The sequence below is a fragment of the Corvus hawaiiensis genome, chromosome 12, assembly GCF_020740725.1.
Source record: "Corvus hawaiiensis isolate bCorHaw1 chromosome 12, bCorHaw1.pri.cur, whole genome shotgun sequence".
Taxonomy (NCBI): Eukaryota; Metazoa; Chordata; class Aves; order Passeriformes; family Corvidae; genus Corvus; species Corvus hawaiiensis.
Window position 1 is genome coordinate 4,551,419 of NC_063224.1, and position 121,896 is coordinate 4,673,314.

The 121,896-nt window shown below is 41.4% G+C and overlaps 3 protein-coding genes across 6 annotated transcripts; 1 reads left to right on the top strand and 2 right to left on the bottom strand.

The window, feature by feature from the left end:
• Positions 1-19,400: 19,400 nt before the first annotated feature.
• On the bottom strand, positions 19,401-31,714 carry HSD17B2 (hydroxysteroid 17-beta dehydrogenase 2). The gene is made up of 5 exons (XM_048317124.1): positions 31,359-31,714; positions 26,190-26,402; positions 25,678-25,863; positions 22,927-23,064; positions 19,401-21,491 (listed from the first exon to the last, which is right to left on the bottom strand). The coding sequence occupies exons 1-5, from the start codon at positions 31,633-31,635 to the stop codon at positions 21,133-21,135; spliced, it is 1,173 nt and encodes a 390-aa protein (XP_048173081.1). The 5' UTR covers positions 31,636-31,714; the 3' UTR covers positions 19,401-21,132.
• A 19,397-nt stretch (positions 31,715-51,111) lies between these two features.
• On the top strand, positions 51,112-55,240 carry SDR42E1 (short chain dehydrogenase/reductase family 42E, member 1). Of its 2 annotated transcripts, none has more exons than XM_048316711.1 (3): positions 51,112-51,217; positions 51,895-51,996; positions 53,254-55,240. In XM_048316711.1, the coding sequence occupies exons 1-3, from the start codon at positions 51,177-51,179 to the stop codon at positions 54,359-54,361; spliced, it is 1,251 nt and encodes a 416-aa protein (XP_048172668.1). In that variant the 5' UTR covers positions 51,112-51,176; the 3' UTR covers positions 54,362-55,240. The 2 variants fall into 2 exon arrangements, with proteins under 2 accessions (XP_048172668.1, XP_048172669.1); XM_048316712.1 differs by lacking the exon at positions 51,112-51,217 and adding an exon at positions 51,527-51,678.
• A 5,467-nt stretch (positions 55,241-60,707) lies between these two features.
• Positions 60,708-115,674, bottom strand: PLCG2 (phospholipase C gamma 2). 3 transcript variants are annotated; one of them, XM_048316708.1, is made up of 33 exons: positions 115,591-115,674; positions 111,733-111,966; positions 99,261-99,401; positions 96,580-96,673; positions 95,373-95,420; positions 92,699-92,783; positions 91,854-91,937; positions 90,454-90,497; positions 89,244-89,316; positions 88,269-88,370; positions 87,993-88,111; positions 87,012-87,097; positions 85,976-86,096; positions 84,764-84,932; positions 82,866-82,970; positions 82,552-82,641; positions 81,833-82,011; positions 80,693-80,893; positions 79,295-79,414; positions 78,115-78,295; positions 76,842-76,910; positions 75,564-75,673; positions 74,622-74,718; positions 73,601-73,667; positions 73,191-73,348; positions 70,441-70,543; positions 69,277-69,486; positions 68,544-68,689; positions 67,439-67,553; positions 66,080-66,247; positions 65,681-65,769; positions 62,112-62,296; positions 60,708-61,329 (listed from the first exon to the last, which is right to left on the bottom strand). In XM_048316708.1, the coding sequence occupies exons 2-33, from the start codon at positions 111,926-111,928 to the stop codon at positions 61,287-61,289; spliced, it is 3,798 nt and encodes a 1,265-aa protein (XP_048172665.1). In that variant the 5' UTR covers positions 111,929-111,966; positions 115,591-115,674; the 3' UTR covers positions 60,708-61,286. The 3 variants fall into 3 exon arrangements, with proteins under 3 accessions (XP_048172665.1, XP_048172666.1, XP_048172667.1); XM_048316709.1 differs by lacking the exons at positions 111,733-111,966; positions 115,591-115,674 and adding an exon at positions 110,491-110,667; XM_048316710.1 differs by lacking the exons at positions 92,699-92,783; positions 96,580-96,673; positions 99,261-99,401; positions 111,733-111,966; positions 115,591-115,674 and having other exon boundaries at positions 95,373-95,392.
• Between the last annotated feature and the right edge of the window lie 6,222 nt (positions 115,675-121,896).

The following is a 121,896-nucleotide window of genomic DNA, read 5'->3' on the forward strand; positions in this document are numbered from 1 at the left end:
GGGTCTGTGTGTTGATTCTGTGTTTGAATCTGAGGAGTCCTGGCTGGGTGAGGCAGTGCCCAGCTCACGCCAGGCTGTGGCTGCCTGCTGAGGCGTGGAGAGCACACCAGCAGAAATACAGCACTGCCACACGTGCCAGCCTTGTCCCTGGCTCAGGCACTCTGAAATTACTGCTGATTCGTTCGAGCAGAACCCAAATACAATTTCACTCATTCATCACGAAATCAAAGCCTGTTTCCCCATTCCAGGCACAGAGCAGTGGGAAAAGACCAAGCTGGCATCTGTGCTCAGCCTTAATGAGGGTAACCCTTCCCCGAGCCTGCCCTGGGGGAAACAGCTGCCACAAGCCCTCAAGCACACAGGTGTTGCTTCCTTTCTGCAGTTGTTTCTTTCAAACTTTTCCTCAGCCACACTTTCCCACAAGTGCTGATGCACACTGGCAGTGGCCTGTTCTTGCAGGCTGCCCAAACTGTGTGTCCAAACTCAAATCACATCAATGTTCCTTGTCTAAGTACCAGTTTTGCTTGGCATGAAGCCAGCCTGTGTTCTAGCACCCGCCCCAGATCTTCCAGCTTCACTCAGTATTTCCTTTTGGATTTGCTAATTAAAACATAGTGCCACATTATGTTCCTTGCAAATTGGCTTTTCAAAATATTTCTGTAATTGGCCCAAATTTCTCTCACCAGGCATCTGCAAGTCAATCTTCCTGCGGTATGTTTGAGCACACTGCCAGTCTGTGGTGCTTGTGAATGCATCACCCACAGAGAGCCAGGCACTGGCACATCGGGGGCTGTTCTAAAGGAAGCAGGATTTGGGGTACAAAAGGCCACTTTGGTGACATCACCCATTTTTGGCGTCTCTAAAGCATCACGGGTGCTGGGTATGACCAGGAAGGTGGGACAGGAGTGCTTGGACTGCTGCACAAATCAAAGCAGTTCCAGAAATACTGTCCCTGAGCAAGATGGGAAGGTCTCTAAATTCAGGTTGTGGGAGTCTGTTGGTCTTGAAAGGCTCAGTTCCATCTCTGTTCTGTGTACAGCCTGCTGAAATGCCCAGAGCAGAGGCACTCTCACCTCTATTGCCTCAGAGAAGCCCCAGCAGCCACTAGATGTCACCAGGATTTTACTTCCTTGCTAGTCTTTGCCCAGCCGGGACTATAAGAAAATAAGAGGAAAATAAGTAATCATGAATAATAGAAGATAATCCACCTGTTACAATGAACACAGGGCTCAGAGAAGGGGGAAATGACCCAGACTCCTGATTTTGTGTGTCCCATCTCTGGGAGGATTTAGACAGAGCACCTGTACGCATGGGTAAGACTTTTGTCTCTTGATGGCAGGAGGATAGTCTGATATCTTAAAAATCAAGTTTCTCCAGCTAGGCATCAGGCTAAACCTTAATGCACTTATGGGAGCCCTGTTTAATTACCCAGCCTTGTTATCTGTAAGGTTATCCCCCCTGTTTGGTATTCCTGCCTGGAAAGAAGCAGCAAAGGGAGAGCAGCACCATCTGGGCATTAAAGGGGGCAAGGGAAGATTTGGGGATGAGATGGGCCAAATGGCTCCATGTACAAACAAATCAGCAAAGCCACTTCTGGGAATTCCTCCATCCCCAAAATGTGTGAAGCCATAGGAAAACAAAGGGCCCCAGTGATCAGCACAGCTGACACATTCATTTCCATTAACCTTCACTGTTAATTATTAACCTGGAATCACGCCATTCATAATCCAGGGGATAAAGATTAGATATTGTGCTTGTAACCCCAGGAAGATCCACTTTATCTCTTACCTCACAGGCACAAAATCACATAAAGTCAGCCCCAGACAGAGGTGGGATTTTGGCAATCCACCACCAGCTCAGTGAGCACTGGAGCCTGACTGCAGTGTCCCAACTTCCACACCTGTGCCAGTGTAAAATGCAGGAAACCTCCCCAGATATGTGCCCAAACACGTGCTGCACAGAGCAAGGGGGGCTGTGCAAATCCTACCAGGTCCCTCCTGGAGTCTCTCATGGCAGCAGCACAGCCCACACCAAAGCCTAAAAATCCCTCTTTGCTTTTGGTGATTCTCTCCCCCATTAACACCAAGGTGCTGGTGCTACTTCAGGTGTGTGCCCATTAGACATAGAACCTGCAGTCTGACTTCTAAGATATTTAGATACTGAATTGAACCGAATTCTTTTGGTTTTATCTTTAAAACCCTGGTCTTCAACTGTTGGGGTTTTTTAACACAGATATTTTCATCATCCTCCCCCTATGGCTAAATACTGGCACAAGCCCCAATGCCTGCCTGTTCCTCTTCAGCTGTTAAATTCTCAGTCCAGCTCATCCTTGTTCTGTTGTTCTGCTTCTTTGGGTCCAAGAAGATGTTTGTGCAAGTACCCCCTCATGTACACCAAAGCCCAGCGACATAAAACCCCTTCAGAAGGAGCTGAGGTATCGACCTCAGTTCATGCAGTAATTCCACACATCCCTGGGAGACTGGTTTTGGATAAGCCCTGAAAGGCATAAATTACTGTAAATAGGGGTCTCTTTCTGAATACATTCCCTTCAAGATTTCCACAGTGGGGTGAAAGTGTCCATACCCACATCAGACCCAGATCCATCCCATTTCTCTGCTCACATACAGAGGTTTATACCCTACAGCAAGAACTACTGGAGATACCCACATCTGCTGAAAGGATTATTCTGGTCCCCCTACAGCACATATTCTTTCAATCTGAAGTCCACTGCCATCCAAGAGAAGTCAAACAAAACAGTTTTTACAGCACTGTCTGAAGACAGCTTTATAAAATAAGTCCAGGGTTATTTTCATTTTTGCCTCATGACACATAACATGTTTAATACAAAAGAAAATATATGCCTGGCTTGGAACTTCGGCCAAAGATGATAAGTCCAAAATGATCTCAACTTAGAAATATTACTACCCAGATTATTATTCTGAGGTTTGGTTTATGATCACTTCTTCCAGCAGTGCTGCTACACTTGGAATTAATTGCAGGTTTTGTATTTTCGGTAGAAAGAAGGTGAAACGGGATATGCATTTCGTGGTGACTTCTTGAGCAAATATAAAAGAGCAAAAGTTACTTATTTTAATTTCTTTCATGTGAGAATATCTGTAACTTTTTCTCTTTGTACCCTGCTGCTGGTTCAGTTTTTTCTGATAGTAAAACCTGTGTAATACCCAGCAGGACTGGCCAGAGCCCACTTCCATAAGGAAGGCAAAAATAAGTGTACCTCTGTCTTTCGTGCCACATTTTCCATAATCCTCCTCTCTTGCTTCCCACACCACCCTGCTCAACATGGAAAAGATTCTCCTGACAGGTGGGGAAGGTGATCCTGTATCCTCTGCCCACCCAGAGACCCAGAGACACAGGTTCTACCTGTGATAATCCCTCATAGGATCAGAGTCACAAAGTCTCTGCTCAGAACTCAGACCCTACTCAAAATCCCCAGATTTGCTTTTTTTGGGTTTGGTGGGGTTTTTTTTGGTGTTTTTTGGTTTGTTTTTCGTTTGTTTGTTTGTTTAAACAAGGCAGGTATATCCATCCAGACTATGGTCTCTTAAGAGGTGGAAAAACCCTGCCCTTTCATTCCTAATGTCTAGCAAGAGGTGATGAATCCTCCCTGCATGTTGATCCCACCATTGTGTGAGAGTGGCCACTGTCCCAAGCAATGACATTTCCAGGGGCACCAGAAGCCCCAGGAGTTGGTCAGCTCAGCAGTCTGTGAGCTCTGATTCACAGCCAGCACTTAAAAAAAATACAGCTGCAAATGGCACAGATGGGTAATTCTTTCTCTGGTAAATCACCCGGCCCAAAGCCTCATGTCTCAGTGCCAGCTGAATTTGGAGGCCAAATTTTCCATGACAACCTCAGTCCCTTTAACAAGTTGCCCCCTAAAGCAGGTGCCAGAGTGCATGGTGGCTGGTGTAGAGCCACTGCCATGAAAAATGCAGTGGAGCAATGTAGCTTGCCACCTCTCAGCCTTGTTAGTTTAAAACCACTTACTTAACTTGTCTCTTTGCATTAGACCCAGCACTTTGGATGCCCTGATGTATTTTATGATACTTTCTTGCTGTTGTGTTTGATGGTCCTATTTGTGATTCAGCAAATAGCACCTAAGTAATCAATATTCTGTCTGGGTGGACATTTTATTTATCTACAGAGCCACCACATGAATTCAGTTGGTTTACTAGAGGTCAAACACTTTTCATCTTCTCCACGAGCCATGGAAAATTGAAAGATTTAAACCCCCTTTGAATTCCTTTGATTAACTCAGTGAAAATATCACACTCTTTTTTTCAAACTCAGAAGCAGAATTATCTTCACTATAAATCTACCTCATTTTGACACATTGATCTCTGCATAATGGGTAACATCAAGTGTTGAGGCATGAACTGGAAGCAGAGGAAGAGTTATGAATGGTGCTGTTAGCAATTATCTTCCATACATACACACTTCCTTTGGGTTGGTTTGAAAAAACTCAACAAAGCATATAATTGATAAGAGCTGTATAATTGGCTGTGAGGGAGCAAGGTCTGGGATCCACTCATTTGGGAATTGCACCCTTGTGGCACAAAGTACCTGTCCTGAATTAGCAAATGGTCCATCAGTGTTCCACACTTACCTCAGTGTCATCCCCCCAGCTGGACCAAATCCAAGTGCCTGCAATGCCACTGCTTTCATCACACTGTTTAAAAAGCAAGAGAAATTCATTGTGTTTCAGGAACATGGAGGAAAGGAGAAGCTGAAGACCAGATTTCAGCTGCTTCACACCTACCTGGTGCTGCTCCGCAGTGCCACAGCTTGCAGGGCCAACTGGGACAGGGAAACCCAATGACTGTACCAAACCAACTGAATAATGAAAATAATGTCCTGGATCTCTCTCATATGCTTTTCCTGCTGACTTCTCTGATTATTTTATTAATTTCTAACTTTTTGGAGTTAAATTTTTAAGGTTGCTTAACTGATCCAAACCTTTGAACATGAAAGTTGCATCATTTTAAATAAAAGCATGACTTAAACCCCATTTAATCAAACAGGGAAATCCCTATGCAGACACACTTATATCAGTTTTAGCGACTTCTTCCTAGTTATTGCATTTGACCTGGAACTGGTTTAAGATTAATTAAAATAAGCCACTCTCTCAATACACTGTGACTTGCATTAATTTAGCTAAATTAATGTGAAAAGTGGAATCAGATTTAACAAGAGCAAATTCTTCATGTTGGCAGGACTTAATAGCAATTCTTGGTGTGATTTAGACACTGCTGCCCAAGACCACAGAAATTTCAAATACACTTAATCATCTTATCCTTAATCACCTTATCCTTTATGCACGGGAGAACTGACTTATTCCAGTACAATCGGCCTGAGCAACTGGACAAAACATCCATAAGTTTTCCCTGGATGATTTTCAGGGATGCAGAGCTGAGATCGTGAGAGTTCCGTGGGTGCAGGATGTGGGATAGCAAGAGCAGATGGGATCCTACCCCCTGCCTTTAAACCACTGCAGAGCTCAGACCTTTTCCTACTTCTTGTTGTAAACAGTCTTCTCATCCTTCCTGTTTTAATACATCCACTTTGTTGTAAATTTTTTTAGCCTGTATTTCCTCCACTGGTTTAAAGGAATGGTACAGGCATAACGTTAAAAGTCCTGTGAGGATAAAGCCAGATCAATGCATACTGCAGCTCCATCTCAGAAATAGATTAGATTGGCTTGAAATTATTTGTTTGCAAAAACCTCTTTAGCAATGTACTTTCCTGTAGACACTTATATATCATTCAATAAGGCTTTCTAGTAACATGCTTGGTGCCAATGAAAAAGGAATACATGGGAATAAAAGTCATGCAGGTGGACTGGAGGAGCCAGAAGCTGATGGGTGAGGAAATCCTGGTGGATGACCTAGGTGGTTTCAATGGAATTCTTCAGTTCTTCCTTCATTTGGAAATGAGTGATGCTTTTATGCAACTTGGATGGTTTTTTCTCAAGTGCTGACACATTTTAACCCTTGGATCTCACGAGGAGGTGGGTGTGTGCACATCCCCAAAACACCAGCCCATGACCTTTGGGCTCATCTCTACTCTCTTCTCATTCAAACTTTTTATATTTTCGGGAAGCAGCAGTGCTTTTGTCCGTGGTTTACAGGAGTTACGTGTTCCCAGGATCTGTCAGGGTGTTTGGTTTTGTTCCCCCACTGCTGGCTGGGCAAGCACCCGCCTCCCACACCAGTGGACAGCCACCCATTTCCTCACAGCCATCACAAGCAGTTTCCATCACAAATTACACCTAAGAAAATAAGGGCATCGAATCCTTGCCTTCAGCAGGACAGCAAAATCAGCTCTTGGCTTTGGTGTCACTGTTGTAGCCCTGTGTGACCCTGTGCAAACACCTCTGGTTTGCACAGTGGTGGTGGGGAGGGGTCTCACTGGAGCACAGAAGTTGCAGATATTAAATGCATTTGTCAACACCACAGCAGTAAGAGGAGGCTGCCACAAGGTCAAGAGAGAAGTGCCTGAAATAAGGGTAAGCAAGCTGGCAGGGAGCAGCAAAGAAGGTCACAGTCATACAGGATGCAGCCCCTGGCTCTCTGGGGAAGGCACCATTTCAGTGAGATTTTTTATGTCCTTAAAAAACTCGAGTGAATGAGTTTCTCTTTCCAACCAACTGTCAGGTGTCCTGGGAGTATTTCCTCCCAATTCATCTCAAACTGAGACACCAGGTAATAACAATTTGTTTGCTATCAACCATCTGACGCAGAGCCATGCAAGAATACCAGGGCTTCTCCTTCTGTCAGACCCCAAGCTAAAAAGAGTCAATGTGCCTTTATCCAATTTGGCCATGAAAATGCTGGTGAGGTACTCACAGCAGCCCTGGCCTGAGAGCAGTTTGGCTCTGAAGACCTTCAGCAGTGTTTCAGGCCACCTGATTTCCTGCAACTGGGATGAGATGACTGGCTGGCGGTCAAAGAAGGGGAAAAGCAAGAGAGGATTAAAGCAACTAGTGGGTGGTGATAAGTCTCATCTCAGCAAGCAAAACAAGGTGACCTTCCTCTTAGTAGCCTGAATCATGTTCTGACAATGTTTGGGGGTTGATATTTTTAAAGGTATAATCCTTTACCATGTTGAAATACTTTTCCATTGAACTTTTAAAAACCTTGCCTGGTGACCTAGCTCATGGCTCCATGAATCATCAGATGTTCAATCAATCAGTCATCGACTTTTGTTTTTTGTAAAATAGGTATTGATGTTGTATGTTATTAGTTTCTTGGCACCTTATACTAGAATTTCATCAAAGCAAAATGCTGATGCAATTAACAAAGGATATCAATTTATGCAGCAATTCACATTATCCCTTAAAGCTTCATTAGCCTCAGAAGCTCAGGCACTGGAGGGAAAATTTGGAGAAGTGCTCTGTTACCTTCTGCAGCTCAGCCCATCTGCGCTGCTGCAGTGCTCCCACATTAGGCTGCCCTTTGCAGATGGGAAAGGGAGATGTGGCAGCACCCGGCTCCTCAGCACAGGGACTTCAACTGCCTCCATCTCCCCTGCTCAGCCTGAGGACCCACTCACTCATTTTGCAAGAGTCAAAGCTATTCTGTGGGACAGAACACGTTTCAACAGCCAGAGTCACAGCAGCCTGGGGCATTATTTGCAAGAAAAAAAAAACAAACTGCAATTCAGCTTTCCTGTCCCAGAGACGGTCTGGAGCTCCTGCTGATGGGTGATGCTCTGCTGCTGTGCCAGTGTGCCCAGACCAACTGGTGCTTCTCCTCTTGTTCCCTACGAACACTCCTGAGGTCAACAAGTCATAATTGCCCCATTATTTCACAGAAAAGCCACCAACGTCAGCAGGAAGCAGCTGCTGGTGGGATGGAAACCTCACTTAGCAGCCGTTTTGCTGGGAAGGTAATTTGGTCTTTAAAACTCCCAACACAACCACCTCTTTATACGTTTTTCTCTGCACTTACCAGTAAATATTTAATCTCCAGGTTTTTGGTGTAGTTTTTTTTCTCTTTCAGCTGAATAACTTTTATTATGTTGATCCACCTTGTTGTCTGTCTCTGCAATTTTGAATACAAGCCTTGCCCTTGACTGCACAGCACAATTAAAGCCTCCAGGTCACAGCTTTCAAAACACTTGATATTGTTTTTTTCTTTCTGGAACAAAAAAATAATATTAACCTCTCTTTTAGTGTAGAGGAAAGCATGAAAAGGAACAGGCTTTCAGAGGCATGTCAAAAAGACTGGTATTGGGCTGGGAGGATTTTAACCCATTGACTTATTTGCACAGCTTGACACAAAAATTAACTCATCTCCCAATTAGCTGAATAATTGAAGTGCATCATCAGATTTCCTGTCACATTGAGGAGACAGATTTACTGGGGAAGCCAAGTGAAACAATATCTTCCTTTTCCCTGCACATCCCTACTGGAGCTGACTTGTACAAAAGACAGGTACTGACACAGTGCTGTACCTGGAGGTGAAGGCTCAGGGAGACAACACAGGCTCAAGATGAGCCTAGACAAGCAAAAAGTAAATTGTCTGCATGTTCCTACATGCAGATGTTTGATTTATCCCACTGTAAAACTGATATATCTCACGGTAAAACTGTTCTGATACAAACTCTACCTCTTATTATTCTTAATTATTCTCTTTAACATCCTAGTTTTCAACCTTCTCGCAAGTTTGCAAGACAAAAGAGGTTGAAAAATTAAAATGCAATTAATTGTGCTATTTTACTTGTCTACAATGACACACATTATTGTCATCTTAAATTTTTTAGCAGCTTGGAAAACAGCAGGAATTAGCAGAGGATTTTCTAAGTGAAATAGTCCATTTAAATTAACTGCATTATCCCACCTCCTTCTGGCTTCGTGCTTGAAAATGGCAAATCTGACTGCTGAAAACCAGCATTATCACTTTGCTGGAGGTGAGAACTGTCTGGTGGTGGGGACATTACACGGGACTTTGGAGAGAGACACCCAGTTCCATCTTCCATGACAGGTGTGTTGAGTGAACTCAGAGCTGTCTTGTACAGGCAAATTTTCAGAGGCAGCCACTTGCCTGGTGATGCAGATCAGCACCCATGGGACTCATGGGCAGGAACTCATGGAGGGCATTTGCTGTGCTGAATTGCAGGCTCCCAAGTCACATTAACATATATCCAAATTTTGGCATGCACAGACCTTTAAAATAATTGGATCTTAAATTTAATTAGAGGACCGCTTCAGAAGATCAGGTGCAAAGAGCCCCCCCGTGTGTCCCAGTGCAAACAGGGCACGTCCTGAAGCCTCAGTGTCTGTGGCATGGTCAGCTCCCCAGAAATCACAGAAAGGAAACAAATCCCACACCTGACACCTTGCAAGGGAAACACTGGAGCTGATATTCACTTTTCTGAATCTCACATCCAGGATAGGAGACACAGCTTGGCTCTGCCAGCACTTCTAGGAACTTTCCTGTGTGTTTTTTCTAAGCAGGTGTTTCAGGAGTGTCTATTGACACCCAAAATTTACACCCCTGATCCAGCTGAGGGTCTCTGCATGAGACAAAGCAAAGATGACTTTGCTCTGAAATCCAAGACACTTCCTCATACCAGTGGCTAAGCAGGAATTACTCTGACAGGATTATCTTGGTGCTCTCTTCAGCTTTCCCTTCACACCCAGCCCATCTGATCCATGGCAGGATCATGCACAGCTGGACAAAGTAAGGCTGAGCCTCTCCTGATGCCAAGAGCAGGAGGAGCCCACAGGATTCCTTAGCACACAGATGGCCAATGCCCCTCGCTGACCACCCCATGGCCATTGTCACAGACACCCCCCACTGCTGGCCAACCACAGCTTCACCTCATTGAGGCCAAGGAGTATTTCTGCAGGACAAAGAGGACACAGGTGCTGCAAGGATGCACTCATGCTCTACATTTCTTCCTTTTCAGCTGTATTTTCATGACAGATGGCAGACTTTGACACAACTACAGCATCTCCTGTTTAACTGCAGAACAACTTTCTCTCCTGGCTTCATAAACTCCATCATTGCACAAACCCTTCGTGGCAGCTGCTGTAAAATCATGGAATAGCAAGAGGCTGTCATTCATATTTCTCTGAACCTCTGCAGAATTGATAAAATTGTATTTCTGGATAAGATTTAAAAGAATAAAACTCATCTAATTAAGAAGCACAGCCAGGCAGTCACATAGATTAGGAAGAACAAAAAGAAGTTTCAAGGTAAAAAATTGAATCTGCCTGGGTGGACCCAAGAGAGGGGTGTAAGGGCTCTGCAGGGAGAGGTGCACTTTAATTAATGCTGTCTGGCGGGGACCTGTAGCAGATACAGCCTGAGGGCCATCATGGGCACAAAGAAAGAAATAGAGCCCACAGTCAGGAAAGGATGGGTGAGAAGGAGAGAGCTCTCTCCAGTTCAACCTTAGTGCAGTAAGCTGAGACAGTTTTTCTCATTCCTTCACGCTTTGTTTTGGTTTTGTTTAATTCCGACCTGTTACTTATTCAGACATTATGCACAAAGACTGAAGTCCTGGTAAGGGGCTGATGGGCTTCGAACCTTTCGTGCTTTCCAGTTCAATGTAGATGACCACAAGAAAAGACTGCTGGTGTTGGGGCTTGGCTTCCTCCCCTTGAAATGCTTTCTGCTTAGGATAAACAAGCAGGGAGCCCTGGCAAGGCTCTGAACAGCCAGCTGCATCAAACTGCAGTGCTTCCCATGCCTGGGAAGGTTTCACAATTTCTTCTTAATTATGCATGAAGTATGATTTCGTTTGTACATTCAAGCCCTGTATTTGTTTTCCCTTTGGCTTTTGCTGTTTACAAGGATCTAGACTTTAATGAGAACATCCTGTGAATCTCACTCTACATATTCCTGGCAGTAAGCATTTACTCAGGATGAGAATATCAGATAGTTCAGTGCATTCAGCTAAAGAAGGGGACACTGTGTGTCTGCAAGGAGGTTAAATGGTTGGCACTTCTCTTTCCTTAAACTGGGAAGAAAATTTGCAGTTAGTTGCTGTTCTAGGCTGGGACAGTGTGTACTGTGCTCCTCATTGCAAACCACCTCCTTAGTACATTCAGACTGGCTCCCACTGTTTTTATCACTAAGTTTATGTTCTTGAAGTGCAAAAAACATAATTTTTTTAATAAAAAGTAGCCCAGACTTGTTCATTGCAAACAGTGAGGATTACCTGCTGCAGGTCCATCACTGTAACACCAGCAACTGGCCACATGTTCAGTCCCAAAAATGTATATGAGGGCAATGATATTTTAATAAAAGCAACAAAAACTTTCTACATAATATGTGATCTCAAAGCTACCAAATCCAGAGTCCTTGCTCTGTTTTCTAGAGCTGTAGGGTTACTGCACCAGTAAGAACCAGTCTGGGCTGGATGCAGTGCAGTATTGCCAAGAGAAGCCTTTGGTAGCCCCCTGCCTCCAGGGGTTGTGCTCAGCAGACCAAGGCCATCTCCTGACACCTCGGGAAGGCAGTGTTAGGTTTGATGGGAGATGTCCTGTAGCCAACTCCAAATTTCCTGTGCCTGGCACTTGGGATTTCTCATTACCTGCTCCTGATGGCACCTCACAGCACACCATTGCCTTGCTTCTTATCATTTTCACCTCTGTCATTCAGAGAGGGGCACTGTTCCACCTGTCCCTCTTGGCAGCACACATCAAAATGACACATCCTCAGAACACCTGGCTCAGCAGAGGCAGCTCAGCCATGGAAATCCCTGCTTTCCTTCAAATCCTCCAGGTGGTACCTCCACGCCACTCCAGCCTGATTTTTCCTCTTCATCTACCACAGAAAAACAGCTAAATCATCTGCTTGTCTCCCTGTTAAATCTTACAAAAGTTACATTATTGGAGTTAAGGGGACCACAGCTTGACGGCAGAGGAGCTGTGTTTGTTGGTGTGTATTTTAGGGATCCTTGGGAATATTTTTTTTTAGTATGTTGCATCATTTCTCACAGCCCACAGCATCTCTTTGGGTGAGAGAATCTGTTGCTCAAATTCAGGTGTAAACATGCTGTAAATATTTAGCAAGGCATAGTAAATTGTCTTGTTAATATGCTGGCAGAGAGACACAGCCTCTGATTGCTGTCTGAGCAGCTTTTGGAGTGGCTGCAGCCAAGCAGGCAGCAGCATGTTCTGCTGTCTGGATTTTAGGGAAAGGAGGATTTTACCAATGAATCCTATCCCACCAGGTCCCTGTGAGCACTGGCACAGAGGTGCCAGCAACATTCCTCCAAATACTCCACACAAGAGATGGGTTGTGCCCCAGCAACACCTACTTTCCACTTTTATTGCTGGTCCCAAGTCACACTGAAGCTGCTGAATAAATCAGATTGAGGAGAAAGAGGAGCTTCAGCTGGCTGAGGTTGGAAGTGGGTAGAAAGCTGCTCATGGGAAAGATCAGTGAGCAGCTCTGCTGCCCTGAGGAAATTGGATTGTCAAAGTCAGCCTTGACACAGGCAGAGAGCAGCCAGCTTAATGGCATAGAGGGGTCACAAACTCCTGCTTCCCAAAAGATACCAGTGATGCTTGGCACAGAGAAATTCTGTGATGCTGAAACAGCTTGTGAGACAACCCGTGGGGAATCCCAGCTCATTAGTGTAAAAATTAAGACACTTAAATGCTTCAGTATTGAAAAACCAATTACTGCACCAGGAATTTGTTAGATGTAGAAACATCCATTAAGAACCAGGAACAACCCAAGCTACAACAGGGCTTCAAAAGGTTAAGGAAACCAAGCCTGAAGAGCTTCCATTTCTCTGTGGAAGCATTTTCTTTTTCTCCAGGGCCTCCTGCAATAGCAGCATGGGATGCTGCCCTGGCCATCCTGCAGGCATTACTGGGGTTCTGGCAGTATTCCTGCCAAGCTATGTGTGCCAGGAATAAACTAATGGATGTAAAAGAACTGCCCATTCCCCAGAGGAAAGCCAACATTTGTCTCCATTCCCAGTGACTCTACTCCTAGCAAAGATACACTAAGATGGAGGCAGCTCTAACACAGCTCTGATGTGCAAGTTCTGTCCTGCTTGAGCAAACAGCACTGATGTCACTCTGGAAAGAGAAAGGCCTGTGAAGGTGTGTCACACATCCAGGTAGGGTCCTGCCAGGCCACTCAGTGCTGCCACAGGCTGTGATGAAGCCAGGATCAGCCTCACAGTGGCTGTCCTTCCCTGTTCTCCATAGCAATCCTGCTTCCACAAGATGTACAGCTGCACACTGAGCAGCACAGGAGCAAGGATTGTTCAAGACCAGCTCAAGACCAAGCAGCAGCCGCTTTGGGGAACCAGTTTCTGTGGTGGCAAAAGTGATGTCAGTAACATGAGACCATCAGACCCTAACAGATGGGCAACCACAGGCAAACCCTCTTTCATCAGCCCTGCTTCCCCTCCTCACCCAGACACACGCACTGCCAGAACAGAGTGTCCTCTGGGCTGAGCAAGCCCTGTGGAGTAACAGGGGAAAACCAAAAGTAGTGTCTACACTCAGTGTAGGCTCCTACACTTCGTACACTCCTACAACCAGGAAGCTGTGCAAACTCTATGAGGAAGATTAACCTTTTCAGAAGAATTGGGTTCTTCTAAGCCAATTCCCTCAAAATGGTCAGGACTGACTATTTTCTGCAGGCGCTGGATTTTTTTTTGGAGTAAGGTATGAGAAAGGTCTCAAGAGCTGCCTCCCAGCTCACACAGTCAGGAAAGCCTAAGCTTTTCCTTACAGCCACAAAGATTCCCATCTTCAGTCATTAATCCCCTAAAAGACAGACAGTGGGGTGCAAACATCGCATCCCACAGTTAAGAGTCTCAGATGGTGTTAGGGTGAAAGCCCATAATTCCTTTCTTCCTTCCCCACAGAGGAAGTCTGTGATGGCTAACAATGCTTTCAAGAGGCTTTAAACCAACTACCAACACAAAAACAAACCAAAAAATCCACTTCAGTCAACTGCTGCCTGTGTACCCCAGCACCAGCAGGGACACAACCTCTCCCAGGCCAGGAGTTCCCGCATCTCCTTTGCACAAAACCACCTTGACAGATTTCAGCTTTAAGCTCTAACTGGTACCTGGCACATCCATCACATTGCCCTCATTCCAGCTGAGGCACCCTTTCCTCCCTGGTGCCCAAATTCAGCTGACTCCAGTGGAGCAGGGCTGTTGTGTCGCTCCCCTTGAACACAGCCATCCATTATGGTCCATGTGGGTCTGTCACCACATCCCATTTGCTTCTCCAGACCATATGTTAAACCAGTAGGCTGAGCAGAATCATTTGTCTTCTTGCTTTTAGCATCAGTTCTTCTTTAATATTACTGTTAGCCTTTTCCTATCCTTAAGAACACTTGCAAAAGGCAGAGGGAGCAATGGCATGGCCCAAAGCCATGGTTTTGTGTCAATTTGGGGATATTTTTGTGGGGTTTTTGGTTGGTTGGTTGGGGTTTTTTAACCTTTAAGAGCAGTTCTTCCTGCTCTAAGGCAACACATTTGCAACCATAGTGGCAACATTTGGGAGAAAGGGATACAACCCACACTCTAGTATTGCATGAACATGCATTTCAAATCACGCTATGAAACAGCCAACTCCCATCATGAGCTTCTAACACATTTCTGTGTGACAAAACATTTTCAAAAACGCTAAGTTTTTAGAGCCTATCATTGCCTTAATTCATCTATCCAAGCACGCAACACGATCACATTGCTGTATATACATTAGAGCACTGTTAATTAAGACTGTTTGCTCTGCCTTCCCCAATTCATCCTTTTAATTAAATTAGTCCTTTAGGATTTTGTTCTTTGGGCAGTGAACCTCTGCAGCAGTTTGTCCAGAGAAGTTGTGCATGCCCATTCCTGGAAGCCAGGTTGGATGGGGCTCTGCATAACCTGGTTTAGTGGAAGCTGTCCCTGCTCATGGCAGGGGGTGGAATGAGATGAGCTTTAAAGGTCCTTTTTGACCCAAACCATTCAGTGATTCCATGAATCATCTGAGAAACTAAAGGCAAAAAAGATGCTTTCTGAGATACACAGAAGCCATAACACTGATTCCTAACCCGTTGTCTGAAAAGGTAGGGCTTGCCCACACAGCAGGGGAATAAATCACCCTCGAGCCATTCTCAGACACATCATCTTCATCTTGAGTGCTTTGCTCGCTGCGTCAGGCACGCACCAGAGATTTCCACACATGCTGGTGGATCGGTGTTGGTGCTGGCTGCTGACAGTGTAAGCCCACAGGAAGCCCAGACAGACAGCACTGCCTTCTCTCACAGATTGCTGATATGTAAATTACTATGGCTAAGGGGCAATAATTTCTCTTTTTCCATTATGAAACCAAGTACACCGTGATATTCTTTCCCACACAGAAAGAGAGCAAAGAAGTCAGCACTGCTGGGCTTGTGTGGGCTGTGTGGGAATGCAATGCTTCACCAACATCTCCCCAATATAAGATTTGTGTCTCCCATTACCACCCAACACAGGTCAAGCTTGGAGCATCCACCCCTGTCCTCACCACAACACCCCATGTCCTGTTTCTTCGTGGATTGGGATGCTACAAGACCAAGTAATGTAAGACTCTGAAGTAGACTTATCTCAGATAAGTCTCAGATCTCACAGCCTCTTAAATGACACTTTAAGTGTTGAAGAAGGTGGTGGGAGACAGTGGATAGGTCAACCTAACCCAGAGTATGACATGCCACTGGAGCTAAACCTGCCCAAATCCATTTCTTGAGCATCATCCTTCTTGCTTCCTTCCTCCCCTTTATAGCCTTCCTCCCCTTTGGGTCACTGTCATTTTGTTTTCTTTATATCTTTCATCCTCACACCCCTTGATCTTTGCTCCGTATTCTGGGTCTTATTTTGAAACATGTCCTTCAGTACCCACAAGGGAAATGTCCCAAATCAGGGAAACATGGGCAGAATGAACAACTCATAGAAGAAAAACATCTAATCAACAGGTCACTTCTGAAAGGCTCTGTGGAAAGAGTGACACACTCTGCACCTCCCAGAGCTCTCCTGGTTTAGCAGATTGGTAGCAAAGGCCAAGCTGGCTCCACCAGCATTGAGAGCCACCCCTTGACCACTGAGCTGTCCCTGCTTTTCTTACTGATGGCAGATGCTGAGATCCAAATTCTTACCTCCCAGGATTAGTTTCTGGCTTGTTGAGTGCTCTTTCCAAAGCTACAGGCAACAACATGAACAAGGATATAAACTTGGATCGTTTAACCTACATATTCCAGGTATTAAACCTGTGGAGGCTGTTTATATCACTGTAATTACTTTCATACAGGTTGTTAAAGTCAGATTCATTAGCTTAGGTTACAATGACCTATACAACATGCTTAAACCCATTTATCCTATTAAAGGGATTTAAAACTCACCTTCTTTCATGAGATGTCAGTGATTCATGATTTATGGTTTGGTCATGCTTTAAAAGTAAAAGCAATTACCTCTCTTACTATGGTGAAAGCCCACTGCCTCAAGGTTGCCAGAATACATCTGTAATTGAACAGCAACAGCTCTGATGTTCAGCCTGACTGACAAAAGCATTGCTATCAAAATCCTGCCTTTTTTTTCACCTGGGATGGTGTCTGCATTCCAGAGAGCCCTGCACCATCTGGAAAATTCTGTCAGGAATGATTGCACCCCAGGATGCATTGTGCAGGGTGTTTCCTGGCAGTGGCAATACTTTCCATTTATATCTCTTCAGACTTCTGGGAGAAAAAAAATTCCCCAGGCAATTTCCTCGCAAGCGCCAAGATTTTTTTGTTTGAACGCTTTTTCTTTGAAGCCTGCATGAACTGGATTTCAAATTAATTTCTCTGAGCGTTCCTAGAAATATGATGACACTCTGATGCACAGTGCCCTCTGGGGTTGCATGATTTTAGGAATCCAGCTGACTTTCAAAAGACAGACATAAACAGGGTAAAGCAGACAACACTAACCCAGAAAAGATGCCAGAACCAGTCTCTTTAGGAAAACTGTCCAAACTCACACATTTGTCCCAAACATGCTGCAAATACAACTAGTGCCCAGATGGGTGCTGATGGCTACATGTGGACTCTTGGCTTCAAGCAAATGTAATGTGACCCATTTTGGTTGTACCTCTGCAATGCTGTGCCCAGGTGAGTAAATTTAGAGTGAAACCAGAGTCTTTTGACATCACTGAGACCTGAAAGTTCCCTGGCAGCATCCTCTTGATACAAAGAATACATACAAAATTCTAGCAACTTTTGATATGCAACTATAAACAACACAACCCCTCACACATGCCAGAGGAACATGGAAGTTATTCCCTCTCTTCTGAAGATAGCAGGGACTCAAACTGGCAAAATCTGAAATACTTTAGTCTAGAAATAATGGCATTTCTGTTCATGCTCATTAAATTAGACAAAGTGACTATTACCTTTCTCCCCATGGTTGTTTTTGGCCCTGCTAGTGAAAAAATGGGTCTGCTCAACCTCCTACAGAGCTTGAAAGCAGTTTTAGGATTAATCCTTGCCCCTACATGAGTCTGTAACACTCAGTGACCTGTACTCCCCATTCTCCTACACCACCTCTTTTATCCAACCCAAACCCCCAGTCAGAGCTCTCATTTAAGCACACTTTAAACTTTCTCAGCCCTTTCCCTTACCTCCTTCCTTACCACACAGGCAGTCCCATACGTAACACTCCATGAAACATGGAGATGGTTCTTCAGCAAGTGGCCACCAAAACTTCCCCGCCATGGCCAGTCAGTGACACAACCACAAGAAAACACAAACCTTCCCCAGCCTGCAGTGACACAGGCACACAGCAGGCAGGGTTGTCATCAGGGGCCCCATGAAGAAGAGAAATGGAGCCAGAATAAAAGACCTTATAAAAACAAATTGCTTTATCACTCACCTTCCATCTCCCCAAAGCTGTGTATCTTCAAGTAATTCTTCACATGAAAAAGAACGTGGCAGCCAGAGCAATGAATGCAGAGCAGGAGAGTGGGATCCCAGAACACCAGCCAGGGAATTCCTTTGTAAAAAGCATCCAACAGCATTTACTTCTGGGTCACAACAGCATTCCAGAGGCTGGATCAGAGGGCTGTGTATAAAACCTGCTCTTTAACCATGATTTCCATAGTTTACAACTCCTTTTTTACACCATACACATGTGTTTGCAATATATACACACCTGATTATTGTGGGGCATTAAGTGATGTTTTAGACTATTTATTAGTCTTTTTTAGGGCCACAGCCAATTTCTTCAGTTTCTCAGATGCTTTTCCTCACAGCACGTGCATTTTGTTAAAAATTTTTTATCTTTGAAAATAGGCCCAAATCACGATAACTAGTTTGGGTTTTTTAATACAACACTTTCCACTGCTAGAACTCAACATCCTCTCTTCCCACTCCCAAAATATCTTTGTATCAGATCAGCCTTTACAGTAAGCAAAGGACCATAACACCCAGGCATTTGTTCTTGAGAGCATGAGCCAGTGTCAGCACTAACATCCACGTGGGCTTATTGGCCACAAAATCCCACAATTTATTCTGCAGTTCTGCCACTCTCAGTTGGGATTGTTTTCCATGCAAGCCATTAGCAAAAGAAATTTCCTTCTAGTACTAGAGCCCATTGACACATAATTCAATAATGTGTTACAACAGAATTATCTTTAAAACACGAAGTAAGATCCCTGTAGGGATAAAACAATAACAATCTTTGATATCACAATTATTAGAGACTTGCTAAAATATCTTTGTAGTTATGTAAAGAAACATAAAATGACTATTTTGAACTGAAATTTCCTGGGAAATAAAAGTTAAAAAAATAAAATGAAATCAAAACCTCCAAGTAAATGCCTAATTTAATATGTCTGCAACATGCAAGATAATATTCCTATTAGGAAAGTCAAGAGGAGAAAAAAAAAAATTACATTTTATAACCACAGCCAAATAGCAAAGCAACAATTAAAGATTGTTATGGAGATTGCTAGGCAAAGCAGCTGACTGACTGCTAAGACAAATTTCGGTTATATGATGGATAATGTGCCTAAGGGCAAAATTCCAGCCCACAAAATTTACACCCAAATTGAGCATGAAGGGAAAAACAGCCACCTCCATCCACAATGGAGATCAAGATAGGCTCCCTGGCAGCACCTTCCCTCACCCTGCAGGCAGCCAAAACTCACAGGCTGTCACCCAGCACACCCTCAGCTCACACTCATCTCTCCTTCCAGCTCACAAGCTGCCTTTGAACCAACTGGGATCACATCCTGCCCAAAATGGGGCATCAACTGCCATCTTGTCCCTTTTCCCTGGGAACACTCCCCACACCCCCTTCCTCCTCAGTGTCTCCTGCTATGGAAACAAGGGGGTCAATGTAGCACTGATCCACAAAAAGCAGAAAGGGTGAGATGAGACAAAGTCACAACCATCTGGTTACTAAATATTATATTTTTTTATTACACGTTTTTGGTGACACATAAAAAATTAGGGAAATAGATAAAGGAAGAAATTGGCAAAGAGAGAGAGAATTAGTCTCAGATTTCCTGAGTTCAAAACACTGAGCACACTTCCTCCAAGGAAAGCAAAAGTCTGCAATCAGGGCACTGATACAAACCCAGCAGGTGATAAACTTCAGCAGCAAAAGCAGCAGTTGTGACAAAATGTACAGGACAGGAGGACTCCCCCACTGGACACAGATTCAAATGATGGCCCAAGCCCTCTGAGCATCCTCTGTGCATTTACAGGAGTCTTGCATTGATCTGACAGACACAGTAGTGATGGAATAAATACCATAGCTGCAAATTAAATAGTGATTTTGGCCAGTTGGGTGCAAGAGCACAGCACAGCGTAGGATTATGACAGAAGAGTTAGAAGTTGCTCAGAAAGGAAAGGAAAAAGGTATGTCTACATTTAAAGCCCAGAATGGGATCACTTTTAATTTTTCATCACTGGAAAAGAAATGCATCTTGTAAAAGACAGAACACATGGCCAAACCATGGGACGCAGGGGGATGAGGATTTCTTTCAAAATATCACAGCCTTCAAAGCCCAGGGATGTGACAGACAATGCAAAAAGGCAGTAAGGTAGGAAAAATACAGGTGAGCTGCCCAACCACTTGCCACTGGTGAGGGGTTTATGGTAAAGGGCACCAGGGAGGGCACCTGCTGCTCCTGGCATGGAATTAGGGAAGAGGAGTGACCCCAGTCTATCAGAAGTTGGACACTGGGCTCAGCAAAGCCACTTGAATCACTGACTGATCTTAGATGAGTGAGCACAAACTCATCCCAAAGCAGAGACGTAAGAAGGTATCAGGAGAAATGGGCAAAAACATGAGTTCCACGTAAACCCAGACTTGAGTAAGGAATTGTACAAAAAGCAGAAGTGACACTAGAGTTTAGTAACAATTAGATAAGCACAGGCATATACAGGCAATGCACAGAATGACCCAGACAGATCAAATTAGCAGCTGATACACTCACTATGACTATTTCTATTACTGAAGGAAGGAAATTATTTATATATATATATTTATTCATAAACATCTTGATCTGTTTGCATTCATTTTTTTCCCCCCCATCTAAATTTATGTTGCTTAATCTCGCAAAGAGAACACATCATAAGCTTTAATACTATACATCACAAAACTTGGGGGGGAAAAGGACAATCATTTCTCAGATTCAACAGCAAAAGAACCAAAACACCAAATCCCAAACATATTAGGCTGAAGCTGAAGAGAAAAAGACTTGCATTACACAGCTCTAAGTCTCTTCAACAATAGGAATATATTTAACTTCTTACAAGATTTAAGGTTGTTGACTCTCAAGGGGTTTTGTTTTGCTTTAAAAAAACATGTCACATATCTCTCTGTGTGCTGTTGATGCCTTTTGAAGCAGGCAGGAGCTGCATAATTTCATGAGGTACCTTGCACAGAAAGCAGGATACAAAGACGTCAGAAAAACACTGAAATTCCTCAAAAAATGCCCCCATCTGGGAAGAGCTTCCTATTTATGTTTATCCACTGCTTTTCCCAAACATTGCTCTTAACACAAAGATTTGCAAGGCAGTGTCAATGCAACTTAACAAAGACAGCACAATAAGTAGCAGTGTCTTAGAGAGTTCTTCCCACCTATCTCATCCAGTGACATAAACACCAGTGGACACCTCAGAGGTTCCTGCCTTCATCTCGTGATGTTCTCAGCTTCCTTGGAACAGGGCCAGCACTCAGCATCTTACTAATGAAGAAGTCATAGAACCAGAGGGGGAAGTAGCAGAAGATGCAGAAGGGGATGTAAGCCCCCTTGCCAGGGGTGTAGAGGCCCTGGGGTCTCCTGGCCAGCAGAGCATGCAGGACAGCATCCAGCACAGGGGAAAGGTCAGGGGCACAGTGGGAGGGCATGTCGAGGAGGTACTTCCTCAGCCCCAGGAAATACTCCTCTCCATAGGTCTGCCTGGTGTCTGCCGGGAGGTTCTCCAGCAGCTCCTTCTCTTGCTTATCCCATTGCTCAGATGTGCCTTGGATACCTGCAGTAGCAACATCACAGGATAACAAGTGCGTTTAGGGCTGGATTTAAAAATAATAAATCTGTAATTAATAGACAGAGTTGATCTAAACTGGGTCAGTGGAGAACAAACACCACAGCTGGTCAGCAGCCAGTGCTTTTAGCTGGAAGAGAAGGAAAAGCGTGAGTACTTTTGCTACACTAAAAACACAAAGTTCATGCCCCATTTGGCTCCCTGCTCTCCCAAAAAATGCTCTCTCACAGCCAAATCAGCATTTTTTCTTTCCCCCTCCTCCCCACTTTGCCACTCTCTCCTGATTCATTCTGTGGATATTTCCAACACGTATTTATTGCAAACAACTGAGGACAGACAGGCAAACTAAGATGAACAGGATTCACTTGGGTTGGCCAAGTGCTAAGCTGACCTTTCAACAAGTGACATTAATATTTCAATAACTAGTTTCCTGAAGGATTAGCCTTCTATTAGGACAGATTTAGAACTCTAATCTCTTTTTTCACACCATTTGCATCATGTAGGAATGAAAGCAGGGGCTTCTCCAATGCAATTCTTGCCTAACTACCAAAAATTAAGCATTGCAAATAAAGAAAAGCACTTAAATAAATATTTAAATCTCAAATCCCAGGACTCATTTTTACCCAGAAGCCTGAGTACAGCTAAGCAGGACCCTGAAGGTGAAGCCTCAGGCAGGTTCCACTGACCACAAAAGGCTGTCAGAGCCCAGAGCCTCACATGGTCCCTTCCCAGGGGGGAAGCGTTCAGGGAAGTAGCATTTTATGAAAAAGACCAATTCGATTTGGTCTTGACATAAAAAATGCTCTGGGCAGGCATGGGGTGCAGTGAGGGCATGTGCAGCAGGAGATGAGTCTGGAACCTGGATAGGCTCTGCAAAAAGGGCTCAGTTGGAGGAGAAGGAGGAGAGTTTAGAACAGAAAGCAGCAGGAGCACAGGGGAAAGGAGTGGAAAGATCAGAGGATATTGACAGCAAGCAAGCAGGATGACAGGTATTGCTGCAGATACTGCCATGCAAGACAGAGCAGCTCAATAAAGAGAGCTCTGATATTGAGGAAGAGAGGAGTGACAGGGGGAACTGAAGCTCCCAGGCAGGACAAGTGAGCCATAACACTCAAATTGGACACACCGTGCTGCTCCGTTTGTCAGCTCTAACAAAGCGGGAGCAAAGGGAAGGCACCAACTGCCTGGATCCTGTCCTGCCTCAGAGCAAAGACAGCTCTGCCCAGGAGAAGGGAGGGAGGCAGCATGCAGAGCTGGAGGGAATATCTATCACAAAAAACACAGAACTTAATTTCCATAACCCACATAAAAAACGGGGGGAAAAGTCCAGCTCCTGAGAATCACTCAGGGCTCTGTTTGAGGCTGCTGAACTACAGAGAGAGAGGAGAAGCAGAAAGAACATTCCAAAATGTCAAACACCGACCTGTTCTGAAGCCTGATGGATGAATTGCTGCAACTTTAATGCCCCATTTGGAAAGCTCTTGCCTCATTACTCCAGAAAACATGGACAGAGCTGCTTTGGATGCCCCGTACGCAGCATACATCGGTAGTGGAATGCCTCCTGCAGGAGCAATAGAAACCTGATAAACCTCGACAGTGGCTCTTCCCAGCCTTTATTTTTATGATTTAGGAGGCAAATTACAGCACAACCAAAATGATGCCTCTCTCACTGAGGTTAAAGACAAGTTAGTGAGGGAATCATCTCTTGCTAGAGGTTAAAAAAGAGTGAAAGTTGTAAATGAACAGTTGCTTACAGCAGTTATGCTCAGTAACACCTGGTAAGACACCTTGCAGGGCAGAAAAAATAAACTGGATTGCATTTAAGGGTAAAAACTGCTGAAAGTTATGGCTGTTGGTTTGAGAAACACAGATAATGTTTTGGTTCATATAAATAGTGAAGCAGTAGTTTTATGCTCCTGTTCTTGTCACCGTAACACAAATTTCAACCCCACAGTTAGAACAGTGTAAATCGTCTCAATTCTGGATTTATAAAGCCAACTTATTTTTCTGTTCTTTCCAGACAGTTTCAGAAAGGCCAGAGACAATAATACAAGAGTGGAGAAAAACCTCTGGGGACAAACCAAAGCTGGAATCACACCCCACGAGTGACAGGACTCCCTGAGACCCAGCATAGAAGCAGATCCCCTGCCTATTGTTTTATCCCATCTTTTTCAATCCCAGAAACATTTGTTCAGATGGGAAAGCTAAGAGAACACCCAGTACGTTTACGAAAACAAGCTTCCAGAAGAAAGTATCTTCCAAATGCAGAGAAAATCTGGCAGATTGCCACTCCTTCAGCGTTAGAAAAACACAAACATGCTTTGATTTGAGCATCTTCTTCAGCCCTCCCACTTCCTCCACCAGCTGGTGTTATCACCACACAGATTTAAGATCGTCACAGCCACCACAGGCTGTGCTGGCAGCAGAGCAGGGAGCAGAACGGACAATCCTTTTCTTGAGGCACATCCCTCCTTCTCCTGCCTGAATGCGCGGTTGGGCACATCCTCCCATGGAGCCTCTGTTTCACGTGCTACACATTCATCTCCAGGTGTTTGAGTATTTTAAAGGAAAATGCTTCAGATACAGGGGAATTTTCAGGTAAGCCACTGGTGCTGTTGGGTATTGTACTGGGATGGCCAAGGTATCACAGAAGCTGTTTACATAGAGCCATTCCCTTGAAGAAGTCAGGCCAATTATATGTTAATTATTCTTCTGTGTGCATCTGAATAAGCTGGATTGGTTTGAGCCAATTGAATCACATACTTTTCCCTCTAAGGTCAGGCTAACCTGAGCCCAGTTAAATGAGCCCTACACAAACAGGAATAGATTCAGCACAACGAGACCTCACTGACTTCTCCACTAATGGTTTACCAAAGGACCCCCAGACCCTGGGTTAAGAGGAAACTCTTCACCCAAACCAGCCTGTGTGCAACAACATCTCTGCAGGCAGCTTAGTTTAAGCAGGGTCATTATCAGCTCCTGTAAGAAGGGCAAATTACACAGCACAGGGAAGCTCTGCATTTATCCCTTCAAGGCAGGTCAGGTGCTCTCACCAGGAATTAAGATATCTGCCCCAAAGCACCCACAGTGAGAGCTTCACTTGGGTGTGCAGAGGAAACAGGGGTCTGGCCTGAGAGCAGCAGCAGAAAGGTTCTTCTGATAATTCAGTCCTGATTTCTCAAAGTGCCAGCAATGAGCCATACACACAGACATACAAATACGGAGCAAATCTGAGATTATAAAGCTAAAACAGTGTCACAGCCAGACTGCAGCCACATCCTCAGCATAAAGGGGAACACCAGGTGACACCTTCACAAGTCACCCCAGCAGTACAGCAGGGTTCAGGGGGACTCCAGCTGTGCAGAAGGGCAAAGGAAAACGTGGGAAGCACGTGACACAGTAAATCCCTAAGAGATCCTACACCAAAATACTTTCCAGCAGCACAGCATCCTGCTTCTAGCAGGTCTCATTTTCAAAGGAGCCTTCTTGCTCCTCAGCTGTTGGCTACCAGATACTGCATTATTGTATTACATTAGTTCCTACATCTCAGCTGTCCTCCTAGAATAGAAAGTCATGTTATAAAGATACACATAAAAATATATATATAGCAAAATTTATGGGGAAAGAAATGGAAGGCATATGTTAATTTTTAAAAAGGTTTGTTGTTCATTTTTTCTTTCATGGAAAAATACCACTTTCCTAGTAAGTTAGGCCTAAGTATTTTAAAGGCACCCAAAATCATCTTAAAGAAATATAAACACAGAGCTCCCAGGTTATCAGCAGATATCACAAACTGAGGTGATCACAGACTTCTGCCTGAACATGTTATAGAAATACCTGCCATGTACCACCAATCTTTATGGAAGCTCACAAAGTTTTCAGTCATAGCATCTAGAACACAAGATCTGAATTTTACTGGGGTTTTTTGTCACAGCATATTTTTAGCCACATTAAACTCTTCTTTAAAGGCTGTTTTCTGGGAGTAGTCTCCCAAACAAAAGAAATTTTCTGGAAATAGTCTCCCAAACAAGAGAAAAACCTGAACTTATTACCTTAACATTTGTTCCCTGGGAGTATTGACAAGCCAGACTGACCAACACCTTCCTTGGCGTTTTTGCCAAGGAAGTTCATTGGTTTTCCTGCTGCTCCAGGACTCTGTTTTAGCTCAGCTCACCTGCCATGCTGGATATGTTCACCAGCCTCCCCTGTGATTTCCGGAGCAACGGCAAAAAGGTCTTGGACACCTCCACAGCCCCAAAGAAATTCACCTCCATGCAGTGCCTGTAGATGCTCATGGGGAGCAGCTCTCCATCAGCAGGGAAGCCCAGGATTCCTGCATTGTTCACAACACCCCAGAGTCCTGGGAAGAGAAGAAAGCACAGGGCTGCAATGCATCAGGAAAATATCTCCATAAGGAGTGCACTGATGAGCTGGATGGTGCCTCCAGACCAAAGCAGAGATGATCTGCAGCTGCAGATACACATTCCCCACTCCAAGACCAGTCACTACCATCTTCCCATGTCCCAAAAAACAGAAGTCTTGGATGGAAATATCCTGACTGCCCAAGATTCTGCCCTGGAAATGACCTACACACCTAAGCCGTGGTGTAGCCAACAGTTAAAAGATGCACCTGCTAAGCTGCTACATCAGTACTTCCATTGTAAAGGGGGCAGAAAAAAGCTGTACCTGCGTTTTGCACTTTCTCTGAGACTTTCAGATAGGCCTCCTTCACTTGAGTGGCATTGGTGATATCCAGCTGCAGGACACAGAGTCTCTGGGAACAGGTCCTCCGCAGCTCCTCAGCTCCAGGGCCATCCTCGTTCAAAACCCCAGCAAACACAACAAAGCCCAGGCTGTCCAGGTATTTAGCCAGTGCATGTCCAATCCCAGTGTCGCTTCCTGAAAGCGTCAAAAAAGCATGGAAAGTGCATCTGTCCTATACCACCATTAAAAATAAAAAAATAAATGCATACACACATTGGAAAGCCATGCAAATGTAAACAAAGACACGATGGCAAAGTTCCTGAAATACATATGCCAGTGGAAAGAAAGGTTCAGATCTGGAGTTTGAGGAACTGGACGTTTAAATGTTCCTCAAAGACTGACAGACCATGTTCTCCTGATAAAGTATCGATAAAAAAAAAAAAACAAACAGAAAGAAACCCCACACTAATGTTTTAATTTTAAATCTCCAATGGGCAAAGCAATTATAGAGCACTGGAATACAAATTCTTGGGTTCTATTTCTTCATTCCAAGAGGCAGCATTATTTTATTCACACATCCACCACACAGATCCCTCAGATAAGCACTTTTTTATTACAGACTGTAACCAAGCCAAAACTAAGCAAGTGTTTCTTTACCTGCAGAGCATTTCAAATGCTTTCAGGACCTCAGCTTCAAAATGGCATTTTTGTGCTAAGTCAGCTACTGAATTCATGCAAACTTGCATCAGAATTTCTCTTATCCCCTCTATTCTCTTCCAAACTTATCCCCAAACTTTGTCTCTATAATGCCATGACCTAGCAGCTGCAGGGAGCACTGTGAGACCAAACACACAATGGTCTTTGGGATCACAGTTGTGCAATTCTTCCCAGCAGGTACCAATGAAGAATATTTAACAAATAAGTTGATTCACAAGTCTCTCCCTTCAACACAATATTTTGCTGCTGCTACAGAACAAACCACAGAATGGTTTGGATTGGAAGGGACCTTAAAGATCATCCCATTCCAACCCCCTGCCATGGGCAGGGACACCTTTCCCTAGCCCTGGCTGCTCCAAACCCCATTCAACCTGGCTTTGGACACTTCCAGGGGTGGGGCAGCCACAGCTTCTCTGGGCACCCTGTGCCAGAGCCTCTCCACCCTCACAGGGAAGAATTTCTTCCCAACATCTAATCTAAACCTCCTGTCTTTCAGTTTGAAGCCATTCCTCCTTGTTCTGTCACTTTGTGCCCTGTCCAAAGTCCCTCTCCAGCTCTCTTGGGAGCCCCTTTAGGCACTGAAAGGGCCTCTAAGGTCTCCCTGGAGCCCTCCCAGCTCTTTCCATCTGTACTCACAGGAGAAGTGCTCCAAGTCCTCTGGTCATCTTTGTGGCCTTCTCTGGACTCACTTCAGCAGGTCCCTGTCAGAATTCCCTCCCTCCCCTGCTGCCCATAGGACTATGGAAGGAGCCCAGGGCCTGACTGGATTCTGGGCTGCCAGCACATGGTGCTGGGTCACGTTCAGCTTCCCATCAACCAACACCCTCAAGTATTCTAAGTTAATTTTAAATGTTTTCTCTCCATTTTTAAAATTCTGGTTTCCATTCTTTCCACCTACAGAGGAACTTACTCCATAACAAAAGAAACACATCACCCGTGTCCCCAGCAAGGCTCCCAGTGAAGCACCACGGGCGGTGACAGGGAAGGAGTTTATAGGGGCTGTGCTTCAGGAGCTTTGCAAAGGACAAGATTAGGAGGAAAATGAGGAGTTTAATAAATTAATATAGTTTTTACACTGTAAAGCATCAGACTGTTCCACAATACTGCACCAGACCCTCCACTGCAACTGCAGCAGAGAAAGCTCCTGGGTGCTGCTGTGCACTGGGATCCATGGAGGCATCCCAGGGTCTCCTGCAATCACAATTTACTACACCAGTGTTCAGTTTCCAAACCCTGGAAATCTGAATGTGAGACAAAGGACTGGAACTCCTGCCAGATTTTTTACTATTTTCTTATTTGTGAAAGAGCTGCAGTACTCTCTACTTAGCCCTACCATAAACTTCTGAGGGTTAGTTTGGGATTTTGGCACACCAAGGAAGATATTATCAGAGTTAATCCCAGGTCTGCTCCTACATTCAAAATATGCAGTCAATAGAATTCGACTGCCAAAGAGACTCATTGTAATAATGTCAGATCTTCATTTCTGGATTCTGTCTTTTAATTGGGGTTATAGTCCTGAAAGGTGAAAAATATTATTTCCAGGTGACTTGAGGAAAACATGTACTTAAATGTCTGGATCAATCAGCATGTCTTGAAAAAGGAGAAAAGAATTACTCATGCTCTATTTAATCCTTGGGGAAAAAAAACAAAGCATCAGATTTTTAGCATTTTTGAAGTCTGCAATTTGCTGAAGATGCACCAGAGCACTACAAATATCACATTAAGCTTCTCCAGTCCTGACCTGACAGAACAAACTTGCATTCTTGGAATTCCCTAAAGAGACATGAAGAAGCCTGCAAATATCCCAGACACGACAGATTTCTAGGTTTGGGGGTGGAGTGACTTTCCTTCTTTTTCTTTTAGTGAAGATGGCTACTTTTAGATCAAATCCTTCCTCTTTCATCATTCCCAGCAAGTAGGTTTTACAGTGCAGCTTTAACTTGAATATAGGCAGAATACGATGCAACTTGAACTTGGGACAGGCATAGCAATCCCAAAACAGCAAAAAAGTGGTTTTTATCTTTGCTTGATGCTGGGTTTGTCCCCGTTTTTTTCCAAAACAAGTATGATTTGAGTTTCAGACCTGTTATTGAAGTCCAGAGAAACTTTACTCTTCAACTCCTAGAATTCGAAGAGTAGTTAGGTCTTCATAGGGAAAAAAAAAAAGATAATTCCTCCCTGACCACACTTTTGCTTCTATGTCAGAAATAATTTGTGGATTATGAGAAGATTTATTATAAGGAAAGCAGTCACTACTGACTGTGACTGAATCATTACTGAGAATTTACAATTGACTCATGACGAACATGCACCAAATCACTCCCCAAGAATGGAAAGACCAAATGAACTGGAGAAAATCATCCCACTGCACACAGACTAAGCAAGGACAGAATTTTACAGTTCCTCTTGCTTCGAATCTTGGTGGCAATTTAATTTTTAGGAAAGGTGGCTATTGCATTTACCCCTAAAGTGTTTCATGCCAGGAGCTTCTGTTTTAAGGATACTGGAGCTCTTGCTCCCAGCAAGAGGATCCAGAGCAGACTTTCAGCAATGGCTTTAAGCCTGCCCACATGCCCACAGTTACCCAGGTGAAAAGGCATTTTGACCACTGGGCACAGTTTTTCCCTCATCCTGGTACTCCAGTGAACTGCTGGCTTAAATAAATAATGTAGAGCAGCACCCTACAAGGAACATCCAAAGAGGACCAGAACAATGTGTGACAGAACCCAGGGAGAGCAGCAGAGCTTGCTCCAGCCTCTGGCCAAAGGCAGCTGTCTCACGAGGGATATGTGGTAGTTTCCCAGGACACAGCCATATTCCTCAGTTCTGCAGGGCTGAAAGCTGGAGGGAAAAAGAAAAAAAAGAATGAAAGTCACTGTATTCCACAAAGTGCCTGTCTGAGGTCTTCTCTAAACTGGAGAAAATGACACCAAAATTTACTTAAAGGCACTTGCACCTGCAGAAGCACAGGGAGACACATCCTGTAGTTGGGACAGGGAAGAACACCACAATCCGTGCAATTTAACCAAAACACGTTGAGTAAAACTTCTGTTTCAGTTGATGGAGAGTTTGATTGATTGCATGGGATTCCAATAAAGACAAAGAAGAGCCTCCTCAAGTTAATCAGCTGTCAGAGATGTCCAAACTTGCATTTCTTCAGGACAGTTGCAGCACAGGTACAAGGAAAGCACATTCCCTTACTGGACTATACCCAGATGTTCCTAACTCCCTTATATTGTTCTAATTCAGATTCTACACAGCAAATAAGCTCCCAGAGAGTGCTTTTTCCCTGAACATTTTCAGTCTTACAAAGAGCAAGGAGATGCCCAAGTGCAAGCACATCCCCTGAGTCTGCAGGGGTGGGAAAGGATCGCTCCCTATTCCCCACACCAATATCCATCTTCATCTGACACACCTGCAGGGAAAAGCCCAGCTGGCAGATAAACTGCAGGGGAGAACTTGCTGCTGTGCTTGTCTTCTCTCAACTTTTATGCTTAATCCCTGTATTAAAGCTTGCTAGGCAAATCTAAATTATTTCCAGGTGTCCCTATAAAACAAAATTAAATTTTGCTAGAAATTGCTATATAAACCAAAGCAACTTAATTCAGCTTTCCAGAAGGGGGGAAACCAAAGAAAATAAAACAAATGCAGCAAATTAAGAGTGCAAGAAGCACAGTTGGCAGACACTCCAGTTTAAAGGTTTGATTAACACAAATAAACAACATCTAAATAAACAACACCAAAAGTTTTAGAAGAAACAGGAGAAAAGCCATAAAACTACAAAAATGTCATTCCTGCAAAACAAAAGTGGGTTTTGAGTAGATCAGAATGGTAAAAGAGACTGAATTAATTAGCTCTGAACTTTCCCTGCTAGTGAAAGGAATTACTCCCTCCCAAATGTTTCAGTGTTTCAAAGAGATGGCACCAAACCAGTGTCTTGAAATATGTGCATGATAGACACAGTGTACACTATTTACACACACATCCCCCAAAAGACAACTCCACATGCATAACCAGCACAATTAATTCAAGTAAACAAAAGTAATGTTGTATGAATGTAGCATTCTGAGAGCTCCCGGGAATTAATGTCTCTCCTAAAAAATTAGACCATCATAAGTATTCTTATGCTTCTTGCACCAGTTAATTTCACAAGTATGTCTAAAAAGCTACTTGTAAAGATTAAATGAGACACTAAAAAGTAATAGCATCTATTAAGATGTTTTTCTACTTAATTTCAGAGCACTTATTTACCTGGGAAAAACATCTCTGCCGAAGCAAATAAAACAAGCAGGGGAAAAAAAAAAAAAAAAAAAAAAAAAAAAAGAATAAAGGGAACTCTCACAAGCACGCACTAACCCGAGGACAAGAAGTTTTCCAGCCCACTTGTGAGAAAAGGCAGCTTTTGTTTGGCTTTGTGCATTGACAGCCCCTTACCTGTGATGAACACGGCTCTGTCCCCCACGGGCAGCAGCTCCCTGTCCGCCAGGCACACGGAGCAGACGAGGCACACGGCCACGAACACCCCCAGCCCCCCGCCAGCCCCCAGCGGGGCCACACACAGCAGCCCCAGCAAGGCGGGCAGGAGGCTCCAGAGCAGCACCTTTGCTTTGTCCTGCGGGCTCCTCTGGGCCGTGCAGAGCATGGTGACCCCAGCAAGCGTGGAGACACCTGCGCAGAGCCACCCAAGGGGGCTGCTGGCCAGAGCATCCATCGGCAGGGGGGAGAAGCCGGCACTCACGCCCCACCCCCGGCTGGGTGGAAGCAGGTATTGCTAAGTGCAGTGCGTGTTATATAGGAGCAGGGGGTGGGGCAGAGAAAGGGGACTCTGTTTAAAGGTTTGACATGATCTCACTTACCCTTCACATCAGCAAGGAGCAGAAGCCTTCCTTTGCTTACCTTTCATTCCTTCTGCCTGACAGCCCCACCTTCTGAACAATATGCTGGCTAGATAATGATTGACAGCAGCGGGAATGGACATGATGTAGCAAGCTTTGGCTCCAGGGAAAAAATTAACTGCCATATTTTTTTTATATATATCTTTAAAGTACACTTTCCTAGACAGTGAGAAAAGGAAGTTTCCTTTATGAGAAATAGTTGGGCTTTCCTGCTTAAAAAACTTCGGGTGTAGTTTCAGTGGAACTGGTTTTTGATGGGCAGTAACAGAAATGAGTCAGTTATTTAATCCCTGGAACACAAGCTGTCTTGGGCTTTATCACACATGTGTAATCCTCCTCTTTCAACAAAAAGCCCAAATTACCTACCCTGCTTTAGTGCCCACCTTTGCCTATTTACCTACTCCACATTCAGCAAATACCTACAGCAAATTGACATTCAGGGTGTGCTGGGAGGCTGGGAACAGGTTTTTGCTGGTTTGCCATTAGGGGCACTTTGTTAGGTGAAGACAGGTAGCACACCTGAGACTGAGTGATCAGCTGACCTCCAGTGCTGACATTCGCCTTGGTTTTGACAGAAATCACTGGCTTGATACCCACAGCAAGTTGTGGGGAGGGGAGGAAGTAATCAATTAAGTATATTAGAGAGATTTAACACCTGCTGTGCTGTGTTCTGGACGTTATTTAAGCAATAAAAAAAACCTTAAAATCCAGACAGCCAAAGGGATTGAGATACAATTTAGGTATGCATATTTAACCCTGTTTAAAAATGCCTGGTAAGTGATTTGAGAGACAAGCCTACATTACCACAGATCCAGCTAACATGATGTAGCTGCTTTTCCAAGACAACATAATGCTGATCTATCTGATTTCAGACACTGAAAATTGAAGCACATGGTGCAAACCTGACATGAAACAGAGCACATTTCCATTCCATTACGCCTTTGGAGTTTTAAGGGATTAGAAATCTGTTGAATATACACTTTTGTAGCCAATGAAAATGTTTACATACCTCTGCAGGTAGTTTACATCAGAGATGAGATCGCTTTTTTAAAGAAACACTACCCTCAAGATCTGCTCATCATTCATTACTCTTGTGAACACTCATCCTCCCACCAGTGCACAAAAGGAAAAATATTTTCACTTCTCTTTGCCATTTGCTGCTTCTGCTTTTATTAACACACTGCTCTTGAGGTCAGTCACACCTTGATGTCCATTAAGGCGTCTTCTTAAATATTTTCATGGAGAATTTTGCTCTCTCCATCATTGGTCTTTGTCACACGATTTAGACGATCACAGACGTGTTGGCATTTAGAGCATGAGCTTCCACACTTGAGGGTACAGCAAGATGGAGCTTTTCCACAGTGGGATGAGGGGCAGCAGCGATCACCTCCAGCCTGTGGGGATCAGGCAGAAGTGGGTGCGGGGCCACGCTGGGGTGGCCACCGTGGCTGGTCACAGCAGAGCAAGCTCTCGGAGGGTCCCCCTCTGCTCCAGACTCCCTTACCACATCCCCCACTGAAACATGTTTTGTGCTCATGCACAGCCCCTCCCTCGGACACAGCTGGCATGGTGGGGGATATTTGGAAAGCTGGGAATGCCTCATGCGTTCCTTATACACCCACCCACTGTGGTGCACAGACACAGCACCTGTCTGCACCCACATCCCTGCAGAACAGCTGTGGGGACTGACTCTGTCTGAATCAATGCTCAGTTTATCATTTCAATACAAAATACAACCACTGAAGGCTTCTTTTAATGGGAAGCTGACCATGTGTTCACCCTGGTGGGTGAATAAAATTCCATGTAAGTGCGTAGATCATGCACACCAGAAGGGAGGGTTTGATCTAAAACTGGCTGAGAAATTCTAGCGTGGAGTACCAACTCACAAAGCCTCTGCACTTTCTCTGACACCAGCAATGACAGATTCCTGCTTGAGGATTTTTCAGCACAATTTTGCCACAAGGTAAGTTTTATTAACCTGTGCCAACTACTCCTCTTGAAAAAGCACCTACTTTTCTCTTTACCCCTTTGAGATGTCTCCAGCTCTAAAAGCTGTACACTACCCTAGGACTGCAATAGTTTGCATTATTTCCTGTTTCTCTATGCCATTCTTACTCATGCTATGAATATACACCATTATCTCACCTTCTTCTTATAGTTTCCCATAAAAAAGAAGGCTCCTCCAAACAGTCAGGATGTTGCATCACTGTGACATCTGTGTTACAACGAGAATGGATTTAAGTTAATTGATTTGGAGCTAAGCTCAACTACCCTTGCCAGGACAGTTCTTTGTTCCAAGAGAAGAGATGGCTTTTCAGAGCCACCTGACAATAACTCAATGTCCTGTCCCTTAATTTCCTGACAAGCTACAGAGCCTGTACTAAAGTCTGGACCCTGATTCCAGAGTCAGTCCATGCCAGTGGTAAACAGCAGCAGAGAAACCATCCTGGCTGAGCCAGCTGTTGTGCCATTGCTCACCCTCACTGAGCACTTTGATCTCTGTGCCTGTTCCTGATGTTCCTCCTGGGGACTTTGCAGATGTGTGCCCCACCATCTAAATCTCTCCATGGTGATGACTCTTGCAGGCCAATTACTCAATGGCAAAAGAAGATGCCTTTCCTGGAGAACAATCACTCCATGGTAATCAGCAACATGAACAGCCAGTCTAAAAATTCAGCTTGTCTTCCTTCAAATCCTACAGTCACAGCACCTTTCACCTGCTGTAGTATCCCTGCAGAAGACTGTCCCAGGACAAAGCAAGGACACCCCCGCAATGTTTGGGATCTTTATCACAGACATCAAATTGTAGACTCCACCTTCCCATTCTGGAGGTTAAATCACTTCTTGACAGATATTCACTTACTTCCTCCCCATTCCTTGAAGTTTTCTCCTGCCATCCTTTGCTGGCTCTATGTTTTTCACCATAATGGCTGCAGCCTGTGCTTTTGATTGCTGCTCTTAACACAAAAAAAAAGACAAAAGAAAGGTTCAGGTTCCCCAGTTCCTTTGAAATGTGGTGAAGCTGAGCCTGGTCACAACTTCTTAGAAATACACCACCAAGCTCTTTCTTGGTTCTGCCTTGGTAATGAGCTCCCTTCTGTCTTTGCTTTTCATGGCTCCCTTTTGAGTCCAGTAATTTTCCTGATGTTTGTAAATTTTTTAAGCCTCTATGGCTTTCCAGCATAGTAGAAGCTTCCAGTTCAACCACGAGGTTTTCAGGCATGTCTCTGTTACCTCATCCTGCATTGTTTTTCAATTCTTTGGCCACTTTTCCCATGGGCTTTCTTTGCGCTTTCCAATAATTTACTAGCCAGTATTTTTTTCCTTTCATCATTTTCCCTCCAGCCAGAAGCACCATGAGCCATATCCAATAGCTGCTGTCCCAGCTGGATACAACTGATATTCTTCTGTCCCACATGGAACATCAATTACACTGTCTAGAAGCACACCACACTTTTTCCACACATCCAACCTCTGTTTCAGCTTTCTCTGCCTGTCACAGATTTGTTTTTCATTTCAGGTTACGATTTCCCACAAAACTCTTCAATTTACTATTTTGTCTGTTTTGCCTGCTGATTCAGGCTTTTTCAGCTGTGCAAGGCAGTGGCTGTGTCTCCTGAGAGCTCCTGCTCTGTGTGCTTCGTGTTCTTTTGTGGCTTGGGTCAGGGCTCTGCATTTCAGGTTCTGAAGGGAGGTTCTGGTAAACGAGGCTTTTCCTGGAAAATAATTTCAGCATAATACAGGTTGGAATCCGTTTCAACAAATGAGTCATTAACCAAGAGAGAAACAATATTCTAGTGAGTAAATACATGTAGGAGCAGGGAAAAAAAGAAATTACTTACTTTTACTGCTGCAGCTTCTGAGAGAACATAAACACCTTCATACATTTGGATTCTGGTGGACTTGATGGCTACACAAATACTTGTCAGGCTGTCTGTCCTGGATGCAGAAACTGTCGAATTTCCATAAACAAAATTCATTTGGGCAAACAGATTTTCCTCTTACAAGTTCTGCAGAACTCCTGTACAAAGGTTGAGATAATCCTCTTCCTTCAGCCTATTCTCTCTTCATGCACTCAATTTGAAGCACATGAATTGTCCCAGTAAAGACAACGAAACCATTACTCTGCTAAAGCTAGAAATGCAGCCAAGTATCTTTGTAAATTAAGATCTCTGAACTCACAGGCATGAACTGAATTAAGGCAAAAAAGGATTATGTACCAGTGAAAATAAAGCTGTGCAACCTCTCCTTCATCTTCGAACTATTTACTTAATAGAACCTTAGGGAAAATAATTCCTGTCAAATAAAGTGTATACCTATTAAAGAAAAGTAATAAATATCTTTTACCTCTAAGCTTCTGGACATTTTGTTTTTAGAAATATAATAATGGTAAATATTGTCAATTCAGAGATTGACAATAGATCCTAAAGATCAACCCTTGGCAGTGAACAAAAAACTGTAGCCCATCATTCCTCAAAATTCAATACTAACAAAAGACAGTAATAATAACAGGAACAGCAACCACAATTTTCTCAGCTAAATCTCCTGTTTTTTTCTCAAATGTAAAAAAGAACCTCAGAGTGAAGAATGTCTGTACTGATGGCAAATTTGGACCTGTAAATGCAGCCAAGGGCTGTAAGTTCCGCCTCAGTATTTACAAGAATTCTAATCACCCTTTGTAAATTTTCTGCAATAGACAAAACATCTTAAATCAGAGAAATCATTAAAATTATGAGCACTCCTTTGTATTTGCAAGGGAGGTTTTCTCCCCGAACTCTCCAGACATCCATGTATCTCTGGGCTTTCAGGAAGAGCTAAAAGGAGGTTGCACTCTTTCCAAAATAAGTCATTTTTATCAACCCAATTGTGATTATTTTCCAAGAAGAGGACAGAATCAGAAAACCTAAAGGCAATTAGGCACTCTTTAGGAAGTTAGCCAAGAATCATCTCTAGGTTATCCTCATGAGAAATTACACTTGCTTGCCTTTTTTCTGTCATCCAGTAACATGAAACGATTTTCAGAGAACCATCAGTGCTAGAGAAGAAAAGATACCACTTTATCTTAGTGCATTTCTCTGACAACACAGACTGTTCCCTAAAATTTCCTCTCGTATATTCAGAGTAAAAATTCCAGCCCTGCCTAGGACGGAGCACAGCGTAGTGGTGCCCCAATAAATGAGAAATAAAGACATAAGCTGTACTCTCATTTGAACATTTAGTTTGTTTTTCCAACTAGATTTTTATTACATGTCCCTATTCCCTTCCCTTCTCTGCAGCTTTGCCTTTCTGAAGCTAACGGCAGCATCTCTGTGCTCAGAACACAAAGGATTTCCACATTTTCATAGCCCACAGCCTGATTGTTTCTTTGCAGGTGCTTCCTGAAAACCAAATGCAGTTTTGCCTGCCTTACTTCTGATGCTTTGCCCTAACCACAAGTCCTATCAACCATATCTACATCAGATAAAAACCACGCTCTGCATCATCTTTCTATAACTCTTCCTCCAGCGTGTCTTCAAACCTTGGCAGGCTGGAGACACATCTGGTTTGCATCCAACATTTTCCATACATCTTAATGTTGGACCACAAAATGTTTTCAAATATTTAGGTATTATCTATGCAACAGTCACATAATTTTTGGTGTAGTTAAATTCATAAACAGCAATGTAAATATAGAGGTAAACCAGAAAACTAGGCAAGCACAGTAATCAAAAGTCTGATTAAAGCATGTGTGGACAGAGAAACTGTCTCGAAGAGTCCCTTTAAAGTGGGGGGATTTACAACATCACCAGAATAACTTGTCATTCACTGTAGATAGTGACAACATCAAAAATGAATCACATACAGCTTAGAGCCCCAGACCATGTCTGAGCTTTGAGCACAGACTCTGCAAAGGGGATGAAAGAAATGGGTGGTAGCATCTCCTCGTTGTCACTGAGGTTATTAACTATGCACATCTGCCACGTGCCTTCCCTCCACCTGCAAACTCTTAAAAACATCTCTGCCTCTCATAAGTGGAATTTGCTTATTTTTAGGTTTTCCTCAGAGTTACATCAGGCAGCCTTTGAAATGAAAGCCAAAGCAAAATGATGATGAAAAACGAGCCATGATTCAAAAAGCATTAAGCAATCAGCCATGACAAAGTGTCACCTGCCCTCAGCGCACTCTGTTTGCTGTCACTTGAAGGACAAGCCCCTCACTTCCAAAGGCTGAAGCCATGTATTTTTCCTGTTGAGGAATCGTGACCTCACTCTGTGTGTAATCAATGACTTATGTTATTGTTTTGATTGAATGATATGTACCGGATGTCCCCAATTTCCCCTTCAGTGCTGAGACCTGAAGGACGTTCCAATTCCTGCGGTTTTTCAGCCATTTTTGTGCTGCTTGTAAACTGCTGCAATCACATTCAAACATTGTCAGGAATGACTCAGTGGCAGATGATCCTGCCATGGAGCAGGGGGACAAACGACCCCTCAAGGTCCCTTTCAGGATCTGTAGGGGGGTTTGATGGTTCTGTGGCAGGCAGCATTTTAGTTAAATGGTGGTTTTTTCTCTGGGCAATTGACTGACTCTGGAAAAATCTGTATATTCAATGTAATTTTTTGTTGGTTTGCTTCTCTTTATTATATTGTCCATCTTAAACAATTTTTATCATGCAGTAACCTTAACCCCGACTCAAACACTGTTTGGATGTAAGCAGATTTAATCCCATTAAAATTACTATGACCCTCCACACTTAAAACTATACAGATGATTTAATAGGTTGCTGAATGACAGTCCCGAGACCCATTAGGCCTAAATGTTCCCCGGGAGCCCAAGCTCACAGACACTTATGCACATTCTTAAAAATAAACACAGATATTCACATGCAAGCAAAGGAAAGAAATATTCATAGCCATGTTTTTAAACATGCACACCTGCAGAATTAGAGCCTGCCTTAAAGACCTTCCCCACCTGGATTTGACATATGATAATCGATTCATGCAAATGAACCTACACCATAAAACTATTTATTTCGCTTTCCAGGTGACACAACTAGCAAGTGCTACTTTAAAATGAACTTCTCCAAGTTTTAAAGTCGGTATTAAAATATTGTCAGGCTCCAGGTGGAGATCATTCCCAAACAGGCACAGATTCTGTGGGGATAAGTCTGCACAGGCACTTCAAAATAATCACCCCTTGTAAGGGATTCCTTCCTGAGCTGTGCAGAGTTCGTAGCTTGTTTTATTAATACTGTAAATTATGGCTTTACTTTTATTTTTTAATTTCAAAACTGTTTTTAAATATATATATGACAGCTTCAGGGCAAACCTCTCTCTTGAACGCATGCAAACTTTGCTATAATCACTAAGGGTTAGGCAGGCATAGCTTCAAAGGCAGATTTGGGACCTATAACATTAATTCATCCACCAAATGGAGCTCCAACATCCATTAAGGAAAAATAACTAGTAACCATCTGTCTTTATTCATCAGGCTGAAAGCAGTTAATCAAACCTAGTGGACATTTTTACTTTCTTCTCTCTCTCTCAACAGCTTTGAACACAGATGCAGCCTTTCCATAATTAAGCTGAGCATAGTAGCTCCTAGACAGATTAATTCTGGAGAGCTTGTCAAAAATGTCAGATGGCAGACAGGTTCTGTGTCTTGTCTCCAGGATTTCTGGGATTTTTGTATTTCTACCTACATATATGGGCAGATTCAGAACACAGTTATTAAAATTAATAACCCTTTCTAGTTCTTAACCCATTCTCTATAATGTGGTAGAGTTTTTCTCTCTCTGTTAGAGATGCGAGTCAGGATAGGACCTCAGCAGTGAACAAACATCTTCAGGAATTGAGCTGAAATATGGGATGCAATTGGGCACCAGAAGGGAGCTACTTTTGCTCTCCACTGAACTACACTTGTAACTGAGGGGCAAAAAATTCTGTAAACACATTGGCAGTGGAAACAATGTTCCACGTTACAGGAGTTCTATTCTAGCAGGCTGGAATATCATTAAATAGCTCATGTCTAAGAGCTGTTCCAGACATGTGCTTTCAGGAGAGTTCTCAGTTTCTATCAAGTTTAAAAGGATACACACAAGTATCCAAGGAGGCTTTTAGTTCTCAATTACTTTTAACAATGAGCTCATATGTGGGTTTGATTCCCTTTTTCTGAGTTCTAACATTTTAAAGCAGAGAGCATATCCAATTCTTAAGGATTTTATGTTACCTGTTAAATATTATGTTTTTTCAATTTAAGACTACAGTCAAATTTATGGACTGAAGCTAGGATTTAAAAGTACCTAGGAGCAATTTTTGCTTCCTTTCAACCGGATTTTTATTTTTAAAGAAAGTAAAAGATCACATCAAATACATCTTCGTGCTGATAAAATAAGAATTTCAATGTCATTTGAAAGTTTAAAGTTTAAAAGTTCTTACCCTTATAACTGGTTACAAAGAAGAGTCGATTACCATTACATTTGATAAAATGATGCAGCTCGAAAACGAGATATATAAATAATGAGAGATGGTCCCAGAGAAAGCCACTCAATGACTGTAGCAGAGAGACAGGCAAGGGGTTTTCCAAGCAGTCATTTAAACTGAACCACAGGAAGTACTAGGGCAAATCAGTAGATATTGATCAAACTTCCCTACTAAAATTCAAACTAAATAAAAAAATCTAGATGGAATATGCTTGTATCCTTAGGAGTATAATTTTTCCCTTCATATCTTTAACTGCTGATAACTGATTCATCCATAGTCTTCTGTCCCTACAGTTACATTCAAAATGGCAAATGGAAATGAGGCACCCAGCTACATTTGGAAAAGTGGGAAAGAATTAAGTACCTCTACATACCAGACTCTAGAGCAGAAAATAGAGAAGAAAGAGATATTTTGAAGAAAAACTGCTGGCACAATCTCTCTTTCAATGACATTTCTTTCCACCAGGAATATTTAAGCACTTAGCGGTCATAAATGCTCCAAGATGGAAATACCATTCCCACAGAACACATCAATGCACTGCAGCAGAGAGATCATCTTCTATCAAGCAAAAAATCCCAGCTGAGAACTCCTGGATCATGGCTCTCAGTCCTGTGCTCACCTACACAGGGATCATCCTGACGGGAAGTGCTCTTGGAGCACCCATAGGCTACACCCCATAAAATAACATTTTATAGACAGCACAACAAAGGCCAGCTGAGAATTGTGTTGTAGATGCTGATACAGAATTTCTCTGGAGAATGAGAAAAAGTAGGAAGATGCCCAGCTGAGAAAACCCAAAGTGGGCAGTGGAGACTGGAAGGGCTCATCAGAAAGGCATCAGCATCTCTGAATCAGAGAAGTGCAAGAAATGTTTACATATGTACATATGGAAATGGGCAGATAAGGGTGGGAAAAAAACTGCTTTTAGACAGAAAGAAAAGGAAAGAAGATATTATTAATCCACAGGAATCGTGCCAAAAGCATGAATAAAAATGTTATTGTATGAAGATTTTGCCCATGGCCAAATGTAACTGACACACCTGGCCTCAGTGTTGTGATTCACAGAGTGTTTCCTACACACACTCTTCTATCTACTTTATCTGATGTTATCATCTTCACTTGGTTCATGTCTGCTATCAGAAACAAAATTTCAGCACTGATAAAACCAAGCACAATTACTGAAGATAAATAAACTAAATTTTAAAAATTACAGGAGTTTTAAAATTCTAAATGTGAGGTTCTTCCTACTCTTTTGTTGAAGGCACAGATTTTTCAAACTTGAACCAACTTGCTGTCAAAACAAGTCTCAAATCCAAGATCTTCAGTGAGGCACGAACTGTACCTGCATTGCAGCAGAGGCACACTGAGCCAGGATTTATGGACATAGCAGCAGTGAGATGCTAATCCCAGTGAGGTTCCTTACGGGGTGCTGTTTTGCAGAATTGCTACAAGTTCAGTCCTGAGCACTGCCTCAGTTTCACAATTCTGGGAGAGACTCTTTGCACCCCACTCTTACCTTTTCCATCGCCTTTCACACATCTTCCTTTACTCCAAATACAGCTGGAAGGAGCTGAGTGGGACCCTGCCACTCACTGTGTCCCTTCTAAGAACAGAAGTTCCAAGCAAAACTCAGGATTTAACCAACAGAGGTCAGAGAGGAGATACCTCACAGACGGAAAAAGTACAAAGCTGAGTCTCAGATGAGTATTTTTAATGGCTAAGAATCATAGACTCATTTAGGTTGGAAAAGACCCCCTAAGATCATGGGATACATGACAGAAATTGGTAACACCGGAGACTTTAAAACTGGAACTTTATACTCCGTGAAATTTTGTGAGCAGATTAAACAGCTACTGCAACCTCATGAGGCTAAAGCACAATCCAGCCTTGTACACACCTGCACAAACAGGAATGCATTCAACAAATTATCCATGAAAGTGAAACTTCAACTTTACAAAAATGCAAGACAGAAAATTAAGAGGGAAATACAAAGACTTCTAATGAAAAGGGCAGAGGTGGCAACAATTAATTTCATCCATTCTTTTGAATGCCATCACATACCTGGATTTATGCTGCTATAAATATGTTCTTTTGTAATCTCTAAAATCTCTAAAATGCCAGAGAACACAGAAAGCTTTTATAAAATCAGTATTTACACTAAAGGATCTTGAAGACGTACATAAATGGTGTTAAAGGTTCACAGTTGGTACCTCACCTGCAAGAGAACAGTTCAACTACTAAAAGAGTCAAAATTGGACAGCTCCATCACCCAGAGACTTCAGGAGGTGCAGCTGAAATACAACAGTCATAACTCAAAGGCTGCAGACGGAGCCACAGATCAAAGGCACCAGAGGGGAAAAAACTACTCTGACAACCTTTCTTAGAGTGCTGTTGTGCAGCCTCCAGCATGAGGCACTGAACAAGCTCTAGCCACTGCATGTGAACTAAACTCTGTAGCATTCACATGCATACTAATTTAGCCTTAATTTGTATACTAAATACTACTCCATTTATTCCATAAAGGGAGTACAGTAAAAGCTTGTAACACACAGCACCTTCACCCCAAGATATCAGTCCATGATAATCACTTCAGCTATTATGGCCAGAAGCACCAAGAAGTCAACTTGTTCAAGAAATTCAGTAACTCAAATATCTGATAATTCTAATTTTAAGAAGTCCAAATTACAGAATACACATTGCAGATGTAATATTGCACCAAGAGTACCCATTAAAACTGGACTCAGTGGCAGCAGATGTTAACTGAGACCCCTTTTTAAAGTGTAACCTACAGGAGATGGAGCCCTGCCTCCTTGCCAGCCCTGCCTGGACTGGGTCTTTTTGAACCAGAGATAATAAGGGAGTTTCCAGCCAAAATGGGAGGAATGTTTGTAGCCGATTCTCACAAGGGACATCCCAGCTTTGAAATTCTCTTCAAGTTAATAAACTTCAGGACACCAGGGGAAGTCCATCATGAACAAAACCCTTCCTGACAAGGCAAAAGCAGAGTGACCCATTTTGCACACAAGACACGGGGAGTTTGGCTGCATAATATATCCTTATTGACACCTCCAAACTCTGAGTCATTTTGGTTTCTCAATTACAGTCATGGAAGGCATTTTCTTCATAAACAGATAAAACATGATGGGAGGTGGGATGGTTCTGCCTGATAAGCTTATAACATGCATGCTGTTGAAGTGTGATTAACTGCCTGTTGGAGTTGATGCCTGCTCCTAGCAGAGATTACCTTTATTTATGGCAGTAGGGAAAGGAGCCAGGACCAAAACTACAGGAGAAACACAAATGGTGAAATCTGCTGGCTTTGCCATTAACAATATGGCACTGAAGGGATTCTCACTGGCCACTCAAACTGCTTCCACAGGCTTTCCCAGAGCAGCTTTTAAAAGGGCAAAGGAGCTCAGGCAATGTAAAGTCAAAGACTTGGGGAAAGAACTGCACCAGACAATGTTTTCTCTGTGTTAAAACTAAAGTGTTAAAACAACAACTGCTAAACCAGGCGTTCCTTGGTACAATTTTTTTTTCCTTTGGTAACTTGAAGATTACGTGTTCGACTTGAGAAACCTTCATTATACAAGAAAGCTAATTACTAGAACATGCTGTTCCTCTAAGTCATCTAGAAGAACATTTCAGTTTATGCAGTTTGTCCACAAATGTGTTTGATGTTTGATTCTTCCATGTTCCTATGATGAATGAAGAATTAAGCTGATGTATGACTGGAATTAATCCAGTGTTTTCCACTGGCACAAAATCTGTGTATATGGGCTGGATACTCTCTGAAAGACATTGAAGCAGCACTTCAAATGCAAAGCTCATTCGAAACTGTTTTACCATAAGAATCAAAGAAAAAATCAGATATTTCAATTCCCTGGTTATTCAGATCTTGCTTCTCCTTCAAAAGTAGCAAAAATTCAAGATCAGTTATGAGCAGATGCTGCACCCACAAGTTCTGCCACAAGGAGTGAAAATTAGGAGCAAGAATAACTTGCAGTAAATTACTGTAAGCTATAGCACACCTCCAGTTGAATAGATCCCACTTTGAACACCTTCCTCATGTTACCATTCCAGGATAAAACACGTCCAAATAAGGTTTTAGAACAGAAGAAAAATGCATGTTATTACTATCTCATCTTTGTAACTTCAGTAATTTTGCCCCATTTTAGAGTTATTGGATTTATTTTGTTTTGACCAAGTGTTTTGAACCTTCAAAATTTTTGGTTCTGAACAAATCTCTTTTGAAGGAAAACTCAGGTTTGTGTCAGAATCTCCTATTTTGAAATAGCTCAGAATAGAGTCACACATCGGGCCACGATATAATGCTTATGAATTCTGAATTCTACAATCATTAGTTTCTTTGAACAGAATAAATCAGTATCAAAATACACAAAGAGCGTGGTGCTCTTGTAAATACCAAGATGCCATTAAGGAAGCCTTATGGAGGTTATCTTGCCCAAGCACAGCTGAAGCAAGAGATTTTGTCTTTTTTTGAGTTTGTTTTCCCCTACTTCAAACTCTTACCTAATCTTTCCTCTGAAAAATTATGAAATTTTTGGAATGTTTTCAAGGTCATTATGGAACAAAATGGTAGTAAATTTTTTAAGCCAGTGTCTGTTCTGTTTTCTTGCAGTTCCAGAAAATGGGAGACTGAACGAGGAATATGAAGGCACCAGGAGTGTGAAGATGGGAGACATTTCCTCAGCAAATACACCTCCTTTCTCCCTCATCAAGTACACTTCCCACTGAGAAACCCATAGAAATGCCACAACAAATTCAGGCCCTGGTATTCTTGCTGACACATCTCATCCTCACCACCAGAGTCTGCAGACTCCTTTACACACACACGGAAAATTAGCACAGTACAAAATACGGACTAATGAACACATTTTGCCTTGAGTTTGTTCTACATGTGGTATCTACAGCACATGATTAGCTGGCTGTGAAGCTGAAAGATCCCTTATATCCTTCCAAAAGATCAAAGTAGTACCATCAACTGGGTGTTCAATTATTAGTGTCAACGATTCATAACAGACCAACCTCATCTTGCTTCCACGAGAGGATGAGATTTCTGTCAACCTACGGATAGCAGAATTAAATTATAAATTACTTCAACAGGGAAGCCTTTCCTTGATATTGGTGTGGTAAATAAGGGCACACTAAAAATCTGGATGCACATCAATCACACTTGAAACTGAATCAGACAATCACTGAAATGTAAGTGTATAATTACCTTGTGAAACAGCTTCCTATTGAAAATTTAGAAGACTTGCTTTAATTAACAGAATCAAAGACATTCAGCACTGTGTTCCAAAACCTGTCCTTCCCTGCTCTGAGAGCAAAAACACCTGTGAGAGTATTTTCAATAATATTCTACTAGTTTTCCCATAAGACATTTCTCAACATACTAACTTTTAAAGTATATAATCCTTTCAGGTACAAAGAAGATCAGTCCTTGAGCCCTTCCAGTCCTGTGTGGCTCCTCTGCAATACTGAAATTATTAATTAGGTTACAGGATGAGCTAAAATTTGGCTTTTACCTGTGCTTCAATTACACTGGATAGCATCACCTCGTGCAGCTCAGGACTAATATCAGTGCAACATGTTATGCAAACAGATATCAACACCTCGGAACATCAGGTAACACATCAGGTCTTAAAAAACACACAAGGCTTAAGGGAGCTTAAGATCAATATCACAGGAGTAAACACTGACTTCAGACACCTGGACTGAAATGCTTAGGGGTGGCTGAGTCCCCACAGACTCTGTTCAGCTCCACAGAGGCTATGAAGATTAATATATACTCATTCTAAAAACTGGGTGATTGATGTGCCCTGCAGGGCACACAAAGAGACACACAGATCACAAACAGCAATTTGTCCTCAAAGTAAAAAGGGAGAATGCAGGCAATTCTCAGTCCAGTGCTCAACCATTCACTTATCCCAAAATATGCAAACTTCCTTCCCTTCCCTTTAGGATAAATAACTGCTGCTTTTGGAAATAGGATAATCTACATTTTCAAAGCATTGCAGAATGGAGAAGAAGTTAATTTCTGATGGCTCCACAGAATGCATGCATCACTTCCGACTGCTGAATGGACACCTCAGAATCAACCTTGTTCCTTAAGAATCTTTGCCAAAAGAATTCCAAGCATTTTCAGTGTCTTTTATAGTAATGATTTTTTCATAACTAATGCACTGAAGATGACCACAGTGCAACCCACCCAGGAAATCCAAGTTAGCCAAGGTGTGACTACTGAGCCTAAATTGCTCTGCTCTGTGAAGGAGGAACCTGTGTCAGCCTGTTGTTTACACCTGGCTGTTCACATGTGTTGTGTGAAATACCTCGCTGGTAACTAAGCCCTGACATCAAATACAACAGCAATACTAATGATGTCTGTGCTATCAGCACTGTGGTACAACAGCACCCTCTCTCAGGGCACGGGTATTATCTGAGTATGGAACTGCAGAAGGAACCATCCAGACACTTTAGGTAGTTGGTGTCTGACTGGCAACTGCTTGGTATTTCCACCCCAGCTATATTTTGGGGTGAAACAGCCAAAGTTTGAGTAGTTTGTAACTTCTGAAAGCTGACTGCACCCTCCTACACCCACACCCCAGGTCAGAGCTGCTCCTGGGGAAAGGGGGGGGGGGATGAAAGGTTCCCTCCTGCACAGCCTTGAGCAGAGCTGCCTCAAGCAAATGAGGAGGGACAGAACTCTGTGAGCAGGGACAGCACTCTGTGAGCAGGGACAGCATCACATCCCCCTCCCTCCATGGGCTGTTCACTGGACTCAGCTTCTGGACAGGTATGAAAAGGAACTTGTTAGCTACAGGTTAATATTTACCCCAAAATTCACATTCACGCTCAAGATGATCCCAAACCTATATTAAAATGGAGATATATTTTTTGTATAGAAAGAATGATATAACAAAGCCCACATATCTTCAGTGCAACATTAAAAATCTTCCTTCACCCGAGGATCTCAAAACACTCTGCAAACAGCCTCACCCTCTGCAAGACTGCTGAGTAGAGGCTACTTTCCATTTTGTGAATTCCTACTTTGATAAGGAATCCGCTACTCCCTGCACCTCCTTCTAGTCAGGACTGAAATGTTCATAAAGTCATATCTCCTAAAGAGAGAGAGCACAGCAGAATTAGATTAGGAAAATGATAGAAAGCAACTGCTCAGATGAACAATTCAGTGAATGGTGTTCACTAAGCAGTAAATACAATTAATACTGAAGTCCTTTTCCTTTCTCAGTGTGGAAGAGATAGGCTGAGTTTCTCCATTACTGGAACCCACAGGAAAAAGCAACTAGAAGCACTTTGGATGGTCATCTCCACATCACTAGCTGTGTGACACTACCACAAGCAACACTATACAGTCAACAGGTGCCCTAAGAAGTCAGTGCTAACATTTCCAAAGGGTGTAACTTGCACACTTCTCTGAGCTTATTAAGATCCACACAATTTGTTTCTTGGTTTACTAACATTTTTACAGCAGCTCCCAAACAAATTTGAGCATCAGAAACACAAATGAAACCAGCACGACCACAACTTTGAACAGGGTGGAAGTTCAATGACACCCTTGTCACAGAACACAAATCAATATTCTGAAGGTTACTAAGGAAACCCCCTGCCAGAGCCAAGACTAAAACTCAGACTAGCATTTTTATCCATAACACTGTCCTCCTTGAAAAATATTCCAGTCTAATCTAGATTGAATGTTTGATTCTAATTTTGAACATTACAATTCTAATTCCATTCACAATGGAGGTTCTGTTTTCACCTCTTCAGTACTATTTTAACCAATTGGTTTTGTATGTTTTAATAAGGCCATAAACATGGTTGGTTCTAACCTAGTTTTAAATCTTGTTCTCTTCTCTCATTGCATTGTTCAGTGAAAAAAAAATCACAATTAAGTAATACCTAAAAGAAATCAATCAAATAATAAGAAAACAGTAAGCTAAGGTTTATTTCCCCAGATGAAATATTGCGCTGCTTCCTGAAATAGTACTGCTGGCACACTTTGGATTTTGATGACAAAAATAATTTTACCAGCTAAGTATTTTAAATTGCAAAGGGAACCAGATGAACTAACATACTATGAAAGGATAATTAATTATTTCATTGCTCATGCTTTCTAACTTGCACTGTTTACAGCAGCTGCTTATTTAGCTGATTTAAGGATTCCTTTGTAGCCCATTTCAGGTTCATTGCAGATAACTCCCACTTACACTGCAAATCCTTCTATCCTGACATGCAATTCAAGGCATCAATGCAATCTCTTCAAGTGACTGTAGCATAGTCTCATTCCCTGCATGCTGGGACACGTGCAAGGCATGCTCCAAAAAGCCTGGATCTTTAAAGGGGAAAGTAGGGTTTACATGGTTTTTTTAAAGAAAGACACAATCTCAGGCCATTCTATTATATACAAAATAAAACTGGAAGTCTGTTTATTTGGTGGCAAAACAGAATTTACGATACATTCAGAAAGTCCAAAAAACCTTAGGAAAAGCAGACTCTCACAGGAAATGAAAAAACAGAAATAAATGGGTTGTGCAAAACTGGGATCTGAGAGTGTCGAGACTTAACATCAGATCTGTCGTTGTAAAATGAGAACAATATTTACCCATAGCTTTCATAGGTGTCACCATTTTGAAGGAATGAATGTTCCTCACTATCCTCTGAAGCCAAAAAGGACAGTTCACTATAACGGGAAATAAAACTGATAGTGGTTTAAGAGCAACATCTTTACAGTATCTAAACTACAGCCTTATTATAGTCACAATATTCATAATTATGAGATAACCTGACACAATTCACTCACTGTAGATGACCCACCAGGCAGAGAGCAAGATAAAGCAGAAAGTACAGAGAGGGGTCTCAATCCTGCAAATTGTCCTGCACGGACACATCCCAAAGTCCAGAGGACAAGGGTCATCCTGAGGTTAACAGCTGCCTATTCAAACAGAGGGATTTACTCACACACATGGAGCGTGAGGTCACTGCTCAGACAGCACAAAGCTCTGTGAGCTATGAGGAGAAAGTGGCTGAACATGGAGTTACCATCCCTGGAGATATTCAATGCCAACAGAAACCCGTGGAACCCCTCTGGCTGAACCTGCTTTATGCAGGGGGTTTAACAGGGCAATATCCTTCCAACCTCAGCTGTTCTGTGATCCTTCAATATTCCATTCAAACACAATCTCTTAGATCAAAAGAAAGACACCAAGTGCCATAATCTCGGTGAGACTCCTCATAGTAAAACCTTGTGTCCACAGATCTCAGGGAAAGTTTAGGACTCTTTTGGACCTTGCAGGTGATTAAACACTTGGGAAAATATTCTCAAAGATTATGCATAAACCCCAATGGCATTTGCAGCCATATAGAATCCTTATATTTAGTATTTAGGAATACATAAGTGATTTTTTCTGCTTGTGAGCTAGAATTCTCATACCTCTGTGAACATGCCATTGATTTTATGTCTGGATGGTATCTTAGGGGATGCCTCAAGGCTGTTTCAAACCCACTCTCCTGCTGTACAGACAGGAAACAGGGAAATCAGCTATGACTGAGGGATGCCCTCCACTCCAGACACTCCGCACATCTCTACAGGTGCAGCAGCTCTGTATAATCAGGTACAGCACCAGCTCCATCTTGAAATTTCTATTTAAGAGTCCAGGAGGTTCACCAGCAAGAAACCATTGCTAAAAAAAATCTTTAGTACTTACAGAATTCTTAGAATCTGTTTAGTTCTAATTCTTGCCAGCCATCAATCAAAAATACAACAGAGCCTACTGCATCTACTTCTGTCAAGGTTTTGCAGAACAGGAACTTGCAGGGTTTTAAGTAGTTTTGACACTGGATCCACTCTCTGGCATTCCCCAAGTGGCTCTGTTCTGCAGATGAAAAATGGAATACACCACAAGCCAGACTTTGATCATGTAATTCTTCATTGTTTTCCTATTACGGCTCTCTCCGGCAGACAGCTGGGGCTGCTGATGCTGAACTCAGGAGCAGTTCTGCTGCAGCCAGGCAGTGCTGTGCAGTGTCTTCCCACTCAACCTCTGCACGGGGCACTGCAGACTCCTGTGGGTGTGTTCCATGGCTCACACACACGACAAATGCAGCAGGATGTGGGACAGCCACTTTCATCCAGGGAGATGTTGTGAGCTCTCCCAGACATGGTGGAACATTTGAAGGCAGCTGTGGTACCCTCAGAGCACCAGGAAATCACAGAATCATTAACGCTGGAAAAGACCTCCAGGATCATCAAGTCCAACCTTTGACCCCACCTTGTCAACTAAACCACAGCACTGCCATGTCCAGTTTTTTCTGGCACACTTCCAGCACTTCCCTGTTCCAATGCTTGACAACCCTTTGCATGAAGAAATGTTTGACAAGTTCAGAAATTCCTCTGTCCACCCAAACTGCCCAGGGCTCAAGGGCTCCTAAGACTCTCAAGTGTCCCAGACCTCTGCAAAGCCTCACACCCCTGGGACGACACTTGCAGGCACTCCCTGAGGGAATCACAGAATGGTTTGGGTTGGAAGGGACCTTGAGGATCATCCAGTTCCAAGCCCCTGCCATGGGCAGGGACACCTTCCACTAGACCAGGTTGCTCCAAAGCCCATGGAGCTGCCTTGTGATGGGGCAGCCACTACTTCACCAGGCAACCTGTGCCAGGACCTCAGCACCCTCAGAGGGAAGAATTTCTTCGTAATATCCAATCTAACCCTACTTTCTTTCAGTCTGAAGTCATTCCCCCTTGTCCTGTCACTACACGTATTGCAAATAGTCTTGCGCCATCCTTCCTGTAAGTTCCCTTCAGGTACCGGAAGGCCACAAATAGGCGACCTTGAAGCCTTCTCTTTTCCAGGATGAACAATCCCAGTTCTCTCAGCTGGAGGCAGCTCTGCAGGTGGGCTCTGACCTCAGCGGGGCAGAGGGGCAGAATCCCCCCCTTCCCCTGCTGCCCACGCAGGGGGATCAGCCCAGGGCACGGGGGGTTCAGGGCCGGGGCAGGTCCAGCTCCCACCCACCAACAGCCCCGAGCCCTTCTCCCGGTGCTACCCCATCTGCCCATCCGCAGCCCGGATCGATCCCCGGGGGCTGCCCCGACGCGGGGGTGCGGTACAGACATCGGGGCGGGAAAGGCTCCGATTCCACCGCGATTTCAGATCGCCCCAGGCTCGAGGGCAGGGCGCCAGCAGCACCCTCCCGTCACAGGAGCCCACACAGCGCGGCTGGCGGCGGCGGCACAGGCCCGCAGGCCCGCCGCCATCTCGGGCTGGCCCCCGCCCCCCCGGCTCCATTTCCCGGGATCCGGCACCGCCCCGGGAAGCGCGGCAGGAGCGGGCAGGGACGGGACCGGCACCGCAGGTACGGGGGACCCCCGAGCGGGGGGGACAGGGCTCCGCCGCCTCCGGGAACAGCGTCCCTTTGGAGCGGTCCCGGCGCTGAATCTCCTTCTGGCAGCCAGGGAGGCAAAGGGCTGCGATTAAAGCGTGAACGAGATCAATGAACAACTACGGGAACGTGCGCTGATGCTAAAACGCGGCTTGGTTTTAATGTGTGTGTTTGCGATGTGTTTTATAGGTCAGTCCCAGCACACAGTGCCAAAGGAAAGAGGATGGAAGAAGGAAGCGCTGCCAAGGAAAGAGTCCTCATTACTGGAGGAGGGGGTTATTTTGGCTTCCGGTTAGTGCATTAAATAGTTATTACATACAGGAATAAATGTAAGAGCTTGCTGCTGGGGAGGCAGCAAAATCCATCTGTAAAAGGGAAACCTGTGGGCCTGAGACACCTGATCCAGTTGATCCCATCTTCTGGTTCATCCGGGGTCTCAGTTTTAAACAAACTCTGGTACTCTGTTTCCAGAGGCTGTCAGCAATGCTGTTATCCCGTTTCCAAATGCCAAGCACCAGCTGCCTCGCAGACATTTACCTGTGTGCTCACCTCTGTAGGGGGGGTAGGATCACCATCATCAGCCTGCTCGGAAGGACAAGCCTACACTTGTACACACATTTTTCTTTTGACATGCAAATAGTTACACACGTGCTTAGCTCTATAGATTAACAACTCCAGCTGAACTCTCAAGAATGTATTATTTCCATGAACAGCGATGGTTGAGGATTACAGTTGTTAATAAGGTGCAGATTTCAGTGAAATCCATTTTCCCTTGCTGTAGCTGGCTCTGCAGGCCATGTAAAGAAAAAATCCTATTTTGAGCCCTAGACTATAACTGCTTACAGAGGAGAGAGAGATCACAGTCAGGACCAGAAAATAAAGTTAATTTCAAGTCAGGGGAAGGAAAAAAAAAATCTCAGAGGATGCCTATCTGACTTCTGCTTGGCTTTTCCCTCCATTCTCATCCCCTTAAAGCACAATAGACATACAAAAATGTAGGGAAGGGGAAGAGAAACACCGGAGTTATACTCTGTGTCAGTACCTGTGACTTGGAGTAAAATGTAGACATGTGGCAAAGCATTCATAGCAGCTTAGAAGCATCTCTCCCACTCCTCCATAAATTTCAAACACAACAGCAAAGACCAACCTGTTGTTTTGACAGAACTGGGATATCACAAAAGCAGTAAGATAAAACAAGTACGGCTTTTTTTTTTAAATATTTGGCAATAGTTGCACATCTGAAAGCTGCTGATCTGAAGGGGACAGAACTCTTCAGACAGTTATTTCTCTTCAGAATTTTTGTTTACAGCAGTTCTGCCTCTTTTTTTCATTTTTCTTCTCCAAGTATTGATGGAGTGTGAGAAATTAGTTCAGTACCTAAACTATCACAGCTGGATCTTCCCTATAGTAGGTGGCTGAGTATTTAAAAGACTCCCATCAGAAAAATAATCAGCATGAAAACAGTTAATAGTCTTCTCTCCCTTCCAGGTGAAATGTTTCATGCACCATGGTGCTGTATCCTAACATACGGTTTCTATCATGTTTCAGTTTAGGTTGTGCCATATATCAAAAGGGAGTCAATGTGATTCTCTTTGATGTCGTGAAGCCACTTCAAAGTGTGCCAGAGGGAATAAAGTTCGTGCAGGGGGATATCTGTTGCCTGTCTGAAGTGGAAGAAGCTCTCAGAGATGTCATCTGCATATTCCATATCGCTTCCTATGGAATGTCTGGCAGGGAGCAGCTGAACCGAAAACTTATAGAAGATGTTAACGTGAAAGGAACAGAAAATGTCATCCAGGCCTGCAAGAGCAGGGGAGTGCCGAGTCTGGTTTATACAAGTACCTACAACGTGGTATTTGGAGGCCAGGTTATAGAAAATGGGGATGAGTCTCTGCCTTATCTACCTCTGCACCTTCACCCTGATCACTACTCCCGAACGAAATCTTTGGCTGAAATGAAGGTGCTGGAGGCAAACGGTGCTGAGCTTGGAAATGGGAGAGGTGTCCTAAGGACCTGTGCTCTCCGCCCAGCAGGGATCTACGGGCCTGGGGAGCAGAGACACCTTCCAAGAATAGTCAGCTACATTGAAAGGGGACTGTTTAAGTTTGTGTATGGAGACCCTCTGAGTCTGGTAGAGTTTGTACACGTGGACAACCTGGTCCAGGCTCATGTCCTTGCCTCCGAGGCCCTCAGAGCCAGCAAGCAGCACATTGCTGCAGGCCAGGCCTATTTTATTTCAGATGGCAGGCCTGTAAATAACTTTGAATTTTTCCGACCGCTAGTGGAAGGTTTGGGTTACAAGTTCCCAACCTGGCGCCTTCCCCTCTCCCTTGTCTATTTTTTTGCATTCCTTACTGAAATAGTTCATTTTCTTGTAGGGTGTGTTTATAACTTCCAGCCCCTCCTCACTCGCACGGAGGTTTACAAAACTGGTGTCACGCATTATTTCAGCATGGAGAAGGCCAGGAAGGAGCTGGGCTATGAGCCCCAGCAGTACAGCCTGGATGAAGTGGTGGAGTGGTTTAGATCGCAGGGATGTGGACCAAAGCCAAGAAATTACACCATGATGCATCTGGTTAGGGATGGAGGACTGCTTTTGATGCTGATTGCTGTGCTGGTTTCATGGTTTCCATCTGCAGCGACATTTTCTCTCTGAAAGATGAAATGCTGAGGACAGAATTTGGTTATGTTCTCTGCTTACTCTTGGTTCTGACAGACAGGTAAAAAAAGATTTTAAAAAAAATACATATTTGTGTGGTTCAGGTAAATAACAGCTTTATCCCCAAGAAACAGATCTGCTGAGTACAAAAGTGTCGTTTTTTAGATATACCTTCTCCCAAAGTAAAATTGATAAGATCACTAACAAGGTGAAGCTCAGTATTACTGCAAACAGCATTTAATTCTCAGGTACAACAGCACAATACAGTGAATGGAACAAATGTCCTTAGGCTGACTCTTCCTCCCTGATGGAATTATACTCCTGATCCCTGCCCTTTATTCCTAAAGAGTTGGTGCTACATGATCCAGAAGAGAATAAACTTATTCTTTGATCACATTCCAAACCCCAGTTCTGCTTCCCAGCTTGGATGTATATATGCCTAACCAAGATTAACTGATAAACTGCTAGACAATAAACAAATGGGGTTTTTACATGAATACATTCTGGTATGCTTTCCTGAGTTAATTCTGGGATATCTAATGATATTTCTGGAAAATGCACCATGGTTAATCCAAATTACAGCAAAGTGCTTGAAGCACCACAGATTTGTAGATTTTTCTAACAGAAAAATATGCCTGTTTAAAATGAATGAGCTAGATGAAGTGCATTCATAAATAAAACCTATGATTTTTCCCAGCATTATTGAGTGGTCAAACAAATAATTCATCAAAGGCATTTGGTGAGTGATTGCATTCACGTTCCACTACTTACAAAGCATTTTTAGCCTTTAATAATATTTCTTTAACACCTGATACCATCTGAAAAGAATTTCAGCTTTGTAATAGAAATAAACACTTGCTACAAGGAAACTCATAATTTTGTGGAATTTTAAGAATAGAAGATAAGACCTTGTTAAATACAGGTCACTGCTGTTCCATGCAACTCTCTCTGTCAATTTAATACAGAAACTGAGAAACTTCACCTCAAATGTTAAACACAAAGTTGTTTTCCCTTAACTCATCAGCGTTACAGCTTCTGTACCCCTTGATAAAAGCAGAATCCTTGAGGAATTTCAAACCTCTTTAGTCTTTCCATTTTAATAGCTGAAGCTACACTGATCTTAAATTAATAGTAACTTCCAGATACTTCTGTTAAACTCTGCTGCAATTGAAATGGGGAAGTAATGAAGAAGCAGAGAGTTCCATTGCACTGTTAAAAGATTCTCAGAAAAGAAGAGGGCCTAAATAGAGGAACCAAGCTAGAAGTCCACTGCCACCCCTGCTTAGAAGATGCAGATTTTTGTAGCTCATGGTGACTGAAGACAGCATTATTTTTTGAGTGTTGAGTTCTCTTCCTGAGAAGTTTACCTTTAAAAAACCCCAGCCCACACTATTGATAACTTTTTGTATTTTTATGCTTGAAATCTGACTTTTCTCCTTCATTCCCCTACCAGTAAGGACACCATGAAAGAAACTAAATTTAATACTTAGCCTGAGGGACAGCTCAAGAGAGAACTCACTATTTTTTCCCCTCTCTAATAGCAAATAAGCTGTTTGTGTAGCAGGAGTGTTGCACTCTCTTATAAAGAGCTTATGTGCCTCCAACTGAGTGCTGATGGCACAAGGGCCACTCTCCAGGAGTCATTAATATACATAATCATCTGCAGAAAGAAGAAACCTTCTTTTTAATAAAACTGAAAAAAGACAGTCATGACCTCATGAAAGCACTGGGCCAATGCTCTCTTTCCAACAGTTCTCTTTTTTCAAGTAGAAACCACTTTGTTCTTTTCCCCTTTAAGTTCTCTGGCTTTGACACAATGTTATCAGAAATAGATTTAAAAAATTTAATGCCAGCAGAAGACAAAACCAAAATGTAGAAGAAATTGCACAAGCCTGTTGCACAGAAACAGCGTCAGTATTTCATTCTAAGTCTTGTAAAAAAATTGTTTTTAACATAGGGAACTGAACTCCTGTGCCCCAGAGGACTTTTCTCTGCTATTTGTAATCTTTTAGCAAAACTCAGCTCCTGCTATTTATAATTTTCTCAATGGTGGGGTTAGTGAAAAAAACCTATGGAAGGGTCCCTTAAGCCATGAATCCTAAATCCATGCTGTCAGTACTGGCTGACGTTCAGGCCCTGGACAGCTTTTGAGGCACAGCAGCAGCAGCAGCTCCTGAGAAGCCAAAAATAGCCCAACAAACCCCCAAACACCACAACTCCTGCAGAAGCTGAGCTCAACGCATGAAGCTTTTCATCTGCCTGGAGTCAAGGACAGAACTCTCTGATAACAGAGCATTTTTTGTCCTAATGTTCCATGAGTGTGCTCCAGCACACGGGATTGATGTGGGGACACACCCCAGAGCCGTCATCGGTGCACTGGGGTTCATTAATTCCATGTCAATTAGCTCCATCTGTTAAACAAACCTAAGTCCTGACCACAGCAGAGGTGAAGGATAGGTTTACTCTTTCCAGAAGGAAAACAGGCAGTCTGTGGCCCAAGGAGATACTTTCAAATTGCTTGAAAATTCCATCCCAGTAGGGACAGTCACAGCTGCTTTAGTTGAAGTATTTTACAATGAGAATTCTTGCTCCTTTTTCCTGTTTTTTGTCATTACTCCTCCTGCATGAATTGCTGGGTAAATTAGGGTAATTAATTCAAGTGTTGTGTCTCTTTTCAAGTTTTAATTTATTACCTGGTTTCCTGAAACTGAATTACCAGAAATGCACCTAAAAACTGAAAGAGAAAAATGAAAATATAGCTCAGATTCAATTTTTCCTGGTCCTCAAAATTACAGAACAATTAATAGGTGCCTCACTATAATGAATGCTGCTAATGTTTAAAGTGAATAGTTTAAGAATATTTGGCCAGCTACTTAACCTCAGGCACAGCATGTCAATGTGTAAATTTTCCAGATATACATGAAAACTTATACTTTTCATGTGCATTTAAATATATTTATTTTTGATGCTTAATTAAACAGATTTTTACAGGCCCTTCTCCTAAGGGGCCCAACCAAAATGTCCCTTTGTTTCTATTTATTACTGTTTTCCACATACTTTCCAAAATACAGTGGCATATTTAATAATTCACTATGTGATCTTCAGAGAAAAGGGTCCTGAACACTGATAATTTACACATATTGTAAAAGATCTGGGGATTAAACTGCAATTCAGGGGTACACAAGTGTTGGGGGAACTACTGCTTTTTTTAGTCAAGCTCACAATTCCCTGTTTTGCTGGAGTAACAGCTAAAAATGTAGACTAGCAATGAATAAACTGCTTTTAATTTAATTTAAATTCTTTTAAAACTAATAGCTGGGCATGCTTATAAATACTGTTATGGATCTGAAGATAAATTCATCTCTGAACTGATTCTGAAGATTAATTTTCATTATATTTAACTTCTATTTCTCATTATATAAATGGAATTTCAGTCTGGAACAAAGCCAACCAGTTGGACTGCACTAAAAATGCTGACACATTACCGTAGCAGAATTCAACCACTGCACTTCAGCTTCCCCACCACATTCAGATTTTTCCAAGTGGTTTGGAGAATTTTAAGATAATGGCTGGTGCACAGCTCACACCATCTCACCAAGGTTAAAGAACTGCAAAACTAACAAAATGCTTTCAACAGAGAAATATATACATATGTTGGGGTGGGAAAAAAGTGAGAATACAGGCAACAAAACACCGAAATGGAGCAATTTTTTGGACTCCAAAACTCATGTGTACCAATATTTACAAATGCAAAGGTGATAAAGACCATTTGGCTGATTTAATGATCTTCTAGAAGAATTAGGCTGAAGACACCTCATACTGATTCATGTTCAATAAGCACGTAATTTTGATCAAAAGATGAGAAAAATTTTGTTCCCAAGACTCCCAACAATTAAAAAAATCACCACATAAAGGCAGAGTGCATTCACCCAGCAGCAGTTCTCCCCGTGCAATCTCTTGGTAAAAATCAATATTACTCTTCTTCCAAATTACCACAAATTTAATCTTTGCCTTGCTCAGATTTTATTGTTCAAGCTCATACAAATCTGATTCTCATTAGAGCTGGAGTTTGTATCTGCCTCTCACTGAAAAAGGTTGGTTTGGAGTCACAAGTTAAACTTGATCTTTGACCCTTTCCTTCTGCCTCATGTGTTTGGAGCCAGAGGAAGTGCAATGATACCCTTATCTACTGGAACAATCATTAAGTCAGTTCATCTTAAAAACACAGAAATGCCCTTCTTCCAACCTCTAGCAAAGCACGCCATACCACACCAGCAGATCACTTTTCAGTAAGAACTCACTGCTTCAAATGACTGGCAAAAGTAATGAAATTCAACAAGCAATGCTTAAACAAAGAAGCACCTGGCATCATTCACATTAATGTGAGATATCAAAAATTATTTATTAAAATAAGTTATTTCAATGATTTAAAACAGTTTCTAAAAGAATATAACAATTTAACAATTGTTAACTTCAAAAATTTATGAATGTTTTCCCTCCTGGATTAAAAAAAATTAGCACACGCATTCAAACCTACTTTCATACTCAAACAGTTGCAACTGTGAGAAAGTTGCTACAGAGTCTGCCCCGAGGAAGAACTGATAGGTGAGGTCTTGAAGATAAGACACAGAATGCAAGAACCAAGAGGAGTTAGAACATAGCCTTCCCCACCACTTGCAAATCAGCAGGAGAGTCACTGCAGTATTTTCATTCTGCACACAGTGTAACATCATAGTCTGGGAAAAATTCTTACTGTAAAACAAAATGCATTTCCATAAACACTGATGGAGTGCCTCTTATAACTTCTGACATCATGCATGTGTGGAGAATGTGCACAGGACTTTTCAAAGGACGACAAAATGTGCTAATTCTTAAATATTTGCACAAGAGCAGCACAAGGAACTCACTCCTGTGTCCATCACACAGTGGCTGTGCTGTGTCAGGAATACACACAAGAATGAAGGAAGCCAAGACAAATGGCCAGTTTGGTTGGGTCTGCTCTGGAACTGAGCTTAAAAAGAATTCTGACAAGCAGAACAATCCAGACCTGGATAATGAAGATAAAACCAGCTCTATGCAACAGTCTGGGTTACAGCTCCACCTCACAAATCCACAGTTGATGAGATTTTTTTCTTTGTTTGAGTAGGGTTTACACCCATCTACTCCTTGAAGAGGTCAGTCACAGCTGGGTACTGAAGAGATTTCAGACAGGATGAAAAAGCAGAGAATTGCCTTTAACTTTTCTCTGATTTTCAGTTGGGTGATTAGTAATTAATTTCTTTATAATAAAACATTTACAGAAGCCACCCCTTTGTGGGATACAGCATTATAACACTTTCATCTCTGAGACAAGACTGTCTTTGCACAATAGCTGAAATCTCAAGGGGGTTTCTCAAGCCATCATCTGTGAATGCTGAAATCTCAAGGGGGTTTCTCAAGCCATCATCTGTGAATGCACAGTGGCATCAATTAAGCGCCTCTTGAAACAACAGAAGTCACAGCGTGGGGAGCAAGAGAAACTGAAAATTGCTGAGGCAGCTGCATCAGGCCATGAATCCCAAATCTGTGCAAGTCCTCTGTGATCAGAAGCACAGCTCTGTGTAAGCAGCATTTTGTGCCTCAGGCAGTCACTCCAAAAGCTAAACTCCTCTGCACATATTTGGAAGTTAAAGCTGGGAATATAGATAGCAAAACTCCACCCATGTAGAGATAAGACAACCAGGAATTTGATTATAACAACACAGCACTAGCACAAAGGACCAACACATATAGAAATTATGACAACTGCTGTTAAATATTCCATTGAAGCACTTTAGTTCTGCTCTGGCACGAAAATACACTTGCTAATCTAACAAGTATTCTCATCTGCAGCTCCATGTTCTTGATTTGACTAAAGGCACCAGGAGGATGCACCTCTGTATTTGTGCACACTCTCATTCTTGGATTAGTTACATTTTGGGAAAACGGTCTACATTTACAGAACACTATCATTTGACTATCATCTACGTAGGATTGCAAGATTAAAAATTGACAGTTCATTTAAAAATTCATTTCTAAGCACATTAGCAGCTGAAAGGATTTGCAGAAATGATACTGTACAAAAGTAAGTGGTTCTCAGAATTTTAAATACCTTCCCTTTCTGCAAACAAACAGATATCTCCTACTGCATATCTTAGAACTTCTCCCAGTGCCTCGAGGCTGTGAACACAAGTTCACAGGAGCTATGAATAGAGGCTCACACATTGCTCCTTTCCTAAACCTTTAAAGAGAGTTCAGCAGAAAAAACACAACTACAGTCACAGAGGGTATTTGCTTTCAACAAAATTAACATATTATCTTGTTCTCGAAAATGTAACAGAAAACTTTTAATAAGAGACAATAGCTGCCCAAAATATTTTATACAGTATCAGCAGCACAATCTGCTGCCTTGAGGACTAACATACATGACATGACAGTGCTGGTGTAGAAGTGCTTGTACAGCATTTAATAAATTAAAAACTCACTACTAGTTCATCTTGAGGAGCCAGGTTGTTAAAGTGGTGTGATTCCACGCATGCAAATTGTTGTGACTGCCTTATCTTCAGCCTGTGTACACACATACAGGAGATGATTTATACTTGTACTTCAGCTACTGATAATGAGAAGTGAGGTCTATCCAACTACACATCCTCAAGTTTTAAAAATCTTGAATACACAGAAGCTCTGGCCTGCACAGAGGGTATGCTTTGTACAGAATATAAATTATTAGGTATTAAAACAGATTTTTTTAAGAAGAAGACACTATAAAGGAAATCCGTATTTCCTCTTCCTCCTCTTCTTCCAGTCATTCCATCTGATGAAACCGTCGCTGAGTAGGATGACCAGGATAAATTCATCTCTTCCTGAACTGCACCGTAAAGCACACATCAAAGAATGACGGGCTCTAAGAGTAGAATTTGCTGTTACTAACTTTCTTCTCCTTTAATCTTAAGGGAAAAGAAAAGGAAAAAGTCAAGCTTAAAAGGAATTTCAGAGGAAAACAGTCTACCCAGTTCAGTGTACTTGGATACCAATGGCAAGTAATATATCAGCAATGAGCATTGCCATTTTTTTCCCTCAATAAATGGAAGCAAACAAGTGATTCATGCAGCTGTTCAGCACACACAATAAAGGGTAAGAATATTTAAAGTCTTGAGATCTACTCAAAACTTCCTCTTGGTACATGAAGCCTCTCTCTATCTCCCTCACACTCAGCCCAAAAGTGGCAGGCCAAGGAGAAGGAACCTTCCCCTAAGCTCTGGATAATGTACTGACACTGAACTGACAATGCTGTGCTGTTACAATTCAATACTGGCTTTATCTTTTGTGGTTTGTGTATCTGTTCCCACATATTTCACATGTGCATGACATTTCCAGGGACATAACTCTGATAGCACAGCAAGAATGAAGAGGTTTATTTATTTGTCTGTGTATACTTCCAGGCTTTCCTCCCAGAAAGCAGAAGAGAGGGATATAAAATCTCACAGGATTACAAGTGTCACTGTGATCACTACAACTGAGATGTCACTGAGCACACATTCCACAGCTTCTGCTGGCCTCTAGTGGCTTGAGGCCCAGCCTGGCTTCTCTGCAGCCCTTCCTTGTTTCAGATGAGCTCATTCTACCCTCACAGCACTTTAGATGCTCCTTTTGATATATTTGAGGTTTCCTTACCATAAATCCTGTCTAGACAGAGCTGCCTTGGAAGGGAGAATGATCATCAACCCACCTGCGGTTGCAAGTCTCTTGATATATCTGTAGTTTGTGCTCATTCACGTTGAATTCTTTCAGTATAGCATCCCTGTTGGGATTCCTTAGGTTCATGTGGCTGTCATAGAGGAACAGCTGGTTATTAAGCTCCTCCTGGCGCTTTCGAAGTTGCCGACATGAGGAATAAAGCTCTTCTTCACTTTCCTTCAAAGGAATATTGGAAATCAAGGTAACTTGCAAAACACGTTCCCAAAATGACACAGAATCAACAGAGTTTGGGGGATTATTTTGTTTTCCTAACCACATTTTAATAGCTGCATAGAATGCTTGATGGGATGTTTCTGGAATGTTTCTGGAAACAAACTAACTTAGAAAGCACTAAAAAAACCCCTCAGCCCCACAGTCTGTCCAGCCATACCATCTTGACAGGGGCATCAGGGACGTTCTAGCACAGGTCACAAAATTTGTGTATCTAAACACTTCTGTCAGAATATTTTTTCCTAATAGAGCATGTCAGTCTGTTGAGGGAAGAACAGAAAATAGTGTATCATGATGACTTATCAGATTATAATAATATTAAAAACACATTTTTAAAATGTTTCATTTTTGGCTCTTCCATCATATTTATGTATCATGTGACAAGGTGACAATCCTGGGGATTTTCTATTGAAATACAGACTAAAGATCAAAATACTGACTGGTAAATAGGACCCCTAACAGCAGCAAGTACCCAGACAGTCAAGAAAGACAGATCCTGCATTTCTATGTAACTACAGCAATTCAGTACTTGCAGAGGAACTGAGTAAGTCTGAGTTTCAGTTGTAGCCCACAGTAGAAGGTCGCAAAATATTCCACAACTATAAAACAATCATCATGATTCCCTTTACGACTTCAAATTATTTTAATACTTCAAAACTCTGGATGCAAAAGCTGCCTCTTTATAAAGTTACTAGTGGGGAATAGAACTAGCAGGACTGAAGTCTTAATTTTCACATCAGCAGCAAAACAAGATACTCCTTCTACAAGAAATGACATGCAATCGATAAATGTAATAAATCCAAACATTTTGAAAGGCAGCATACTAATAAGAATGCCTCTTTCTGCATTCAGTCCAGATCTAGGAAAATTGATAGCTTAGCAACACACCCAAGGGGTTTCAGTTACAGCAACATGATCCTTTCCTAAACCTTCTTTTTCCTCCTGAAACACATTCCTACGCAGGTACGGGTTGGAGCAACTGAAACAACCTCAGTGATATGCTACTGATTAATATTTTAAGAGTAATTTATTTAATTTTTGTTTGTAAAGGGGTAGGAAACTTTGTATTCGCAAATCACAAAGGAAATGCAGATTGTTAATTACCAATTTGCAGGTGTAGCCATCAAGAAGCATATATATTACTGTTACTTGTTGTAAATAAATGTATCCACAAAAGTACATTTAAGGATGTCCACTTCAATCTTTAAGTCAAGAACATATACACCATTGAGGCTGACTGTAGTCAGAAAAAGCTGAAGAAATACATACACTTTCTGAAGGAAGTAAATCAATTTTCAAGCAAATAAGACGTGCTTATAAATATAACAACCACCTCAGTACAGTACAATTTCTACAATATCAAAAAACCTGTTTAACTTGTACAGGAACTGCATAAGGCCCCACATAATAATTCACAAATGTACATGCTTATGTCTACAATATTTTTGCTTTACTATTCCTAATAAACTCCACAGCCATCTGTAATTCCTCGCCATAATTTTGTATTTCATCTCCAAGAGCACACAGATGGGCTCTGTATATAAACAGGCCTGTTATTAAATGGTATCATTTTATGGAGGGTCATCACTTTTTAAAAGGAAGCAGAGAAACAGAGGCAGCTTTGATCTTTTCGGATGCTTCTTGAATGATCTGGCAAAAGTTCTAGAGTTGACAACTTTAGTAAGCCTGGGTCTGTTGCAGGCTGCCAAACAAAAGGAAGTTTTTGGAAGTTCTCCTGCCACTGCATTACCACCCAGAGACACCAGGCATTGTAAAAACACCAAGCTGAGCTGCATCTTCATTTGGCTTAACAAGCAGAGGGGGCTTCTAGAGTGTGAAATGTGCTACTGTCAAAGGAGTCAGTGCTGACAGATTGGGGGACAGACTGCTGCTGTGAACAACACTGAGAGCTGCTCCTGCCCCAGGCAAATAATGATCTGGGTTCCTGAAGACAAGCCACAGCAGGAGGGATTTGCAATGCATCCACAAGTGATGTCCATGCTCAGCATTAGGCAATGGTGATTTTGTCGATTTTCTCAAAGGCAGCAAGCCCTAAACCAGCAGTGTCCCAGGCCTCCTCTGTCAGACTCGAGTCCGTGAAATATTAACAATTTAAATATGAACAATTTAAATATTATCTTGAAAGGACATAGGTCTCCTGTTTACACACACACCACTGGGCTCAGCTTCTAGTCCTCTCCTGCTCTCAGAACCCCTGGCTGGCTCACAGAAGGAACCTACAGGAACCTACTACAGCTTTCAACACTGTCATTGCACACGCTGTCCTTTTACATCAGGTTTTATAAGGTGGCTTCGTACAAACCTCCACAAAGCATGTTTGAAAAAGGCTTCCACTCCTTTGGGAAAAACAGTGTGACTGAATTCAGAAATTCCCAGTTCAGTGTATGCAACTGCAGGCACAAATCACTCCAGAGACATAATGACTTAAGAGTTCACAGAAGCTGATGTTTCAATCAGAAAAATAATGTACACTAGTGTGAAGTGCAGCATGGGCCTGAATGATTTGACAGACTACAAATAAGAAGCTGAACTTTTTTTTTTTCTCTGAATCAGAACGGTGCTGGAAAGCACCCTGAAACAGCCACTTCCCAGAAGCATCTTTGAACTTTCATCATATCACAAGTATATTTAAATTACATAATATATTATTGAGAAAGACTCTGAGAAATATCCTTCAAATCAACATGATACAGCAGCACCCTTGGAACACCAACAAACACTGTTCACAGATGAGCTGCTTTAATGCCTGCATTCATGAGAAAGGATGCATCATTTTTTTTTCCCTTATGAGTTTTAAAATACTACTACTTCAAGTAGGTGTTTAGAGAGGCTTAAAAGAAGCAGATTAGCAGTTCTTTAAGAACCAGATATGTCTTCTCCTTGTTGGGTTGTTTATTTTAATGAAATAGTGGGAGAAATTACTATCTTCTATTGCTGAGGTGATTTCTTTTTTTATGTAGGACCTTTAAAAAAAAGATGATTCTATGAAGCCAAAGCTGATTTTAGCTAACTTTGCATGGCATCAGTCAGTTAACAAGGAAAGACAACGACCATGCTGTTACAGCAAAAACTATTGGAGGTAATGAGGCTTTGTTTGTGCATTATTTCTTTTAACAACCGTGTAATCTGTCCACCCAGAGGGAGAGTAACTCAATTTGTGCTATTTGTCTTCCCCGGTACCTGCAGAAGAAATGCCTGACAACAGCACATCAGACACAGAACAGAAAACTGAATCCTCAGTTCCTGCTTTCCACAAAGAACTGAAAACAGACACACTAAGTGCACAAAACAAACCCCAGTGGTCCTCACCAGAACTTGTTGCATCTCACAGTGCACCAGAAGCGAGGCCAGCTCTATATCTTCACTGTAGCCATTCTTGAGAGGAACTGACCTAAAACCTGGGGCAGGGGGAATGAAAACAAAGGGCAATTAGAGTCCATCAAGGGGGAATTTGCACTCACAGAAATGGTGCACACTGTGAACATTCTTCAGTGTTCAAATGCTCCTCTGCTGAGAGCAGGGTCTGCTATGGCAGTTGGAGAGAAGCAAAAGACAAGACTAGCAAAATTGAGAAACACCTGATTTCACATGCTCTTGAAAACTAAAGCCAGAGGAAGGAGCTTCATCGAGGCAGGAGGGAGCCTGGCAGCAGAGTCTGGCACAGTACAATAATGCTCAACAGCACCTCATTATAACCACTGATCTCACCTGATTTGATTCCTTTGATGGGAAAAGTGGCATGTGCTAAGAAGTTGGGATCACTGAACATATCCTCCTCGTAAACAACAAAGCGCAGGAACGCCAGATTTGGGTCGTAAATTTCAAATTTCACTTGCTCTGCATAAGGTGCCCAAGTTGGATTAAGGCCATTGTCATCTGCAATGAAAAGGAAACATTTGCAGGATGAAGCAATAATTTCACTTCATTCACATATGGGTATGTATCCCAGGACATTTTCTAGGCATACAGAAGCCCAAAAATCCTATTTACCATCTGTCTTATGTTGTAACCTTGCTTCAGAAAGTTTGTATTTGTTTACTTGGTGGGAGAACTAGGAGGAAACTTGGCAGGGATGAAAATCCATGAAGAAAAGCTATTATTTGTATTCGTACATGGACATGTATTTGTAAAGAGAAAAAAGAAAGCTAATTAATTTCTCATATAAGCCTCACGCTCCATATCCAAGAGAAAGCAGGAAAAGCACTAGGAAGATTAATGTACCTTGGCCCAATTTTTGTAGTCATGTACAGAACACCAAGATTTGCTATATGTGACACAACCAGGAAGCTTGCTCTCTAAAGTCTTGGTCACTTCCCACAGAAAGTTTAAATCATAATCATCTTCTCTGAAGTACTGAGGAGCCACAATGCACATTCTGTTTCTGATTCTGTGTTTATTTTCCACTGGTATCACTGGTTTGGATAATCAGAACCAAAGCCTGTTTTTCACCAGAGGAACACTGTTGCATCCAGAAATACTAAATGGTGAAATATGAAGTGGCTGAAATATTGTCCCATTTCAGTACTCTTTAAGTTCATGTAAACACAAACAAATTCCTTATCCAGAACTCCCCAGGACTGAGCTTTGGTCAGACTTCTAATGCATTGCAAGTTACTCAGTTTTACAGCCCTATACACCCAAGCTGTCTCCAAGGGAGTGCCAGTCTTAGAACCTCAGTTTAAATAAACACAGTCTGGATCTCACAGTAGTAACTCCCCATTTGGGCCAGACTTTTGGGAACTGACTAGCACTGTTGGAGGCACTCTCAAGACAGTAATACTTTAAAATATGCAAATACACAAAACTTATGCTTGGGCAACAACATAACAGAATGGGACTTTTTTCCCCCAAACTATAACAGTTTTTTTTTCCTAAATTTGATATACAATGAAGTTTCTCAAATTAACAGGGCCCGAGATAAGCAAGAGAACAAGACTTTGTGACTCATCAGTCCAGAGCTACAGTTAACTTACTCCCCCTATAGTGCTCATCCTCTCTCTGCTCATGTTGTTTAAGTACCCTGGAAGTACAACCATATCCCAGCAACACAGAAACCCAGATACTCACTCACAACTGTTGTCTTGAATTTGTTGTTATCGTATTCAGCCCCACAAATCTCAACCTCTACAAAGGGACAGGCGATGCTTCTACCAAGTTTAGGGAGATGACGAGCACCTAAAACCTGCAAAAGCAACTGTAAATTATAACCAACTCCCAAGGAAACTTGGAATCATTGTTGCTGAACAGAAGTAGCCTACAGAACGAGAGGGGGGAAAAAATCCAGAACATGGAAAAGTACACATTCTCTCTCTTGAATATGTTTGCATGTATTATCTGTGCCACCAATAACAATACCTTCCATAGTCTGGGTAACTCAATGATTTTCATTGTGGAAAAAAAAGGCACTGTAGCTGACATTCATTACACACAGTGTGCAGCTCCAGGCCAGGCCTGTAGCACAAGTTTTGTTATCTTTCTTCTCTCTTTATTACATACCCATTTCAAGACATTTCTGCTTTGAATTCACAGGCCGTTTACCTCATCTTTAAACTGTAGTGAAGAGTTTCCTCTTTCTCAGAAAACATACTTTGAAAGGACATGTCTTACTGCACAGCAACTGAGAACAGAAACAAGTCCAACCCTGTCTGGCACCCAGTCAAGATGGCAAAACTTTCCAATGATAAACTCATCTCTTGAAGAAAAATGAGAATGACATTCAGATTAAGTCATAGTGGATTAAATATGATGAAGTGGGGGTCAGTTTATTAGGTTTTCTGTTTAGTTTCTACATGTCATTATAAATATCTTTCTTTCACACTCAAAATCCCTAAACTAGTTAGTCTGCTGCTAATCAATCTCCAGTAGGACACTGCTACTAAGAACCCATTTGATTGGAAATTCAAGTGAGTTCATTTGATGTTTTTATTAGAAATTACACAAAATCATCCCAGGATTGTGGTTTCAGTCCTATAGCACGTTCTTCATTAGCATGATAAAGACATGTATTTCTTTTCAGGAACCAGTGAAGTTACTTTTATTCTCACACACACTGACATTTAAAAACAGTATTTTGACAATCTGTCAGATCTTGCTCTGAAACATAATAGCTTTATTTTTAGTTTTATAGATATTTATGACTTGTAAAAAAGCATAATTTACAAAAGAGATTTACCCTCACTGTCATAATCATCTGCAATTTCCTCTTGGAGTCATTTGGCATTGGGTCATACTCCTCATTTCTCATGCTCTCCGGCTGCAGCACATAGCCAGTGTGTCCATTCAAGGAAAACAAGGCATGGTTCAGTTGCATGTATTTATCTGGGGAGAGAGTTAAACAGTCACAACACAAGATCCCCTGGAATAAAGCTAAGGAAATACCAGATTAACAGCTCCTCTCTGCAATTCTTTCTGGTCAGCACTTTACCAGAAAGAGCTGGAACGGTGGGAGACTTGCTTCCTTCAGTAACTGAATCTGACAGGCCATTTCTCACCAATTTTAATCCCAAAAAACCCCATCTCCATCCCCAATTAGCTTCCTATCAATGTGTCACAAACTAGCTGGCCCTCACCAGGAAGTGGAATACAGCCTTCCCTGTGGCTGCACAACCATTCATCCACCTGAAACTCACCGTAAACATGTCTCCTTGCTTATCACAAAGAGATCGAGGTGAAATAAATCTTTCAGGGTTTGGGGGCAGTTAGGCTCAGAGACAGGGCTTTTGGAGATCTGTTTCTGGGGCCCAGCTTTGGATGGCAACCCACACATTAAAAAGCAAACTAAACACCCTTTCTTGCAGGAAGTCCAAATAAATAGGACGGTGATTAGAAAGGCAGAAGGGCCAGAAAAGGGCTCATTTATAGTGAAATGGAAGATGCATTAGATCCTTTTTCAAAGGGAAAATTACCTGGAGTTTGGAAGTTCAGAGCCACCATCTGGGAGCCACAAAGCCAGAGGCGAAACGGGTCATAGTTGGATGAGTCAACCCTCTGTCCTTTGGGATAGACGCGAGTCAAACCCTTCAGGTTGTACTTCAACAGCTCCAGTGGCTTTTGCTTAACGATGCTCTCTGCCTTGGTTTCCACAAAAGAACGGATTTCTCTGAAATCAGGATTGTCTACACAGGGATGGGAGGAAGAACAGTGGTTACCAAAGGAAGAAAGATGTTGACACTTATACTGTATTTTTACCAACACTTTGTTTTACTTTGTTTTGCCTTGTCCTTTAATGCAATAATTGGCACAGTTTTCATGCAGACACAGCAAATTGGTTGAAAATCAAGGCTGAAAGTTAAAATTGCCTGCCTGCCACACGCTTTACAGAAGGGCAGATAAGAGCCTGTAGTCATGTTCTCATCTCATTGCTAATAATGTACTTCTGATCACTATAACACATATTTAAATGAGACATCTTTTCCTAGGTTTAAATGGGGAGAAGAAAGGGTGAGCCAGGGTTAGCCAATGCCTCAAACAATGACTATAATTATAATGTCTTAAATGCAGTGACAGCTTATTAAAAACATTTGCAAAGAAACTTAAAGAAAAAGGGCACGCTTGTTGGCTTCTCCAGCAGCAATGACAAAAAACTGGAATAAAAAGTACATATTTCAGTGTCACAATCCACAGCTGCACTTACAGAGGCCCAGTTATATTATGAAGCCATACATCATTCCAACAGCTTAGTCCTGGCAAACATGTTCTTACAGTAAAATTTAAAAATGCACAGTAAACCTATTTATGAAGGTTTTTTACAAACAAATCACAAGTGTCCAGCCAGAGATTTTAGTCTCAAAAAAGTCAATTGAGATGTAACTAGTGAGCTTCCCCATGGAATATACATCTGAGAGGGTGCCTCTAGTTAACTAATTAAAATTTGTGACAGTTCTTTTGTGATAGATGAGCAGCACCAAGTTCCCTGGTGTACAGCTTCAAAGTGCTATTGAAAACTGCCTAGGTGAGGCAGAACTTTGTTTTCCAGTAGGATAGATTTTATCTTCAGACCTAAAATCCCAACTAACATCTGTAAAGATAGTAGAAAGGGTAAAATTCCAATGTAACATCAAAGGCAATACCTAAATTGTCCTTGGTTTTGCTTGTTGGCTTGCAGTAGATTACCAGATCAGATAATTCAATAGCAATTAACTGATTCTTTTCCCAGTATTTCCTCCTGTTCTCCTGGAAAACATAACAAAGTTTTAGATTATAGGCACACTGAGTATTATGGCACAGTAGCTCCAGGGTGCACTCTAATGAATGCCTTCTCTGGTGCCCAGATTCCTACCTGATACCTTACACACTTGCACAGATGTAATGGCCTTTCAGATCCAAGTCAGAGAACAGGCAATAAGCAAACAGCGAGGTTTAGCTGGGAATGTACTTTTGGGGTTTTTTTGGTGGGGAGAAAGGTGGTGTTTGGGGTTTTTACAAGCAAGGGTTTCAGTTCTTCCCTGATCAGTCTTGCTCAGAATCCTGGCAACATTTTTTTTTTCTTTTAATGTGGCTCTACTCAATTCAATTTTAGTTACATTCTTAACCCTATACCTCATATAAATGCAAATGTATGCAGAAAAAATGCAAAGGGTAGTGAAGTGTCTCTGTATCTATTTATAATCCTTGGCAGAATTTAAGTCTTGTTAGTAACTCCCAAACAGTGAAATTCAAACCCTCTGTGCATCATTCTTATGTTGTTTTCTATTTGTGCACCAAACCCATCATGTTCTGTAAGAAAATCATGTGCAATCTTGTTGAAATCCCCACTACTAAACCCACTCTCTACTTCCACGTTTGCAAGCACCTGCTCTGTGGAAGCTGAGCAATGTTCCCTGCCAGCAGAGACTGGGAACTGCTGAAAGCAGAGAGACATGTCCTGAGTGGAGACATTTGGGCTGGAGGCTTTTCAGGCATAAGAAGCAGCTACAGAATAAAACATGTTAGAAGAGTCCCATACTGAACAGTGATTAGCTTTGGCACAAAAGATCATGAAGCAGCAGCAATCAGGAAGCCTTCTAAAAGAATTCCCTCAACAAGACACACATAAAAGGAATGAAAATCAGAACTAGGGAGCCATGAGTTTCCAGAATATCTCACTGAACCCAGGATTATACATTGAAGTCTAAGAAAGACAAAGAGGAATACAGTTTTTAGACTTGGAAATAACCTTCAGAAAAAGCTGTACAAACCTCATTGTACTTAGTGATCCACCACAGTTCCCAGACATTGCTCAACAGTAACCAGAGCTCCAAGCAGCAAAAGATCACTTTTAGGTGGCATGAGCTCCTCTCTAGACAGAAACCTCTAGTGATAACCAAGCAGGAGAGCAAGGAACAACCACCCCGGGGAGCATGGCAAGTATCAGTACTGAGCAGAGATTACAAGATACACGAAGCTTAGTTTTATTTTTTGTACATAACAGACATTGCCCAAAACCAAACTCATTAATAAATCCCCCTGTATCACATTGCAGCAGAGTCTTAACTCACTGTGCTTTTTCCTTCCCAAAATTCAGCCTGTTAACTGTACTGACAACAAGGGCCTTGCCTCATCTTCATCCCCTCCCCATGCTGCAGTCAGTCTATCATGTGAACTTTGTAGAGGCCACGCTGTGAGAAAGGCCTCCCAAGTGACAGAAATGAGTTTTAAAGCATCTTTGAACACAGACTGTTTAATACTTCTCCAACTGTACAGAGAGAGAAAAAGCTGCCAGGTTCCTGAAGAGCCATTGTTGTAGCATAAAAAACATTCGATTTGGAGACACTTCTTTTAGGTCATGTTTCTCTTTTTCTCATTTTTATTTCTAAATGAAAGCCTGGCACAAGAACTGTATCTCTCCTCCCCCAGCAATAGGTCAACAGCTCCTGTTGCTTCTCCCCTTGCTGTATTTACAGTCCTCTGCTTGAGACATCAACTTGTCTGCTATAAATAGGATCAGGACAACCCTCAGAGCACTTCCATTCCACATGACAGATAAACAGCATGAGCCAACGTGATATTGAAACACATTTTCCATCAACCATATCACCCACTTAACAATAAAAGGTGAATAAAAGCAATATTAAAAAAAGAGTATCCTTAAGAACAGCCAAAGTAAGGACTTTTTGGTCAAGTCAGAGACTTCTTAAATACTAGAAAGGATTACAGGGAGGTAAATTAGTACATCAGAGCAGGAAAAGCAAGTCCTGAAGAATGTCTTTAAGTGGCAGTAGAGGGACATAGAAGTTAAATTTAGGCAGAATCCTTCAATTTTTAGGCAAGTTTTTGGAAATACTACTATTGAAGAACAGGGAAACCCAGAATGTGGTTATTAGTTACAAACAAAGTATTAGCCAAACAATTCTCTATCAGTGCCACTGCATTCACTGGAAAATAGTTAGCAAAGAGGAGGAGTTTAGAGAATGGCAGCTCAGATTTCACACATTCTCACTGGTGGATTCACAGCTCTGAAAAGAACAGTCTGATATCGGAGCTTCTGCTGCTTAACACTGGGATGAACCAGTGTGACCAGCTGTAAAATTGCAGTGGTATCTACTCTGGCCTAACAAGCACACTTCACTGAGGGGCAGGGTGCATCACAGACAGTACTCTGCTGGAAAACTCCTGTTAACATCAATTTATGTAAAATGCTAATTCACCTACCATTCCCCAGAGAGGTTATGGAACAAGAATCACAGCATCAATAAAATAAACAGACAACAGCACTATGCAAGAGGGTCAAGGACCGTGTGAGAGCAACATATAGCAGTAGAGGGCAGCTAAAGACAAAATCTATTGTAAATTTATAGCAGTACATTATTTAAAACAACAACAGATAAATTTGTAGCAATACCTCTTCTGCTGTTTTCCAAGTGATCTCACGGATACTTTGGTACCATTCAAAGAGTTCTTCTACTTTATCAGTTGCAAACTCAACACATGGATCCTCTGGATTCTTAGGTTCCAGAATGAAGACAAAAGGCTTTTTGTGTTTTCCTTGTGGCATTTTCACTATTAGGTAAAACCATAGCAAGAAATTTATACTGAAATCCAACAGCTCTTTTTCTAAGCTGCCATTGTTGATTTATTGCAGCAGATACTGTTAGGAAGTTTCAACATATTAGTTGTACTGGCTATATTAATACTAGTAGGTGTTTGGGGGGCTTGATCTGGTCTTTTTAAAATCCCTCCTGATAAACTTAAAAGAGTCTACTCAACAGAGAAAGGTCGGGTGTCCATATATAAGCACCAGAAAATACATACCAACATTGTACGTATTGAGCACCAGAATGCCACGACACAGAGAGCCCAGTGGGTTGTCCTCAATGATCTGAAAAACATGAGTTAAATCTGACCCTAAATCTCTTGAGTGAACACGCACAGGACATTAACAAATAATAAATGTGCACCATTAAATCTAATCTCAGCTTTACTGAAAGCATGCCCACTATGATGTTTGAAAGCCTGTGTTTAAAAGCCTGTTTTCATATCTAAAAAACACACGAGGATCTCTTCAGTGAGAGCAGTCAAAACAAGATTACTTTGTAGTAGCTTCTGTCCTGACACAACTGTTCATTTTTCAAGTCTGCTTAAGGTTACAGTAACCAGGGGGCAGGAAATGTAATACTTGTGGTTTTCTACAAAGACTTCTAGAAAATCATTGGAAGTGCTTCAGAAGAACAAAAGAATTCAATGTTTTATTTTTAAAATTCAAAAATGTCAAAACTTATTACTGTGGAGTTCTGTTTTCTTTTGTTCAAGAGCTCTTTGTCCAAGACACGGGACCATATTTTTTAGATTCTTTTGACAAACAGGATTGGGTTAGCTATGCATAAAAACCCTATAATGAAGAGTAAAATGACAAGTAAGGTGTGTTTGGACATATAATTTTCTTATTTGCAAATATTAAGACAGTGACTATAAAGGAAAACTAGTTAAGTTTCAGGCATGTTATTGTTTAGCCAAACTATGAAAAATCTAAACTGTTTATGATTTTTATGAGCAGGAAACAACCAGAATCTCCTAAAACCTCACCAATTCAGCTATCATAGAATCACAGATACCTAGGGGTCCCTTCCAACTCATGATATTCTATCTCCTAAAATAGCTTTCAGCATGGGATGCCCTGAAAAAAATATTCAGCAGCAGAGAACAATGAAAAATGCATTCATTCCTCTATTCTGTGCTCTCTCAAACACAGCACACAGAGCTGTGAGTGTATAAACCAGACTTCCACTTCCAGCAGACAGCCAAGGAAATGTAGTGTTCAAACCGTAACCCTCACCTGATTTTCAAGCTCAGCAGAGCTATCAGATGACAGATCTTCAACATAATTAGATGGAAAATAATGTTGGACTTTTTCTCCATAATCCCCCTTCCACCTGAATTTAAACAGAAAAGTAGAAAGAATGAAAAAAAAAAAAATAGTTAAAGAGCTTCAACAGGCCATTAATGAAGCAATAATCCCCAAGAAATTGGTCATTAATACCCCACACTAGATTGTCTAGCTGGCTATCACCAAAATATAAATGATGAAGTAGCTAAAAGCTCTAACAAAGTGATCATTAACTGTAGTAACAGATGATTTCAGAGGAATTACAGTTACTGTAAACTGCAATTAATGACTTAAGAGGCTTTTTCCCCCTCCAGTACTAAAAATACTATTATGTGGTTGATTACCCTGTAGAAACTACAGGGAAACATTAGATTCCCAAGCTTTCCAAGCAATTTACAAGCCAGCTAAAAAAGAAAACCTGTTATGAAAGGAGACTGTACAGAGCACTAAAAAAGGTGGGTTTGATTCCTGAGAAATGCTTAGCAGAGCAAGGACAGAAGCAGAGCAATGATTGCAATGATAAGAGATGCATGACTTCCCAGAACACACACATGTCCAGGAAGGGTAGATGGGAAAAATACTGGATATTATGGGAAAATACTGGATAGTATGGGAAAAATACTGGATATACCAGGCTATGAAGGTTCTGAAGGCTGAGGTTATTGCTGCGGGATAGAAAAATGAAAAAGACATGAAAGGAGAATTGAAGATGAGGGGATTTTGTGTTTGGGGTTTTTTTTTTTAATACACTGGCATTAAGATTTATAAGGGCACAGTTAATAAGCAGCAATCAGACAACAGGCAGTTTTTAAAAACTACTACTCAAAGTTCATTTTTTCCTCCATCTAGTAAGTCACCAGAAGTTCTCCCAAGAGGAATCTTTGTCCTTACCAGCCTCCAGTTTCCTTTGTGACATTATGAATTAAAGCTCCTCGAGAGAAGCTCAATTCATCACTCCTTTTGGCTCTGTAGTCATACAAGGCTTTCACTGTTCTCTGAGGCTTTAAGAGAAACAGAGCAAAGGGGTCATCTGGGGGGACAGGTCATAAAATAATCAATAATGCAATCTTAAAAAAAAAATAGGGAGGATTGGATTATTTTTTGTTGTGGTTATGAAGCTTAGAAAACAAAATACTGAAGTTCCAGAGTGACATCTATTGGTGGAAGCAAGTGATGCTACTTTGGTATTCTTCAACTATCATCTTGGAAAAGAAGGAAAAATAAAAAAAATTTCTTTTTTGGGTGCTGCAATACAATTATGGTAGAAAACAAAAATTAAAAAAAAAAAAAAAACCACAAAAAACTACAAGGTGAAATATAAATCCTCTATTTTTATAACACGTGTTCATAAGCATTTGGAGTTTTCAGGCTTAGGTGCCTACAAAACCTCCACTTCAAAACCACATCAGCTATCCTGCTGGTCACACTTCCTTTAGGAAGACACGCAGTTTTAGCAGGATGAGCTAAACTGTTATCTTGAATTTACTACTACACAAATGCTTCAGCAGCAATGCAAATTCACTGGCCAAAAAGACTAAAAAGAATTAGTCACAAAATTTACAAGCAGGTGATTTTCTTGAGAATTTACAAATAGGTAGGCACTAGCAAGAACTCCAGATAAGCAGTGTTTGCTGTGACACTTGTTTTTAAAATGGTATCTATCTCTTAAAAGAATAAAAACTCTAATAACTCATTAATAGACCAAAGGCACCAGATTTTTATAGAAAGCACATGAATAAAGCCTGCACTTATTTGTGCATGCAGAACATGCTTGCTAATGGAACGAGTGTGTACAGACACCCACAGGCACAGAAATGTTCATGTTGTACTTTCTTTCCATGAAGATGTGGCCTTCTCAAATTGAACCCTCTCACAGGTATTTAATTTGGGAGCCCACCAAACCAAATCACCTCCACAGACCCAAGAGCAAAAAGTGCCCAAATGAGCCCAAGTGAGTCTAAATGAACAGGATTTGTACAAGAAAATAGGTGGGTACAAATTCTGAAGAGAGGCTAGAAAAAAGTCACACCCTTTAAATTTCTGCTGTCCAGTCCCCCATAGATCAAGCAGCTTGATGCTTTCAGTTCTTTTTATTACTGCTAACAGGAAACCAATAAGTCTAATTTTCAGAAGTCTACAGTAAGTGTGAATATCTCTCTTTAAGCATACCACTGTGGGGGTGATTTCACTAGGTTCCACATACATCCTGACTTCATAGAGTGAATTAATATCTTTTTCCTAAAAACAAGAAAGAAAAAAATAATCAAGTTTCAGGAATCAAAAATTATAAAAGTACTTCATGTTTATAGAACCATCATTTCTGAAACCACCTTTTTGATAGCACATAGCCCAGCAGAAGAGAAGGGAAGCCAGACACCTCTGTTTTGCTCACTTCTATAGTTGAACATAACTGAAGATGAGTTTGTTATTTAATCAGTTGATGCCTCAGTTTAATGAACAGCAATACCTCATAAAGGTATCACTTAATCAGTCAAAAGGTTTTTTGATTGTGATTACTCTTCTGTGTGCAACCAGAAAAGAAATACCTGCCCTTATGATCTCCATGTTACAGTACTTTTGTACCAGTATTGGTTTCACTATTAGGTAAGAACTCTAAACAATATACAGAGTCATATTTTCATTTTATTCTCTCCTTGTGATTCCATTTGAACCCAGTCCTAAGATACAGAACCTTTGCTGTAGGCAACATTATATAAATCCTGAGGTCTAAAATCTTTTTAGTCCCTTTTAGTCTCCCCAGAAAAAAACAAAATCCCCAGGTTTTGATTTCTTCAGACCTGCCAGATGTAATTTCCTGCAGCTTCTAAAAGACATATACTTGAAAAGTGAAGACAGCACCTCAGGCTTTCCAAAGCAAATCTCCCTCAAAATGAAACACATCCATCCAGATAGTAGACCTTTATCCTCAGCCAATTATCCAGGCTCCTAGTTTAGTCAATAGCCAGAGATAAGTCTCTTGGGGAGATTTCCTCATGCTTATCTCAAATAGTCAGCCTTCAGAAGTACCTTTTACCACAGAAGGCAGTAGGACACTGTCCCTGAAATGTCCAGAGTGAGAGGTACAGCAGAATATTTCATTTTTTCTGAAGTACTTAGCAAATGGCATCTGCATGACCATTTGAAGAATCACTGCCCACTTCAGCAATAGAAGACAGGGCCAACGGTAGGCAAGGCTATTATCAAAAACTCATTTTAGTAGGGCAACAAGTCCCAGTACACAGTGGGGCTTCTCTAATCAAATCATGGGGAAGGCAAAAGTTGGCCTGTAATCAAAGATGAAGCTGTCCTTCACACTTTTGTGAAAGAAGTCAGTATAGGCATCTCAGTTTCACAGAAAGTGACCTGCTTAACCTCCCCCAGAGATCCTGTACCAGAGGCAGAGCCCAGCCCAGCGCCCCAGTCCATCCCAGTATCCCAGTACCGTGCTGTAGCGCTCCAGCAGCTCCTCCGTCACGGGGTAGCGCAGCTTCATCTTCCTGTACAGCGGGTGCTTCTCGTAGTACGTCACCAGCTCCACCAAGCTCTCGAAGTAGGCCGAGGTTCCCAGCACAAAGTGCTGCCCCTCCTGCTGGATTCGGAAGTGCTTCACCTTCCCCTCCGCTCTGCGGAACAAGGGCACAGCTCAGGAGGTGTCGGTGTTTGCAGGGAGAGCACCAGGGCTCTGAACTGGACCAAAGCTGCTTTGTGCACCTTCATCATGTGAAATGACTTCTCCCTCTAACAAAGTCTCTTTTATTCAATTATTATGATTATTATAACCATTTTGGTATCTACAGAAATCAATTATTAAAGAAAAAAAATCTCTTGTGCTCAAATACAAGGTTTGTGCTTGCATTGATAAATGCAGTAAAACCATCCATTGACAACCATCCCACTCAAAAAGACCCCTACACCCTTTTCAAGATGCTGCTTTGAAATGGTTTTATTGAGATGCTGCAGCTCCAGTTACTTCAATATCCACCTTGGTAACAGCAGAAAACTTCAACCCAAAGTACACAGGAGACTGGGGAATTTTGGACATCTTCAACAAACAAGGCATGTAAGTAAGCAACTTTACATGTTGCTAAATTACACATTTTCAGAGAAACACAATTTTCTCTGAAGGCACAATGGAAAACACTCCAATTCTATATATTTCATTAATGTTTTTACAAGAATCACAAAACTATTCAAAACTATTTTCCCTGGCAAGAAAAGCCAACAATTTCACTTTGACATTTCAGTTATCTGACAGGTCAGGATTTCTAGGTGATAGGGACATAGAATAATTGATGAATCTGCACTGAAGGAAACTTCAAAATAACACCCTTTAGCAAGGAGTGTCAGGGAATGAAAGAAGGGCCATCCATAGTTCTGTATGTGAAGAAAGGGACAGCTGGTGCTCAAACAATCTTTATAAAAGCATAAACGTTTAGGCCAGTCACAAATCAACTCTTGCACACACTCTCATACATGGGCCTGCTGCACAAATCAACCACGGTAATTATTCATAGTTTGAAAGCAAGAATAGCATGACTCTAAAAAACCATTATTTTTTAAATAAGAAAAACCAGAATATTGTTGGGCTGCTAGGTAAGGTAATCCTATCTGTGTTTTCTTACCTGAAAGTCATGGCAAAAGAATCAGGTTCATCTCTCTTTCTAATGAGAAAGGCTCCATCCCGAGGAATTCGCATGAGCATGTCTTCTGCCTCACCCCGACTCAAGTTGTTATAGTACCAACTGCAACAGTCAAAAACCAGAACGGGCAAGGCATTACAAGGCTTGTCAAATGTCATTTATGGAGAATGACAGACAGCATTATTAACAACAGAGTTTCAAACGTTCTAAGAAAAATTATGCATTAGATTTTCCCCATCTTGGCACCTGTGACAGCAGTTTATTACAAAACATTGTAAGACAGCAGTTTATTTTGGATGAAAGCATCACGAATATATCAGAACACCTTGTCTGTCTGAAATCATAAAACATAAATCTGCATTTGTTCCTGAAACAAAGGAACTGCATCCTGCTTTTAGTCTGCCATTCGGTTTTCAGTACTTATTACATTTTGACACAGTAGATTTAAGATAAAGCCTAAACACAGACAAAAGAAAGACACCAGGGATTTGAATTTTTATTCAGAGCTTGATTTTATCTTTCACCATAGGGATGGAGCTGTTTTGGCTCCAAAGTGCCTTCAGTGAAACTGTGGCCACTTATATTGGCAGTGTAGCTCCAGCTTCTGCAGAAAGGCAGGAAATTCTAACCTTTAAATTCTCCTTCCCCTCTCACTGACTTCCAAAGTTATGTGTGGGTGGTCAGTGACTCCCAGATCCCAGGGGGGCAAAAAAAATAAATTTAAAGTCACAGATTAGCATTTTACATGCAAAGGAGATTTACTTTTGCCCACTGCAAAGAAAACAGAACAAAGGGCAGTGATTACAGTGTTCTGCCAAAAAACAAGAATAAGCTCTGCCCAGGATCTATGGCAGACAAATACCAGCTGGAAATAAACACCATGCTTAGTTCCTATCAGACGGGGTGAAGTCAGCCTAACCAGCTCTGACAGGGTGAGGTGGTGGGTGGGATTAGGCAAACGTAGCTGTTTGGGCTCACTGCCCCAGTAACAGAGCTTCCAGATGGCACAGACCATGACCACTTAGTGTCCAAACCACAGCCAGCTACTAAATATCTAACCCAACCCGCTGGGTGTTGTAAAACACTGCACAGACAAAGGAAGAACTGGCACATTTCCACAGCATTACAGCTCTCACTGATCTGCCAGCTGCTGCTAGGAAATTGCTTTCTCAGTGACCACTCTTTGTTGTACCAGGTTCTCACAAAGTCAGTGTTCTCACTCAGCATCTTTCAGGATGCCTATTCCCCCAGCTTCCACGGACAAGCAACACTGAAGCGTGTTCCTGAATCCAGGGGATTTTCTCTGCAGAAATCCACGCCCACCTAAAGCAAGGCAAGGGCACTGACATGACAGCAGTGCTTGTCTTCTGCTCTACGTACGCTTTGGTCTCGTGAGGGCTGGAGTTAGGCACAGCATCGGTCAGGCGCAGCTCAAACTCAGCACATCGCAGGTGGGCCTCCTTGTAGTGTTGGATGAGATCATAGATGCTGTCAAAGGTGAGGTTGTCTGTCAGGTAGTATTTCACAGTGTCCCCATCACTGGTGGAACGGATCCGGCAGTGCTGGACTCTGCCTGACCTCCTGAAGGAGTAGAGGGGCCATAAGGGAAATGCAGGGTTTGCAACAGATTTTCTTCTTTCAAAGCATTTCCCCACCCATTCCTGGTCAACTACTTGGGGAGCTTGTGAAGAGGCAAGAAATCTGTGTCATCTCGTAAAACAGCCAATGTAACAAGTAACAAAAATTCTGACATGGGAGGCTACAGGACCAAAAAAATAATTTTCAACTGACAGTAGTTTAAAATCTGGCATAAACTTATTCTGTAAAATTTGCTCTGACAGCTCTCTGATTCAGAAACCCATCTGAGGCTATCCCTCATAATGTCCCGACCAGAAGAAAAAAGAAAACACCAAACCCAGACTACCAAAAACAACCAACCAAACAAAAAAAAAAAACCAAAAACCAAAAAAAAAAAAAACCAAACAAAAAAAACCAAACGAAAAACCAGAACCAAACCAAACCAAAAAACACCCTCCCAAAAAAACCACAAACAAACAAACAAAAAAAAACCATAAAGAAAAAGCCCCCTGAAAATTCTTTATTATTTTCCTTTAGAAAAATCCTTACACTGAAAAGATCAATCTCTGCTAACAAAGACTAACTCGTGAGATTACCTTTTCAGTGTAGAAACCAGCAATTTATCCCTAAATTAAAATATCTAATTTTGGCCCACTCACTGAGGAAATAACAAATCCTGTATCCTGCCAGAACACTAGAAAAGTTGAGGGGGAGGAATCAAACTGGTTATTCCTGCCCTGACAACCTTGCCAAAATGCACAATGCTATACTGAAGTTTTTTAGAAAGTAGTCTTTACCAATCCCATCAACAACATTCTAGTGCTATTCCTACTTCTTCTCAGCTGTAAATATATAAATGCGTATTTGAAAAATGCACACATTTTTGTGCAATGCCATAAAATAAATAAATCCCCCATTAAATTTGTATGACAATGACCATACCAGAATGACAAGGTGTAATCATCAGGGAAAGCTTCACTTTCCCTAACCAGGAATGTCCCATCCTTGCCACCCATTTCAGCACAATATTCCTGGAGCAGTTTCTCAGCAGTTGTTCTCCCCCCTTTCATTTTCCCATGGAACCATTTCTCTCTTAAGTGCAGTTCAGTGCGTTTCACCTCCTAGATCAGAAAATAAGAATTTTTTAAAGCGCATTTCTAATTTAATGACTTTGAAACTAAGTACTTGTTATTGGTGATATATAACAATTTACTATTTCAGGGTTTCAGCTCTTCATAGGCCTGAACTCTCCAGCCAATCACCTTTTTGTTACCCTGCTTTACCATCCACAACAGCCAAGTAACACATTAGCAACACAATACACATTAGTTCATTCTGCTTAGTTTAAGAATAGCAGTAAATTTAAAAGACTTAGTGCACACATCAGCACTAGCATATAAGCACTGAAGTTATATTTCATTGTCCTTGTACTCCTCTTTGCAAGTCCTCAATTAACCAAGGGAAAAAGTTATTTTATTAAAAATAAGGTTAACTAGAGTTGACCTTGTCAAAGACCCTTTTTTAGTTCTTTTATCTCCACACTTGTTATCTGATATGGAACCTGTACAATTTCATTGGCATAAAAAACACACATCTGTAGACATTGAAAGAATCTGAGATAATAAAAAGAACATGCTTAAACAATAAAACACAGCCATCACCTTGGATGAATCTTCATCAGCATTCTGTTCTATATCATCACTGAATGAAAGCTTTTCATCAGCAATAGCACAGTAGTGCCGAGTCCATTTCTGAAAGTTAGGAGATATTAAAACAATTAACAGAGGGAAACTCACTAACCACTCTCAACCACAATCTCAAAACAGGGTGCAACAACAAAAAAAATACCTTCTTCCCATCATCCACACCTGTTCAACTGACAATATTACTTACACAAATATTAAGAAAATTTATGTCAATTTTCAGTATTACAGAACTGAGTAACAACCTGCAGCAGATGTCATAGAAACAATACCTGTTCTATTGTGTCCCACATGTAAAGTTCTCCTTGTTGCTTCTTTTCTTCTTTCTTTTCTTCCAAGTTCACATCAATATCTCCCTTTGGCCCCAGTTTTTTGTGCTTAAAAACAAGAAAAAAACCAACATACATACACTCAGAGAGAACCACACATAAAATTGGTCATAATGTTTCAGCACACTCAGTGTTACTGGAAGTATCTCCCTCCATTGCACAGCCACCTTCTGTCATTATCATAACAGCAGTTGTTCCACAAGGAAAAAACAGGGTTGGAACTTCTTTCTTTAAAATTTAGATCCCATAATAAAAGTTAGAAAAAACTAGTAGAGGTATCATTGAAGCAGTGAAGAAACAAGTAGTTTGATAAGATCTCACCATTCTTTAGAGAACAGAAAACATGAAGTGACACATAGCAAGAAACAAGGATAAACAGCAATCCTTCTGCAGAAAGCAGCACATAAGGAACAAAAATCAAAAGGAAAAGATAAGGAATTAAAATGAATGAGGAATTCACTCTTTTATGACAAAAATGAGTACAAGGGGAAATCCTTTATGAAAAAAGGAGTCAAGTTCTACTTTCCTTAGAGGGTTCACAGAAGTGTCTCAAGGGGCCACAGACAATATCAAGTACTTAACTGCAGTTAATGATGGGATTAATCATCTCACATCAGACCTCAACCACGTTCAGTTCACACAGCCTACTTGTGGCTGATTTCAGTTTGATAGACCTATCTGAAAAATCTCACAGGCCAGAGAAGTAATTGTTGCCTCTGACTGTTTACTGACAACATTTTCCAAACAAAAGCCAAACAACACAACCAGGTCACTGGCAGGTGCTGATCTATTTAAAGACTCGTCAATGCCCTTTTAGACAGCACAGAGTGATATGGATGTTCTCTTGTGCACACTCATAATAGTTTGTAATTCCCTTTAAACCAGATCTGTCATGTTACTAATCATGTGCCTATGCAAGTTCCCTCTCTGCTCTGCATGGAAACAACAGACAGTCTGGGGAGGACAAAAAAAACCCCAAAAACTTAAGCACAGAACTTTTTCACCTTATAGTGGGGTTCTATTATTTCCAATCTTACATTCAATACCCTTATTTCTTCCATTCAGATATTTAATACACAGGATGCAATACTGTTACAAGAGCAAGAAAACAGAAGCATGGACAAAAGCAATTATTGTTTTACTATAGAGATCATGAGCAGCCCTGAGATTCTTCACCAAATGTTGCCATTTGAAAAGTTCTACCACAGTTTCAGTCTTCTTTTGGTTATGTTGTTGTTGCACAACAGAGCTGATGTGGGCACCTGCACTGCCCACAAGGTAGGACACTAATGGGGACTGCCTTCTCAGAGCAGTGCCTCTGTGTTTCACAAGTGACTCACTAAACTGTGTATTTAAATCACACTGAGTTAGCAAACACTCATCAATTTGTGAAATCCTCACAACCTCAGTGTGCAGCCGCAAGAGCTTTGGGTTTCACTTGAAGGAAAGGCAGTCTTGAAAAATAGTAATATTGATCTATCTTTCTATTCAAGAACATACTTCTGTCATTTTTATGCCACATGGTGTAAAACCTCTGTGGTGAACATCTGCAGCAGTGAACCCTCGTTGAAATTTAGAGTGACATTTCAGGAGCTGGAAGACCTTTAGAAAAGAGCTGACGTTTGATCTGGCACTTGAACTGCCAACACTTACTGCAAAGAAAACCAAGAGCAAGCACTTTAATACAGAGTTTTACAGAACACTGTACATTACTGTCAAATGTAACCAGTAAACACTTCAAGCAAGGGGTTTCTTGAAAGTAATCTGTGAAGTCAGGAACAGTATTTCTGGTCCTGCTCTTGTTCTCCTATTTTATCTCCCAGCACACAAAGCAAGCCTACCTTGATGATGATTTTTTCTTTCAGCTGGGTTGGTGATGGGAGCTGATCTGCACTGGCTTCAACAGGCTTCATCAAAAGCTGATCCCCAAACACCTCCTTGAACACTTTGGCCATGTGTCGCTGCTGCTCCACACTGCAGTGCTCTTCAATTGACAGAATGACTGGGTATCTTTGGCAGACAAAACCAAGGTGAATGAAGACAATTTCTTTTTGTTACGGCTGGCAAGGCAAGGAAGACAACACCCTCCCTCAGCCCCCAGAGGACAGAAAATATTTAAAGGAAACAAGAAGACAAAAGGAAGATATAGACACAACAAGTAATAACAGATGTGCAATCACAGAGATGCCAGGGTTGGAAGGGACCTGTGAAGGTCCATCTAACCCAAACCCCTTCTTTGGGAAGACCCAGTTCCTAGGTTAGATCAGGTTGTTTAGAACTTTATCCAGCAGAGATTTGAATATCTGCAAGGACAAAGATTCCCTTCAAGCTCTTTGGGCACAGTTGCACTGCTAAAGTACCATTATGTGAAAATTTGTTTCTCCTCTCCTCAAAATCGTGTCTGTTTTCCTTCACATGGACTATGAGAAGAGTCTGAAACCATAATGCATATTATGGTTGTCACTAACACAGTGTTCCTGTGATCCACATGGGAAAATACTGCCTCTCTGTGTCCAAGTGGTAACATGGACAAACAGGACACTGACAGCTTGATTTCTTTCCCGGGTACTGGGTAATATTTTTCATGTTAAGAACGTCTCAGTACAAGTCACAGAAGGGCAGAGATGCAGATCTAAACCCATGTTACCAATTCAGGAGACATGCTATGAGTTTTGTATCTTCTCAGCTAAGACCTCCGCTACAACACAAACACCACCTGACAGACATATTATTTGTCAATTGTACTATTTTGTTAATTTTTGAAAAAGAATTAAGACATACTATTAAGCATTTGAAGTTTCACTTTCAACTTAATAAAAAAAGACCCAAACAAGGAGCTGGAAACCACTTTAGGGTACTGTCTTCCTTAGCAATAAATCATTATGCACTGGGACTTTTCCTCAAAACTGCATCTATTAAAGACCCAGAAGTGGCAATAATGAAGACTACTGGAATCCATTAATCTCTGATTACTTTTTTCTCTAGGTTGCAGAGAAATTATGTTCAGAAAGGTCTAAGCATATGAAAACAGGCTGAAGGAAAATCAAGCTTACTCAGATGTAACAAAGGCATGGTCTTTGATTGCCTGCACTACATCATCAAATTTGATCTTTGTTGTCCGTGTCCATCCATGGTAAATGATGGGTTTCCCATCAGGACCATCCCAGCAATCCACTAGGAAAGACAAGCAGTGGAAAAAATAAGAAAGCAAGTAGTTCTTTAAATGACTCTAGTAAAAAGGATACATAAAAACTCCAGTGTTCATACTGATTCATAGACCTTATTGTTCTAATAAAATAGTCTATCAGATGAATTTCTATCTCTCACAGAGGAAACTGAGTTTACTTAAGTAAGAGCAAGACAAATAAAATACACTACAAAATGTTTCCCCAAGCAATATTATGTGGGAATCTGGAAATAAGAGATTCAGGCAACTATAGTGTCGATCTACTAGTTTACAGTAATTTTCCAGGGATAAAGACACTCCAACAAGTGACAAGTTGAGAGCTTCTGTCTTTTGTTGATTTTAACCCTGAAACTCTAATATGAGATATATTTTGCATTAGTCAAATAAACAACATGAAATTAAAGTGAAAATTCTCAATAAGGAACACAAGCACAGAGCTGAAGACACATACACAATCGATGGAGAACAAATGCACCAAGACATCACCTGATTTACAAGCAAATTAAACAGGATGACAAAAGACACCACATCACAAAAATCTCTGTGCCTTAGGCTTGTCTGTATTACCATGCAGCTAAATAAACTATCTATCTATGCTACACAAGTACTCCAGCTTAAATCCTAAGCTTTCATATAGATTCAAGATTGAATTTTTTTGTAAAGTGAGGAGATTTAGGAAGACTATCTTAAAACTGCCTGAGAACAAGAATCAGAGGAAGTGAATGAGGCATTGGTGAGACATAAGCAAAACAATTTAAGGAATCAGTGTTTTTTATATGACTAACTTCAAATTCAGAAAACAAACAGTTCTTGATTTCAGTTCTTTTTTCTTTCTTGGTAAACAGAGGAAACTACTTGTGCAGACAACATATTATAAACCACTCCACAAGCTCTTTACTCACACTCAATACATCGACATCCCATTCTGAGGCACCTGATGTAAGCTTCTGTAGAGGATTCACTGCGAAGCTGATCTCCTGTCAGGTATCTAAGGAGTAAAAGAAAATGGTAAAAAAAGCAGGGAGTCAGTTTCAACCAATTCTCACTCACTCAGTGATATTTTGCCTCCTGTCATAGAGAATGTATCCTGATTTTTTGTTGTTGTTGGTTTGGTTTGGGTTTTTTTTATACTTCTGATGGAAGAACCAGATTTTGCTCAACGTGATGCTATCAGGTTTTTGAATGGACCAAATTATAGGAGGCTAAAGGCTCAATCTAAACAGCAGACAACTCTGACATCCTTCTAGAGAGCAAACCATGAGCTTTGAAACATGCTTAAACCTCATCATGCTCAGGCATACGCATGTGGGAGGGATATGGAAGGTATTTAGAGTGATATCACACCTTATACTTCAAAATACACCTGTATGCCATATCCATATCCACTTTATTGCATACCCTGCATTATTTTATTTATCTCTCCTCCCTCCCTTCGCACCTTTTTTTCCACTACAATGCTACGTGAGCAAACCCCCTTCATTTGAAGACAGTTCAAACTCATCATCACATACTTTGTACAATTAATGAATTCTGACACGAGCTCAGTGAGGCTACTGGTGCTTGGAAAGAATGGAAGCCCCTTCAGTAACTTAAATTTCTGAAAGCAGAGAGGCTTTTAGAACAGTTTCAACTCAATACTTCTTTTTATTTTTGTAATAGGACTTGGATTTTCTGGCAGCTGAGCTGAGTTGTATCTCAAAACCTCTAAGATCTTATGAGAAGGGGAAAAAGGAGTCCCAGAAACTCCATTTGCAACATTTATACCACACTGTAGGAAGGTTTTACACATCCACACAGCACATTTCTGGCATAATTTACTGTCTCTCTCACATGTGCTACATTTATTTGAACAGGGAAAAACAACGCGACTTTTGGTAACTTACGTGTTATGAGAGGAAGAAATCCAGTAGTGGGACAAAGGATTATTCATATCCTGCACTTCTATTGAATCATATTTCTCATCCCAAATACTGTTTTCTTTTGCAAAAAGGTAAGCAAGGAACTACGATACAAAGAGACAGACTGAATTTAAACATTTTTACCATATGAGAATAAAAGAAATCCAGCAATGCAGCAAGAGGGGTCTAGGGGTCTTGCCACCCAGTGAAAATTCTGTGAAAGAAGTCTATGAGAACTACTACAAAGTACCATTATCTCACCTCATCAACAAAGAGGAAAGGTTCAGCAGTTTCTCTCATAGTGTCGTCAATAAACTTTGTCATTCGTTCTCGGACTTTACTGAGATCCTGAGCCCAAGATTCCTTCAGGTAGTTACAATACAGTAGGAAAAAAACTTTAGAAGTGGTATTATTCAGTACAAAAATCAAACAAGGAACAGAGAGATCTACAAATACATACACACTACCTAAGTACATCTATGCATTGACAGGCAGAAAAAAGCTGGCCTCCTTGGACATGCCTTAACTATAATCTCTCTCATTTCTAAGTGCAATCTGAACATCCTTTGAAAACTGTGAAATTGGGAGAAAAAGAAAGTAGCAAGCTTATACAGGAAGTGTAGGTCTCACTTTTCAATCACATTTGTAAACCTGGAGCTCAGCAGTGCCTAGCAAATATTGCACCATTTTTTCCCATGGAGTCTGTGCTAAATAGCATTACAGAAATCCATGAAGACACAGTTCCAATCCCTGCCTTCATCCTTAAGGGCTTGCTGGCACGGGACATCTAACTGGCACCATTCAATAGGAGATTACCTTTGACTGGAATGCAGGCAGGCAGCAATGTGAGAGCTGCAAAAATGGGGCCATGGCCAAGGCATTGCCCCAGTGTGCCTCTGGTGACAGCAGCCACCAGGCCAGGCATTCATCTCTGACTGCACATAGCATTTACTTCTAACCTTGTCTGTTTATTTACATGACTAAGGGGAGGCTTGTTAAAACCTCATTTACTTTGTCCTCCCTCTGGTCCTCTGGTGCACCTTCAGAGGCTTTATACAGGTGAAAAGTAAGAGTTCTTGTGGACTTCAATGGCAACAAAGGAAAAATCTTTCCAAGGCCCAGTATTACAGTGACATCAATCATATTCTATGACACTTCACATTTCTTTTTAATGAGCACAGAATTCTGTGATACAACCCCAAGAAAAAGAGCTCAGTATTTCTGTAACCTTCCCACCTGCTGCTCGTGTAGCAGGAATCTCTGGAAGTCATGGAGGTGAACTGCTGAAGCATCTGGACGGTCAGTATTTCTTTAAAAAAAGAAAAGGAAAGTGAAGCTAAAGAAATAGCAGAGGGTAATCAGATATTACAGCAGAAGATGACATGGATTTGTATCTTGGATTTACAGTACAAAGGTGCTGCCACCAGCAAGAGACTTTTTACAATTTCAGTGGGATTTAGAGTAGGCTTGTAATACTGTATTATCCAATTACTGTGTTTTGAGCCTCCTGGATTCCTGATGTACTTTTGAGAGTGATTCATTGGGAAAAGCACCAAATCTGTACTTGTTGCTTTGAAGCAAATGAGCTGCATTAACTTGACCGGGCTGTTCGTAAGTTTAGTTGAGGTACATGGAAAAACTTCTTTTAAATTATCACAGAGCCACACTTCCACAAGTAATTCCTTCTATGCAATATTTAGATTAACTACTGTGATAGACCAAAATCTTCTGAAAAAGGAGACAAGGTGCACCTGCACCAAGGGAAAGTGATATCACTGATTTGCCTTTTGTGAGTCACAAACACAGCAGCATCTGGTACCAGGAAGGTGCTTATAAATCTGTGCTTTTAAGCAGTCTCACGGTTTAATTAATGACAAGACCCAGAGCTAAGGAAATACTCAGTACACTCAGAGCAGACTTTTTAAGTTACTTCCTTCATCTGTTAGTGTAATATTCAAGAGATAAACTGGTTTAATCCACAATCAACAGGTTAGCACGGCCTGTGACCTCTTCTTCATGCCATACACATCTTACTTAAACTGTCAAGTCTGTCAAGTGGAAGATGCAGAAACCATCACTGTCAGCATTCAGCTCAGGTCTAGGCAAAGCCTGTGCACCACACCACTCTCCAGACTGAAGCTAAAATATCTGCATCAAATTGTCCTTCCATCGCTCTGTTCAGTTCTTTATAAATTCAGAGGACAGGTAACTTCAGTCCATACCATTTTTGTAGTCAGAAAGTAAAAAACAATCACCAGGACTTACTTCCAATGTAAGTTCACCTTTCTGAATGCAAAAATATACATGATTTCTTTTCACTTACTAAAACATCAAAACAAAAAAAATAAATAAAATTTTAAAAAAACAGTGAGGTAATTAAAAAACAATCCTGCAACACTACGACCATATGAAAATGTGGAAAAATAATACAAATGAAGAGTCTCACCCAAGAATGAAAACAGAGGAATCCTTTTTGAATTCATCAAGAATCTTAAAACAAACAAAAAACAAACAAACAAAAAAAGAACAAACATAAAAAAGGGAAAAAGAATAAATAATAAAAGAATATCCAATTTTCCATCTAAGTCCATCTAATAATGTCAATTGGTTTGGAAAGGGGAAATAAATGCCTGTCTGCTCTAGAGAAGTTGCATACAAATTGGCAAGACACATTTGTAATTAAATGCATTTAAAAAAACATACTGCCAAGGCTGGCAACTGCACTTCAGGCCTTTCAATGTGAACACAATTCTCAGGCAAAATACTTGCTTAGATAAAGCACCTTATACAAATAGCCAAATTTCTGGGGAGCTTTTATTGTTTGATATCCCAGAAAAACTGGAGTTAAGTATCATCCATCATATTTATTCAAGTGAATATAAAACCTAAATGGTTTCTAGCTTGGCACAGCATCATTAGAGATTGCAGGAAACTTATCAATTGACCGAAGCACTTGTAAACAAATTGAGATGTTTCTTTGCAATGATTCACACAGGGCAATAACAAGAGCTTAACAAAGTCAGAGAGGCTCCTTACTGTGTGTTTAATGCTTCAGCTTTCTGCTCAAGCTAATTAACAGGACTTTCATGGCCAAAACTAAAACCACGTCAGTAAATCTAGGGGTTTTTATCACTCCACCATGATTTCAGCATCACTTTTTAACAGCACAAGCTCTATTGGCAGAAAAACAGCACTGACTTTGACTATCGGAGCTTCTAATTTAGCATCTGCAAAATTGAAGTTGAATACACAATAAGAACATAGTCAACACAGACATTCATGCAAGTAATTTCAAATTATGTGTTTTCACACAGTTTTAAAGGGTTCCTAACTTTCAGAGTCACTAAATGTATGCAGTTTCCACCAGCTTCATGAATCCGTACAGTGAACACAAGGAAACAGTAGTCAAGCAGTTGCCCACTTAAATTAGCTAAAATGTAATTCCACTGCATTTATGCCTCCCAAGGACTGTCTGATGGACTGTAATGGACTTACTGCTGGTAATCTGGAATATGGAATTGCTTCTATCATAAAAAAGATCAGCCAAACCTAATGAAAAGACATTCTGCATCCTGAACAAACTCACGAGAAGAATTCTTCCTAAAAACCCCGTATCTCTGCCTATCTCTACTACCAACACACAAGAATCAACATGAATGACTTATTCATCTTCTTAGGCCAATTGCTGATAGTGACTGTTATCTACACATCAGGTACAGCACTGCACCCTTTTTCTGTTACAAGAATGAGGAAAAAAGAAAATAAGTAACAAACAAAAAGATAATCAGCTCTCACTATTATGATGCAGCAGTTGAACAGTATGAAGACCATTTATGAAAAGCTTACCAATTTTTGTTGTTCAAACATGATTTTCTTGTAGAACAAATGAAATTGTTCAAAAGTAAGCTCTTCCTTGTGAGCACCTATTTCCTACAACAGAAAGAAGCGTGCAGTGAATTCCGAATTCCCTGAACTTGTACAGTGAACAAGTTACTCTTACTCCAGTTGGCATTCTCTCATGCATTCTGTTCTACTCCAACTTTGTTAAAAACTTTGTTTTTAACCACTTGGGATTTTTAAATTTATTTATGTTTTTAAGAATAAAAACAAGAAAACAGATGGTTTATGACAGTGCTCCTAGCCCCCATCTTTGGCCTTGCACTTTGCACCCTCACTCCATTTCCACAACTGAGAGAGAAGTAGAGCCTCATTTACTCATTGTTAGCTGGAGAAGCAGAAACAAGAATGTCTGCTTTAGGGGTGGAGAGCTGGAAAGCAGGAAAGGGTGGGGATATTCTAGGTTCCTGTAGGAATGGAATGACCTTCAAAAGTTATTAATATTGGCATTAGTTGGAGAGAAGAGGTTATTATTTGATCATATTTAAAAAAAAAAAATTAAGATAAAATTCATGTAGAAAAAACAGAAAGACAAAATACTTTTCTATGTACTTGCCCAGTACTGGAGCTTAAAACCCAGTGTTGGCTTTGGTCAACCACACAATAGAAAGAAGGAACATCTATGTCTGTATTTTCTTATATCCTCAGATACAAGCAAAGCCAACCAGAGAAATTAATCAATATAATTTATTTAACGGTACATGATATGAATCAAAAATATAGAAAGTGTCCTAAAAAGAAACATCAACACCTATCAGATAATACCAAACGAGTTTAAGTAATCAGGTAATTACCGCAAATTTATCCTTCAAGTACTTCATGCTGCTCACTTTGAAGTTTACTTGGGGAAGGACAGTTTTCAGCTCTCTAAGACTGATACTGGGGGGGAAAAAAAGGATAAAAAAAAGATAGCAAAATCACCACAGTTGTGTTGTCTCTAGTCAGCTACTCATATTTCCTATCAACACAAAAATGTGACTATTGAAACATTTTGGGTAGGGATCATCTCACATACCCATAAACTTCTATAAACTTAACACCTACATGGAAGCAAGCTAGACATGGAGAAACAGGCATTTCAATTAATTTGGACATCCATGTTGGGATGAAAAGAACCGTGTTGCAGAGATATCTATTTCTCTCTCAACAATCAATCAGATCGAGATGATCAGCTCAAATGTAGATGTTTATACATGCTCCGATGAACTGCAGCCTTTCTTCCACTGAAACTGGATTCCAGACACAGAAAACATCATACAAAGGCTGTACCAAACAGATGAGCACAAACAGAAAATAAAAAGCTCCAATTTTCAACACCGTTTTAACCTTTTTCTCCAGATGTTATTCAGTCTGGTACCACTGATTTACAGCAGCAAGGCTCTTCCCTTCAGCAACATCTGAACATGATCTCATCCTCCTCTCCCAACCAAGTCTTCCCTTCCAGTTCCATTTACACAGACCTGCTGATTCTTTTCGCAGAGTTTCAGAATGCCCAGTGATATCCCAGCAACACTTCAAAAACCAAAGTATTCTAGATAACAGCAAGGCAGCAAGTCAAGAGAGCACAACTACAAGACCTGTGAGTCCTATTGCTGAAGCCCACAAAATATTAAAGCAAGCAACAAAACAAGACTGAGGTGCCCTGCCTTGACCTACAGAGCAATTCAGAACCACTAAACCTCTGCAAATCCAGGGTCAGAACAAAGCTGCTTGAAAGCAAGAGAACCAATTAGCACATAGATGACAGTAACACTCCCATTCTACAGTGTCCATACAAGCAGCTACCCCGTGAGATATTCTCATCTCCATTGTGTAGAGAGAGAAAGAGGCAAAGCAAGAAGGAACTAAGCCAAAGTCCATGCCCAAGCCAGATTAGAACTCAGGAAATTCCTGGCTTTCCGCCTTGTCGCCAGACCTCTGGAAAAAACCACTATTAGAAGCAAGAACGAGCACTCCACTTGTACCCTAAACACCAAGCACAAGCAATTTCCTCTGGCCAGATAAGTGCAAGAGAAAACAAACAGCTGGGACTTCATTACCACCAGAAAAAAACTGAAGCTGTGGAACAGCACTTGCCTGGAAGCCTAACCTTTACAATTAACCTCCCTAAAAACCACTGCTCTAAACACAACAGAGCTCAGTCCAAACTCCTTTCCTGAATTTTTCTAAGAGCATGAATCATTTAGGAAGAGAAGGAAAAACTACCCTCTCCGCAGTGCAAGTCTCCTTGGTCCCAACCAAACTGCATTGTAGCAGTAGAACAACCCTAAAGCAACAAATGAAACCTCTTCAGCAGACACCTACTGTCAGCCACAGCTGCTCCATCCAAACATTTGCTTTTGTTTTGTGAACCCCCACAACACACCCATTGCAGAGTTAGTTCTCGAAATGCATCAGGAGGTACAAGTCAATATCCAGTAAAGGATGGGACTGTCCCCTTCCCAGCTGTGGCCAGTTTAGGAAACACAGATCTGAAGTGGGGTCTCAGCTCACCCTGCAGAGTGCCACAGGCTGTCTGCACAAGGGTGTGACTTCCTGCAATAACACGGCCTCAGTCGCACAATGAAACACCACACGGCAGTTTGCTTTTGGGAAAAGGTGAACATGAAAGGAAAAGCATGAGCCTTTCTACACTTCAGAAACAAATGCACATTCCAGACAAAGAGAAGAATCATGGTGAAATAGTAACACAGAGGGGAGGAAAGGTTAACATTCTTCTCAGTGTCATATGATTTCTGGTAACTCTAAGGAGAGGTGTGCAGCTGAATTAATTTTAAAAAAAGGTCTCCTTTGTGTGTAAAAGCTACAAACCCACATCACACATGGACCTGAAAGGAACTACTGAAATTCAAACACATGAAGCCACACATCACACTGGGAGCTATAACCCACAGGACTTCTTTCACATGAGAAGCACCAGGTTGGAGGTGATTCTTTGACTTTGGTCTGTTCAAATACGTGGCAGAGACAAGCCCATGGCCAGGCCAGTTGCTGGTTCTGGTCTGTCTGTGTTAGAGCCTGGTCACTCCAATGCAAACACAGCTCAGCAATGAGGGAAGTCCTGGTGGCACAGCTGCACAGGAGAGCTCACAGCAGGTTGCACAGTCCAAGCAGCTCCTACTCGGCTGTGAAAGGGTAAAGGCCTCTACAAAGCAAGCAACCTGAGGTACCTGCACAGCTGCGTTCAACCTCTACAGTAACACACTGCTCACTCATTTTGGCGAAGTAATTCTAGGCTAAAATTTAAAATACTTCGTTTTCATCATTTGTTTCCTCATTATACCACGTATATAAACCTGAGTGAGTGCTATGGACACATGGTGTTTAGCAAAAGTAAGGGCAAATGCCATTTTCAGGGGTCTCATATTTGACATTTTGGACAATGAATTCTTTATTTCTTTTCATTCCATGTTAGAATCTGAACCAAAAGTTTACTATAAACATCTGAAAAAAGACAGAGCTTCTTACCTATTTTTTCTAGTTTGATCAACAGAATAGATCTGCTTTCTCAGCCAGCTTGTGGAAAGGAGGGAGAAAAAAGAAATAAATCTAAGAATTATAAAGAATATACAGCCAATGAAATTTCAAAATCCACAGACAAAACTCAATAGAAGTACTTAAAAGTCTTAAGATTCATTTCTTTTAGTAAAGCAAAAACATTTCTAGTGCAGCATCTAAGGATCCAGCCAGTTTTTTTAACCACACTTGTAAATATGTACTTTTCTGCTGCATTTTAAAGTCACGTAAACAACACAGGAAGGGGAAGGGTGGGCAGGACAGAAAAGAATGAGTAACCAGAAGCTGTAAAAATGTAAGAGGATAAAGTGAGCCAAAACTTCAGCTAATCTAAACTGGAGTAACTCCATAAAGTCAGTGATTTCTGCCAGATTTATCTTTGAGCTGCTGGCTTAGATATCTGTTAGATGCATAAAAATTAAAAACTAGAGGGAAGGGAGAGGGGCTTAGACAATTTTAAGGAAAATCGTCATCACAGTGCGTGTCAGTTTTAGATGCACAGTAAAATACTATTAGTTGCATCAATAGTAACTACGTACATATATATACACACAATTTTGACCTAAAGGATGAATGCACTACTAAGCTGATCTTCAGCCTCAATAGGAATTACTCTTGTCTGACAACATCAGTGTCAAAGCCACAGTTTGGTCAGGGAGCAAGCAAGGGCAGAGCATATCCTCACACCAAGTAACAGCAGTGGCCACAAACAAAAATGCCAGCAGTGATGAAAAGCAATGGGGTATCACTGAAACCTTGTCAACAGAACTGGCAATCTGAGCCTGAGCAGTTTCACGTGCAACATCCTCTGAAGATTAGGGGTGCAGTTTCAGCTTCATATGGCTGACATTTGAATTTTCCAAGAAGCCAACACACAAACACCAGGTGTTCTTGTGATCTCATGAAGAGATTTTGTTTTGGGTGCACAGTACAAGGTGAAATACAAGTTCACATTAGTGTATGAAGCAGAGTGTGACTCTAGAGCACGTATGTAGCAAAATAGACGTTGAGAATTTCCATGTGATCTTTCAGTGTCATACACTAACTGGAGAGTGTTCTTAATGTAACTGGCAAGCACCACTTGCTGCACCTTAAAAATTTCATTCAGATTTTCCACTTTCAATTCCCAGTCTCACTAAGTGAAAACACATCCACGTACCTCTCTGTGATTGCAGGTGTGGGAGCACTCATGACCTCTTGATACAAGATATTCAAGCCACACAACCATTTATCAGTATCATCTTTAGAGTCAGCTGAAAAAAAAAATATACTATGGTAAACATCAAAACAAAATCAACACAAAATCAAGACAGAACTTGCTTATATAAACCCTAGTATACAAAGCTGCTGACTAACCTTCCTCTTTGATAAATTTCATTGCATAACTTCATGTTGCTACTAATAAAGCTAATAAAAAACAGCATAACTTGGGGGTAGGTAAGCTCTGACAAAAAAATACCTCATTTTACAAGATTTCTTATCAGAGCAGGAAAGTTTCAGGATTTCAGCAAAAACACTATAAAACTACTGCTGAGTTCCTGCAGTAACACAATCAAAATTCGTTTTCTTATCATCTGTCTCCAAAGCAGCAGAAGTCCAGGGCCTAGATCATAGCAACTTCAAGCACACAGGCAAAAGAATCCAGTACTGCTATAGCATAAAGCTGGTTCATTATATTCCCAGCAACCTACAACAAAATTGCAATATACTGGCTTTGACATAACCACCTCCTGTCTACCTTAACCATGCCTCTAAACACAGATTGTTCCAGACTAATCTGAGGCAAGAGGAACAGAAAGGGAGCAATGTACAAAACTGGTGTGGCTTATATAGAACATTTTAATACAAGTTAAAAAAGGCCTAAAATTTCTCACGTGCCTTAGCTAGAAGCCAGGTACATCTTCCTCCCAACCCTGCAAATTAGTAGATCACTGCTCTGTTTTGTTTAAAATGTAGTTTGTCTTTTCATTTCCCAAACCAGAAGAGTCCTTCTCATCATTTATCATGATTGCATTTGATGATTCTTCAACCCAACAGAAGCAATATGAGGAACTGCCTGCTGGGCACAGCTTTCCCTAGGAAATACCAGCTAAGCTGAAAGAACCTTGCATGAGATGTGATCATTAAAGCCCTCAGCTGGGCAAAGTCCATTTGATTTAGCAGGCTGGCTCCAAAATTGCATGAAGGCATTCTTCAATTAAACCAGCTCTAAAAAATTATTTTCACACAAGAGCTGAGATCTTTTAACAGCCTTCAAAGCAAACCAGTTTCTCAAAAGGTGAAGATTACATTTCATTTAAACTTTCAAACAATGCTTTATCCCCCAAGGATGAAGCTGGAGCCCAGTCTCAGCTCCCCATGGAAATGTTTTTCAATTAGTTACAATTTCGGAAAGAACACCCACTACCACTGCCAAACCAATTCTTCTCCCAAGACAATTGTGCCCTTTATAATAGTTACCATTCCCTTCAACTAACAATTCTTTTATATTGTTTTAAGAACCCATGACAAAGCCCTTCCACAAGGAAAAGGATTTCCCCCTTAATTGAAAGTTATATCATGTTGTTCTGCAGTTCAGCATTACAGCAACATCTCATGGTACCAAGTGTTTCCAAAGTATTGGCAAAGGTGTGCTTTGAGAACTGCCATGGGGGAGGAACTGGGGGGGCTGTCAGAGGAAATCCAGATGAAGTCTCTGGTACAACTGCACGTAAACACAGCCACTTACTCAAAATTTTCACAGACTTCAGTCAACAATGGTAAAACTTATTTAAAGTTTAAAACCTCTAAGGACGGATTAATCACAAGCAGTCTTTCATTTTGAAAGCATTCAACTGCAAAAAATTTGTCTTCTAATACTGCAATCTGTAGGAAATTCATTCCATAAATAATAAAAAAAATAAAAGCTCTCAGCATTAAAACACTTAAAAAGCACTCCCCTTTTCTCACATTAAGATTTTCCAATTAATAGTTTAAATGGATAAGCACGTTCCCGCTCAGGACAGAAAGAACTACGTTTCCAAGTAAATTGTCTGTATGGTTCTAAACCAACACCATTACAAACATTTTATAAAAGAAATCTCTTCATAAATTCCACTAGTTTGAAACTGTATTCAGCCTGTACTGTAAGAATTTATATCCCTTTTTATTTCAAAATCTTTGGGCTTGTGACCCTGGATAATCTTGCCTGAAGTAAAAAGTGCCCCAACCCTTTCTATAGATACAGGATACAAATTCCTTTTGTTTCACACAGATCTCTTCATTTTCAATTTATCACCTTCCAATTCTATTTATGGTCCCATAGTACTTATTTAGAAGAGGTTTAGTATTATCAGGTGACATGCACACAAATAACTCAAACTAGAACTTCATTTTTCCAAATTAGTCTGCAATTGCTCATAGGTGATAGAAAAATTTCTCTGATACAACTGCAGTCTCTAACTTTTTATGACTATTGTTTCCAAAACCATTTTGGCCAGACTGAAAGTGTCAGGACAATATTCTGGCCACAGTGAATAGCTGTCTTTAAAGAGGGCAATGTCACCTCTGCTCTTCAGTGCTGAAAATCTTACTGGAGATAGTTAACCAGCAAGTCTACCCTGCTAGAAAAGATCAGAAACGACACTCACACGACACACCATTTGAAAGTGAAACATTCCAAATGCAGCAGGTCACAGACAAGAAAACTGAATAAAAGGTCTGTCTCCAGATTTTAAGCATCTGGTGCACTCCTGAACCGTAGAAGTTAAAACCACAGTATTCTGTGCATTCCTGTTCCATCAATGTGTTTGACTTGTTCAATCAGTAGCTTTAAAGAAGAAAGGAAGAAGATAAAAGTACCTGCTAAACTTAAGGTGTTGAGGACAAACTGGGTACCATAAAAAATAGTAAAGCAGTGTTCTTCTCTCTGCCTTGCTTTGCAACGTTCAAAGTCCTTTGAATTCTTTCCCGGGCGAATTTCTTTTATTTCCATTAGATCCACTGAAAGGAAACAACATTCAGTCAGTACAAGCACAGAGCCTGAAATGGTAAGATGGATAACTCAAAGTATGCACATACATATTAAAAAAAATATATATATATATTTTTTATATATATATAAATATAAAAACTTGCAGATCTGTATTGCAAAGGAAATGCAAATTGCACCAGCTTGCAATCCATAAATCCACAAGTAAATAGTAACAGACAATAGTAGAAAAGGTCCAGAAGAAGAAAAATAACCTGTCATATTTTTATTATTTCACTGTCACTGATTATCCATGGACAGCATGCATACACATGGCCCTTTGGGTCACAGAAAATGTGATTTCAAAAATAGCATTGACTCTAAGAAAGTAATTTCCAATTGCCATGACAATAGAACCTATGATTCTACCTTACCTACCTAAAAGTTACATATATCTTAGATAGTCAGCCAACCCTGTCAGCTAGTGCAATCACTGGTACTTTCAAGAAAAATATTTGCAGTAAGAATATAAAGAGAAAATCAAACTTAATAATTAAAATGTGAGTTTTCTCATGGTCAGCTCTGGAGAGCTCGGTGTTATTTAACATAACCTGTTGTATCACTTTCACCTCGCTGCTCTCCAGAGAACTCAGGTATGCACTGGAGCACAGCAGAATGGGAATGCTGGACAAGCACACACTTTCCCAAGTCAGCTCCCTTTTTTCAAACCCTTGCTACAGGGCCTGCAGAACAGGAGTGAGACAGCACTGAAATAGAAATATGTGTGCTCTCAAGATAAGATACTTATTAGAAAACTGAGGAAGTGGTTTTGCTCTGCCTGTGGACCAGAGACATAAACAGCTCTTTCCACTTCTGGACAGTCTTGACTTACAAGCTACAGAATGAAGAGTGAAGAAAAATATTTCATGGCTGCTCTTGAAATGTGTTTATCAGACCTAGCAAGATTCAAGGAAAACAGCTGAGGATTGCTGTCCATGCACTTAAGAATGCCACAATATAAACCCCCTGTTTTAAATGAGCACCTCATCAGTAACAGAAGACCATTAGTAACATAATGAAACAGCAGCTCTGCTGCAGCGGAGGGTGAGCTGAGCAATGGTAAAGCTTCCACCTGTGTAATGTTGCATTTCTACGATGCCAACACGGATAGACAAACAGGGAAGTTCAGCAAGAAAATCCTGATAATTAATTCATCTTGGAACTTCTTATTCTCTGCAAAGTATCCCAGGCCAAACTTCTACCAGAAACTCCTTTCTCATAGTGATTAAACAACTTAACACTGCGAAAATGAGACCTCAAAGGTTAACCTGAACTAATCATAGGATACTAATCAAAATTTTTTTTTAAATTAATTTTTCCAAGCATCATTATTCTCAGGGTAGAGATTTTAATGTCTCAGCCTCCCTCTCAAACCATGAAAACATCTCCTAAGATCTGCATATCTGATTGGTCAAGACCCCTAAATTTAGATGCAAACTTCTAAAATAAATTCATGTTGTGCCTATAAATGACCAGGAACCAAAAGCCCTTAATAGTGACTCTGATCCCCTTACCATTCAGAGTGTCACTTAGATCCCTAAAGATGTATTCAAATTAACATCCTAAACGTCACCATCTGAAAAAGTTGATCTTAACCCACCAATTTACATTAATATCAGCAGAGAAGAATCAGAATGCAGAGATAGAAAGTACCCAAATAGAGAGGGGAGGAGATTGCAAGGCTGCAGTAAATGGCATGGGACTGCACACCAGGCTGGCTCATTCTAGCCATTGGCAAGTGCCACCTCAGCCACCTCTTCTGCTTTCCCTTCACCCAACAAATCCCTGCTGAAAAACACAGTTTTAACTTCAAAGTGAATCACACCTTTCCTTTCAGACTCCTATAAATCCACACACATGAACAACAGAACAAAAGGCCCTCTCAAAGTACAAACTATCAGCAGCGATAAAAGAGATTTCACAACCTGCACTGCTGTTGTCATTTCCAGGGGGCTCTTACCTCACACTGACCTGTGAAATAAGCACACAAACTTACCCAATGTCTCCCCTCAGTTACATGCACTCACTACAGTCCTTCTCCTTGCATTACAGCCTTTCAACCCCACCATCCCCTTCTCCTGCATGAACCTATGTGTATATACATAGAAGCACAAGGATTTTTGTATGCACAGACATATTATGGCTTCTCCAACTGTTTTTTCAGAAAGAGTTTCACTATACCCTAATTGCTAAACATTCAGTAAACAAAGGAATGGTTCAACAAGAGAACAAAATTGGGTGAGAGAAGGAAGAAAACCTCAAATTCAAAATTTAACATCCCTGTTCTTTTCAGGCGACATATTCTATACAACCTACAAAATTCAGGCAAGACATCATTATGTTTGCTTAGAAAATAAAAGAAACAGGTACAAAACACAAGTTTTATTAAACATTCTTTAGATTTTTATAGAAATAAAGATATAATACATATTATAGTTTCAGAAAATGAATGGAAACTACCTGTATGTATTTTAATGACATTTCGTAATGTTGGTTAGGATGTATTACTCTACATTGTTGAAAGAAAAAACAATGTAGAGAATCAAAGGGAGAAAAGAGAAATATAAACACCAAGCATTAATTCTGGTCTTGCTCTAAGCTCTGTGTCCTCCACAGGTAGTCTGGAGTCAGCTGGCACCCTCCATGTGATGCCCACTAACTCCAGAATGGCTGATTCCAACCATACCAAGAAAGTAGCAGACCAGGAAAAGCTGCAACATGTTTCAGACTCAGATTAGTAAATCAGCTGTACCAATTTAGCTGTTACGCAGTTACTGTGAACTTTTTATAGCACAATCTGTCACTGAACAATTAAAATGTAATTTCATACCTATTCCAGAATGCAGGCACAGCACCTCAGACACTCTATCTTTGTACTGCTTTGAAGTACTGGAGCTTTCCTCCTTCTCAATCCCACATGCAAATTGCAGAGCCATATCCTGCCCTGGCTTCACAGACACATATTCCTGGGGCCTGATACACCCAAAAAAACCACAGACCTGGACACATGCACCTCACAGAGTCAAATCAAATCCAATACATTGCAGGTGCAACTTCCACAAGAAAGGTGAAAGAAGATTAAAACATTTCTCAAGGAAACATGAATCAAAGTATGCCCTGTAGAGAAATTGAGTCACATCCAGCAAGACAAGGAGAGTGATCCCCCAGCACAGCCAGTCCCCAGCCAAACAGTTTGCAGAAGTCTAGTGCCACTCTAAAACCCACAATTAGTTTACATTTCATCCATTCCTTTATGTGATTATTTCCGCAGGTTGAAAGGATCTCCTGAGCAGCCTCATCAGTCATGGATTGATTCTGACACCTCCCTCAAGTGGCTCTTTAAGGAGACCAGACTCCAAGGCACTTTCAGTTACCATCCTGTCTCAGATCCTGATCTGGCCGTGCATTCGAGGCAGTTCAGAGCCTGAAGCTGCCGAACTTCAGCTCCTGCTGCTGTGTGTTGTTTGGCAAATCAGTGAATTCAATGGATCATTACACTACTACACAGATACGTTCCTGAGACTGCACAGATTAATTGCTCAGTGCCTTCCAGGACACCTGCCAGAGCTCTTTATTGCCATGAACTTAACAATAAACTTTTGATCCTCAACATCTCCACTGATCTCCATTCAAATAACCTGGCAGCAGTGGTCATGTTCAGTCACACACTTGCAGGTACAAATTCCTGTTACATTTCCTTCAGTCACACTTGGAGGTAGAGGGTAAAACAGAACCTGTGTTTCACTACAGCAGGTGCCCTGCAAGTTGAATGGAAGACATCATACAAGATAACCAAAGGTAGAAAACTATGTCAAGAGAAAAACAGCAAAAAAAAAAAAAAACATTACACTGTTATACACAACACTGTGCTCCTCATTCCAGGAGAGAACAACCAGCTATTTAAAGGGCAAAGTTCTGTCTCTGTCTGCCACATGGTCACCCACCACCCACCTCTGGGTGGGAACACAACCACCCACCACCTGAACAGACAGGTGGGTTAGGGAACAGATCCTGTTGAAAACCAGCCAGTGCCAGCAGCAGAGAACCTTCTGTGAGCTGGAAGTGCCCATCTAAGTTCACTGGAGTGTTTGCAAGAACACCTTTGGTCAAGGCAGGTAATGTTACACTGGAACATCAGGCTGATTGTATATAAATGCATGGGTCATAAAAACCTTAGAGGCTGTCAACCTATCAAGGTACCCTTGAGAGAAAAGTCTAGATTAATAGCGTAGAAGTTTACCTGAATCTGTCACAATGGACTACAGAGTTCTGTAAGATAACATTCAAAGCTCTAATTCCCCGGGAGTTTTTCAGTGTCTGTGGCTATAAATGGTGCTTGGATCAGAGCTCAGTCATGTACTTAATGAAGGAAAAGAAAAAGCCTTCAGAGAGATTCAGAGGAGGCTTAGAGTCAGAAATCATGCTGTGAGCATTATTTCAGTAAGTCTCAAGAAGGCTTAAGTGAAACCACTGGCAATGTTTTGAAGAAGAAAATAAGGGACTCTGATCACCCAGGCTGTGTGTGCCAAGACATGGGATGGCTATTCTGTCTATGAATGTAATTGCATTTCATGTGTATATATGTATAGCAACATCCACACTCAGAACCAGCTTTTTTTTCCAACAATTTGCATTACAAAATATTCCAAAGTAGGTTCATTTCAGAAAGGCAGAAACTGCCCACTGCAACAGAGGCTGTGTTCAAGTGAGTGCCCAGTGAATGAAGAAAGCTTTTAGTATCTTTTTGCAAATGCACTTCACAGTAGCTAGTGAGGACAATGGCTCTGCTCTCACTTCTGCAGAATTAAATATTAACTACACAAGGTGTGTATTAACAGCCTCTTTTATTCAGAGCAGCAATGAAACACAAATAACACGTGACTCTAGAGGGAACAAGGTGAGGCTTCTCTCGGAGGACAAAGTCACAAGAAAGCAGAAATGTCCTGCAGCATGGCTGTCCAGATGTGGTAGGGAAAGTAATTCAGCTCATATAAACACATGTTTACTGAGACAGTCAGCGGCCCAAGGAAGTCATTACAGAGAAGCCAGAAAACTTCTGAAAGCATAGTTACAAGGATGAAACATGAGAAACAGTGTGGTACACCTTGAGAAAGCACCCGTGACCACCTTTCCAAGGGGTCCTCTGGGGATTTAGCTCAGTGACTGACATCAGGTTTAGAGAAGTGCACCTTTTAAACCCACAGGGTTTTACATAATCAGGTCACACAGAGCTGTCATGTACAGTAACAACAAATTACTACTAAATTCATAACTTCTCACTGGATTGCTCAGTAGAGCACCATGTTACAGTGCTTCCCAGTTTGAGCTCTGAATTCACAGGGCTGTACACCTGGCTACTGTTTTCATATTAAAAATTAAAGGGCACCTCCACAAAATGACATAATAGGGCAAAATTTACATATGTGCCCATAAAAGTTTCCATTCTGCTCCATGCAACAAAACAAAACAAAAATGTTGGCATATAAACCTGACTTCGGGGAAAAGATGGAGTACCTACATCTCACGCTCACTTTGATCAACCAATTAAGGGGTGCTCAGGTCTGTGCAGCTCATTCCATCCCCGTTTCACTGGCTGGCCGTGGCAGGAAGTCTGCTCATTTAAGTTAGCATCAGACATTGCGGAACTGAGCTGCTAGAGGGAAGACATTGTTTGAAAAGAGCTAGAGGCTACACATGTTCATTTTTTCATTTGACCACAGAAACCAAGCTCCATGTACTCAGCTGAAGACTTACACAAAGATCCCCTGGCTAACAACTGAAATACAGCCATTTCAAAACACAAAAAAAAGGTGAATTTTAATGTTCCTTTGTGAAGCTACTCCACAAAGAGGAAGAAGTAGATTGACATTTGCAATGACATAACTGTTCTTTAACAGATTCAGAATACAGAAAGCAAATGACAGAATGGAGACTCAGGGTTTTCAATATGAGTTTATTTATTACTTTAAGTCTGGAACAGTAAGGAAATTCAGACAAAGAAATTCTGCTAGCAGTAAGGAAAACAAAGGTCACTACTAGAAATCAGCAAGATTAAGTCTAATATTCAAGACAAACAAAGCACTCATTTCACACTCCTCAGCAGGATATGTAGATGCTCATCACTTCTCCCAGAGAGGTACAGATCTGTAAATGTTTATACCATCTTCTCCAATGGGAAAAAAAAAAAGTTTTCCACCACAGAAGACATTTACATTGACATTAACAATTCTACTAAATAAATGACTCAGCTGTTTAACACATAGGAAAAAAAAAAAAAATCAATGTTAAGAATGTGAGCCACATGCATGAACACTCTCTTAGGTATTAGTTTTTGAAGTTCCCCAATGTATCTGACAGCCAAAAGGATGTATAGCATCAAAATTTGCTCTCTTTGGCAGGTCATTTTAGCAAAGATTTTAAAAGCAAAATTATCAAAATTTAATTTCAAGGCAAAGATGCTGCTGGATAAAGTTCACAAAATAAAACAACAAAGATAAAAAACCCTTGTTAGGTAGACCAGCACTGCCTGTGGCAACACACAGAAAACTGCCATTACATTAAATTACAGATCCCTGCATTTCCCTTCACCCTGTCAATTGAATGTGGCCTGATCTGGTGCTGATATCTACATGACCCTATTTCAGATGCACTGCTTCTATAACAAGCTTTGATCACTAAATATCCAGGTGCAACATTTGGCAGAAACTAGTGATTCCTGCTTGGCAGTGTAACACAGTCTGAAAGCACAGGGCAATCAGAGACTGAGAAAAAACAGTGCAGATCTCACAGGTTCTAATTTTACTTTTAACATTAATTTACTAAGTCTGGTTTTAGTTTCCACACTCCCTTTCTTAACATACCTGCGAAACATAAAAATTCAACTTCGTTTTATGTTTGGGTTTTCTAATCATGTTCTAGAGGACAAATTCTGTAAAATCTCCTCTTTTCAGCAGAGAAGAAAATCTCAAGTGAACTTAACACTTGATAAACCTTTTCTGTAGGTTAAATGAAAAATCAGTACTGCTAAATGACTTTGAGATGGCAAATGTATTTAGAAAATGGTCATTTTGTTCTACAAACTCTGGGAAAATATTACATATAAAACTAGAGAAGTGAGACAATGTGAAATAAGCAGTTCACATTAATTCTAAAATAACATGTTATGCATTGTCAAACATGGGTTTCTGTTATAAATGAAAAAAAGATACAAGATAGTCCTATTGCATTAATGAAGGTCTGGGCTGCAGAAAATAGAAATGGTTACTATTGTTGTACTGTGGTGTGTCACAAGCATCAAAGCTTCAATTTAAGTATAGCCTTTATTCCTCTGCTTCATAATTTTGCAATTGCATCGACATGAGGTCTGCACCTCTGCCACTCCCCAACCCAGGTACTTCATCCTCTGAGAAAGTTTTCAGAATAAATTAATTATATCATATAACATATCTCTTCCTTTTCTCTTTCAACCTTACCTACACCCTGACCTCTCAGTCTGCATACAGAAACAGCAGTTTCACAGCTGGTATTTAACTTTTTCTAAACATGGCCCTCTGATGCTTTAAACCTATTTTTTGTTATGAGCTTGCACAACTAAATTGTCACTAGTTATTTTTAGTCTGGAGTCTTTTGCAATAAATAAAAAATGAAAAAAACAGGTGACCTCTCTTTTCCAAAAATTCAGGGATTAAAATATGGTTTATTTCATTTTGCAAAACCAGGTCACCTCTTCATGTGAAAAAAAAAAAAAAACCCATTCCTAGGTATTCAAAAACAGAGAAATCATCTTCTGTCCTCAAACAGAATCTTCCCTGAAATGAGCATGCTTGTATTACATCCTTGCACATTCAAGGACGGCACCACAGATTTCTGAGAGTATAAATTCTCCTGGCTGTGAATCATCGCTTCACTCAAGGGATTCTTGGAAGATTCTGCAGAAACTCACACATTTTCCAGTGACTAATCCAACTCTAGTCACCGTGAACTTTCCCTTAATAATTGTCCTGAAAGCACTTTGCATCTGAGAAAGAATGAAATATCCACAACGGATCAGCTTCCTGGAGATTTACACCTTGCCACCTGCTTGCTCTACAAGCTGAAATGTCATCATTTTGGGCCCTAATTTATTCATGTGCATATAAATGCTATACCAGAGTTTGTGAGGCCTTATTTGGGAGTTCTGGAATGTCCTCTCAGACAGCAAACCCCGGGTGTCAGCCACACAGACGTGTGTCTTAGCAGAGTCCTGGAAAATCCTGCCCACCCTTGGCCACCTCTTCCTTCTCCTCTGCCTGTCACTGCTGTCCCAGTGGGTACAACACACCCCCACGGTGTGGCCAGCCTGGGACAGTCTGAAGTGGGGAGAGCCAACCCTGGGTGTGTGTGACCCAATGCCCTCACCCAGACCCACGCACAGCTCTAAAGTTTAAACGCACAATAAAAATACACAGCAGAATCATAAGGAGGGAACACACTGCAACCGATCATGCTGGCAAGTCACAGCTTCACAATCATCTACCCAGTATGCATGGATTAGTTTCTGCAAGAAAAAGGCCCATTACAAATTAAACAAGCAAATCAAACCTCTCTGTACAAGGAAACCAAACTTTTCTTCTCTCAAGCAAAAATAAGTTCATTCTCTCAAATGCCTGTCTGGGCAGACAGGTGAGACTAACTTTGGAATTTAACTGCTTAATGCTAGGCTGTGAAAACATCTCCTCAAACTTATTTCACACACAGTCAGAATTACAGTGCCTCTTGATCTACTGTTAGCATATCCTTCTCTAAAGGACACAACCAACCTGTGTTCTTTCATTTAGGGGAAAATACAGAGGCTTCTCTCCAGTTCCTTTTTGTTAGAAATTCCTCTTGTATATGGCAACTCAAGTCTTTCAAAAGGTCAATGTAAAGTCTCCAGTACTTGGACACTGTGTGATCTGAACCATGCAATGAAGACAGAGATTGTTTAAACCAGATTTCCTACCCTTTGTAAATCCTCACTGCTTACCACACCAAAGACCTGGATCTAGAAAGAGTTTTCTGAAGTTTCTCATCCAGAGAAACACATCTGCACTGAGCAGGAAATAGCCTTCATTTTAGCAACTCTTTCACTCTATTCTAAACAGAAATGCTGGCAGGTTTTTAACAAAAGGGACCTTTTTATGAGCAATGCAATTTAAAATACACAATAGTGCCACTTTTGGGCCCATGGGGTTGTGTAAATATTTATATAAGCATTGCTAATCCTACATCTCTCCCTTGCCCAGGTCAATTTATTCCAGAATAAGAGTAGCTGCCTTTTTGTTATTGTGAGGCTTAACTTAAATCACTTCCAAAATAGTATTAACCAAACTTGAAAATGTCGTTGTAATAAGTATAATCAACTCTGGCTTAGAGGAATTTGAGTGTTCTTCAAACATTTACAGTCCATCAGCAATAAAATCAGCACTATGACATCCATAATTCCCAATATTATGAGGGCAGTTAGGGAGGGGAAAAAAAAACATTTTTTTCTTGATCTCCAAAGAGAGAGTATTAAAGTATAAAAGTTGGACTCCATTATCTATTAGCAGCCTATTTTTGTGTCCAAAAAGGTAAAGAACTCTCCTCATTATCTGATTTAGAACCACAAACCCATAGCAGATGCAAACATCGAGTTTTCTGCCTTCTGTAAAAAGCAGTTGCCAAACTTGAGTTAAAATAGCACACACGGAACAGGAAACCATCTTAACTTTCCCACTCGTACTGAATATTAATTCTTTTTGGACTGACGTACATGCAAATAGCAACCATTAAGATCACATCATGAATATTAGGTTTTGTACAGCATAAGAGTATTGTAATTATATATTATAAATATATTATAATACATTATAATACTTGAGATGGTAATTTTCTGTCCTCAACCACTTTAAAAAAAAAAAAAAGTGGGTTTTATTTGTCGCAAAGTCAATACATTCCACCAGCGTATATTTGGGGTCATTCATATATACATCCATATTCAAGAGACTAGTCCATTCAATTATCAAATAGGAAAGCTTCAAACCCATCATTTTTCCACTTTTCAAGCAAAAAGAAAGCCTGAGTCTCAGTCAAAAGAAGCAACAGCAACATACGAATAACTAACTAAATAAATAAAATACTTCCTTCCTCTTCAGCAAACACACTGTCAGCAAGTTAAAACTGCAGTGACTGTCATTTCGAGTAGACCAGATATGGTTCATGGTGAATTGGAACAACTGTTCATATCATATTCTGGAACAATACCTGCAAAATACCTGCAAAATAGCTTGTTGGGGCAGATTCATTGCTTTTTAAGACAATGAAACAATATTTTGCATATTTGTGTTTTAGACTAGGGCATATTTTTAGACCTAAAGTTCCCATCGTTAAACAGGTCACTGAAGTGTTGCTCAATTAAAAAGATGCTACAGTACTACAATTTTTTGTGGAGAGGCAGATGGCTTTTGGGTAACTCACAGGTCTGGAGCAATATTCCCTGTTCTAGCAATGACTGCCTATGGATCTAGAAGCCAAGTCATCACCCTGCTAGATCATCCAGGTTTAAGAGTCAAATTACAATATTCACCTTTTTTAAAATCCATGCATAGAGCAAACTAGTTGATTTATCACCACAAACACACATCACCCCCAGGAAGCTTTGATAAAAGGTGATTACAAGACAGTACTGAAAAAGTTGACCCCAACATGGAATGCACAGTCTGTTCAGCTTTAAATTTGTCCCCTCTGGGCAAAAGTCTACAAGACTTCAACTACACAGTCAGAGATTGGTTTGGCCAGAGGGCTCTGAGGTCTCCTTCCCCCACTGAGTGGTCATTTTCTGATATGTTTTAATCTTACTGCTCTGTAAACCCCAGGCTTTATTTGCTAAACAGTATTCAAGCACTGCTCTCATAACTGAATTCTACATGCCCTCTCAGGACTTCTTTTTTGGCACAGTACCAGCAATGCACTTGTACTTGCATTCATCATTATAGGAAAGGATAATTACCCTCATTTGTCACATAAGAAACTGGGACAATGAAAGATTATGATCTAGAGTACCTGTTAACTAGGGTGTCCAGACCTGTTAGCTTTTTCCCAGAATACTGAATATGATCGTATTTTCACCACCAAGGATAAAACCATCCTCCCAGACAACCACTCTTTATTTCCACTATATCACATTTCCAGCTGCAGACCCAGTCTCCACAAGGAATGAGACAGGAATCAATGGAAACAGTAGCAGACATTGAATACCTGTAAGTCAGGAGCATGAAGAGAAACTGCTCAGACAATCCCAAAATCATGCAAATTCTCAGTGCCTATCTTCACAGCCTTACAGACCAATGGGTGTTTAACTTACCGTATTTACCAAAAAAAAAACAAAACCTTCTAGAAATCCACACTTCAACATACCAATAAATGATTCTGGCATTTCAGAAAAACTATTCAATTCCTTTATTGAGAACAAACACTACTTAGCAGCTGTAGAGCAAAATCATGCTCACAGTAATTAAAAAAAAGTTACCATATAATCATATGCAAGCACTGTAATTACATTACACCACCCTGAGCTGCACAAATCACAGAAAGCCCAGGCTGAGCTTTCTTGGCATCAGCTGTGTTTATAAGAACTGAGGATTAGTCTCACTTTATTCTTCTATTCTAGTTTTTGCAGCCCTATCTAGCCTTACACTCCCCTTCTATTTCCTGACCTTGTTATAAATAGTGGGTTTAGTCAGTTCCAGTATCAACTAAAGACACAATACCAGCTCAGGGCCTTGAAACCATCTCATCTCACAGCTTCATCCTCCTAAGTCATCGATACTTGCCAATAATGGTCTTAAATAATAATTTCTATAATGAGAGAGCAAATGCCCCAAGAATACCAAAATGTGAATTCAGTTCCCCTGTATTTGAAGGTGTTTGGTTGGTTCTTTTTTCTTTTTGGAGAGACAAGTGGTAAAGAATAATTACTTGCTTGAATTTATAAGACATAATGATGGAAAACAGTCTGTCAATTCAGAGAACACAAACACCACCATATTCAAAGATAAAAACTTTGAAAAGAAGGCTAAGGATAAAAAGCATGTTAATCATATTTAAGTAATGTTAGATACCTAAATAATGAACTACAGAAGATTCTTCATCTACATTGCAACCATTCAAAAAATTCTCAGCAAATTACCAAACTCATTCAGCCAAAAGCTTCATAATGTTAACAAAGGCTTGTTAAATTAATATTTCACAAGTACATCAATTTATTAGTAACTCCAAGTTCAGGTACACGTTGCAAATACTCACAGAAACCTTCAATCTTGTCAGCTGTCTTGCTCCATGCTACCTGCCTGGTTTCCATTATGACTTGAATAGTCCTCCTTTCTGGGCTGCTCTTCTTAAGACTGAATATTGTCATAACAGTTCCCAATTCTAAGGTCCTTTTGATCTGGCTTTTCTCATACTCAGGCAGCACTCCATAGTCTATATTCTTTCTGGGCATTTTTTCTTTTTAATCAAACTTATATGGTCTTCAGTGTCCTGAAGAGAAAAAATATAAGAAAGAAAAGGGAGAAAATTAAATATTTAAAACAGCATTTTCATTTCTTTAAAGATCACATTTATGTAGTTAGATACCTAGCAGAGACTCCTGCCCATGCAAATGCAAGGCAGGTACAAGGCCAACATTAACCCTTGCTGGTTTATCCTGAAAGAAGGTACAAAGAGCCTTCACAGAGGGTAGTTCCAGCAACACCAGCTTGTGTAAAATCTTGCACTGTATTAGAATTTAAACCTGGATGAGACCTACATGAGAATGTGAACCAGGTAACTGTCCTTTTGAGAACTGTAACGAGGGGAAACCATGAGTAATACAAACACTGAAGTGCTGGCTACATCTAAAAAGTTTCAGTTTGTGCACTTTTAAAACTTCATGACTCTGTTTCTCCTACACAGCCTACTTTTTCTTACCCACATGTTGGGTGGCAGATGTTTGTGTGCATACACTTGGGACACATCTTGGCACAAAACAGTCAAAAGAGGGATATGTACAGAGGAGCTCTCACAAATATTAGCACATTTCTGTGCTCTCTGGTCTCCCACATCACTGCATCAAACAGCTAATTACGAGCCTGATTACTCCTCAGTGAGATTACTTACAAACAGAATGCTCTGCAACCTGCTCTTTCACCCACAAATCAGTATCATTGTCACACAAGTCGCAGGGGTTGCTACCACACAGCTCTCAGCCATCCCCCTTAACCTCATCCCTGAGCAGGACAGGTTTAAAGAAGCTCTGTGCATGCAGCCACCAGCCACAGCGTCTCCTCTGCTTCTCTTCCTCTCTCCTCAGACCACTGCTCTCCATCACAAAAGCGGTTTCAGTTTCCGTGTTCATGGCTAATTTGACCGTGGCACTTCTCGCTTCCCCTTCATAAGTTCTGCCAGCCATCGCCTCCTCACCCCATGTCACTGTCTCCTGATTGCTCTTTGCCGCTCCCTCTCATTAATGTCACTAAATTGCCTTGTAACATTGTGTCACGAGTTGGACAGCTGGGGAAATCTCTCTGACTTTGAAGCTGTCCGGTGCAGTCTTTCCAATCCCTTTTTGAATTCTACCACTTCAATAAACACTTTTTTTTGGGAAGTTAACAGAGAAGCTGCAACAGTCCCTTCTTACCTCCAGGGTGGCCTCTTCTGCACTGCCCACCATGAGCCTGAAGTGCTCTACAGCAAGAACGATCTCACTCCATGGTTTGCAAAACATTATACACGGTATTTGGTGGTTTATATTGGCGTGTTACAGTAATAAGAAAATGGAGTATTCTTTCCTTATATTACTGAAAAAATACATGTACCCCAATCCCACAACTAGGAGGAAGTGAACAACTTTGAGTATCGTAAGCAATGGCAGATTTATATTTTTTTAGCCGTAATGTAGCTGATCCTTTTAGACTGCCTGAAGATAATCAGATAATCATTTAAATTATGACAGGCTTGCACCTAAAAAGACAGCCATGGTCATCTTGCCTTGCTACAATGATTTGTAATAACAAGAAATGAAAGGAGGGAAAAAATAAAAAATAAAATTAAAATCTTTGAACAGTGTCTGTTTTCTGACAAAAAAAATAGAAACTCTGTCTTTTCACTTTGCTCTTGTCCTTAAGAATCATAATAAAACAAATATGCCATCATTTAGGTCAAGGTTTAAGCATTTGAGCAACACTACACTGAACAATAAAAAACTGAACTTTTAAATGAGTATAGTTTTTCAAGAGGTCATAAAAGAATATACATCTGCTCTGCCTTTTGCAGCACAAGGTACAGCTGTTGAATGAAATATTTAGAACAACAAGAAAAGAAGTTTCTAAATACAGCTGTTTAATAAAAGGCAATGCAGCAGGGTTTTTGAGAGATAAGTCCCTTAGTACGAAGGAACTGCCTCTCAGAGGTGGCTTCTTAAACAGTTTCTGCTGGATATAATACACTGGACTTCCCCTTTTAAAGGAGCTCTTTCTCCCGAAACCAGAGAAAACGGTGGATTTAATCTAACTTAACTCCTAAATCATAAGCCATTTTGACTTAAGGTGGAAAGAATATTGCAGTATTTGATCAACCTAACTGACCACTCCCAGGCTTTTTTGGCTACCTGCTCCAGTTTAAGAATAACATCACAGAGAGCTGCCTAACTGCAAAAGAACTAACAGAAGCTCTTGGCATTAGACCTTCAAATATTAGTTGTCTTACACTCACCCACAGGTGCCCCTCAGCCTTTCTTACACCCATCACTGCACAGCTATTTGACTTAACAATCTTTCTACCCAGCAGCAGAATTCTGTGATGACCTTCATCACCCCATTACCTGGATGCCTCTAACCCAGCAGAGTGTGAACTACAAGATACTGTGTGTAACAGAAGCATCACTGTTCTTCTGCTGCAAAATTACTTACCCCTAAGTCAGAAAGATCCCGCATCACTTACAGGACTCAGCAAGTGAGTTAATAATCATCAAAACATGCCACAAGCTCTAGCTTAGACATAGACATGACCCTTTCCCTTTGACTGTAGGAATTTCAGGAGCTAAATTTTGGTGTCCTGTATCATATGCAGAACTCGAATCACTTGTTACTGTTTGTGTAAGACCTGTTCTGATGGGTTTTAATTGAAAAGCCTGACTGATTTGGACTAAAAAGTCTAAAAGACACACTGCAAGTAACCAACTGGACATGGACAGGAAAACAACCTAAATTCTATTTAATCTATCCTGTCTATTTAGTTTTACTTCAGACTTCCACACACAAACCCTTCATAGCGGCAGATCCATGTACAGCTCATAACTCTCTTAGCAATAACACAGAGAGAAAAAACTATAGAAAAGGCAAGCTATAAATGTACAAGCTAGCAAAGAATATCGGGGATAACCACTGATGAATCCATAGTCTGTTATAATTTCAACCATATGACACAGCAGGTGCTTTCTACAGAAAGTTAACCAAGAAGCACAACCCAAAGTTTGCCTCCAGCCAATTTCTAAATTTTCCCATTGCAAAAGGGTTGCTGCACCCTCTGCCCTGAGCTCTGCCTTTGGATTTAGGACATCACCTCGCCAGATGGATATCCACCAGTGACACCGGCGCAGTACCACAGCACTAATAATTAATAACCACCGATGCACGGCCCCTGCGACGCAGCTGCCGCCCGCAGAGCCCTGCAGCCTGGCGGGGCGAGCAGGGGAGCGGAACCGCCGCAAAACAGTGCCCACCTGCGCCGGCCAGGCCGGGCCCTCAGCCCAGGCAGGGCCGCGCACGGCTGGGCTGCTGTCAGGCACTCGCCACACCGCCAAGGTTTCCTTCCTTCTTCTCCGTCAGGCTGGGCTGCGGCGGGGCCCGGCCAGACACAAGGTGTGGTGTGGCAGGGCCACTTCAGGCAGCCCCCAGACTTCCTTGTCCCCTCTAACCTAAATGCCCACCGCCCCACTGGCACGCCTGCCCCTGACCCCTCGCTGCACCTTGGCCCTCTCCCGCACCCCGCGCATCCCCCGCCTGCCCTCCCCAGAGCCTCCCTCACGCGGGACTCGCCGCCCCGCCCCAGCCCCGCGGCACCTGCTGCCGCTGCCGAGCCGCCCCTCCCCGCCGCGGGCACCTCCGCGCCGCGGGCCGCCCTCACCTGCACGGCGGCGGGGGCTCCGGGCGGCGGCGGGGCAGTGCCGGCGCTGCCGCTCCCGTCCCGCGGCGCCTCTCGGGGCTCCGCTTCTGCCGTCACCGGGAAGGGGCGGCGCCACGTGACCCCGCGGCCACCCCGGGCGCCCATGGCGCGGGCTCCCCTCAGCCCGGGGCACCGGCCCTGCCCTCCCGCGCCCCGATCAGCGCCGAAGCGGGGCCGGGGCTCCTCGGGGTTCCTCGCCCCGTCCCTCCCTCCGCCCCCCCCGGGGCTGCTGTCGAGGCGAGGTCCCGGCTGCCGCTGTCGCCGCAGGGCCCCGTCCCCACAGCCGCCCCCTGAGGCGCGGTGTCCCCTCTGCCAGGGCGGGCTGTCCCGCCCCTCGGAGTTGATGTTCTGCTCGTCTGAGGAGGTGATTGAGCCTTAGGAAAAGGCTCTACAATTTCACTGTCGCTAGAGTTACCTTTGTCAAGTTAAAACTGACTCCAAGTGATCCGCTACAATTGTATCGCGCCTCGGTTTAGGAGTGGCAACGCTGAAAGTATTTCCCAGATTGGGATCCAGAAGAGTAGTGGTAGGACATGACGTCCTGCTTGCAGATCAAGCCCTGGTACATTCAACTTGAGGTATTAGTCTCGCACCAGACCAATTTGTCAAAGCTGGGGAAAATTCCTCCACCCATAGGCAGGATTACATGGTCATCACAGGGAACAAGCCATGCCAGTTCAGCAGACACCAAAGCAAATGCCTAGAAACCAAAGCTAGGGATGCCACAGCGTTTGCAGGGAAGCTCTTGGCCATTTCTGCAAGGGCTGTGCCATGTTACAATGGCAGGTCCTATATTCCAAACGCTGATTTCCAAACACTGATGTTAAATCTTATGGAGACAATTGTTCATCTCCCCTCCTTCCAACACTGGCTGGCACAAGGGAGTGAAAAGCAAAGGTCTTTTAACAGACTAACACTGTTGAGCGGAAAAATAGTTTTCCATCATTTCAGTCAGCATTATAAACAGTAGTTTAACAGTAGTCAAACATTACTTGATACTTTCACCCTATACGTGCAGAAACTACTGAAACAAAGTGATACCTGCAGTGGGGTTCTGCACCAAAAACCACCAGCAATATTACTTAGCTACACAGGAGAAGAAAATGTCAATTGTATCTAGCTCTTCCATAGGAGCAAATTGGGAAACCCTTCCCAAAAGCAAACTAACAAGCCTTTATCATAGTCAAAAGTACTAAAGGGTTTCAAATAAGTATGACTGATCTGAACAGAACAGAAGAACACATTCAAAATATACCACCACGAAAGAAAAGCCTGAAACCCAATACCTGGGAAAGGTGTGGTTCATTTTAAATGCAAAACAAAAAGATGATCATTGCAATCTTATAATGGTTTGCTATTTTGTGAAGACTTTTCACATTTTTCCAGATGTCTAACCTGGGAAGAGTTTCTCTCTTTATAACAGGTAACTCAGTTATGAATTCACATCTTACAGGAGCCATGGTAGTAAATAAATGAGAATTGGAGAATATGTATTAATCACACCACAATGTCTCTCCCGTACATTATTTTTAGCTCTTCATCTTTAAGTCTTCAATGTTTCATGTTGAAGCTGCCTTTGAAATTATATGAAGTGGCAAAAAGGAAGAGCCAAGCAGCCAATTTCCCCATCTGCAGAAGCTAATACCCAAACATCCATTCACACCACGGAAAGCTGAAGAGTGCAGGTGATCCTGGGCATTTTACTAGCAGGAGGTGACAGTATTCACTTAATGCCAGCTCTCAGATCCAGAAGTCATCTGGGTACATTGACAGCGAATCCAGGTTCCAGCAAATACCAGCCCCAGCAGCCCCTCCTGGTTCTGCTTCGCTTGGCCAGGTACCAACAGTCTCCTCACCAGTCATATGGCACAGTTTCAGCACAGGAACCACCCTTGAACAACCCAGAAGCTACACAGGCACAGAGTTGCTCATCTTTATGGTATTCTGAGTAGTTAAACACTGCTGCAAAGAAAACCTTTGGTCTGGACATACTTGTGTTTGTGCCTCAGTGGTGTTTGGAAGGACAAATAAAACCTACCAATTCCCAGCATTTCTTGCATGACCTTAGACTTACCTGACTTCTTAAAGCTGAAGAGCCATTATATAGCCAGAGAAAATATGTAGGTTGGAGAAAATTATTGCTGCAGTGGGGATCTTAACGTTGAATCCTGTAAATTCCTGGATGTAACAAAATCTCAGATGGAGTAAGCAATCCTTAAAACCAAACCAATAAAAGAGTAACTCTTAGAAACACCAGCTGTTTTTCAGCACATTCACTAGACCAGAAATAAGAGTACTCAAGCATCCTCACAATCACAACAGATTTGAGTTATCAGAAACAGCAGCTCTGCCATCCAACATCCAAAACTCAAAAGTGAGAACTTCCAGGCAGACAACAGAATTTCCTGTAAGGAGTATGGATCTCATAGTCACAGAAGACTATCATGTGACATCATCAGTCCTTTTTAGTAGCAAAAAAGCCTGTAGATCTATGCTGAGGAGAGGTGTGGGAAAATTAGTTCTCTGAGCTGAAGAATCTGCCCCACAAAGCCTGTGTGTTTAAAAAGGAGAAGGTTAACCACAAGAATAAAATCTTCCTTCCTTCTTCTTTTTTCCATTAAATTTTCTTATTATAATTTTAAAAGGCCTCTTGAATTGTTAGAAAAAATCACAATGCATACTATAAGATCTGAAAAGCGAGTTTTTCAGCTGGGAGTATAGTTTTACATTTTGGTCATAAATCCTTCAGAAAGGGAATTTATAGTGTTCACACTGACACTTTCTTAATTACAGCACTGAAAAGTTCAACCTTGTCTTGTATTCGGTAATGAAGCATTGATTGCTTCCCCTGAAGAATAAAACAAGGTTCAAAAAAGACCCACAGAACTGGCTAGGCAGCCATATATTTATTATATAGTGGATATAATAAATAATGGCCACAAAACTGGTGCCACTTCCCCACAGGAGCTACAAAGAAAATACAGCTTTTGTGTGGAAGACAGAAGTTGAAAAGCTTTATCACATCAGTTGTAAGAAATGTTAAGAGTCATTAAGCAAGAGGAATAAATATTTTAAAGACTGTCACAGACATTTCTTAGCCAAAGGATTTACTAACCACTACATTATCTGCACTCCTTAGGATGTTAGCTCATCTAGATTTTCTGGTTAGAGCTGCAAAACTTATTAACCAGATATTTCATGAAGAGAACTTAATTTTCAAGCTTTGCCTTTATGAACTTTTCATCTACAGGACTCAAGCTGGTTTTAAGCATGTCAAGAGAACTCACATACTACCTGAGAGCTGAGGTGGCAATGACTGCTGCAGCCGGGAGGGAAGAGGGGAAGGACGTCCCTCCTAGTGATTGTTGTCACTGGCAGAGCAGTCCTGTGCCACCACAGCTACTCATGGCAATAGCTTCAGCTTCTCTCAGGAGCCTTGATCAGGTGCTGGCGATCATCTTTAGTGTCTCAAAGGGCCTCTGTAGCATGAAGCTGATCTTTGAGAACAATGTCCAGTTGTAGCAGCACAATTCAAGGGGAATTTTACAGGGGACCCACCTTCAACACCATCACACAGTGTGACAGGTCCAACACCCCCAGCGCATCTTCTCAGCATAAGAGAGCTCAGGCTCCTTGAAGAGAATCTCTTGTAGAAAGTGTTCTAGTGTGTACTTGGCTCCATTCTTATCAGCATTGCATTTTCATCTTGGTAAATTATTGTCACTTAATCATAATATTTAAAGTAAATATTGACTTAAAGTGAACTACTGAAGCCACTAGTAGAAAAGCTGACATGAAGGAAGGGAGGTTGTGCTTGTAAGTGGCTGGCCTGCTGCCTGCTGAAATGTTTGTCTGAGTCCTCAAATGGTGAGCTACTCCTCAGTTCAGTCACCCTGTCTCTTGTTTGCAAGATCTGCATTTAAAAATCTTCTGAGTAGTTACAGCTAACTGGCCTCATATACAAAATACAATGCTGTCCCTTAGAATTTCTGTAACAATTTGCATTTGTAGATGTCAAAACAATTTTTAAAAAATAATGAAAATCATTATATCACATTTTCAAAGGCATCAGGCCCAGAGAGTGAAGACGTTTGCCAGAGATCTCACAGCAGTTACACACCTTGGGCAGAACATGGCTTCCAGGTTCTATCCTAATGTCCTGACTTTGGAATGGCATTTCCTCATAGCAAAACTCTCTGTGCGAGAAGAAACCTTTTCATTTATCAGAATTATGTCTTCAAAAGGTTCAGTTGAGTGAAAACTCTGCTGTGTGGTTTGGGATGCTCCATAAAAACCTTCTAAAAAATACATCTGAAAATATTTGAAAGAAGTGTCAAAGTGCATTTTTTTTGTGCCCACATTTATGAGTTATTTACTCAGCATCTTGAGCCAGCTTTGGCTGCAGACAACACCAGTATGTTTAAAGGGCTTGCAATCCCCCCTTCAGATGAAGAGTTAAATATTACAGTCACTACATCCGCAGTGATAAAATGCCAGCAACTAATTACTATTTCTATCAACAGTGAGCTGATACCAATGTTACAAGGCCTCAGCAGAAAAGGAAATTTTCTCCTGTGCTTTTTAAGCCAATTACATAAAAATCTTTCATAAAAATAATGTGAATTTGAGTGGGAAGGGCTGGGAAAAAACAGCATTTGACAATAGCTTCAAATGAAGTGAGTTTTAACTCAGCAAGAAACAGTCCAGCTCTCCCCCCACCCCCCCAGGTAACTTCCAGCCTTTCATTTCTTTCTCACTACAGAGTAGCACCACGGGTGAGTTGAGGAGAGAAAAGGCTCTGTTACCATCTGCTTTAGCCTCCCGCTCTCACTCATTATCCCTGAAAGCCTGGAGAGGTTCAGGAAAGGGATCTTCAGGCAGGCTGGGCACAATGAGCGGGGCTGAACCCGAGCCTTCAGCCACTGCTCTGAGCTTGTCCCAGGGAGCCTGGGGGGGTCTCACAGTGTGAGAAGAACACACACCAAGGCTTCTCTCCACAGTCGTTTTCCTTTTTCCTCCTATTCTGCTGAATTCTTCTTAACACTGATTTTGCTACTGCTGGTGGAAGCTTTTCTGGGATCATAAAACAGAGATAGCCCAGGTCTTTCTCTACTTTCTACATGGATGATTGCAGGGATTTATTTATTGTGCAAGGCCTTCCCTCAGGGCACACAGGAAGGGAGGAGAAGTTCCTTGCATCTGTGCTCACTCATGCATAGATCAGCTTTAATCTGACACAAGCTACATCAGAAAAGTTTAGAAAAGCCCTCTTTTTAGTCAAAGCACAAGAATTCTCTGGGGATGGTGAGAGCATGATGGTCCTAATGCAGATAAGCATGTAATCATGTAAAAACATGTCAAAATCTCATTAAAATCAAAATATGATTGAAAAATTAATGATAGACTTGAGTGATAGTTTCTGAGTAGGGATAGAATGAGAGATACTCCTCAAGGATATGCCTTCCAGATGCCTGTGCCTTGGAAAAGCATCCCTCTGGTTCTATCTCCAGGATCAGCATATTTGTATAGAATGCAAATCATTATTGCAACTGCTGTTATCTTTCTGCACTGTAGTCATAACTGAGTGAGTCACGTTAAAGGGTCAAAACCTTCTGTTCTACTTTTTGTGGATAAGCATCTTTTCAACATGCAGTGTTAGAGATCCTGTGTGCCAACAGATCGAGGTAGGAGCTGGTATGGGGTGATCTGCAACCATAATCTGTACTAAGAGACTTCTGAGTATGCTGGGCAGCAAATTTACCTTTGCAGCTTCAGAAGAGCCTCGGTTTAGAGGAGCAAAGGACCATTTTTCAGAAATTCAGGCAGATAACTCCATATGGTTGCTGATCTCATATACATGTATGTGTGTATAAATATGAATATAGGTAGAGCCCTATTACTTCACTTATCATATGAAAAAAAAATCCTTTCACCTCTCCAGATTATATTTGTGCAAAATTCAGAAACTTCACAATATGTTTGCAAACACCAGCTACCAACAGCTCTCAATCACTAACATTTGACTGCAAATCTGAACTTAGAGGCTCTATGAGATGTTTTTAAAAGAAAAACAAAAATTGAACTCTGCAGAGAACAGAAAAACAACAAAAAACAACTTTCTTTCCATGGAAAATTTCTAACATGCTCCTTACTTAATAGGAGACAATGTCTAGAATAAAATTTAGCAATGTGAATTTACAAGTGCTTATTTGGCCTGATCTCCAATTAAAAATAGCTTGGTTAACTTCAGCTGAGCATCCAGGACTT

What these genes read in the sequence shown, in the direction of transcription:
- HSD17B2 (XM_048317124.1), bottom strand. Translation starts at nt 31,635, where the DNA reads ATGGATGCTCTGGCCAGCAGCCCCCTTGGGTGGCTCTGCGCAGGTGTC. An exon ending in AGAGAAAGTGCAAAACGCAG is followed by an intron (nt 25,864 to 26,189) that starts GTACAGCTTTTT and finishes TTCTCTTCCCAG; the next exon opens with GACTCTGGGGTGTTGTGAAC. An exon ending in TCCATCAGGCTTCAGAACAG is followed by an intron (nt 21,492 to 22,926) that starts GTCGGTGTTTGA and finishes TTGCTACTGCAG; the next exon opens with GTATCCAAGGCACATCTGAG.
- SDR42E1 (XM_048316711.1), top strand. Translation starts at nt 51,177, where the DNA reads ATGAACAATCCCAGTTCTCTCAGCTGGAGGCAGCTCTGCAG. An exon ending in AGCTGGAGGCAGCTCTGCAG is followed by an intron (nt 51,218 to 51,894) that starts GTGGGCTCTGAC and finishes TGTGTTTTATAG; the next exon opens with GTCAGTCCCAGCACACAGTG. An exon ending in GGGGGTTATTTTGGCTTCCG is followed by an intron (nt 51,997 to 53,253) that starts GTTAGTGCATTA and finishes ATCATGTTTCAG; the next exon opens with TTTAGGTTGTGCCATATATC.
- PLCG2 (XM_048316708.1), bottom strand. Translation starts at nt 111,928, where the DNA reads ATGCCCAGAAAGAATATAGACTATGGAGTGCTGCCTGAGTATGAGAAA. An exon ending in CTTTCCTCTTTGTTGATGAG is followed by an intron (nt 88,112 to 88,268) that starts GTGAGATAATGG and finishes TTTGTATCGTAG; the next exon opens with TTCCTTGCTTACCTTTTTGC. An exon ending in CTTGGAAAACAGCAGAAGAG is followed by an intron (nt 70,544 to 73,190) that starts GTATTGCTACAA and finishes TATGTTTTCCAG; the next exon opens with GAGAACAGGAGGAAATACTG.